The sequence below is a fragment of the Vicugna pacos genome, chromosome 6, assembly GCF_048564905.1.
Source record: "Vicugna pacos chromosome 6, VicPac4, whole genome shotgun sequence".
In the NCBI taxonomy this organism is placed as follows: domain Eukaryota; kingdom Metazoa; phylum Chordata; class Mammalia; order Artiodactyla; family Camelidae; genus Vicugna; species Vicugna pacos.
The window spans coordinates 4,138,466-4,278,798 of NC_132992.1; the positions used below are offsets into that span (position 1 = coordinate 4,138,466).

General features: G+C 50.7%; 3 protein-coding genes and 3 non-coding genes across 10 annotated transcripts; 3 read left to right on the forward strand and 3 right to left on the reverse strand.

The window, feature by feature from the left end:
* The first annotated feature begins 7,851 nt into the window (after window positions 1–7,851).
* IGDCC4 (immunoglobulin superfamily DCC subclass member 4) lies at window positions 7,852–44,157 on the forward strand. 3 transcript variants are annotated; one of them, XM_072962216.1, is made up of 20 exons: window positions 7,852–8,137; window positions 17,101–17,451; window positions 18,155–18,296; window positions 24,528–24,664; window positions 25,939–26,079; window positions 28,858–29,013; window positions 29,780–30,193; window positions 30,705–30,869; window positions 31,420–31,557; window positions 32,425–32,595; window positions 33,591–33,830; window positions 33,989–34,090; window positions 35,675–35,858; window positions 36,556–36,683; window positions 37,608–37,778; window positions 37,993–38,130; window positions 38,908–39,013; window positions 39,499–39,727; window positions 40,511–40,672; window positions 41,195–44,157. In XM_072962216.1, the coding sequence occupies exons 1-20, from the start codon at window positions 8,068–8,070 to the stop codon at window positions 41,612–41,614; spliced, it is 3,765 nt and encodes a 1,254-aa protein (XP_072818317.1). In that variant the 5' UTR covers window positions 7,852–8,067; the 3' UTR covers window positions 41,615–44,157. The 3 variants fall into 3 exon arrangements, with proteins under 3 accessions (XP_072818317.1, XP_072818318.1, XP_072818319.1); XM_072962217.1 differs by having other exon boundaries at window positions 8,009–8,137; window positions 33,609–33,830; window positions 41,195–44,151; XM_072962218.1 differs by lacking the exons at window positions 33,591–33,830; window positions 33,989–34,090 and having other exon boundaries at window positions 8,009–8,137; window positions 41,195–44,151.
* A 3,421-nt stretch (window positions 44,158–47,578) lies between these two features.
* Window positions 47,579–86,170, forward strand: IGDCC3 (immunoglobulin superfamily DCC subclass member 3). The gene is made up of 14 exons (XM_072963913.1): window positions 47,579–47,675; window positions 50,071–50,376; window positions 78,840–78,984; window positions 79,327–79,457; window positions 79,836–79,973; window positions 81,291–81,449; window positions 82,608–82,773; window positions 83,067–83,314; window positions 83,521–83,685; window positions 83,999–84,190; window positions 84,345–84,449; window positions 84,939–85,077; window positions 85,222–85,429; window positions 85,707–86,170. Exons 1-14 carry the CDS (start codon window positions 47,579–47,581, stop codon window positions 85,905–85,907), a joined length of 2,400 nt encoding a protein of 799 aa, XP_072820014.1. The 3' UTR covers window positions 85,908–86,170.
* An 11,991-nt stretch (window positions 86,171–98,161) lies between these two features.
* TRNAG-ACC (transfer RNA glycine (anticodon ACC)) lies at window positions 98,162–98,234 on the reverse strand. The gene has a single exon. It is a non-coding gene; the product is annotated as a tRNA-Gly (tRNA).
* Window positions 98,235–104,095: 5,861 nt separating this feature from the next.
* LOC116281248 (U5 spliceosomal RNA) lies at window positions 104,096–104,211 on the reverse strand. The gene has a single exon (XR_004190669.1). It is a non-coding gene; the product is annotated as a U5 spliceosomal RNA (small nuclear RNA).
* A 5,989-nt stretch (window positions 104,212–110,200) lies between these two features.
* On the reverse strand, window positions 110,201–110,316 carry LOC116281247 (U5 spliceosomal RNA). The gene has a single exon (XR_004190668.1). It is a non-coding gene; the product is annotated as a U5 spliceosomal RNA (small nuclear RNA).
* Window positions 110,317–115,281: 4,965 nt separating this feature from the next.
* PARP16 (poly(ADP-ribose) polymerase family member 16) lies at window positions 115,282–136,045 on the forward strand. 3 transcript variants are annotated; one of them, XM_072962219.1, is made up of 7 exons: window positions 115,282–115,414; window positions 115,639–115,940; window positions 126,491–126,628; window positions 128,494–128,700; window positions 131,435–131,606; window positions 133,094–133,235; window positions 134,564–136,045. In XM_072962219.1, exons 2-7 carry the CDS (start codon window positions 115,767–115,769, stop codon window positions 134,700–134,702), a joined length of 972 nt encoding a protein of 323 aa, XP_072818320.1. In that variant the 5' UTR covers window positions 115,282–115,414; window positions 115,639–115,766; the 3' UTR covers window positions 134,703–136,045. The 3 variants fall into 3 exon arrangements, with proteins under 3 accessions (XP_072818320.1, XP_072818321.1, XP_072818322.1); XM_072962220.1 differs by having other exon boundaries at window positions 134,567–136,045; XM_072962221.1 differs by having other exon boundaries at window positions 126,491–126,571.
* Window positions 136,046–140,333: the final 4,288 nt, after the last annotated feature.

Genomic DNA, 140,333 nt, shown 5'->3' on the forward strand with positions numbered 1-140,333 from the left:
TTCTGCATATTTTGCAAGATTATTATTTCTTGCATTACCAGATGTGTGACTGAGCTCTCCGTAAAAATCATGATGACTAGGTGACCTGAAACAATTGACAAAATATACAGTGCTGTAAGATCAATGATTTTAACTCGAGATGTGGGAAGAAGCAACATGAGGGAACCATTTCCTGGATCGTAACATACTAGTAAGCCTTTTGGCTACTGCTAAGCAGGTCTAGTTTCATAACAGCACATCGAGTGGCCTCACAACAAAATCCTCACCTGACTTGGGAATGAGCATTACTGGCACCTTGGGACAAACTGGTCACGAAATGCCTCCCAAACCTTGGTCAAAATTAAGACCAAAAGGGAGGGGATTGTAACATAAAGATTGTTGCCCACCATCCAGTTCTATAAGAGTCAAATCATTCCTTCAGACTATATTACAAAGCTACAGTAATCTAAACAGCATGACACTGGCACAAAAACAAACATATAGATCAATGGAACAGGATAGGAAGTCCAGAAATAAACCCACACACTTAAGGTCAATTAATCTACGACAAAGGAGGCAAGAATATACAACAGAGAAAGGACAGTCTCTTCAATAAGTGGTGTTGGGAAAATTAGACAACTACATGTAAAAGAATGAAATTAGAACATTCTCTAATACCATACACAAAAATAAACTCAAAATGGATTAAAGATCTAAATGTAAGTCTGGATATTATAAAACTAGAGGAAAATATAGGCAGAACACTCTTTGACATAAATCGCAGCAATATTTTTTTGGATCCATCTTCGAAGGTAATGGAAGTGAAAACAAAAATAAACAAATTGACCTAATCAAACTCAAAAGCTTTTGCACAGCAAAGGAGACCACAAACAAAACGAAAAGATAACCTACAAAATGGGAGAAATTCTGTGTAAACAATGGGACCAACAGGGGATTAATTTCCAAAATACACAAGCAGCTCACAGAACTCAATATCAAAACAAACAAACAAACAAACAAACAACCCAATCAAACAATGGGCAGAAGCTCTAAATAGACATTTGTCCAAAGAAGACATCCAGATTGCCAACAGGCACATGAAAAGATACTCACCATCACTAGTTATTTGAGAAATGCAAATCAAAACTACAATGAGATATCACCTCACACCAGTCAGAATGACCATCATTTAAAAAGTCTGCAAATGATAAATGCTGGAGAGGGTGTGGAGAAAAGGGAACCCTCCTACACTGTTAGTGAGAATGTAATTTGGTGAAGCCACCATGGAGAACAGTATGGAGTTTCTTTAAAAAACTAAAAATAGAGTTACCATATGATCCAGCAATCCCACTCCTGGGCATATATCTGGAGAAAACTCTAATTTGAAAAGATAAATGCACCCCAATGTTCATAGCTACTATTTACAATAGCCAAGACATGGAAAAAACCTAAATGTCCATCAACAGATGACTGGGTAAAGAAGTTGTGGCGTATTTATATATACAATGGAATATTACTTGGCCATAGAAAAGAATGAAATAATGTCATTTGGAACAACATGGGTAGACCTAGAGATTACCACACTAAGTGAAGTAAGTTAGGCAGAGAAAGACAAATATTATATGATATCCCTTCTCTGTGGAATCTAAAAAATAACACAAATGAACTTATTTATAAAACAGAAACAGAATTACAGACATAGAAAATGAACTTATGGTTACCAAAGGGGAAGAAAAGAGGGATTAGTTAGGCATTTGGGACTAGCAGATACAAACTACTATAGATAAAAAAGACGAACAACAAGGCTGTACTGTATAGCACTGGGAGCAATGTTCAATATCTTATAATAACCTATACTGGAAAAGAATTGAATATATATATATGTATGTATGTATCTCCAAATCACTTTGCTGTGCACCTGAAACTAACATGATACTGTAAATCAACTATACTTCAATTTTTTAAAAAGCATATTTTAAAACATTCTCTTCCATATTTCTCCCAAGTCCATCTTGAAACCTATTAACTGTTTTCATTATTCTTGTGCCAGGAGCTGGGGAGCTGGCCGGAGTGGAGAATCCACAGCGGGCTGGCCCCATCCAGGCTTGGCCTGTGGGTCCCCGTGGAGGGTGGGGGCCTGTCGGCAGACACAACTGAAGCCCCTGTGATGGCAGCAGCCCCATGCCCTCACCATCCATTCATTATGCCCCTGGACACCTAGAGGGAAGGAAATCCTCTCTGGCCTCTTAGGAAACCCTAGGAAGAGACCTAAGGATTGAACAGATTAGGACCAATGGGTGAGAGACAGCATACACAATTATTATACTTTTACTTGCACATGGGGCCTTCACAACAGAACAAAGAATAAGCGAACAGAGCAGAAAGCTTTTATACCTCTCAGACAAAGAAATGATGGATTTGTGTAGAAATGACAAAATGAAGGGGTTTGAGGTAGTAAATTGTGGGCAAGTGACTAGGAGCTACATGGGGGCTACCAGGAGGTCTGACAGGATCCCAAGATTCTGCTGGGAGTCTGGGGGTCTGATTAGGATTCTGGGGGGGGTCTGACGGGATTCTGGGGGCCGAGAAGGGTTCCAGGAATGCCACTCAGCACAGGTGGAGGTAAGGTTTTGCTTCCGAGGAATGACTGAAACGTACTGTGTACCAGGCTCTGGTTATTCTGCTCTGGGACAGAACACTGTAAGGTGTCCATTCTGTCATCCCTCAGCAGGGCTGCCAGCTCCACAGTCAGCTGACCCCTCAGCCTTGGAGAGGCTAGACCCTGAGGAGGAGGCCTGAGCTCACGCTGGCCTGTCCCATAGGGTGGGAGAGGCTGTGACTTTGCATGGGTTCCCACAAAGCTCAGAAAGCTCCCCCTGCCCCCTGCAGCCCAAAGCAGTTTCTAAGTGTTCGCTCTGGAACAGACCGTCCTGTGACTTGACACTTTGCTCACTGCCCAAGTGTTGCTGCCTCCTGGCCTGGAGACTGAACATGTTCGCTGGAGGAAATTCTGTTTGTTGGAGGAAGACCATGCTGTTCCTGGGATGATGGGCAGGTTCGGGGCAGAGCTGAGTGTGGGGAGAGGAAAAGAGATTCCTCTTTCTAATAGTGAACCTAACCCAGTAAAGACACCAGTAGCTGTTCTGGTTGTCTAGCACTAGATTACAAACCACCTCAAACTCAGCGGTGGACAACCACCCCCACCATTTGTTATTATTACGATTTCTCACAGTGCTGGGGGTTAACTGGTCTCGTGGTCTCATTGGTGGTTGTGGTCAGACAGGGGCTGGGGCTGGACATCGGAGGGGCTCCCTCACCCATCTGGCTTCTGGGCTGGAACAGCTGGGGCTCCTCCAGCATCTCTGTCTCCATGTGGTCTCCCCACGTGGTCTCTCCAGCATGGCAGCTTCAAGAGGCCAGATTTCTTTCATGGTGGCTCAGGGCTCCAAAGAGAAAGCCAAGTCTTCTTTTATGACACACTTCAGAAGCCATGCGGTATCACCTCCACCATGTTCTATCTTTTAGAAATTAGTCACTAAGATCAGTCTATATTCAGAGGGGGGGAAGTAGACCCTACCTGAAGGGAGGAGTGTCAAAGACCTTGTACAGCCTACGGATATGTGGCTTCTGCATCTGCATAGTCAACCAACCACGGATGAAAATTTCAAAATAAAAAATTCCAGAGAGTTCGAAAAGGCAAAACTTGAATTTGCACCTACTGACAACTGTTTACATAGCATTTACATTGCATTAGGTATTCTACGTAATCTAGAAATGATTTAAAGTATATGGCAGGTTGTATGTAGGTTATACGCAAATACAACGCCACTTTATATTAGAGATTTGAACATCTGGGGACTTTGGTATCCATGAAGGGTCCTGGAACCAATCCCCCATAGATACCAAGGGATAACGGGCAACTGTATTTTAAAATCATTGCAGTGGGGGATTTTGCTATCCTAGAATGGTGTGCACACCACAGACCCCCACTGCTGGTCCTACAGAGCAAGTGGTCATCAATTCTTGATTTAGTGTCAGCGGGCCTAAGGAGACATAGGGATTCCTCAGGCAAGTGCTTCCCAACACTTGGTGTTGCTCAAACCCCTTTCATAGCAACCTGCTATCTTGAGAACTCCCTTAGTGATTTAAAACTCACTAGTTTTGCATGGTGTATGTTAAAGGAGTAACTTTTAAAAAACATTCATTGGGATCTTATTATATGCTGTGCACTGTGCTAGATACCAGGAAAACAAGAGTGAGCAAGATACACATGGTTCCTGCCACAAGGAGCTTATGACTGGCAGCAGAGCCAGACAATTTGATGAAGTATATTACAATAAAGTGTGTTAGATACTGTGATAGAAGTACCAGCTCACAGAGTAATTCCTCTGGTTCTGATCTCTCTGCCCAGATCAAAACAGCATTTCCAGGGTTTCACTTGGATGCCAGGCCATGCAGGCACCACACATTCAACATGTTAAAAAAGCAAATTTTCTCCCCTCTGTCTGGCTCTTTCCTCTGTTCTCTTTGTTTGATAGCATCCTATCCACCTGGTCAACTAATAGAATCTGTAGTCTTCTAGCCGCTTCCCAGTCTCTAGACCCCTTTGTTGACTTCTCCCCAGTATGTTAGCTCTATCTCAGACTGTCTCTAGGAAGTTACTTAAAGAAAAAAAAATTATAATAGTATATTGTTAATTGAAGACAATTTTAACATTTAATTAAACTGATGATTTAAAAAGCACTCTTCCCTTTTTAAGAAGTGACAGGTGCTGATTTTAAATTGATTGCAAAAAAAAGCATGATTTGTCAACAAATGAGACTATATAGCACATTTGGAGACCAAATGTACATTGAAATTTAACCATGTGTTTAGGATAAAAAATTCCTTTCATTTTATGATTGCCTTTTGTGCTAAAGTGAAAAAAGAAAAACCTAAAAATGTTGAGTTGTATTTCTAAAATATGAAATAAAAAATGTTAGAATCCATTGGGAAGTACATCTCCACAAATAACATACTATAGGCCAAGCTGGTCTGCCTTTCTGGTAAACAAAAAGCCAATTTAGATTGGATTATCATTAGATTTTATTTTTCTTAACATTGGCTTTTGACCTATTAGTCACTGATGACTTTGATTAGAAGACTTTACCATTCTTTTCTGATGATGATCAACTTGAAGCAAATTTGCAAAATTATCATTTTAATCATAACTCAGCATCAGGTTTTTGTAATTCAGCCATCAATGCTCCTCATACTTCCTGTCATATAGGTCATGATCCAATGTGCCTATAAATTAAACAATCTATAAATAAGATTGAAAACAATTTAAGCTGTTCAGTGTTAAAAACCATGACGGTGGCTAACGATGTTCACCTGAGCATGTCCCCCAAGCCGACCATCCATAAACACCTCACACACATCTGGAGACGTCCCATGTTTCCGTTTGAAAGGGGGAGCATAATAGAATACTTTATTGATGGATTTAAAAAGAAAGAAATTAAGACCCGTGCCACATCCACTTTTAATGGTGTGAACTCTTTGGAACTCCTGGTTAGAAATGTGCATTGTACCCCAGCCCTCTTATTTTTCTCATTAATGCGGCTGAGGTTCAGGGAGGGGAAGGAAGCTGCCCAAAGTCACAGAGCAAGCCTGTGCTCCCTACCCAGAGTCTGTGTCCTGAGATATGAATACAGAGGATTTAATTGGATTTTTGTGTGTGGCCCTCCTTAAATTGCCAAAACTCAGGTCAAACATCTACCACAATCAGTAATTCTGTGAAATCTTTTTCCTCAAAACCCTCCACCACAGACAGCCCTTCCTTCTCTTGCTCCCATTGTCCCTGCCATGCCACCTAGGACACAGTTGTCCCTGTAGGCAGTAACTTGTATTTTTTTTTCCTGGCTCCCTGGCAGATACTGGTTTAGGTGCTTAGAATTCAGCAGTGAACCTAGCACACACAAAAAATCCCTGTCCTCAGGAAGCCCACATTCTGGCTGGCAGGACAGACTATAAATAAAATAAGTAAAATGTTGAGTGTGTTAGAAAGATGAGGGATAGGGAGAGTGTGTGCTGGGGGGGGAGTTGTGAGGACATGAAGGGTGGCGGACAGAGTTCTGGAACTGCACTAGGTGGGCAAAGTTCTAGAAGCTGGAGCGAGGGGACTGGCTGTGATCAGGTTACAGCAAGAAGGCTGGTGTGGCTGGAGAAGCAGTGAGCAAAGGGGATGGTGTAGGAGCTGAGGTCAGAGAGGTAAAACAGGCCCCCAGAGCAGACAGGCTTTCTTGTCATAATAAGGACTTTGGCTTTTGCTCTGAGATAGGAGGCACTGGTGAGTTTGGAGCAGAGAAGTGACATAATCTCATTCCCATTTTAAAAGGTTCACTCTTGATGCTACATTGAGAAAAGACTGAAGGGGGTCAAGGACAGAAACAAGTGAGGGGGCTAATGCGACAACCTCAGTGAGAGGTGACGGTGCTTGGATCAAGGCAGTAGCAGGAAAGTGGAGAGCGAAGGATGTGAGAGTGAAGGGTCAAGGATGACACCAGTGTTTGTGACCTGAGCAACAGGAAGGATGGAGCTGCTAGCAACTGAGACGAGAGACTGTGGGAGAAGCAAGTTTAATAGAGAAGATCAAAGCTCGGTATTGGACATGTTAAATTTGAGATGCCTGTTAGCCAATGGAAATGTTGAGCAGGTTGGTGGATACACAAGTCAGGAGTTCAGGAGAGATGTTCCAGGCTGGAGATATAAATTGTGGGCATCTTCAGTATAAAGATATAATTTAAAGCCCCAATGACCAGATGAGATCACTAAGAGAAACGACGAGTGATGGGCTCAAGTCAAATGCTGCTGATGGAACTGGCAAGGAATGAATAAATCCCAGATCCAATTAGACCTGCAGAGTGCATATCATTATTAAGGGTTAGCTAGCAACAGATGGGTAAGGTACTTATTAGGTACAGAGACAAAATAGCTGTAAGTCTTGGGAACACTAGAGACACAGAATGAAGAACCATGGCATCCTGGTCATTCTGTACTCCTCTCCCTACCTTAGCCTGACTATTAGAAAAAGCCTGGCTTTAGAAAAAGAAATGAGTGTGGGATACTGAGACAGTCTGGCTAGGACAGAGAAAACACAGTTGAAAAATGAGTGGGAAATGACCTTCTGGAGTCAGAAAACCAGAGTTCTTCACCTGCTGCTCCGTAGCCTCATGTCCTTAAGCAAGTCACTTCACCGCCTGCAGCCTCAGTTTCCCTGCATGTAAAATTGGAGCAATCAAACCTTCCTTGTCTCTCCCAAGGGTGCAGAGAGGTCTGAGTGTGGCAGTGGTAGAGTACATGCCCTGCCTGGGCTGGTTATCCGAGTGCAAAAAAAGGAGGTCAAGAGAAGCCATCAGCTTGCAGTGGCAATGGAAATGAGGATGAGGAGGGAACTGTCATGCCCTCAGTCTGTCCAGGGTCTGCTGGTGCAGCATGTGGACGAGCTAAGGGATTCAGGCCGGACCTGGTCTGGAATGGACTGGCTCAAATAGCAAGACGAGGTAATCAAGACAGAGACCGAGACTTTGAATCTGCCTCCCAGCAGCCTGGAACCGAGATGGAGGAGACCCTGAGGCAGCAGCACAGAAAAGAAACAGAGACACTGAGGCAGAAAGAGACCCGGAGGCCCAGAGTCAGGCAGACGAACAGACAGACCCAAAAACAAGTTGTCCAAGTGGGGGGCCCAAAGCGACCCGGTGAGAGTGAGGCGCAGAGGCGCAGACCCAGGCAGAGCTGAGCCTCCACGCGCGCAGGTCAGGGGGAGCGGGCCCGGGTCCCCGGCGGGGCCTGACCGGCCGCACTCGCCAGGCGCCCCCGCCCGGGCTGCTCGCCCAAGATGGCGATGGAGGGGCGGGCGAGGCGGCGGCCCCGGCCCCGGCCCCCGCGCCGGCCCCCGCTCGGGCCCGGGCCCCCGAGGCCGCGCCCCCGCCCGCGGCGCCGCGCCTCCCCGGGCCACTGACGCCCGGCGCGCCCTCCCCCGGCGGCGGCGGCGGCGGCGGCGGCCGAGGCGCGGGGAGGCGGCGGCGGCGGCGGCCCGGGCCCGGCCCCATGGCGCTGGGGGACGCTGGCCGCGGCGGCGAGCTCATCGCACTGACCTTCTGCCTGCTGGCCGCGCGCGGTAAGGGCGGGCGCCGCGGCAGCGGCGGGAGCGGCTGCGGGGTGTCAGTGCGTCCGCGCCCCGGGCTGCGCCGGGCTGCGGGGCAGCGCGTCCCGGGTCCCCGAGCAAGTGCCAGGGCCATGGGGCGGGCTGAGCGGTCTAGCGCCTGCGATGCCTACGCTCAGGCGTCTGCGAGACGCGGCCAGGGGGGCGATTGCGGCGCGTACTTGTCCGCAGGGGGTGTGTGTCCTTGGTTTTCGGAGTCTGAAATGAGTGTGTGTGCGCGCGCGTGTTCAGAGGGTGGGGAGGGGTCGTACGTGTCCGCAGTGCGTGCCCGGTCGCGGCGTGGCATCGCGGGCCGTGGCTGCGGTGCTGGTGGCTCGCGCCGGGCGGTCTCTGTCTTGCCCGCGCGTGCCTCCGGGTTAGGAGTGTGTGTGAAAAAGGAGGGGTGGGGGGGTGCGTCTGCACCACCATTTGTGTGTCGGGAGAGTGTGTAATTGTGTCTATAGAGCTGAGCTAATATTTGGCCTTGGCTTTTGGGGGGTGTCCTTGCACATGGTAGGGGTACTGAGCAGATTCCGGATTGACTAGGGGTAGTCGTGATAAAATAGTCAACTTTGTCCGGTGGGTGTGGTCCCTGAGGCTGATTGGGCCCAGGGGTGGGGGCTGGGGGTGGCCAGGGGAGTGTGGCTCCCCCAAACCCGAGGCCTGGAGTGGGCTGGGGGAGGAGGTAGAAAACCAGTTGCTTTCGTGAACGTGTCCAACACTCGCTCTCAGGATGGGACGCGTGTCACTCAGTCCTGCCTCACCCCTACTGGGGCAGATCAGGGAAGTGTTGACCAGGTCTGCAAGGCCTCCTTCAGCCCCCTAACTCTCTGCGGGGTGGAGAGGGGGGTGGGTAAGAGTCAGAGTTGTCCTCGCTGGAGAAAGGGGTGGGGTTGGGGTGACGGCGAACCGAGTGCCTATGCCTAGGGCTCCTTCCACCCCAGCTCTCTCGCTTTCTGTGCTGAGTGCGTTTGGGGGCGGCCCATGGGGAAGGTGGGTGGTATGGCTGGGGAGGGGGATGGGCTGCCCGCTTTGTTCGCCTAGTTCTTGCCTTCCCTGCGGAGGGGGGAGCTGAGGATGTGTCCGGGGCTAGTCGGGGAGGGACTTGGAGGTGGGGGTGGGGAGGGGGATTTCTCTCCAGCTGCTGCGGCTTTCCAGAGAGACTCAGCCAGGCCACGTGGGAGGGAGGCAAGGACGGTGGAGGGGGAAAGGAGCCTCCGCCAGGCCGGCCCCAGGCCCATCACCAGGAAACCCAAGCAGCGGGTGGGAAAGTGTCAGGAAGCACTCGGACCTCTTCCCTCCCTACAAAGACACGCCCCTTTCCAGACCTAACTGCGGACCCGGCTGGAGGCCGCCTGGGGGCAGGGTCCTGGCAGCTCGGCTAGGGGAGTAGGGGGCCTGAGGTCGTCAGGTGGAGGGGGCGGGGAGGTGCCAGAGAGGCGTCTGTCCTCCCGGAGGCCAGGGGATTAAGGAGTAGTTGTGCCCACCCTCCTCTGCTCTTCTAAGAGCTCCGGGATCACGTTCGGGTCACCCAGCAAAGCGGAATCGTGGCTGGGAACTGCACTCGCTGGAGCATTCTGGAATACCGGTGGTGGGGCCTCCTGCGAGGGGCTCCGTTTGCCTCGGTGATCTGGCCTCCTCCTGCTCCCCAGTGTACAAGGCAGGGGCAGGGCTCGAGCTGGGGCTCCCGTGGCAGCAGTGTGCATGGCTGAAGCAAGTATGATGGCCCTCGGCCCCACACCCTTTGAGTGTGCAAAGGTCATCAGTTCTGGGGGAAACTAGAGAGTTTTGACTAAGCCACCCTGATCTGGATGGAGGTCGTTTATTCATTCATTCAACAAATATTTACTGAGTACCCCTTTTGGCTAGCATGTGACTGGTGCCTGGAATACAGTAAACAAGGAGAAGACTGACATGTGGTCCAGAAAGGTCAGGAAAGTGTTCCTCCAGAAAGTGATGAATAACAGAGCTCAATGCAGAGGGTCAGTTAGCCCTGCAGGAGAGTGATGATGGGGAGAGTTTTCTGCAGAGAACAGCATGTGCAGACACTCAGAGGTGACTTAGTTCAGACCACTGAATGAAGCTAACTCTGGCTGGAGTTTAAGGCACGAGGCACATGGGTGGGGCAGGTTGGGGAGGAATGGGACAGGGGCCACGGAATGTCAAGAGAGAAGGCTTCAGATGGGGGCTGGACCCAACTCACGAAGGGCCTTGTAAGCTTCACCAAGACTTCTGGCCTGAGAGCACCCACGAGCCCTTAGAGAATGTTAAGATCAGCTTTGTATCTGCTCACTCCAGCCAGTCTGGAAAATGATCGAGCAGGCTGGAGGCGGAAGCTGCAGCTTCTTGGGAGGCTGTGATAGTAATGAAGAAGAGGGGATGGTGGCACCTGAAGTAGTGGCAGTTGGGATGACCAGAGTAGCTGGATGCTAGAGATATTTAGGAAGTAGAATCAGTAGGACTTGAGAATAGACTGAGTTTATAGGGAGTGAGGGAGAGAGAAGTCAAAACCAATAGGCACTGCAGCAGCCTCAGCATGGCAAAATGAAGGACTGGTGTCAGAGTCAAGACAGTGACTGCCTGTCTCTCCTGAACACTGTTCGTAGATCAGGGCTTGGGAACTGGGGAGATGTTGTATGGAAATGGAGCTCGATCTGGGGTTGTGTGGGATGCCAAGTTCTTTGTTTTTACCACAGGCAAGAAGTGGGGCTCTCCCTTCCACCCAGTCAGAATTTCAGGGGGTGGTGATGCCAGAGGTCAGTAACACAGGGGCTCCAAGAACAGAAGAGCCACTTTCTCCTCACCAGGAAACTCCCCGCCCCCAGCCCGTCAATCAGGATCAGAAGCCAACCTCAGTCAATCGGGGTGTTGGGATGGCCCTCTCTGACCTCATCTTAGAGGTTAGGAACCAGGTCAAACATCTGGATAAGATTTTTCTTAATAGTGAATCTTCTCTGGAAGTTATCTAAACCTTCATTGATCCTGGATGTATTTTCATTGTCCAGTTATATATAGTATGTGTAAATTAGCATTTTCTTTCTTTTTTGCTAAAGATATATTGTTTCCAGTTGAGCAGTCTCACAATTAGCTTCACTGAATGTCAGCACTGAAGGGAACTTAGAAATAATTTAATGCACCCATTTTACAGATGAGAAAACCGAGAGACTTCCCAAAGTTACATGGATGGGGACTCAACTGGGGCTGGAACCAGTCTCCTGGCTCTTGGAGCAGCCACACTTTCCCAGGATTTGGTGCACATAAGCCCAAGCGCAGCCTCTGCACCCGTCCCCCTCACATGAGAAATTATCAGCAACTCTGGGCTTGGCCCCCCTCAGTTGGTGTGTCTGGGCCTGGGCTCTGGAATCCACTCTCCTCCACCCATCCCCACCCGCTGCCTCCTGTTCTGCCTCCACTGTTTCTGAGGTGCAGCAACCAGACTTGACACAGAATTCCAGATGCAGAACAGATGTCATTGCCAAGCAGGCCTGGGGGCTCCTAGCTCTGTGGGTTGGTGGAAAGGAGGAGGAGGAATGGCTCTGATGGGGGAGGACCCCAGTCCCACTGGTCGGGGTGGGAGGTGGCGGTGATGACAGTTGGAGGGAGAGAAGAAAACCAGAGAGAGAATGTTCTGGGCCTGACATGCAGAGAAGTGGAATCCTTGTCCCTGGGGCTGGCTGGCTGCCACCAACTACTGCCTCACCGCTGAGGCCGAGGCATCCTCTGGATTTGAGGGGATGTGGGGTTGCTGGGGTCCGGGAAGCAGAGGCTCAGTAAGCCCTCTCTCAAGTGCAGGCCTGAGCACACAAGCTGGTGCAGAGCCAAGACTTCCAGATGGTTCCATAAGGGGCTCAATTACCTTGTCACATAGTTTGGAGGACGGAACTCTGGCAAGTGAGTGGAGCATAAAGGAGAAAAAGGTGGTCACAGGAGGAAGGTATTTTTAATCATACTACCCACGCGGCAGGAGAAGAGGTGATGTAGAGTGCTCCCCAGTCCCGGCAATGTTTTAGTACAGAATTTCTTTCATTGTGAGTTTGCTGTTCTGTCTCGATGCTTTTTAAGGATTTTGTTAGGTATCTAATAGGTGCCACATCGTATGCTAGGTTTCCATGTGTATTATTCATGTCATACCTAGCCCTGAAGGGAGTCCTATAATTTTTACGGATAAGGAAATTGACGCTCGGAAAAGCATAAGGAGCTATGTGTCTTCTCTTTTTGAGTGCGTCTTCACATGTCCACTCATCTGTTCAAGGAATGCTTATTGAGCACCTGCTATGTACCAGGCACTGTTTTAGGTAATGCTGACTAGAACAATAACCTCCAGCTTGTTGCCCCATGGGGAGAAAGGCAAACCAAAAATCTAGCGCGCTAACTGCAGTGACCCAGGTGCCTGGGTCCCATGGGGCAGAAAAAGGGGAGGCATCTTAATCAGACCCCGGGATGGCAGAGCCATTGAGGGGCGAGAGGGCAGCATGAGCAAGGCGCATGGAACAACAGTGTGCTTTCAGAGAACGGGAAGTGGTGTGGCCCGGTGGGGACACAGGGTCACGGAGAACAGGAGGGAGGCAGGCTGAGTGTGGCTTTCCTGTCAAGTCCGCTGAGGCTGAGCCTGTCTCCTCAGGATCACAGATGAAGGCAATGCTGCCTTCCCTGTGTCCCAGGCAACCGTCCCAAGCTCTCCTTCCAGCTGTTATGGGCGGGGCTTAGTGTGTGGTAAGGGAGGTGGCCAAGGTCGGGGGCAGGGAGGGAGGTTTCTGGAAGAAACTTGTGTCTCCTGGGAGAAGAGAGAGGTGATGGTGTCATGGAGGATTTGCCCTTGCTGACCGAAGACAAGTTATAAATCTGTTGGGCCCTGAAATTCAAAAGTGACAAGGCACTGATGTTTGCAGCAAGTTCTCGGCTTAATGAAGGAGGCCTCTTTGCTTCGTCCCCCACCCCTACCCCCAGCCTCTTTCCAGAGAGTTCATTGAAGAATGGAATCCTGGCTAATGCCAGGCTCCCACTAATCCGAAGAAGCAGCATTGAGCTGGCCCCAGGGCTCAGCAGTGAATCTCCTTTCTGTCTGGGTTCCAGTTGGCCTCGTAAAATCTAATTTATCCTGTAATTGGGTAAAATAATCTGTCAGAGAAAGCAGATTGAGAGATGGCTGTGGGGCTCCCAAGCAGAGAAGCTCTGTGTCTCTGGCAGAGTCCCACCGAGGAGACTGAGGAGAAGGGGTTGTGGGAGAGGGAGGGCCCCTCAAGGCCGAAAGCTGGCCAGCAGCAGGTGTGCGGTGTGTCCGCCCCAGTCCGGACAGGGAGAACTGAGAGGTACTCATGGGGGTGCTTGGGGGCAGAGAGCTGGGGGTGGCAGGAGAGGGGTGGCCACGAAACCATGGGGCAAGCATGGCCCACTCCCCAGAGCATCACCTTTACGAGAAGATTTGGCGGTGAAGGGACCACATTTAGATGAAAACAAACGTGGGTGTGTAACGGAGCAGAACGCAAAATGTGCCAAAGGTTTAAAAAATAAGTACATTTCAGGCAGTCAGCAAGCCTCCTGAGCATGCTCTCCTCTGCTGCTGGGAGAATTTTGGTTAAAAGGAGAAATGTGGCAACTCTTCATTTTAAGGCTGGGGAAACCGAGGCTGAAAGGAGGAAGTCGGACCCAAGGTCGTACAACACGTGATGCGCCCAGGACTCTGACTCCAGGCCAGGGCTTGTCTGTCCCACCCCATCCCGCTGTCTGTGTAGGCGAAAGGAAGGATGGCTCCATGATGTGAGACTCAGGGAGAAACTTCCCCCCAGGGGAGGTGGGGGCAGCTTCATGGAAGGACGCGGCACCTGAGCGAAGCCCCTGGAAATGCACGTCCCGGGCACAGAAGGTGCATTGGGCACTGAGGCAGAGAGAACCCTCTTACTGGGGAGCAACTGTCTCCTCAATGCTGGGTTCATCCCCAGGATGTCAAAGAAAGACAGTTTCCCGAGACTGTCTCGCAGAGAGTTGAGGACCCCCCCCCCCGGCCACCGCCCCTTTCTGGGCCTCTGTGTCCCCATCTATAAAATGAGGAATCTTAGGCTCCGTGTCCATTTCCGTCGACGTGGGCGGCTTGTACTCTCGGCACAGCCTTGTACTCTCGGGGGGACCCCGGTTTCTCCCCACTTCTCCATCCCTGTTGGTTTCCCATCCCTCCTTGCCTTGTTGGGTGCTGAGCTCCTCCGAGGTGGGGCAGCCAGACATCTGCTGATCTATGAATATTCAGGAAGGGAATCGGAGCCTCCTCTGGGCTCCCCAGCCAGCCGCGGCCCCTCTGGCCGCCGTCCTGCCCGCGCCCGAGCCCAGGCTGCTGACAGACCCGGCAGCTGCTCGGGCCCCAACTGTTCACATTGTTTGTTCTGCACGGCGGGGGATTTTCCAAGCCCCGGACGTGCTTTGGGGGGCAGGGAGGCTGCTGGAGGGCTCAGGGATTCGTGTCATGTGGGGCTTTTCTCCCCCTGAAACTCAAACCGACTGCTCACTGGCTGGAACAGGGCAATTGGAAGCCTCTGGGCTGAGAGCCCGGGCTGGCCTTCCCCCTACCGTGTTTGCATCAGAATCGAGGGCCTCAAAGATAGAAGGAACTGGATGTTAAGAATAATGATTAGCATTTATGCATCCCCTTCCAGTTTATGAAGTGCCTTTAAAGCATGAGCTCCCATCTCTTGACTGATGCCCGTTAGGCTCTGGGCTGGAGTCCTAGCATACATCATCTTGTTTAATCCTCACGGGCTCCATACTATCACCTCTACTTTACAGATGCGGAAACTGAGGCCCAGAGAGGTTGAGTGGCTTGTCACATAGCTGGCAGGTGGAGCAGCAAGACTGGAACCTAGATCTTCTGCCCCAAGGTCAAATGCTCTCTCCACCGCAGCAAGTGGCCCTCAGTGATGCAAGTGCCGGTTTGGTTTCCCAAATTAGAATGGAAACCGGGTGAGGGAAGGGCTGCCTTCTCCTCACTGCACCCATCAGTGAGGCTGAGCCCAGTTGTGTAGTTGGAGGTGTGAGCAGAGCCTTTCTGACATATTAAGAAAGGCAGTGGGGGAGGGTAGAGCTCAGTGATAGAGCGCGTGCTCAGCATACCCGAGGTCCTGGGTTCAATCCCCAGTACCGCCATTTGAATAAATAAACAAACAATCCAAACTACCAACCTCCCCCAAAAAGAAAGAGAGACAGAGGCCTGTTCAGGCCCCTTCTGTCTGTCTGTCCTTCACACTGCAGTGTCAGAGCCCAGCCTCCTTATCTTATCCAGTCAGGATTTCTCTTTGCTTCTCCGTCTTGTACCCCTTTAGGGGTGGTGGGAAGAGGGCCTGGGGACAGACACAGGTTCTAAGTGTTGCCATATATGTTGTGTCCAGGTGTTGACGAGTGTGGCAGAGATTGGGGTGCACATGTTCAGGTGTGGAAAGTTGTCTGTAGTTTTGTGTCTGGATGATCTGTATTTGTTCAGGAATGAGTGTGTCCGGTTCACGGAATAACCCTAACATCATAGACTCTCAGACCTCACCTGCTACGTTTGAATAAACTAGAGCCCGGATGGGGAAGTGACTGGCCCAAGGCCACACAGCTAGACTGTGACAGTCAGGTCTAGACCTGAGGGTCGCCAGATTCCCTAACCCTTGGGGAGCTCTGTCACTCATGCCTGCCTAAAAATGAGTGTGGGCCATTGTCTTTACCTCTATCCCTGGCTCACTCTCAGACACACAATTGCCTTTAAGCATGGTGTCAGGTCAAAGGATTAGAGGAGACCTTGGGCCACTGAGCTTTGGTGGGACAGGGAGGCAGCAGGTCAGCCTTCTGGGAGATACAACTTGGGGAACCAACCATTTCTCTCTGAATAGCGGTCACCGGGCCTTGCTGAAATGTTGGTTAAAATAATAAACATTGATATCTGTGTGTTTTTGCCTTGACGCCGGGATGGCGTTCCCTTCCTCTGTTGTTCCCCTGCTCTTCCCTTTGGGGCCAGGGCAGTGTTGGAGCTGCAGGCTCTTCTGGGGCATCTGGAGAGGGTCAGGGGACTGGGTTCTGGCACTGGCTTGCTGCGTGGCTCTGGGGGAATCAGCTGCGGAAAGGAGTGCTTACCTCCTCCAGTCCCTGGGGCAGAAGTGGGCGGGGTAATAGCGGTCGGTCGAGAGAGATCTGTAAGATTCCAGGAGAGGGGGTGACATTACCGAGCCCCGGCCACCCCTCTGTTGCACTCCTTTCCCGCACAGCAGCTCATTTAATGCTCACCCTGATGAAGGAACGACTGTGTCTTTTTAAACTGAGATACAATTCACATACTGCAAAAGTCACCATTTAAAGTGTACAAATCAGTGGTTTTCAGTACATTCACAAGGTTGTGCAACCATCCCCACTCTCTAATTCTAGAATATTTCATCACCCAAAAAAGAAACCTCAGATCCCTTAGCCATCATCGCTCCTCATTCTTCCCTCTCCCCTGTTCCTGGCAACCATTAATCTACTTTCTGTCTCTATGGATTTGCCTATTCTGGACATTTCACAGAAATGAGATCATGCAATATGTGGCATTTCGTAACTGGCTTCTTTCATTTTGCATTAAAGTTTCAAGGTCTTTCCACATTATAGCAAGTATCAGTACTTCATTTCTTTTGATGGCAGAGTAATATATTTACCCATTCTTCAGGTAACTGGGCATTTGGGTTGTGTCTACTTTTTGCTAAGAACTGTGATATTTTGTGGATGAGGAAGTTGAGCAGTGGGGGAGGATGGGCGCGCAGTGCAGCCATTGGCCCGAGATCAATTTGTAAGGGGTAGAGCCAGGATCCTGACACAGGTCTTTCCATGAGACATCTTTCTCTACAGTTTGTCCCAACTCCCTGGGGTGGGTGACTCGGGAGCTGGAGGCTGTGGGAGGTGGGAGGACACACACTGATGGCCCTGGTGCCCCCTCCTCTACACAGGGGAGCAGCCGTTGCCCCGGGAGACGGTCGTGTTGCTGAGCTGTGGAGCAGGGCCGCTGCAAGTGATCCTGGGCCCAGAGCAAGCTGCGGTGCTGGAGTGCAGTCTGGGGGTGGCTGCAGCCGGACCCCCCACCAGCGTCACGTGGAGCAAGGATGGGGGCGCCCTGCCTGAGCACGACCACCTCCGCCTGCTACCCAGTGGCTCCCTGTGGTTGTCCCAGCTGCCAGCCCCCGAAGGTAGTGACGAGCCAGCCCCTGGAGCCCCAGAGGTCATTGAGGGCAGCTATTCCTGCCTGGCCCGAGGGCCCCTAGGAGTGGTGGCCAGCCAGGCGGCGGTCGTCAAGCTTGCCAGTAAGTGCCGTATCTGGGATGAGCTGAGACCCACGAGATCTGGGGTGTGGGAGGTGGGGTCCGCTGCTAGTTACTTGCACAGAGGCTTGTCTCTGAGCCACTCCCCCTTTCCCTGCCTCCCAGCCTGCTCAGTGGGTCCCTTCCTGGTATGGTCTGCCTCACTGTTCAGTAGTCCCAATTCTTCCCTGCTCCCCTCTTCCTCCTCCTTTTCTCTCCCTGTGAGTTCGAGAGTCCAGACTTGTGCTCTCCTCCAGGAAGCCTGCCAGAGAGGCTGGTAAGAGTGTCAGGGGCACAAAGGTTCTCCCCACTCCCATAGCAGGTGGAGCATGTGGAGCCGAGCTGCCTTGTCCAGCCCACCCCTTGAGGGGCTCTGGGAAGGCACAGATCACCATGAAATAATTTGGGGGCCGGAAGAAATGTGTACCTTACTGGAGTCTGACCATATGGTGGTGTAAGGCAGGGGGACTTTGAAATTCATTCTGCCCGCAGCACCTGACCAGTCATCACCACTTTTCCTCCGACCGCCTCTTTCCAACTGTGTCTCTGTCGATCTGAATTTGCTCTGCTTGTGTTTCTGTTACCCTGTGTTTCTCTGTCTGTGTGTCCGTGTTTGGGTGCGTGCTTCACCGTCTATGCTCACTGTGGCCTCCCTTTCTCGTGTTCTTCTCCTGTCCCCACCCTTTCTCACTGTCCCCATCCCCAGCACTCGCGGGCTTCTCTCTGCACCCGGAGTCTCAGACGGTGGAGGAGAACGGGACCGCTCGGTTTCAGTGCCACATTGAAGGGCTGCCAGCACCCGTCATTACTTGGGAGAAGGACCAGGTGACAGTGCCTGAGGAGCCTCGGTGAGTGTCCTGCTGGGGAGTGGGGTATAGGTCCCAGGGTGCAGGCAGAGAGGGCTGGGGTTCTTAGAGTCAGGGTGGCTCTATTTGCTCCATTGCCTTTTTTGTTTTTTAATTCCTGCAAAGACTTTATTAGAATCACATGGAGGGCTGCTGCTCAAAAGCTCTTTGCCTTTTAAGACCACCTGACTTAGGAGCCAACCACCCACTGACGCTCAGCTCATTTCTGGTCCCAAAGAGAAGTTAGACAAGAAGTTTTTGCTCCCTGGGAGGAATGCCACCCACCAAGCTACAGGGCTTGGGTAGAGAGTAGTGATTGAATCCTTCAGCACCTGACCATTGTAGTCCAACCACCTCTTTATTGAGAAAGAGACCGAAGGCCAGAGAGGGGCTGTGCTTTATCCAAGGCCACGTGGTGAGCAATTGGCAGAATATTCGTTGTTCGTTCAGGTCCCCAGAGGCTGCTGGGAGCGTTTCTCTTTGCAGGTTTCTCTGGAGTTTCTACCCTAAGTGGATAACTTCTCTTCCTTTCTCGGTTCTATCCAATAAAGTGCAGCATCTGATAAATGGGTTGTGGAGGTCCTTCCTGTTTCACGCTCCCCTCTCCCCAGAAAGGCAATGGGGCCATCCCTGAGAAGCACTTCTAGGGCTAAAGAGAAGCAGAGGCTAGACCCAGGACCTGATCCCTAGTGCCGCCCCCTGGGCAGGCCCAGATGTACATGCAGCATGTCCAGAAAGCATAAGGCTCCTTTGCATCTGTGCTCTCAGAATTGGTCTCATGACTCGGTTGCCACCCCAGGAATTCATACATCTTTGGAAATGTGGCTCCAAAGGCCTCTCCCAGCCACCCTGCAGTCAGTCGTCCCCCTGCATCTCTCCAGCTGTATTACCAGCTCGCTCTCTCCTTTCCTGGTGGAGGTGGGTTTCCTTAGGCTCAGAAACGCTGGTTTCCAGATCTCCCTGCCCTGGAACTGACCTGTCTTCAGCATACTGAGTGTCCCAGCTTCTCTGACTTTTGCCCATGTCTGGGTAGGGGTGAAAGTGTAAGAGAAACTTGTAGATAGAAAAGCCCCAGGACATAGCTCTGCCACAGTTTTGAAGGAGGAAGAAGTAAGAGGTCAGGACATTTAACCCTGTTGACTTTGGTGATCAGGCAGCCCCACTGGCCCTCTGCAAGTCACTGCTTACTCAGCTTCATTCTCCCCATCTAGAAAATTAAAGGGGGAAAAAAAATTAAAGGGTTGGACTAGATCATGGTTTCCAAAGTGTGTTCTTTGTAGAACGTTCATCCCAAAAGGTAACTCTTGAAAAAAAAGTATTCCATGGTCAAATAAGATCAGGAAACTGCCTATAAATCCCCCCACCCTTTTTTTAAATTGAAGTATAATCAGTTACAATGTGTCAATTTCTGGTATACTATACAGCTGCCCTTTGGAATTAACAAGGCCCTGAGAAGCCCTGTACTGAACAAAAACCTGTTTAACTTGTTTAACCAAGCACTTCCTAGATTCCTTTGCCCAGAGCCCCTCTTCCAGGAACCCTGTTAACATCCCAGGAATGAGCATTCTAGGCAGGGGACCGTGGGAATGCTAACCCAGCCTTCCTAATGCTGACATTTTAAGCTCTGTGCTTTCCAAACGTGCGGCCTCTCAGCACTGTTCTGTGGGTGCTTTCTGGCGGTTGCCGGGTGACACCTACTCCGCAGCCCCCTGAGAGGGTGGGAGAGAGCAGGAAACTCTCCCTGTGTTAAAAGCCACAAGAGGCTCCACTTAATGAGAGCAGTGTTTTCTCACTTAATCCTTCCCATCATCCTTCAAGATAAGCATTCCTCATTTTCCATATTTTCTCTAATTGCTTTTAGTTTATATTCCTAGTAGAAGCAGTTTTCAAATTCATATAAACACACACAAAAAAGAAACAAAAATGCCTCGTCGTCCTATCACCCATAGAAAGCCTCTGTTAGTTCTGATGTCTGTCCCTTGGACTTTTCCCCTGTGTGTTTATAAATATTCTCTTTAAAAATCGGGATTATATTGTAAATACTGGGGTTTTTTTTTCAATCACTTTTTTAAAAAAGACAGAAATGGAGTTACGTTGCAGCTTTTACTTCTTTTTCACTTCACACATAAGGAACATCCTTCCAGGTCTCTACTTATGACTGTGGTGATCTGGATTGTTAATGAGGAAATTGAGGATCAGAGACAGAAGTCACTTGCCCCAGGTCACACAGCTAGTGCGAGAGTGTCGGACACCGGAGCCCCGGTGTGGATGACACAGGAGCCTCGTGATTTGGTTGGGGTGGGGGAGCTGCAGGGTCTGAAGAAGTTCCTGCTGCAGGTGGGCTTAGAGATCAGGTGGTCCAGCCATGGCTCAGAGCAGAGAACTTCCCCAGAGCTTCTCAGCAAACAGCAGAGTTCCTTCACCTCCCAACATCTAATTCAGGCATCATCCCAAGACTCCACAGGCCTCTCCCAGGAGGCTGGAGCTGCCAGTTCCTGGGCTCTGGGAGTGTTTGCCCCCAAGTCCTCTGAAAAGTGATCCTCAACTATAAATAAGCTGGGCTCACATGTCCCGGCACATTGTGTGGGGGAAATAAAGAAATATCTAAAACAGCAGCTTGATTATGCCCAAGGTATGTATTTTTACACATGCCCAGATATAGTTCGCGTACAAATATGCTATTCATAAACTCAGCCCAGTGGTTTGAAGGAGACCATTTGCCTCGGTGGAGGCCGTGCACATGTGCAGTTAATAAACACACTCTGTCAGGGTCTAGGGGCATATTTTGAGAATTTATGGTAAAGGCTAGACCCTGAGGCAATTGCCTGATACTTGTACTAATTTCTAATGATAGGGGATAATTTTTCTTCCACAGGAACCGGTAATCAGTGAGGGCAGTGTTTCCCAAATCCCAGGCATTCACAAACCCCCTTCGTAATTTTGGCCACCCCTGAGCCATTTATACCATCACTTACTTAATACATTTCTTTAAATCAGCTCTCTCTTTTGGAACTTTAACACATACTGAAAAGGAATATTATCTCACTGCAATAAAATGGAAAACCAGCAACACTGACCATAAATAGAAGCTCGCCATAACAAAGAAATGTATAGCTGCAGGAATAAAAATGTGTGTCTGGATTCACTTGAAATCATTTTATTGTCACCATTCACTCACGCTTTAAAACCACAGCACTAATGGATTTAATTACTCCAGGCTCCCTAGTCCAGTGTTCTGTCCTACTCATCTCCCAGGGCCCATCGTGTCTGTCAACCTCATGTGACCCTCAGCTAGTGTCGCTTTTTCCCCTGGGTGGATCTCCGAACAGCTTAGGGTGGAGGCTCCTTGGGCCTCCAGAAATTCAGGGCAGCTGTCATTTCTTCTGTGTTCTTGAATCCCTGGGTCCAAGTGGCCATTTGAGGGGTAGGGGCAGCAGACTTAAGCTCAGGCTTAGAAAGAGAATGATCCCTTCCTTTTAGACAAAGGTTGCTTTTCATTCTCTAAGGAGCTATTTTGTTTTATGTGAAATTCGAATTCGTTTTTAAATGATAAAATATACCAGTTTAAAGCAGGGAAAAGTCACCTACCGGCTGAACACGATTATCTAATGTGAGTTCATACCACATTAACAGGATTGGGGGTGTGAAGTAGGCAGGACAGGAATAATGAAACCCATTTTGCAGATGAGAAACCTGAGGCCCAGACACGTGATGTCATCTGCTAAAATCACATATGTTGGAACCAGTTCTCTTCACAGTGCCACAGCCGCTTCTCTATTCAAGCCAGGAGTTACAAAACAAATGTACAAGCGCACATGCTTTTTTTCCATTTAAATTTTTTTTAAGTTTTATATTTCCACACTGATAAATATTCACTATAACAAAACATTTTTAAAACACAACAGACAGGAGTCCACAGTAATCCTGCCCCCAGAGAAAACCTCCATGAATGACGTGAGCTTTGCCATCCTTGACTTTTCCTGCACACATCCTAGCGTATCATTTATCTATTTTCCAAAAATAGAATTGCTTCATAAACATTGTTTTGTGATTCCTCCCCCCCCCCACCCCCACTAACCAATATATCTTGGCCATCCTTCCAAGGGCAGAGCTTTTAAAAACACATTTTAACAGAATAGAAAAGTTTTTTTTTTTTTAGAAAAGATTTTAGATAAATATTGAAAGAGGTTCCGTCTCACTTCTGTTGGCTGTAGCAACTGCACCACTCCTGAGAAAAGGTACCCACTCCTTCATTCATTCATTCCTTTGTTCCTTCAACATACATAATTAAGGCAGTGTTACTTGTCAAGGGAAATATTAGCTCATGGGTACAATTTCCCTGAAAAGACTGGGAAAATTTAGGATTAGGGAGTGTGGGCAGCTCCTGGTGGGAACCCTGCCGGCACACTCAGCTAGCTTGACTGAGGCAGGAGGAAGGGTCTAAGAGGCAGAGAATATTAGATGGGGGAGACCTGGCTGGGGATGGGGGCCTGGTTTCCCAGATGGGTCCTGCTGTCCTTTTCCATTGAGTTTTCCATGGCAGCAGGCTGGGTCCTGGCCCAGGATTTTCCCTCCAGCCACCCTGTGCCTCCTTGTCCCCTCTCCCCGGCTGGCCCCCGCAGCTCTTGGAGCTGAGGGTAAGATGCTGGGGCAGAGGTGAATGTGCCTGTGGGGTGAAGGAAGGAGTGATGCAGGTTCACGTTTTTTGTCTAAGTCTTTGGGCCACAGCAGATTTCCAGGCCTATGGCCAGAACTCTCTCCCCACACCCTCGAGCTAGCTCTCCTCTCCTGTGTTTAGATTTTCTCATAGCCCGCTTTCCCCACGAGCCAAGGGATCTTCACCAAGTGCACAGCTGCCCCATTCCCTCCCTGACCTCGGCCCAGCCTATTATCCAGGGACCAGCACCATTTGTTCTGGTGAGAAACTGAACTCTCACCCTCGAGCTGACCCTGCAGGGGTCCCAGCTAGAGGATTCGGGAGGACCCACTCCCCACCCTGCTTGGGCCAGAGCCCATTCTGCTCCCCACCACCCCGGCTTCCCTGGACACTGCCCTACCTTGGATTGCATTGTGTCTCAAGCAGTGTCTCTGGGCCCTTCTAGCCCAAACCACTTTCCAGCTATCTAACCAAAAGGGCAGAGAGCACCACCCTCATCCGTCCTGCCCCTCCGCAGTCACGTACGTGTTGACAGGGGCTTGCTGAGGACCACGTCCCTTCCATTGGCACTCTCGGCCATCTAATGGCTGCTGAGACAGGCAGGCGGAAGGAACATGGGATTTGGCACCGGAAGACCTGGGTTCCAGTTTTAATTCTGCCCCAGCTGTGAGACCCTGGGAAAATACCCTACTCCCTCCAAGACTTAAGACCTCCAAGTTTTGTCACCAATAAAATGAAGTCTGTGATCCTCTCTATCTCTTGGGCTTGTTTTGGGGGTCAGATGAGATAGGAGGGATTTTATCAGGGGAGGAGGGAGGTAATATAGGCAGGGGTAAACAAATTCAAACTATAAAGAAGTTTATATAATAAAACGTCTCCTACTGACAGCTCCCAGGCTCCCAGGCTCCCAGGCTCCCAGGTCCCCTCCCTAGAGACAACTACGATGACCAAGGACATTCAGTGCAAACATATAAGTGAACGCATCCCCTATACACGGTCCTGTACGGTACACATTTTGGAGATGGTCCTATATCAGCCCACATGGAGCTGCCTCCTTTTAACAGCTGCCTAGCATTCCATTGTATGAATGTATCCAAACAGATTTAGCTAATTCCCACCCTACAGATGGACTCTTGGATTGTTTCCAGTCTTTTGCTATTATAGACCGTGCTGGAGTGAGTATCATTTTCGTGCGTTTTTGTGTATGTGTATGAGAATATCCATGGCATGAAGTCCTCGAAGTGATGTTGCTGGGTCAAAAGGCACATGCAGCTTTGATTTTAAGATATCACCAGCTTGCCCCTGGAAGAGGGTGTATCAGTTGGTATGGCCACCAACAAGGCAGGACTGCCTTCCCCCAATCCCTCATCCATGAAGGGTGTTTTGAAACCTTTTGACCTTTGTTAATCTGATAGATGAAAATGGTATATTGTAGTTTCAATTTGCATTTCTTTTATTAGGAAGGAAGCTTGAAAGTGAGCTGCTAGAGGGGAGGTGGGCCCAGGACAGTTTGGGCACAGCCACCCTCCCTGCAGAGCTCCTGCCCACCTCACAGGTGCCCTCTGCCCCTTCCCAAGGCTCATCACGCTTCCCAACGGGGTCCTCCAGATCCTGGATGTTCAGGAGAGTGATGCCGGCTCCTACCGCTGCGTGGCCACCAACTCGGCCCACCAGAGCATCAGCCAGGAGGCCCTACTCCACGTGGCCCGCAGAGGTAAGGGGGCTGGATGGGCAGGGAAACCTGGGGGTTTCTGGAGTCTTGCCTTCATTTAGGTGACAGGGAGGTGATGAAGCCCAGAGAAGGCAGTGCCACCCAGCGAGTCAGAGATAAAACTGGGGCAGGAACCCAAGACTCCTGGTCCAGGGCTCCCTTCCTACAGAGGCTCTGTGTGTTCCCTTTGGGTTGGATGACACTTGCAGGGCTTAAGAGGTGAGGCGTCTGAGGATGGGTGTGGTGCCCTGAAGCCCTAGTCCTCGCCCACCTGTGTGCCCCGAATGCTGTGGGCACTGGGGGATTCACTTGCTGGGCACTGGCTCCCTGTGGTCTGGGGCTCCTGTTTTCTGCATTTCTCTGAAAAGCTCTTGTCCCAGTGTGATGCAGTAGGAAGGGCGCAGGCTTTGGGGTCAGAATGACCTGGCTTGAATCCTGGCTTCTCTACTCTCCATCTGCGTGACCCTGGGCTCCTTATCAAATGTCCAGCTCAGGGAGGTGGTGAGGATAGCTGAGATAGGGTTGGGAAGTGCCTGGTGCCTAGTGGGTACTCGCTGGATCTCACTTCAGGCCTCCCCCAAGGGCCCCTCACTTGCCATGGCATCTCCCTCCACCTCCCACCCCTCCACACATCTCTTCCCATCCTGGCCTCCTCCCCTCCCACCCTGCTTCCCTGGCTTAGCTGGTGAGCTGCTCTCTCTCAGTCTGATTTGCTGTCTCTCCAGCTCCCGGGGTCTCTGCCTCCACCTACTGGACAAGTCGGGTATTCAGCATATAAACCCAGGGACCCAGGGTCACGCTGAGAACTTGGCAGGGAATTAGTGTTGGGGGGCTGCCAACCTGGCAGAAACTCGAGCCCAACCTCTGCCTTTCCCAGATGGGAACCGAAGCCCTCTGGAGAAGGGACTTGCCCAAAGTCACACAGCGCACTGATGGCAGCACTGGAACTAGAAACTATGACTGTTGACTGCAAGTCCGGACTCCAAGTCTACTCATGGCCCTGCCAGTCCTCTGCCCGGAGGGTGGGTTTGATCTGACAGGAAGAATGGGGTGATGTGTCGGAGGCCGGGTTATTCCTTTCCTGGCTCCAAGAGCAAGAGCTCTGAGCTCCTGTCCCAGCTCTGCTGAGCTACGCAGCTGCTTTCTCCATCTGTCAGATGCAACCCTGACTGCTCCCTGCCCCACCTGCCTCACCAGGTGACTGTGAGCATCAGGTGAGGTACTGCATGTGAAGATGCCTGATGGTAAGGCTGCCTGCTGACCTGCCCTCTCTCCAGGGTCCCTGGCATCCACCGCAGGGCAGGACGTGGTCATTGTGGCAGCCCCGGAGAACACCACCGTGGTGTCTGGCCAGAGTGTGGTGATGGAGTGTGTGGCCTCGGCTGACCCCACCCCTTTCGTGTCCTGGGTCCGACAGGGTAAGTGGAGGGAGGGGACCTGAGGTCACGGGAGAGGGAGGGTGTGGCATCTCACGCATCCCCAAGTCAAAGAGCTGTAAGGGTGACTCTGCCACAGTCACCGACCTTTGATGTGGCAGGAACTCCTCTCCCAGGGCTGAGTGTGGGTGGGGGAACCTGGGCAAATTTAATCATCAATCCGTGTAGCAGGTTTCCTTTATGAATGAAGCGCGCTAAGCCTGGCACTCACAAAATCATGCTTGAGACCTTACTGAAGATGGGCAGTGGGCTCGGTTCTCCACCTTACATGTTTCCAGTCCTCACAATAGTGTGTGAGAGCAGCAGAAAGGTGCCAGCGAGTCGGGTGGAACTAGGACCCACTGCTGATCTGTTTAACTGCACAGCACCTCCTGGTCCACCCAGTGTGCTGCCACCTTTGTGTGCCAGGCTTCATGCTGGCACAGTGAATAAAATACCTGGATGAGAGTCGGCGGGATGCGGTGCCACGCTCTGAACTCACAGTCTGTGTGAGCAAGATAAACACACACCCATGAAGAGAGGCTTGACAGCATCAGGCAGCAAGTGATGAGTGCCAAGTGGGACTGTATTACAGGAGATGCTATCAGGGTAACGAGAGTGCTGGGCCAAACGTCGCCTTGCATGCAACTCACTCTCCTGCCGGAGCCTCCCAGAGCTCCTGGGAGGAGGGCAGGCGCCAGGGCTATTATTCCCAGGGGGCAGGCGAGGAAACTGAGGCTCAGAGAGGCAGGTGGAAAGCTAAAACCCAAACTTTAGAGCCTGCTCACTTTCCGGGACACTACTCCTGCAGCCCTGCAGGGAGGAAAAGCTAGGATTATTTTTGTTTCCATTTGTCCATAAGACGTGACTTGTCCCGAGTTGACGGCAGAAGTAAGTCTTAAGCTCAACTCTCTTTACCCTTCTTCCCTGGCTCAGTCTGTTACCCTACACTGCCTCCTTTTTGTAATTTTGTGTCTCACATTCAAGTATATATAATGATGAATACAGAGAGTTTAAAGGAAAATAATAAACCAGCTATGTACCCCCACCGAGGTGATGAGAAAGAACAGCGCTGGTGTCTGCGCCTCTGTGACCTGCCCAGCCTCATTGGACCTGTGACACTTGCCTAGTTAAGGGGATCCTGGGGCCAGCAGGACCCTCGTACTATTACTGGGGTTGCCTGGAAGTTCTGTTATCAATGTTTCTCAAATCCTGACCAGGCATCAGGGTGACCTAGGGAGCATCTTGAAACCGCAGACTCCCTCCCTTCACGCCTCAAGAGTTATGACCCAGGATTCTTAATGCTTAACAAATGCCCTAGGTCCTTGCTACCAAAAGTTTGGTCTTTGGGCCTACCTCCTAGGCATAGTTAGAAGTGTAGTATCTGAGGTGCCATAGGCTTCTGCATCTTATTAACAAGGTCTCCTGTGATTCTGTGATTTGTGTGCATGGTAAGGATATATGCTATCCCAAGAGGGTCCTGACACCTCTGGCTCAGGGATCTCACTTAGAAAAACTCTGCTAATAGCATCCCTGGACAGAGACTGGGAAGAGAGAGGCTGGAAAAGGACTTCATTCCTGACCCTGGGCACTATACCTTTCCTAGGAATTTACCCTACTAAGTCAGGGGAGGGGGCATGACTTTTTTGTTTTGTTTTGATTTGGTTTCTTCTGATGGCAAAAGTTGTACGTATTCATTGTAGAAAACTAGGGAAAAGCAGAAACAGAAAACATCCCACCACTCAGAGATTAAAATTGTTAACATATGAGTGTATTTCTTCCAGACTTCTTTCCTATGCATATGTACATTTTTGCCTCAAATTGAAAGCAGGCTGTATTTACAGTTCCAAGTCCTGTTTTCATTCAATAGTGTATCATAAGCATCTCCCCATCTTTGAAACTTTTTCAAAAAATAATTCTAATAACTGTGATATTCCATCATTCGGATTTAGCCATAATTTAATTAGCTATTTCCTACTATTGACTTTTTCAGTCCTTCCCAGTTGTCCACTACTACGGTTAAGACTGCAGGGATCTGCCCTATTCACAGCTCCCCAGCATGGGTGCCCACACTGGAATCCCTGGCTTCAAGGTCAAGGTGGAGCCCCTGTCTAGCCCTGTCAGCATTTACTCTTTCTTCAGTGTTGCAGCATACTGGTTTTAAAAACTTTCCCGAGTTGATAGGTGAAAATGAACATCTGTGTTTTGATGTGCGTTTCTTTGATCATGTGAAGTTGCAGACTTTTTTGTTTCTTGCCCATTTGCATTTCTTCTCTGGATTTTCTGTTTATGTCCATAAGGCAAGGGGTTTTTAAATGGTTTTCATTTCACATCAAGATAAAAGTCTGTGTGTATTCAAATGTTTGGCTCTGGTCAGACCTTTCCAGCCATATCTTATCATAGCACTGGCCTAAGCCCATATGGAGGAGTGTGTCCTTCTTAAGAGAAAGGGATTTAATAATGATGGTAGTAGTAACAACTGATGAGTGTACCGAGCACCTATTATGTGCCTACATGGTGCTTGGCAAACTCACAGACCTTATTCATTCCACCCTCAAAACAGCCAGCCCTTCCAGCTACAGACTATCTCCCCATTTTACAGACAGAGACACTAGGGCTCGGAGAATGCCATCGGAAAGTAGAGGAAATGAGATCCCAACCAGAGGCCGTTGCGTTCTCTTAACTTGGGCGTAGAGGACCGCCGCCCTTCCACGAGGTCCGGAGAGTGGATGGAGAGGCAGCCCTTAGCTCCCCCCTCTAGCGCTCTCCCTCCTCCCGCAGATGGGAAGCCCATCTCCACGGATGTCATCGTTCTGGGCCGCACCAACCTACTAATCACCAGCGCGCAGCCCCGGCACTCTGGCGTCTACGTCTGCCGAGCGAACAAGCCCCGCACGCGCTACTTTGCCACCGCCGCTGCCGAGCTCCGCGTGCTGGGTGAGGGGGGGTGGGGGGGGCGGAGAGCAGATGTGGGGGAGATCGGATTGGGGAGGGTGAGCTGGGGCCGAGGGAGGGAGGACTGGGGAGGGGGGAAATGGGCAGCTGGGTGTGTTAGAGGGACTTAAGGGCGATACTGGAGGATGAAAAGGGGTAGGGTTACGGGGGTCGAGCTCATGAGGAGGAGTACTTCGTGGTGCGGGAAAGGCTAGGTAATTAGAGGAGAGGAAGTGGTGGGAAGAGATCGGAGGATGATGGAGTGAGGGGAGTTAAATGGGGAGAGGAGAGGAGTGATTAGGAAACGGCTTGGGTGATTGAGGGGGTGTGGAGGGGTGTTCTGGGTGGGGTAATGGGGAGGGGTGGGACTGAGGTTTTGGGGGGAGATGGAGTAGTCTTGGTGGAGAAAACTGGGGGACAGGGTCGCTCAGGGCTGGCAGAGGGATAAATCTGATAGGTGTAGGATACAGGGAGGTAAGGGAGAAGGAAGTGTAAGTGCGGGAATGCGATGAGATCCTGGAAGAGCCAGGGTATTTTGGGGAGGCTGAGGAGGCCTGGGGAACAATTCGGGGAGAATAGAATGGTCATTGTGGGGCAGGGGCAGGAAGAGAGCTATGGCTGCGCTGCTTAGAGTGTTTTGGCGGGGACGGGTGAATCAGGGAGAGGTTAGAGTGAGTGGAGGGGATGTGGGAGTCGTCAGGTGTTTGGGGGCGGGGGCAGGGCCCCTGGTGGCCGAGCGCGCAGTTAGCGTCCCCCTCCCCGCCCGCAGCCGCCCCTGCCATCTCGCAGGCGCCCGAGGCGCTGTCACGGACGCGGGCGAGCACCGCGCGCTTCGTGTGCCGCGCGTCCGGGGAGCCGAGGCCCGCGCTGCGCTGGCTGCACAACGGGGCGCCGCTGCGGCCCAACGGGCGCGTCAAGGTGCAGGGCGGCGGCGGCAGCCTGGTCATCACACAGATCGGCCTGCAGGACGCCGGCTACTACCAATGCGTGGCCGAGAACAGCGCGGGCACCGCGTGCGCCACCGCGCCACTGGCAGTCGTGGTGCGAGAGGGGCTGCCCAGCGCCCCCACGCGGGTCACCGCCACGCCGCTGAGCAGCTCCTCCGTGCTGGTGGCCTGGGAGCGGCCCGAGCTGCACAGCGAGCAGATCATTGGCTTCTCCCTCCACTACCAGAAGGCACGAGGTACGTCTTCCGGGGGACCAAGACGCCCCAGCAAAGGCCTACGCAGGGGCGCGTGATGAGGGAGGCGCGGGAAGCACAGACTGGATGACTGAGGGGCTGCCTGGTGGGTATCTTTGGGGATTGGATGGGGTGGGGTGGGAACCCACAGGAGAGATCTGTGCAGATATGGGTCAGTGCATTTACCCCTTGGCCACAGTCTGTTATGCGAGAGGAGAGAGGGAATGCTTCTCCTCCCAGGGAAGGTGCCTTCGCATTCCTGGAACCATTTCATTAACCGCAGGAAAAGTCACTTCAGTTAGAAGCCAGAAAGAACCAGTGGAGGAGTTAATACACCGAGACTAGAAGTCAGGAGAGTATATACTCCGCAACTCAGATTATCTGGGATGACTTAGCTATAAGTAAGGCTATTTCGGAGACTGGGACAATATGAAGGATCCTTCGACAGCCTCCAGCTGACAGGTCCCTGGGGTGGCCCAGTGACAGTCCCTTTGTCCCTTATGTCCCCACTCAGGTATGGACAACGTGGAGTATCAGTTTGCAGTGAACAATGACACCACTGAGCTGCAGGTTCGGGACCTGGAACCCAACACAGACTACGAGTTCTACGTAGTGGCCTACTCGCAGCTGGGGGCCAGCCGCACCTCCACCCCAGCGCTGGTCCACACGCTGGATGATGGTAGGGCCTCTGCACCTGCAGTGGGCACCTTGGGGCCCAGTGAATTCCCTGGGGGTGGTAGCTCAGCTTCTCTTTACTAGTGTACACCAAGGCACTTTTACATGCTTGGTGTCATCTTTTGTGCCCTGTAAGGGGGTAGGCAAGGGTTCTTCTCCCTGATTTACAATCGGGGAAACTGAGGCCCAGAAAATGAGTGACTTGCCCAAGGTCAGTAGTACAGCTGGGACTTGAACCCAGGTCTCATGATTACCTAAATCACATGGCCCTTCTTCCCTATACCCACGTACCGTCATCCAGTCAGGCAGGAGCCAGTGACAACCCAGTGGATGCAGAAGCTTGTGCCCGCAACCCTTTTCTGGCTTTGGGGTGGGAAGGATGTCCCCTCAACTCCAGCTTGGGGCTCCCCTGAGAGGCTCCCTTTCCTCCCTCAGATCCTGGTCCTGAGCCTCCTTCTGACTTGCTGTGTGACCTGGGCAAGTCTCTGACCGCTCCTGGGCCTCACCTTCCACGTCGGTGGAGCAGAGCTCATGCTGATGTTCTTCTGTCTCAGTCCCCAGTGCAGCGCCCCAGCTCTCCCTGTCCAGCCCCAACCCCTCGGACATCAGGGTGGCGTGGCTGCCCCTGCCTCCCAGCCTGAGCAATGGGCAGGTGGTGAAGTACAAGATAGAGTACGGTTTGGGAAAGGAAGGTGAGTGGGGGCGAGGTGTGGGCTCCACCTGGCTGGGAATCACTGATACGAAGGGTTGGTCAGAGCAGCTGGGCACCTGAGCAGAGCAGTGGGAAGTCCAAGGAAAGTAGGGAGAGCAGAAAGAGGGCAAGGTGAACCTGGAAAAGGGGAGTGTGGCCGAGGGGGAGGGAGGGCAGGAGTGAAAGAGAAGGCTAAGAGGGCGAGCTCAAGACAGGAGGAGGCCTGGGGTCTAGCCCCACCTCCTCTACAGCTGCAGTGGATAATCCTGTCAGTCCCTGCCTCAGTTTCCTTATCTGTGAAGTCAGGCAGGTAACCCAGGTAATCTCTGGGGTCCCTTCCAGCTGAAAAAGCAGATGAGCGATAGGGAGGTGGAGGGTGTGCTTGTGGGACTGGGGGAAATGAGGCATTGGTTGGGGGGGTGTTAGGGCAGGTGTCGGGAGTCTAGGGGTGGGGGTGTGAAAGGCATAAAGAATCAGAAGGCAAGAGGCTGGGGGCCAGGGGGAGGGTGGGGAAGGGGGGAAGGGTGAGACAGCATCCTTGGGTGGTCTTCAGGGCTCTGGAAGGTGGGCGGTGCTTGATGGTCTTCACAGCCAACCCCTTGTGCCTGCACCCTGGTGTGTGTGTGTGTGGGGGGGGTCATTGACAGCTCCTGGGGACGTGGGGAGTGCCTGCTGTGATTCTCCCCACCTGAGCCAGCCCTGGAGCCGGGGAGTCCATCCTGGCACTGAGGGGTCAGCGCTGAGAAAACCTCGGATTCCGATGGGCCCTGAGGACTCAGGATCCGAGGTGGAAGGGTCGGTGGAGAGGAGTTTAGGACTCGTGGTCCTTAGGTGGCCACCCAGCAGCCAGTCTTTTCTGTCCTGGCAGATCAGATGTTCTCCACCGAGGTTCCGGGGAACGAGACACACTTTACACTGAACTCACTTCAGCCCAACAAGGTGTATCAAGTGCGGATTTCGGCTGGCACGGGGGCCGGCTATGGGGCCCCCTCCCAGTGGATGCAGCACAGGACGCCCAGTATGCATAACCAGAGCCACGGTACGGGATCAGAGGGGACGGGGGCGGGGGGGGCGATGTGCGTGACTGTACGGGTGTCAGTGTGCGCTTGGCACCCAAACCCAATCGCTCCCTCCATCAGAGACCTTCCCTGGCTCCCCCTGCTTGATGGGCAGGGGAGGATGGGGGTAAAGTGGCAAAGAGCTGGCCTTTGCAGACACCCCTGGGCTCATGTGTCCCTTCCGTCTGCTGTGAGACCTTGGACAAACCATTCACAACTCTAAGTCTTCATTTACTGTCAGGCGTGGCGTGAGGATTAATGAATGTATTGTAGACAGAGTGTTTAGTACAGTCAGAACTTGCTAAATAGTAACTGCTTCCAAGATTGTGATTGTTGTGGGTTGGGTTGAGAGGGATTAAATGCAGCCAGACCCATAGCATATACTATCTGTGTGACCTTGAACAAGTTACTTAACTTCTCTGAGCCTCAGTTTTCTTAAATAGGGGTAATAGTATTTCATTCTTTTATAGGGCTGTGAGAGTCAAGTTACAATACATGGTACAAAGTGCTTAGAATAGCATCTGAGCTGTAGTAAGCCACCCCTCTCTTAGGCTCCAAGTTGGGCTCCCCACTTCAATGGCTCCATCCCTCCTTCCCAGCTTCAGCAAACCCTATGATCCCCTTCCAAACCAATATCTATGCAGTCGTTCCTTCAGAAGAATTCTAGAGCCCTGCTCTGTGTCAGCCCTGCCCCAGAGGTGCTCCTTGCTAACCTCCTTGCAAATGCCCTGGAGACACTCCTGCTTTCCCAGCACTCTGGGCTGGCGGAATAGTGAGTTCTCCTCCAGACTGAACCCGGCGCTTAGGCTGCTGGCTGAGTGGTGATGCTTTGGAAGAAGGCTGACAAGGCTCTCACTCAATGCTGTCTTCCTGCTTTTTTGCTTCCACCTGCCCCTTCCCCCTCTCCCATCCCTGGCCTCTCCTCCTCTCTCCCCATTCTCATACCCCTCCTCCCCTCCTGCTCCTCTGCCTCCAGTCCCTTTTGCCCCTGCAGAGCTGAAGGTACGGGCAAGGATGGAGTCCCTGGTCGTGTCGTGGCAGCCGCCCCCTCACCCCGCCCAGATCTCTGGCTACAAGCTATACTGGCGGGAGGTGGGGACAGAGGAGGAGGAGGCCAATGGTGAGAGCCCTCCAGGGGGCCGTGGAGACCAGGCTTGGGATGTGGGGCCTGTCCGGCTCAAGAAGAAAGTGAAACAGTATGAGCTGACCCAGCTAGGTGAGGAGGGCCGGGGGGTAGGGAATGAGATGGACATAGCTTTAGTCGGGGACTGGACAAGCTGGGCTGGTGGTTGGAGATGGACTCTCTCTGGGGATGAGAGAATGACCTCAGAGGCTCCTCTAGCCAGTGAGTGACACCCTCATAACCTTCTCCAGTCCCTGGCCGGCTGTACGAGGTGAAGCTGGTGGCATTCAACAAACATGAGGACGGCTATGCGGCAGTGTGGAAGGGCAAGACAGAGAAGGCTCCCACGCCAGGTGAGGGGGCTGGGGAAGCGGGGAGGAGGGCTCTGCCGAGGGGTCTGTGCATGGCTGCCTTCCCCTTTCCTCTGGGCCAGCCCTGGTGGGCAGGCCATCTGGAAGCTTCAGCCTCTGGCTACAAACTGTACTCACCAGGCAACCCCCCACCTCCCTCTCCCTCCTCCCTGCCCCAAGCCACTCTGCTAGGCTCTTCCAGGTCCAGACAGCCTCTGTCGCAGAAAAGCTCCAGTTTGTGCCTCTTTTAGGTCTGCTAGAGAGTTTTCATTATCCATGAGCTGGGCTACTTTGGAAAGTTTGAACAGAGAGAAACCCCATGGTTCATCAGTGACTTCTGAACCCAAGTTTGATCTTTAAACAGTGCATCCACCCACATCACACTGTCCATCAGATTATCCCTCTGCTCTAGGCAGGGAGGGGAATGTGGCCCACCAGGAAACTGAGGCTCAGGGTCTAGGTTTGGGCTGCTCTGACAAAACACCACAGATGGGGTGACTTAAACAACCAGCATTTATTTCTCACAGTTCTGGAGGCTGAGAAGTCCGGGATCAAGGCGCTGGCAGAGTCAGTGTCTGGTGAGGACCAGCTTCCTGGTTCATGGGCCATAGGCCGTCTTCTCACTGGGTCCTCACATGGCCGAGAGGGCTGGAGAGTTCTCAGCAGTCTCCTTTCATAAGGGGCACTGTTATGGGCTGCAAATCTGTGTCCCCCCAGAATTCATGTGTTGAAACCCTACCTGCCAATGTGATATATTAAGAGATAATCAGGATTAGATGATGTCATGAGGGTGGAGCCCTCATGAATGGGATTAGCTCCCTGGTAAGAGTCACAAGAGAGCTTGCTTCACCTTTCTGCTCTGAAGATGCAATGAGAAGTTGGCAGTCTGTAACCCAGAAGAGGGCCTTCACCAGCACTTGACCATGCTGGCACCTTGATCTCAGAGTCCGGCCTCCAGAACCGTGAGAAATAAATTGCTGTTCTTTCTAAGCCATCCAATCTATGGGTCTTTGTTGTAGTAGCTGGAACAGGCTAAGACAGGCACTGATCTGATGCATGAAGGCTCCACCATATGTTCAGATTTCCGATATATGAGCTCTGGGGGACACAAACGTTTAGGCCATAACACTTTTCTACACACTTCACAAATATTTACTAACTTAATCCTCATAACAACCGTTATGAGGTATAGGCACTATTATCAGCCCCGCTGACAGAATAGGGAATGGAGGCACAGAAAGTTTAATTAACTTCTCCATGGTCACACAGTAAGTGGGAGAGTTGGAATTTGAACCCAGGGCAGCTTGGCTCCCAAATCCATGCTCATAATTACCATGGTTTGCTGTCTCACTCTGTTACAGTCTTACAGACTAGTGTTCCACAGTCTGCTGTCTGTATGACCTTGGCAAAAATCACTTAAATTCTCAGGGCCCTCAGTTTCCTCATCTGTGAAATGGGAATGATGCCACCCAATTCACAGGATCAAAAGAGAAAGGGTAAAAGAAACTTGGGAACCGCAAACCACTGTACCTGCTTAGGGATGAGCATCCTCCCTCCCTTCCCCACGCTCTAATATTCACCCTCCAGACCTGCCCATCCAGAGGGGGCCACCCTTGCCTCCGGCCCACGTCCATGCGGAATCAAACAGCTCCACGTCCATTTGGCTTCGGTGGAAAAAGCCAGACTTCACCACGGTCAAGATTGTCAACTACACTGTGCGCTTCAGCCCCTGGGGGCTCAGGAATGCCTCCCTGGTCACCTATTACACCAGGTGGGAGGAGGGACTAATGCTGTGAAGAGGGAGGAATAGCAGGCGATGGGGAAGAAGGTCCTGGGGGTTTAGGGACATTTCATGACTCACGTGTTCAACTAGAGGCACGTTGAGGGTCTGATGACCTGATGGTGACAGGTGGAAAGGGGGAGTCTGTCCAATCCTATCCCCTCACAGGAGAGCCTTGTACTCGACCCTAGGAAATGTGAGGCAGCACAGACCTATTTCCTCAACCTCAGAAGACAGAGAAAAGCTGTCCAGCTGCTGTCCTGAGAGGCCCCCAGTTGGATGGGGAGACGAAGACCCTGACCTGGGGAGCTGTTAGGTTGGCAGAGGAAACAGCATAAAAAAGCAATGGATATATACAGTTGCAGCTAAAGTAAAATTAAGTCAAGGAAAAGATGTATCAGAGGTAGTTCCCTGGGTGGGAAATGACATGGATTAATCCAGGAATGTTTCTCTGAAGAGCAGGCCTGGCTTGGGGCTTGGACATGGCGCCTGATATCCTGAGAACAGCGTACATCCAGGCCTCTCTGCAGGTTCTCTGGATGCTGTTAGTGGCCCCCATGCCAGGGAGCAGATTTCCTGTCCAGCGTAGGGGCTGGGGTGGGTCTGGGGTAGGAGAGTAGATTTGGAGGGACCTGCCTTGCTAGAAGGGTGTCCCTGAGAGTACTTGTCGTGTTTCTCGCCTCGGCAGTTCTGGAGAAGACATTCTCATCGGCGGGCTGAAGCCATTCACCAAATACGAGTTTGCAGTTCAGTCCCACGGCGTGGACATGGATGGGCCTTTTGGCTCTGTGGTGGAGCGCTCCACCCTGCCTGACCGTAAGTGGCCCTCAGCCCTCTGGCCACCAGTCCATCTTTCACCAAACTCCTACTTGCCCCAGCAGTCCTCTTCTGAAACGCCCCCAAGAACCCCATAAGTGTCTGTCATTTGATTTGCATTTATGTAGGCCAGTCCTATGCTGGTCCTAACCATTTGCTCCTAGACCTAATAACTTAAGATCTAAAGGAGGGTTCTGGCAGCCCATGATGCTGTGGCTCTGAGATGCCTCAGAGCCCTGGGTCCCCATCCCGCCCTTGGTTGGCCTCAAAAACCTGAACCCCCAAATCTCTGTCCCTTCCCAACTCCCCAGTCACCTTATGTCCCTGCTTCTCATCCTTCCTCATTCACCCCTGCCCCGTGAGGATCAACTTCTCTAAAAACAAAACACAAAGTCTTCCAAGGTGGTACTTCTCACATTGGGGTTCCCAGGTCCATAGAGGACCTGTGCCAGGGGCAGGCATAGACAGAGGCTACACAGGGCATCAACCAACTTTACTTGAAGATTTGGGGTGGCAAGGGGAGTCAGGAACCTTAAATGACAAATAATTTCAAATACTTTTTATATTAAACTTCACCATCGAATAGATGGCAAACTTAGTGTGAGAGTTCAAACTAAAATGTAAGCTTTCCAAAAACTTTTGAGCTCTACCCCCAGGGCCTTTAGAGTATCAGACAGTGTCTTCAATCCTTGGAGGTATTTGGGTATGGAAGTTGGCGGAGCTCTGCTTCTGAGAGGATAGAAGGGTGGTGAACTGTTTTCCAGGAATTCCCCAATGAGAGGCCAGACCTCACTTTGCTTTGTGGCTTGTTCCAGTACAGGAGGAAGGAGGGAGGCCATGCCCTCATGCCCTGGCTCCCAGCTGCCCCCCCGAGCTGGGCTCTCAGTGACCCTGCCTCTCCCCATCTCCTTCCCTGTACCCCAGGGCCCTCGACGCCCCCATCTGACCTGCGCCTGAGCCCCCTGACACCGTCCACCGTTCGGCTGCACTGGTGCCCCCCCACGGAGCCCAACGGCGAGATCGTGGAGTATCTGATTCTCTACAGCAGCAACCACACCCAGCCCGAGCACCAGTGGACCCTGCTCACCACAGAGGGTGACGGCTCCCACCCCAGGGCATCTGAGCAAGAGCTTCCCCACCCTCTCCCCACTTACCAGCCTCCCCAGTGGCTGCGTTTGTTCGGAGCAGGCAGAAGCCACTGCCTGAGTGGGAGAAGCAGATCTTTTCAGTGCTGCTTCCCAGCGCATCCCTGCCTCGCACCCCGACCCAGTTCACCAACTCTGCTCTCCCTGCCTCCCTCTGCCCCCAGGGAACATCTTCAGTGCTGAGGTACACGGCCTCGAGAGCGACACTAGGTACTTCTTCAAGATGGGGGCGCGCACAGAGGTGGGGCCCGGGCCCTTCTCTGGCCTGCAGGATGTGATCACTCTCCAGGAAAAGCTCTCAGGTAAGAGACAGGAAGGGAGGAAGGAGGAGGGTCCATCCTGGGGCAGCTCAAGGTCTCCAGAGGCTTCTGGAGTTGACTTCTAACCCTAAAGTCATCTCTTCCAAAGCCCTGCCTCAGGGCATGACTACACTTTCACTGTTTTGGACAGCTGCCCTCCTACTTAGGTGTGGAAAGGACACACGTGAAGAGGCCATGAGTGTGGCCCGGCAATGGTTCAGTAGAGAGGTCAGATTTGTGGGAGACTGGCTTGGTTTCTTTGGGAGATCGCTTTGATTGGAAGACTGGCTTGGACAGGTGGTGAGCTTTATGTGGTGGAGGTGTTGGGCAGCGGGACTGGCTTTGTAATTTGCAGGACCCGGTGTGAAATGAAAATGTAGCATCTCCTTATTTAATGAGGAAGAATTTCAAGATAGTGACGGCAGAGCATAAACCCAAGCTCAGAGCCCTTCTAAGCGTGGGCCCTGGGTTACTGGACATGTTGCACACCTGTGAAACCAGCCCTGCTGGGCAAGCAGGAGGTGTGTTTCCCTGAAAGGCCAGGTTGCTGGGGAGGAGCCACAAATTCTGGATGTCCATGGCAGGGACAGTTGGAGAGAGAGGTTGTGGTGGTCCCTCTGAGCCTGTGGGGCCCTCCTGTCCTTGCATCAGATTTCATGTGTCCAGAGGGTGAGACTCAGGCTAGTGGTCTCCGGAGAAAGCCTCGGGAAGTCCTGATCTATGAACCTTGGGTCTTCTCCTGTCCCTGATCTGTTCTGCTCCCTCCCTCTCTCCCACCAGACTCTCTGGACGTGCACTCGGTCACGGGCATCATCGTGGGCGTCTGCCTGGGCCTCCTCTGCCTCCTGGCCTGCATGTGTGCTGGCCTGCGCCGCAGCCCCCACAGGTGGGTGACGGAACCAGTCTGACTGCAGAGAGGAGCGATTTCCAGAAGGGCTGCAGAGATGAGAGAGCAGGAAAGTGGCCATGACTTGTGCTAGGCATTAAATTTGACTATGGGATGAAGGGGATTGAGGGATTGAAGGTGATGTCCTCATGAGAGTGAGGGGTGGGTTTAGGGAAGCCCCCGGCCTATCCCCTCAGCAAGGGCAGACACAGAGCTGCTTTTCTCCTGCTTCCTTGGTAGCTGCCAGCGTCTTGGAAAGAGGGACCGCAAATCTCCAGATGCCTGGAGCCAAGGGAGGAAGGATCCCATCTGCAGTGTCCCAGATGTTTTGAACAATCAGAGTTTCTTATTCATTGTACAGACTAGGAAACCAAGTCCCAGAGACGGGCAGGAACTTGCCCAGGGACATAAGCTGGACTAGATCCCAGTCCCCCCCCCGACCCCACTCTTTGACCACTGTGCCTGTTCCCCATCTTCCCTTCTAGGGAAGCCCTCCCGGGCCTGTCCTCCACGGCCACTTCTGGGAACCCGGCGCTGTACTCCCGAGCCCGCCTCGGCCCCCCCAGCCCCCCGGCTGCCCATGAACTGGAGTCCCTTGTGCACCCCCGTCCCCAGGACTGGTCCCCACCGCCGTCAGATATCGAGGACAGGGCTGAAGTGCACAGCCTTATGGGCGGCGGTGGTCCCGACTGCCGGGGTCACTCCAAGAGAAAGGTGAGCCTGGAGCCTGGGTAGGTCCGAGCCCCACGCCGCTCATTCCCGAATGGGACACCAGGGGGCGCAAGAGCACAATGTGTGACCCTGTGAGAGACACCCCCCCCACCCCGCCTGGTCGTGTCCCCCCACCCCGCCCCCTGCCTTCCTGGGCCAGCTGCAGAAGAAAAGACACTCACTCCCTCCTCCTTGAAAGGGTTGGCAGGGCAGGGGAGCAGATGGGCCTCCATGGCTGGCAGAATAGGTCAGCCTGGCTCTCAGGAGGAGGGGAGGGCCCCCCACGGGCTGTTTGCGGGTGACTGAGGGTGGCCAGAACACCCAGCTCCCTCCTTATCCCGGGAGCTGGGGAGACCCCTAAGACCCAGCTCTCCCCAGTATGGGGAAACGAAGCTGGTCAGTTTGGCTTTGGCCACGTGGGCCCACGAGCCAGATAAAGTGGGCCCACACAAGGCAATTCCCCCCGCCCCCCCGCTGCTGGCCGTGGTGGCTCATTCCAAGCTCTCTGACCAGCCAGCTCGAACCCCTGAGTCCTTCCTCCCCATTTCCCTGCCTCTGTGCTGACGGAGACCCTGCCTGCCTCAGGAGCCTCTGGGCTTTTCTGCAGGAGGACTTCTCCATCCTCAAACTCACCCGCAAGCTCTCAGCCCACTCTGTGCTCGTCCCTGCAGCCTTGGGGAGGGAGGTGGTAAGCGGCGGCAAGAGTCTGTGGAGGGGGGTCCATCCACTTCCCCGTCTTAAACTTCCCAGCCCGCCCTCAGTGCTCCCGCTTCTTTCCCTGTGCAGATCTCCTGGGCTCAGCCAGGTGGGCCGAGCTGGGCAGGTTCCTGGGCAGGCTGTGAGCTCCCCCAGGCAGGCGCCATGCCGGCTCTGACCCGGGCCCTGCTGCCCCCTGCTGGAACCGGGCAGACGCTGTTGCTGCAGGCTCTGGTGTACGATGCCATAAAGGTCAGTGTCCTGGGAGGAGGGGGGAGGAAAGAAGAGAAGGGTCCCCGTGTTTATGAAGAGCCAGTAGCGAATCCTCTGGAGACCGTGGTGGTAGCCTCCCTGGGGATAGAAGTCTAGCCTAGAGAACCCTGGAACTTCGGAAGGTGAGGGGGTGGAGGGCAGGCCAGGTTGTGAGAATCTGTGTTTCTCTGGGTTAGGGACAGTCCCTCCCCTGCCTAGTGGGCTGCAGCAGAATTACCATGGGTCTGACGGTGGGCCTGGCCTGAGTGCATTCAGCCCTTCCTGCTGGTCACTGAGGCCCTGGCTGTGTCTGGTGCTTCTGGAACTCCTGGGCAAGGGCCAATGTGTCGCATTTCCCTGCCTCCCCATGGACCTGATCATCATCTCTGTGGGACCTTCACCTTTACCAACTTCCATGTTACATACAATGGACTCTGAACATACTTCTCCTCACCAAGTATGATGGTCATTCTTCTGATGGTCACTCTCAGCGATGGTCTTTGTGTTCTCTGCTCTGACCAGGGCAACGGGAGGAAGAAGCCACCCCCAGCCTGTAGGAACCAGGTGGAGGCTGAAGTCATTGTCCACTCTGACTTTAGTGCATCCAGAGGGAACCCTGACCTCCACCTCCAAGACCTGGACCCTGAGGATGCCCTGCCTTCAGAGGCTCCTGACCTCACTTCGGATGTTGTGGATCTAGAGCAAGGGGCAGACTGGCCAGACAGGGAGCTGGGAGGGTGTGAACAGGTGACCCCTGGGCCAGACAGACTTACCTGCCTGCCAGAGGCGGCCAGTTCTTCTTGCCCCTACCCGGGCCTCCCGCCCAGTGAGGCTCTGGAGGAGGCCCCTGGGAACAGCTGCCAGCCAAAGTCTCCCTGCCCTCCAGGAGACAGCCCAGGCCTGCCCAGAGCCCCAGTCTCCTCCTCTGCTGAGCTCCCCTAGAGGGCATAGTTTGGGACAGGCTCGTGTAGATCATGGGACATGACATGTGTGGCCACGCACGTACACATGTGCACCTTCAGGTACTGAACATCATCAAGCCATTGGGAGCCCCCTAGGGTGCTTCGGCTCAGGGGAGAGGAAGAAATGGGTTATTGACTCCCCCTACATGCTGTGACACGTGATATGTGAGACACATGTGAAGCACGGCTATACGTGATGTACACGTGTGTGAAACATGTGTGTGCTGGTTGATGAGTTGGGAAACCCTGGCCCAGGCAGTGGTCACTACAGCCTGACTGATCTTCCAGGTCAGGACGGTGCCCCAGCGTGGTCCATCCCCAGCCCTGTGGGCTCCCACCTCCGTCACCCAGCCTTTTTATTACACACTCTGAGAGTGTCTCCAGTGCCCTGTCTGACAGAGACAGCCCCGGCCCACTTCCCTGTCTCGCGGGGCTGAGTGCAAGTAGGCTCTGAATGCCTCACATCTTAATTGCATCACCCCCCCATCTCCCATGTCCCCACTGCCGGAATTGAGAGGGTGACGCTGGCCCCCCCTCAGAGCGACTCTGCATCTAATTTTGTAATTGGGGAAGTGCCTGGTTTGGAAAATCTGCTTTCTCTTGCTCTCCCCTCCTTCCCCCCTCCCCATGCCCTCCTCTAGTGTCCATCTCCCAGTCCACCTGCCCTCCCCGTCTTCCCGCCCATCTCTTCCTAATTCTCTCGCCTTTCCTCTCTGTGGTTTCCCTGTCTGTCTGTCACACCTCTCTCAGACCGTGTCATGTGGTTCTCCTGCCTGGGGTTCAATCTCTGCATCCTTCCCTAACAACATGACTACCTCATGTCTGCTTCGAGGCCATAGTGCAACTCTTGTGTCCACCATCCACTTCAGCCATCATCCTCCTGCCCCTTCCTCTCTGTACCTCCAAAGGCCCCCTCCCCAGGCAGACTGCACCTCCCCCCAGCCCAGTGCAGGCTTGGAGAAGACCTTCCAGCTTCCCTTGCATCTTTCTCCCTGGGACTGAGACAGGTGGGTTCTTCTTGGAGGGGATGAATGTAAGTCACACAAGGACATACCTTAGACCAGGAAAGGGGAACGTGACCCAGAGGCTCAGGATAAAATTACTCCGTCCCTTCTAGGCAGGAAGGCAAGTTTGCTGGATGGAGGCAGTTTGGGGCCTTCCTTCCCAGCTAAAGCTAGAAGGGTGGTAGGGGAGAGGAAATCAGGAGCTCTGAAACCCCGCCGCTTCCCACTCTGTGCATCTTGAACATGAGCTGATCGGGTTGGGGTGAGAGCGTCCTCTCCTCCTCTGGGGTGCTGGAAGAGAGGTCTTTGCCCAGGACAAGGGTGAGGGGCTCATTTCATTTCGTTTTGTCTTTAAATGCAATTCTGAAGTCATTATCTTTTGGCCTGCCACACAGGGACAAGCTTGACTTCTCTTTCCTGTGGAGAGGAAACAGTGTCATTTATTTGATTTTGCGCCTCAGCCTCTCATAGGAGCATAGAGTACGCGGTTGTGGTCTTTTCTCCTTGAATGCATCCTTTTTCTTACTGATCAGCACATCAAGGGTTAACTCTGGCTTCTGGGCCAAATTAGAAATAACCAGTCTATCTTTCCCTTTTTTTTTTTTTTTAATGGTGAAATGTCTCTCAGCGGAGTTGCAGCTTCCTCAGACCCTTTCAGCATCTGTGTTTATTACACTCGGGTGTCACTCACGTTTGACATCCGCACCTACGGTTCCTCCCCCTCCCCCTCCTTCAGCCAGCCTCTGATAACACTAAAGATTATTAATGTTGGTTTTGTATCTCGTTAAGGACAAAATTGTCACTTGTACTATTTCTGTAGCATTCAGCGTTGCTGTGGCTAACATCACTGTGTATGTTTCATCATTGCTCTGAAGGTCAAAAGCCTCATTTTATTTTGCTGGTTTATTTTCCTTTAGGAAAAAAAAAAAAACTGCCCTGAATTAAATGGCTGTTTTAACAGTAGGCTCTTAGCATTACACCACATAGTCATTTTTCATGTTCTTGTTTAACAGGCACTGAGGTTCTGGTTTAAATTAAATAGCTGCAAATGAGACAATTTATAACCCATTAGGTTGGGTGGAAAATTGTTTCTCAAAAGCAAATAAGTAATAAATCTGGTATCTGCCTATAACTCACAGTTGATAAGAAAGTGGCCATTACTCATTAGCATTATATATGATTTGGGCTCTGGGTAATTTGGAAGTGTTAGGTTTGTGTCTTTATAGCAGTATTTTTATTAGAAAAGAGTCTATTGGCCTTTTACAGGGTATTAATCCCTTTGTCACCTACCATTGATGCCTTACGGTTTTTGAGTCTCATTTAAAAAGCTTTTTCTTGATGCATGACAAGTGTAATCGGTACCTGCTCATTTATTTGTCTGTATTTAGTTTTGCTGTATTATTTAATTATTTTCCCAGCATTTTTTTTCTTCTTACAAGTATGATATTCTTTAGTGTTAAGCCAAGGCGTTGATCATGTATCTGTCCTGATAATGAATTAATAAACTATTTTCCAAAAATGTTCTCTTTTGGAACCAAATGACTAGAATCTCCTCAGCCTTTCTACCCTAGAAAATGTATTTCCTACCAGGGTGGGAAATGTTGGTTTTAGAGGGAAAGAGCAGGTGGTTATAAGAAAGAACTGAACCAGATCTGGAGAAAAGGGAAACTTTATACACTGTTGATGGGAATGTCAATTGGTGCAGCCACTGTGGAAAACGATATAGAACTTTCTCAAAAAACTGAAAATAGAACTACCGTATGACTCAGCAATTCCACTCCTGGGTATAGATCCAGAAAAACCAAAAATACTAATTTGAAAAGATACATGCAACCCAATGTTCATAGCAGCAATATTTACAATATTTAAGATATAGAAGCAACATAAGTGTCCATCAACAGATGAATGGATGAAGAAGATGTGGTATGTACACAGACACACACACGCACACACACACACACACACACACACACACACACACACACACACACACACACACACACAGTGGAATAGTACTCAGCCATAAACAAGAATGAAATCTTGCCATTTGCAACAACAGAGATGGACTCGGGAGAGTGTTATTCTAAGTGAAATAAGTCAGACAAAGACAAATACTATATGGTACCACTTATATGTGGAATCTAAAAAATACGACAAACTAGTTAATATAACAAAAAAGAAACAGACTCACAGATAGGACAAATTAGTGGTTACCAGCGGGGAGAGGGGTTGGAGGGCAGTATAGAGGAAGAGGATTAAGAGGTACAAACTATTATGTATAAAAAAAGCTATAAGGATATATTGTACAGCACAGGGAAGATAGCCAATATTTTATAATAACTATAAATGGAGTATAACCTTTAAAAATTATGGCTCACTGTATTGTACACCTTAACTTATATACCTTTGTACATCAACTATACTTCAATAAAACTAAAAAAAAAGAAAATAGGTTACTCAGAATCCTAGAATAGGAAACACCCCCCCAGCGCCCCCCCCCAAATAACTGAATAATCTCCCTCCCACAACAAGCACTTAGGAAAAAGACTTGAACTTGGGAAAGATGTGTTCTTTGATAGCACTCTTTTAGGCTCTTTGGAGATCTTTTTCCATCCGGCCACACATCTTTTAAGTTTCTTGGGTGCAAGGGATGAGTGAACCACCAACTCCACAGATCTGGGCTCAACAACTCTTCTTTGTTTAACTCTGGTCTTCAGAATTGCCCATGGCTGCATGTTCACACATATGGGCGTGGTACTTACAAGCTCAGAAACCCACACATGGGCACTCACCTTCACAAACACCCCCAGTCCATTAACTCAAACCTGAGCACAACAGTCACACACAAAACACACTTACACCCCACACAGATCTCAGGATCACTGTGGGCAGCTGCTCTGCTAAGATCTTTACAGTGCCTGGACCCGGCATGGTTTTCTGCAGCAGGGAACCAAGAGCCAGAGGCTGCCCTGCCCAGGACCACCCCCAAAATAGCTGGTGAGCCAGTCCCGAGTTAATTGACAGATCATAGGGAGAGATACTGCACACTTTGCATGCAGCAGAATAGCCATTATTTGCATATCACTCTCAGACCAAGGGTTGTGATAAAGAAGAATTAAACACTTGTCAAATGAATTTAAAATGACAGCAACTCAGGACACCAATTTGACCTCTCCTGAGTCTAGGACAAGCCAAGAAGTGGTTATGGAGAATTCAAGCCCTGCGGGAGGGAGTTCCAAGACTTTGGGCCCAGAGAGGGGCCCCCTCCCCTCCCTTTCCGACGGCCATAGAGGCCCATCATTCCCTCCTCATAATGAAATTGGTCTGGGGCTTGGAGTGCCCCCTAACCCTGATTTCTCCATTGCTTCCCACTGCTTGCTTGTACGTCCCAAGTCCTGACTCTCAGGCTCATCTTCCAATTGCTACTAAGAGTAAGGAGTTCTTGGGCTGTACAAACTCCATCATTAGTAAATTTACCTGATTTCTGGAGGCCTTTTCTTTACTCATCTGCACCAAAGTTAGTCTTATATATAGTTGACGCTCCTGGCCCAAGATTCCAGAGTTGGCACCAAAAGAGAGGTGTAATTACACCTCTGCCATGCCAGTCCAGCGCCAGAGGAGCACATAGCTGAGTGAGGCAGAGACTACCCTCTTTAAAGCTCCTGCTCCTAGAATTTAGCAGATGCTCAGCAATTTTGATGGACTAGCACATCATGCTGGACTCAAGAGAAGACCATTTGATCATGAATGGCCAAGACTGAAGACCCCTGAGGGCCAGCATGGGTGTGTGTCTCCTAAGAGGCATGCCTACTTCTACAATTCTTCTGTGAGTCTGATGTTGGCTCCGTGTGTGCTCTCTGACATGAAACACTGAGTCTTCTTTGTGGCATAGAAATGCTACTGGGAGTTTTAACTTTAAATGCGTTTTTCCTTTTACCAGGCTATTTATCACGACCTGTGTCCTTTAAATGTTCCTATGAGTGAGTAGGAGAGATATGATTATCTTTATTTTTCAGATGAGCTAGAGGATGACTGCCGGGGTTTGCTGAGCTAAACAGTGGGCAGAACCGGGGTCGGAACCCGGGTTACTTCAGCATTCTCATTGTCCCATTGGGTCTGCTCTCCCAGGGCTCCGGAGGAAGCTGCCTTCCCACCCCTCCTGCCTCCTGTCCACCCAAGCGCCAGAACTCTTCAGTCTAGAGAGGCTAGTCTTGCAACTAAACGTCCTAGCCTTTGGGTGGAAGGACCAGAAACCCACGGGAAACGGAATCTTTGACAACTTTGTGCAGCTTTTAGAGAATTATCTCGACAACATTGACTTGGACACGGTGGAGGAGGGCGCGGCAGAAAGTGGGTCAGAGCGAATCCCGCAGCTTTGCGTGTTTCTCCGCAGCCCGGACCTACTCCGCAGTCCGCTGGGTTTCCACTGCCCCAGCCCCCCAAGTCCGGGGCTGGCCCGCGGGGAGGAGACACGGGGCTGTAGCTCGGGACGGCGCTGGCCGCTGCTGCCTCAGTTCAAAGCGCAGGGGGCGCGTCCGCCGCGCAGCCGGGAATGTCCGGCCGCTTAAAGCGCTCGCCGGCTCTTTTGTTCCCCAGACCGGGCCTCTGGGGAGAGGGGGCTGGGGGAGGGGACCGGGAGGGGAGGGAAGGGGGGCGGCGGGCGGCAAGAGGAGGGCGGGGCGGGTGCGGGCGGTGCGATTGCGGAGCGCGCACCCCGGGCTCCGCTGACAGATCGCCGGGGTGGGTGCAAGATGGCGCAAGCGGCGCTCCCCCTGCGCCCCCGGCGCTCCTAGGCAGGCATGTGGCCCCAGCCTCCCGCCGCCCGGGCTCGGCCCCGGCCGGAGCCCCGGCCCCGGCCCCGGCGCCGGCCCCGCGGGACGCTGTGAGCCTCGAGAGGCCCCGGAGCCGCGCGTCGCCGAGCCCAGCGGACAGCGAGCCCCATGGCTGCTCCGCGCGCCGCGCCCCCGCGCCGCCGGCCCCGGCTCCTGCCGCCGCTGCTGCTGCCGCTGCTGCTGCTGCTGCCCCCGCCGAGCGACGGTGAGCCACGGACCGCGCCCCGGGCAGGGCGAGAAGGGAGTACGCGGGCGCGAGGGCGGACCCGGGGAGAGCGGCGCGGACCTGCGGGCGGACCCCTGGCCAGGGGGACTTGCCCGAGAAGGGGAGCCGAGCGGGACGGGGCGGAGCCCGCGGAGAGGGCACCGAGGCCAAGCTGCCGGGGGCGGCAGGGGGATGCTGAGGACAGAGCTCCTCCAGGAGAGACTGGCACTCAGTCTGCTGCGGCTCCAGGACTCAGGGGAGGACCCAAGCCCCGACCGAGGGGCAAGGCGCGCGGCAAACAGGAGCTCGGCGGGCGGGCTGGAGTTGGGGAGAGGGGGAACGAGCCAGAAGAGACCGCAGGGCTGAGTCCCCGTCCGAGGGGGCGAGCTGGGGTGCGCGGAGCCCGGCGATGGGCACAGAATGACCGGACGTGGCCCAGGCAGGAGAACGCAGACCCCGGGGGCGGAGGCCGGGACGGAGCGGGCTGCGCTGGCCGGAGAGGGCATATCCGGGATTTGGAGCCGGGGCTGGGACGGGGAGTGCGAGGGAGAGACCGAGGAATAAGAAGGGAGAAGATTCCCGGTGGGCGGCGCATGAAGAGGGGGAGACCCGAGAGACACCCCACGAGCTGAGGAAAGGGAAGAGAAGCTGACCAAGGGCGAACCAGCGGTGGGGATGCCCACGTGCCCGCCCTGCCGGGGAGGATGCACATGCGGAGCTCAGGGTCTGCCTGCTTTGCTGCCCAGAGCTCCGTCACCACCACCCTGTTCCCTCAGCTGCTGTAACGGTCCCATCTCACAGAAGAGGGGTGCAACCCTAGTCCCTTCCCCCTCCCACCCCAAGTTCTCAGCGAACACTCCTCTGGGCATTATTCTCTCCCCTCTTAGCTCCGGAGAAGCAGAATATCGCGGCCACATCTAGGAGAAACTTTATCCCCTGGTTGCTATACCGGGGTTGGCAGCTGAAATCCAGCTCTTGAGGAGGATGGGTAGGGATTTGAAGAGGCGTGACCGGCAAATGGCTTAAAATACGAATTACACATCCCGGAGGGTAGGGGAAACGCCCCTAACCCCCAGCCCTCCTCCTCCTTTCTCCCCACCCACTGGTCGGTTTCCCCACAGCCAGGGAGGGAGCTGGTCTGTTGCGGAGGGGCCAGCTCCTGGATCGCTAGTTCCCTGGAAATGTGAGGAGAGGTCTGAGGCTGCCTTTTCAGCCCAGGTGGGTTCGTTCCTCCTGGAGTGAACTTGTAACTGGTCTGGTAAGTTCTTCGTTGCAGAAGTTGGGCACTTGGCATCATGCCTGGGGTTGGAGCGCTCGTCCTTCCTCTCTGGCTTCTCCTGATTCCCAGATCACCCTTTTCTTTCTCTTCTTCCCCTCCCCTTCCAGTTCTTTTTTTTTTTTCCCCCTGCAGGAGTGAAGAGGTTGCTGAGAGTAAAGGTTCTAGAAACCTCCCTCCTTCTGAATTTTGGGAAATCTGAGTTGATGTTTGGTATCCCTCACCCACCTTATAACAAAGGCAAAACTAGCAAAACAACCAGACCCAGAGCATCTCAGGGGTGGGGCAATGCAGCTGGACCACAGCCTCGCCTGTGCCTGGTACTGGGCCCACACACCCTGCTCCCTGCCAGGCATCAGACCAGACCTCAGGTGGTTTTGCCAGAATAAAAGAAGTAATGATTTATTACTATCTCACTTTATATTTGTTTAGAACTTCTAACTTTTCATAGTTCCTTTGAGCCTGTTAGTCATATTTAACAACCTTACAACACAAGCTATATTGTTATTCCTGATTTAAGCAGACGAGGAACGGGAAGCCAGGACAGGATGAACACTTTACCTGAGGTCAGTGTGAGGTCACTTTACTTCAGGTCACTTTACCTGAAAGTGTGAGGCTTCAGGGATTAACCAGGATGACCACTGAAGTGGCAGCAGCTATATTGCAATCAGTCTTGCTTTTGGATCCCAGGTTTGCAACTATTAACTGTGAGGCCTGGGACAGGTTGCTTAACATCTCTGGGCTTCAGTTCCCGTTCCTGTAAAAGACTCAAAGTTTTAAAAAATAATATCCATCTCTCTGAGATGGTCTGCTGATTAAGTAAGTATACTGCATAAGATGACACTTCATAATGCACAAAGTTCTCTATAGTAATAGAGATTCCAATTAACATCACAGAATGGGGTGGGGGTATAGCTCAGTGGCAGAGTGCATGCTCAGCATGCACAAGGTCCTGGGTTCTATCCCCAGTACCTCCATTAAAAATAAAATAAGTAAATAAACCTAATTACTACCCCCCAAAATCCCAGAGTGATGGAGATGGGATACACATATCCAGAGAACTTGGAACCCCTGTGTCTGCTCATTCCACATTAACCTCTCCTTTTCCTCTCGATGCAGGTCTTGGCCACTCCACTGAACTGGCATTTGCTGTGGAGCCAAGTGATGATGTTGCAGTCCCTGGGCAGCCTGTCGTGCTAGGCTGCGAGGTGGAGGGGACCCCTCCAGTGCGAATCACCTGGAGGAAGAATGGGGTGGAGCTGCCAGAGAGTACCCACTCCACTGTACTGGCCAACGGGTCCTTGATGATCCACCACTTCCTGCTGGATCGAGGAGGCAGCCCTTCGGATGAGGGTGACTATGAGTGTGTGGCTCAGAATCGCTTTGGGCTGGTGGTCAGCCGGAAGGCTCGAATCCAGGCTGCAAGTAAGTGGGTGCCCTTACTTTTTTTTTTTTCCCCAGGCCATGAGAGATAGAGGGAGCCATTCCATCTTATGTAGCTTCTGGAGCATGGGTCATTTGAGAGGGGCATAGCAGTAATTTGTGGTGGAATTATAACATATACCCATTTAACTGATTGGAATGCAATCTGACAAGAATGTAGCCAAACACTGTTGTGGGGAGCAGGAGCCAGAGAGAGACAGCAAGTTCTATCCAGCTCTTAGGTCAGTGTGTCTTAGTTTCCATATGCCTGTATATTGTGAGCATCACAGTCTATTGAGAATGATTCTTGAATTTAAAGATAAATGACTGTCATACTTTGGGGGTGATATAAGAGAATTTCAAACAGTAATTTTGGCTCCACACAATGTTTAATTACGTACTGACTTTCAAAACTTTTGGGTAGAACAAAACCTCACTGTGCAAGTGATGACATTCTGAAGCTTGTCAACAGTTTGCTTTACGAAAAATATGATAGAATAATTTCAGGGTTAACACGATGAAGACATTACTCCCACTCACCTTCATGCTGGTGTACTTTTTAATTTCAGCTTCACTGAGGTATAATTGACAATAAAATTGCAAGATATTTAAAGTATACATTGTGGTGACTTGATACCTGGTGTGCTTTTTTGAATGAGAGACGAGAGGTGTTTCAGCTTTAGAATTTTGCTTTGCTTGTACTGCTGGACCACCAGTTACTATGGTGATGAAATGATGGCTGTGCTTTGCTGCCCTGTCCTGCAAAAAGTATGTTGTTGTTGCTTAATTTGTGCACACTCGTGGGAATTGTTACATAAACCAAAATTCTGTATGTATCTTGGGGAGGTGGCAGGCTGTAAGGGAGGGAGGTCATGGTTGAGAACCACTGCTCCTGAGAAAAGATCAAAGTTTTGGCAAGTGGACAGTATTTCTCCATCTAATATCTCTGTACTTCTCTGTGTGTGGAGGGATGTCCCTTTAAAAAAAGCTGCTTTAACTTTGGTTGGTAATGATTCTAGCTAATATTTATTAAGCACTTACTGCATACTGGGCACCCTGCCGAAGTGCTTTACGTGAATTATCTGATTCAGTCATCATGATACCACTGGGACATGGGCAGTTATCAACCCCCTTTTACAGATAAGAAAACTGAGACTAAGGGGGATTCATGACATTCTGGGGAGCAGAGGAGCCAGGACAGCAGTCTGAGTATCCTGACCCTGCACCTTCATGCCTAACTCCTATGACACGCTGCCTCCTCCCCGTCTGATCGCTGACAAGTTTCTTCCTGGCTCTGAGGGCATTTGCACAGTTGCTCTGAACGGCTGGTGAGTGATGAATCGTTCTGAGGCAGGAGCGCTCTCGTTGAGTTTAAGATGCTCCTTTGTTCTAAGGAAGGCTGATCCGGGCCCCCATATGGAGCTCTCCGGGTGGCAGCCCTGGACCTTGAGACCGAATCACTTCTGGCTCAGCAACCCCTCATCCCCCGGCCCTCCCGGCAGCGTAGGGAAGGCTGGTGCAGCCTCTGAGCAGATGGCTGGATGTGAGAAAGAGAAGCATGGACGGAGGGTAGGGACCCGAGGAAGATTTTCGGAAGGGAGAAATGAGACTTCTCAGGGAGCCTCCAAACCCTCCCTGGCCTGTGTCAGCACCGAGGGATAGATGCTCCCCCCACATCACCAGCCTGGGATTCTGGGAGATAAATCCCCAGGTGTTTATATATAGCTAATTGTAAATGTGCTTTTCTATAAATGGTAATACCTTCAAGATGTTTGGTTTCCTTAAACTCCTCACAGTATAAGAAATTGAGCTGTGGGCTCTGGCTGGGGGAAGGGCCAGAGGGTGAGGTCAGCTTGGTTAATCCTTTGGGGTCCTGGGGAAAACTGGGGGAGTTGCCTGCAAACACTGGCAGTCTGATACAGCCTCTCTCCCCTACAAGGCTTGGGGCCCCGTGGGGGAACGCTTGGATACCAAGCAAGCGGGTAGCTGGATCCCCTTTTCTCACTTCACAGGCTGATGTCCCTAGAAACCTCCAAAGCTGATTAGCGGCCTGGGTTTTCTCCTTTAGTAATAAGTCCCTGCCCGTGTGCCCGCAGTCAGGGCAGATGTTGTGTGACACGGGAGGGCGCCTTGTGAAAAGGTGTGGGGAGACCTCCAGAGCCCCTGCTCCTCCTGCCTGCTCCCACGCCCCTGGGCATCGGCTGAGGGCGGGGGCATGCTAAGCGCCCCTCACAGACACACAGTCCACCCAGTGGACTAACCCAGTGAGGCAGATAGGGGTCTAGGTGTGTGTGGGCAGGTCTGCTGGGGCCTCTGAGCTCCGGGCCAGAGGCCGATGGCTGGGAATGCCCCCTCTTCCGTCCCAGGTGGGCTTGGGTGCCGTCACTGAAAGATGACCTGACCAGAATGGGCTAAACTCCAGGCTGATTCCTTGGGGGCTTCAGCTCTATGTACCTCCCTTTTAGGATGGAGTGGCTCAGGGTCCTAACGGCACTCATGCTTCCAGCACATCTGGTTCCTCTGCCTGGCTGTTCCATGTGTTTATAGTTTGGGGGCTGGAAATTCAGATGCTTGTTAAGGATGAGATCCTGGACAAGTTAACTTGTCCGTGGCCCAGTTTCCTCACCTGTGAAATGTGCACAGAATCCTACTTTGTGGAACGGTTGTAAGGACTGTCAGAGCCCGTGCTTTGCCTGGACATAGGAGGTGCTCAGTAGTGTAGCCAAGGCTTTTTTCTTCCTTTAAAGGTGAGTCCACTGACAAGCAGACTGCCTGAAAGCACTCCCAGCCCCCAGCTCTCGCCTCACTGGGATTCAGTTAGGATGTACCCCAGGGAAATCTCTCGGGGAGTAGGATTATTGGAGCCAGTGTGTGACTTGTTCTGTTTTAACCCCTTCCTGGGAGGGCCTGGGGATTCTCCCCAGCCTCTGGGCATCGGCTGAAGCTCGGCTGGCCTGTTGAGACCCCCTGCTGTCCCTCCTGAGGGGCTCCAGGAAGGGCATGTGGGATCCAGTGGGAACATACGTTGACTCACACGTGTTGAGCTCTGTGTGCCTGGATGACTCCAAAGAGGGCGGATAACTAAGGGGGGAGCCACCCCAGATCCCAGCAGGCAGGTGCCCTCAGTTCCTGCCCCTCCCTTCCTGGCCTAGTTCTTGGTCTCAGGCCCCTTGGGAAACTGGAGTACAGAGCAAGAGGGTCTAGAGCAGGACTTCTCAAACTTCCCTGTGGCCGTGAATTCCCTGGGGACCTTGATAACAATCAGATTTTGAATCAGTAGGTCTAGGCCAAGTCCTGGGGTCCTGCAGGTCTAACAGGATCCCAGGTGATGCCCGTGGCACTGGTGCGCAGGTGCGAGAGGAGAGCCCCTCCCGTGTCATAATTCCTGGTGTAGGGGTCTGGGGGCAGCATTGTGAAGGCCGTGGAGGGGACCTAAGGGAGCTTGAACCCCAGCTCTGCCACTCACGAGGCACTTTGAACTCTCTTGAGCCTTTGTGCTCTCATCTGAAAAAAACCATGAGCATAATCCCACCAGCCTGTTGGGGTTGTTGGAGGATTAAATGTTGGACATAAAGCATCTGACACAGGACTTGGCATCTAGGAAATGCTCGTTTATATATTACTGTTAGTGCTAGGTGTTGACCGCTAATTTAGGACGAGGTCCAGCCTGTCCCAATGCTGGCTGGGTTCTCAAAGAACCAGGATTGCCTCCCTCCCAGCCTGGGGCCATCCTGACTAGGCTGGCCCAATGATGGTCATGAAGGTGGGCTGTGGAGGCAAAACAACCTCCAGCTGGATGGACTTGAGCCTCTCTGAGTCTCTGTTTCCTCGTCTTTAAATTGGGGGAAATAATACTTCTCAAGGAGGAATGCTGTGAGGATTACCAACGATAACATGGGGGAAGAATTTAGCACAGTGCAGCGCACGTAGAAAGTGTTCCTTAAATACTATTACTGTTCTGAGGAGGGGAGGTGATGGAGGTAAGAAATGGGAAGTTCTCATCTCCTTTAGATACAATAGTTCCAGGAAGGCTCCTGGAAAGAGAAAGCCCAGTTCTGGTCCCCAGCTGTCTCCCCTCACTAAGTCACCTACTTCTCAGGCCCTCAGTCACCCACTCCTAAAGTCGGAATCACTCTCAACCTGCCTGAGGGAGGGCAGTTTAACCCGCTACGCTGGAATCTCTTTCAGCAGTGAGATCCATGCTTGTGTGGGTCTGGGGGCAGGTCTGTGGAACCAGGTCTGGGTGGGGGTTTGCGTGAACTGTGGACTGGAGCTGCTGGGGGGCACAGCTTGTGTGGGGGGCTCAGTATATCCAGGGGACCCCGGAGGGCCTCAGCGTAGAGCAGTAGCTTGTGCAGTGGCTGGTACTCCTGGAGGCCTTTGTCACCTGGTGGCCTGATGGGTGGAATCCAAGCTCTTCTATTCTCCCTGATGTCACCCTGAGGAGGTCTCCCCTCTGCCCCTCACACACGTCTGCCTACCGGTCAGGGCAGGAAGCAGGCACTGCCGCTGAGGTATCACTGGTGTGGTGGGTGAACGGCCGGGCCTGCCCTCCTGCCAGGCAGCTTACCAGTGAGTATGCCATGGCACGGAGGTAGGTGCAAACCCATGAGGGTCAAGGCCTTCTACCTGCCAGTCAGTACTCCACAGACCAGCCCCTTCTGACGCTCCTGAGAAGTTGTGAGGTTATGATGGAAAGGCTCTTGTCTGGATGCCAAGAGTCCTGTGTGGCTCTGGGCAAGTCACTCACCCTCTCTGGGCTTTGCTTTTCTCATTGTAATACTGGAGCGAGATTCACCTCTGCTCTGCGGTCTTAAGGCTTCCTTGCCATCCAGTCAGTCCTTGGGACACGCCTGCCTTCGTTGGGCCTTTCCCCAGTCTATTCCTGCCCCTGCTCATCCCTTACCCGATCCCTCCCCAAAGACCACTTAGTTTACAGTAATTCCTTCTTCCCCCTGCTAAGGTGGGGAGGACTTGTGGTCTGTGGCATTCAGGCTCAACCTTCTCAGTGACGGCTGCTTGCCTTGTTAAGTAGCTGTTTTGTGGCTGGATATTCCATCTGTCTCCTCAACTAGACTTTAAGCTCCTAAAGGGCTTTCCTTTCTTTTGGATTTCTCACATCCCCTGCCCTTGGAGCTTGGTAAAAAACTGAATGAAACTGAATGAGCATGTGGCCTTCGCATTGCAAGGCTCTGTCTCTCCCTTCTCTCTCTGCATCTCTTTTGCTTTCTCTCTCTCTCCCTCCCTCCCTGCCTCATAATTGACAGCATAGCGCAAAGGGACAGAAGCTTGTGAACGGGGAGGAGCGGCAGGGGAATATAACACACACAGGCAGGACCACGGGGTGGCTGCTGCGTGTTTATCTCTGGAGGAGCTGAGACTCTCTCTTCCTCGCCAGATGGGGTGTGAATCAGAGACCAAATTGCTTGGTAGTCCGCATGCCTGGCTTGGGGTCTCTTGCCTTGGGCTTTATTCCCTGATTGGATGAAGCCCATGTCCCAGCCTGGGGGGGTGGGGGTGGGGAGGACTGCCCCTCACCCCAGCAGCAGGACTTGAGTGTGGAAGCCGAATGCTTCTGGTTCCCACACCTTGGCTCCACTGTCGCAGGCAGCCAGCTGGCCCCTTGAACACAATGTGCAAATCTTCTCTGTTCCTGTTCCCGGGCATTGTCCGTGGCCGGGCGCCTTGGCTGGGAATGTGGGCCGGTGAATAGGAGAGGCATTTGCAGCCTGCAAATGAAACAGGCCCCCGGCCCCCCTCAGCCCCCTAGTCCCTCCCCACCCCCAGGGAGAAAGGACTTTTTCACTTCTGGCCTTCTGTACTGCCTTTCCCTCTCCTCTCCAGAGTCCCTGCAGGCGTGTGTGTGTGTGTGTGTGTGTGTGTGTGTGTGTGTCAGAAAGACTTTTCACAGCAGCTTGAAGGCTCTTCTACACAGCCTTCAATAAACGTAGAATGGAACAGAAAGGCACCCCGGATGGGAAACCAAACAGCTCACCACTGTCTTTGTTTAAGCTGGACCGAGTGATTCCAAAAATGTCTGCCTGTGTAACTAACCGATGGCTCCCTAAAATTCTCCGGCCGTGGCCATGTTGCAACAAGGAACGTGGAGATCAGTAGTGCGTGTGGATGTTGCCACGTGGGCCTCTTCTGCGGGCACCTGAGCATACAGGTGTGTGCTGAAGGATGTGCTCAGGGCTCAGGATTGGGGGCCAGCTCCCTCCACATGACTTCCCCGTGGGGAATCCCTCTTCCCTTGAGCAGTGTGGCCAGGCTAGGGATCTAGAGTGGACAGAACTGGTGCAGGGCAAGAGCGGGTGGGAGATAATTTCATTAGGTCCTGCAAGGGACTATTACTCAGCCAGCTGAAGTGAGGGAGGAGGCAAGCGAGCGAGGTCACTGGTAGAGGGTGGGACTTACATGATGGGCATGTGGGTCTGGCCTTAGTACCTCTGAGGGTCTAGGCCATAGTTTTCTTATTCACTAGGCGGGTGCCAGCAATCTGGCTGCAATCTGAGACTGCTGGCAGGGCTGCTCCATCCTTCCTCCACAGCTCCCCCACCCCCCTGCCCCTAGCCCCACCAAAGGACCACTCTTTGATTTCTGAGCTCGCCTCTCTAGCCCCCAACTTTGTTCACCCTGTTCCAAGAAATGCTGACACTTTATAACTGCCCTCAGATGCAAGGGAGGGGCAGAAGAGAGAGTGACCTCTGTGGATGGAGCAGTCTCAGGGGCTTCCTAAAGAGGGGTGCCTGGGCAGGTGCTGTTGTGACCCAGGGAAGGTGGAAAGGCAGGGGCCCAGCAAGGAGGCCCAGCAAGGGACGAGCAGGAGGAGCTCCAGGCCAGACCCCAGGCCACAGGGAGATGGAGGAGGTGGGGAGTGTGGGCTTAATCCAGGCCAGCCGGCCACCTGATTGAGGCAGAGGGAAGTAGAGTTGATGCTGAGGGCTCACGTCCCAGCTTCTCCCACCCAGCCTCTCTATCTTTTCTCAGGATCTTAGTCTGGAGGCTCATCACTCTTTGACACCCCCACATATGCTCTGCCCCTCCCTGCTTTCCTGTGAGGCCCTCAGCTCTCGTTTCCCCTGCCCTGCTGTCTTCCTTTCTCCAGCACTCTTCGCTGTTCTGTCCTTCCTCCCGCTTCTTTCTCCAGGTGTAGCGAGTCCTGTGTCCACCATCCTCTGCTGTGCTTGGAGGGTGGTGTCTCTGTTTCAGGAGCAGAAGGAGGTGAGCTCAGGCCTCTGCACAGAACAAAGAGATAGGAAGAGGAGAATCTGAGAGGACGAGGTTCAGAGACCCCAAAGGAAGGGGGCTGTGGCCTCCCCAGCAAGTTGGAGCCTCCCTGGGGGCACACCTTCCCTGAGAGGAATCTGAGAACACTGGCCCCTGCTCGGGGCCTGTCTCCGAGCCGGACACTGACCACGGTGGGTGGTGGGGGCAGCCCCGGGCTGCTCTCTGGAATGCCGGTGTTGGGTTGCAGTGCAGATGCGAACGGTGATAATGGGCAGGAACTGGACTTTCTGGTCTGGCTGCTGCCCCCAAGGCCATTGGAATGTGAGGGGGGGACTAGCAAGAGGCCCCAGGGGCTTGGGTGGGCAGATGGTGACCAGACCACCTAAATGGAGAGGGAAATGGAGGAGGGGGGCAGACCACCGAGCGAGAGAGAGAGAGAGAGAGAGAGAGAGAGAGAGAGGACGAACCCAGGCCTGCCGGCCCTTTCACTGAGTGGCCAGCTACTGCAAAAGAATCCTGAAATTCCCAGTCCACCTAGGACCTTGGAGGTCTTCCCAGCCTCTAAGTAGGATCACAGGCATCCAGACTATGGGGGAAACTTTGGAACTCAGCTGGTTCCACCTTCTCATTTTATAGACTTGAAAACTGAGGCCCCAAGGGGGTCACCTGCCCAGGGATGTATTTGGTCCTCCAGCCTGGGCAGGTAAGAGAGCCTCCGGAGTTCCTCGTGCCTCTTGCCTTCCCCAGGGCATCACTGCTCTCTGGCTGGAGAAGTGGGAGATCTTCTTATACCCACCCCAACCCTCCCCCCCACCCCCACTCCGACCCCGACCCCGCCCCGGGCAGACTAGCACATTTATTTCCATTCTTCTTGTATCCTGCCCTGCCCCAGGCTTTGTCTGTGGTTGTAGTTCTGGTTGTGTTAACCAGCAAATCTTGGATGTGGGCGCCAAGATCCATGGCACATTTCCAAGGGCCTCTGAGTTTGCAAATCACACCGGGTGCTGAGCTGAGTGGTTTGAGGGCTACCTAAGTGCTGGCACTGGTGCTGAACTAACTAGTAACAGTGGAAGTAGTCCTGGTAAGCCCTGTATCTGCTAACTTACTTAATTCCCACATTTCCGTTACTAGGTATTACTAGTCCTGTTTTACAGACGAGTAAACAGAAGGCCAGAATGGTTAATTCACCTGCCCAAGGGTACACAGTGCGTAGAGAAGCGGGGCTTTAAACCCGGTCTGCCCCACCCCACATTCAATGGCTTGAGTGTCCTTAGAAGGGGCTAGAGTCCCTTGAGAACATAATCAGTATTTCTGCCTCAGAAATAGAGCCTGGTACCTGGGCACAGGCAGGGTGGGTGTAGGGGAGTGTTGGGGAGCAGAGAACAGCTTAGAACTCTGGCCACAGTGGGAGCCACTCCCGATGTGCGGGGCAGGGCTCCACGCTCCCCACCCCCAGCTGCTGCTGGAGGCCCCGGAAGAATCCGGAGGGCCAGTTAGGCTGGGATGCTCTGCTGGGACGCTCTGCAGAGAGAAGTCCTACCTGTGAGGCTGGGCAGAGCGGCTGGGTACAGGAGAGAAAGCTGGGAGGGTACTGGGGCTGCTGGAGGTAGAGGGGGCGTGGCTTCTTCTGAGGAGGAAAGACAAGCTCCCCTCCCCCCTGGGGCCCCTCAGCTCCCTTTCCCTTTCTTGTTTCCAGCATAATGACGCTGATTGCTCCACATCTGTCATAATTACTCTTTGTTTGAAAATTCAGAACAAATCACAGGAGAGGAACTGGTGTGACTGAGAAGGATCCTTCTCCCCAGGGGTTCAGGGGGCGGGGGGGGAGGGGTAGTAGGGAAGAGCCATAATCAGCCCAGAGGATGGAGGAGCCAGGCTGCTGATTGTCCTTGTGCTGTCCCCTTGCCTGGGCAAGGTGGCCTAAGGCCTCATAGAGTTACCTGCACCCCCCCCCCGCCCCAGACCACAGTCCCTGCCTGCTGTGGTGGCCGGGAGACTCTGCCACCCCAAGCTGGGTAAGGGGTCTGCCTTCTTGGCCCCCACTGAGCAACGTGTTGGATGGCAGGCTTCCTGATAAACCCAGCAGCACTGCGGAGGGGGGGCGGTGGCAGGCTGTGCCTGCTGGAAGGGCACAGCACGGGGACCTTACTGGCAAGGGGAGTGGGGCACTTAGTGCTAGAGTCCCTAGAACAGGGCAGACTTTGGGTCTCTGGGTGAGAACCAGGAATGGTGGGACATGGGGTGGGAAAGCATCAGCCCAGGCCCCCTTGGGATCCAGCAGCAGCCCTGGGTGCTCAGTGTCTCTTCATCCTCTCAGCAACCTGACTTCTGGGGAAGGTCCTGGTTCGTGCCCCCATCCCTACCTGAAGGCGTGGTTCAGGGGGCTCTTTCCTGTGGCATATGCCCTGGTCTGTGGCCCTGCCTGCCACAGACATGCCTCCACGTCCTCCTCCCAATCTGGCCCCTTCCCACCTGGGATTGTGTCTGCAAAGAGCCCGCACTTTGCCGGGGAGAAATCAGGGACAACCTAGACCTCATCCCCAAACCCTATCAGTAGTAGAACCCCACTCACTGCTGCTGTGGGACTGGTGGTGGGACTATAGACACCCTGAGGCAGCCCGAGGCAATGACAGACACAGATAGACTTGCACTGAGGGCTGGATCTGGGTTCAGGCTTCCTCCTTCCCGTCAAGCTGCCGGCCCTCAGTTTGTCTTTGTGGGAAATGGGAGTGAATGCTGCCCTGCCTGTCTTTGGAAGGGGAAATGATGAGTAGGGTCCAGGCATCTGGAGAGTATAGGGTTCTGCCCCCGGACCCCCATCCACCAGTGGAGGCACCCTTTATTCAGGTTTCAGAGGGCGTTGGTGTCCCCAGGGCATAGAAGCTGGGGGTGGGGGTTGGTTGTGCTCAGTCCTGGAGACAGGGCTCCAGGGAAGATACCTGGCTTGGACTGGCTTGGAAGGAACATCTCCTCTGGCCCCATCATTATTTGAGGGTCATGGGAGGAGCTTGGACTCGACACCATGACTTCTGTGCCCTCCCCAGCTCCCACTTCAGCAAGAAGCTGCTTTTACTATGTAAATATTCAGCTCATCTCTGTTTGACTTTGGACCCACAAAGTCACTTCCTGGACCTGTTTCCTCATAGGTGGAAGGTAGCATGGAGAGGACCAGATTACGAGACTCCTGAAGTCCCCTAAAATTCTGAGACACTGACTTGTTTTGGCTTGAACACGGTTCCCTCCTCCCCAACTCTCCCGTCTACCCCTAAGGCTCGCTCTAGCGCTCTCCTGCATCCCCCTCGCCCAGTCCTCACTCCTGGAGCGCTGGGCGTGGCCTCCTCCTTTTTCAACTGTCAGGATCAAAGTTCTGCCGCAAAGTTCTCTTGTCATCCTCATCCTCTGACGTTCCCCTCGGGCCTGGTGGCCTCCCGCCTGCCTCCCGGCAGCGGCGGCGCACGTGTCGGAAGCAGCCGGCCGGGTCCCTGGGGCTCAGGGGCGCGGCCCCGGGGGGTGTGGCAGCCAGGCGCTCGCCAGTCCCCGCGCGCTCCGGGAGCCGTGTCGCCTGCCACGCCGTCCCCGCGCAGGGACTTGCTCTCCCCCCCGGGGCGGCCGATCGCGGTGGGATGAGAATAGACCTGGGGCAGCCGGGCTCCGCAAAGGATCTGCCTCCCTTGGGGAAAACGGACGTCCCCCTCCTCCACCTCCAGCACAAAGCGCGGCCGCTTCTCGCGGGAGGCGCGGCCGGCCTGGGCCAGTCTGGCTGATGCGCAGCAGAATCGATGTGCGTTCAATTAACCCCGCGCCGCGCGGGCGCGAGGCTGTCAAGTCACCGCACCCAGGTTTGTCTGTGTAGGGGTGAGAACGTGTGTGCGTGTGCAAGTGTTTGAGTGTATCTGTTGTCTGCGAACGCACGTGTGTCCTCACGGGGGCTCCTGCATGGTGCCTCGGGGTCACTGCTTCCCTGGCCTTCACTTGGTAAGTCGGGAACTCGCCGCCACCAACCGGGAGCCTCGAACTGGCCTTGGGGAGCAAAATGGAACAGGATAGTGGAGGTCTTGGGTTCCCAGTCCCTTTCCCCCCAGTAGGCTTGGGGCATAGAATTTCTGACAAGAAGATGGAGCTAAACAAAAGTTTGTGGGCAAACTTTTGAATAGGCCAGCTCTACTAGGGAAAGGAAGCAGAGAGGGTCCCAGAGGCATCATAGAATGACAGATGGAACACAGAGATGGGTGCTGGTTGCTCTGACAGTGCTTGGGAGTGCGCTCACCCCAGGGGCAGGCAGGAATGGGGAGAGGGGAGCTTTTTAGGTTTTGGGGATTGACTCTGACCCTCCCCTCCCCTCTCCCCCACCTTCTTACCCCTAAGTTTCTCACATCACTGCTGTGGAAGCTGAGATCCAGAGAAAGGGCCTTACCCCAAGTCTTGGGTGTACAGAACTGGAACAGAAGGTGATCAGATGCTCCCTCCAATGTGCTGTTTGGCCAAATGGAATTTGGGCTCTGACTTCAGAGCCAGGATGGTAGAAAGCTGAAACCCAGTATTTGGCTTGTAATAAACAATGCTTGGATCTTTTTCTGCCATCTTCACATCTGGCTTGTTTTTTTCCTAACCCCCACCCTTGTAGGTTATTTCTGTTTTGTCTCTTACATTCCGGATTATATGGAATGTCACCCTCTTTCTGCAATAATTCCCTTCACCCTAATTTTTTGAGGTCTCTTAAAATTGTATGCCAGACCTCAAGTACCTCAGAGAAACCCTGTGGAAATTAGTCCCACTTGAAGACTGGATTAGAATATTCTTGATTTCAGAAGACCAATTATGATATCACATCGAATGAGCCTCAGGATTGAGCCTGTTTGATATTCCTGCTCTCCTGTGTTTCTGATTTTGCTTCTCAAATCAGTCATTTTCCCATCGAACTGTGACAAAATCAAGATCATTACAAGCAAGCTGTTAAGTGTAAGGTTGATGGGATCAAGGCTTTTCTGAAATAAAGCTATCTAGCTTTTATTACATCAATTCGAGAAGGATTCATCGGGCTGTATGCCCAGCTTTGCTTTTTGGGGGCTGGGGTGGGGAGAATCAAAAGACACAGTCTGTTCGGGACAGTGAGTATAAGCTTGTCCTTACCGCTGGTCTGCAGTCTCCTTGAGGGGAGGGGCTTGCTCCTCTGTGCATCCTCAGTGCTGAACCCAGCGCTTGCCTGGGGAGGTGTGAGAACGGGGTGTATGAAAGGAGGGGTAGGAACACAGCACTTATGTCCTACCTGCTGTGGTAGGCACACTCACCCTCTGGAGCTCAACAGCCTGGGGCTGGGGGAGGGCAGATAAAGCTGAGTCAGATATTACCTGCCAAGGGCCTACAGGGGAGTTTTACCTAAGCCATTCTCTGCAGGCTTCTGAGCCCCTCCTGTCAGAAGCTGAGAGTGGCCATGTCTGCGTCTAACTGCATCCTGACTCTCCTAATCTACCTTCTTCTGGTCTTACAGGGCACCCCTATCTCCCTGTTCTGTTCCCTTCCTTGGAACACCCTTTTTCCAAGGTTCCTCTGCTGCTGGCCAGCTCGGGGGACGATCAGGATGGGACTGAGCGGCAGGTGCCATGACTGAGTGCTGAGTAGGAAGCACTTGGCCTGGGGAGTTTAGACCCCAGTCTGCCATCCCAGGGAAGGTACTTAGTCACCTCAGGGTGGGACACCCTTCCAGGCAAGCTAGAGAGAGACCCAGGATGCCAGACCGTTGGTCTCACCTCAAGAAGAGCTAAAAGGCCAGTTCCATGCTAGGAAGCACCCCTCTTTGGAAAGACTATCCCTGAATGTGCATGCCTACCTTCCTATTATCTTGAAAAGTTATAACCATGATAACAAAGCATCTTGTGAATGCATGATGCTGTGGAAATGCATAAGGGGAGAAAAAGAAAAAACACTCATTATTAGACTCATTATCTTCTTCTCAAAATATTCACCCATGGAGCATTAGTTTTAGTTATTTATGGGGAAAGAGTTTGGGGAAAGAAGAGATATGAGGAGAAATAAGCTTCCTTTAAGAAGCACTTTTTCAGTTAAAAGCATTGAATCTCTAATTTGGGCCTGGAGGCACCTCATGTTGTTGAGTAGTGGATCAGTTCCCAAGTATAATATTCTGGGGATTCGGCATTCAGGCACTCTTGCTGAAATCTGGACAAACCATAAAGGCACACATACAGTAATACATAGTAACAATTATTTTTGTAGTTTCTGTTGAATGGTCCTTTTAGTCTTGTAAAATGAAACTAGTGGCCTGTACAGCATTGGAATGATCTTTGATCTACTACGAACTAGCTGTTGTTTGCTTGGATAATTCCCTTTTTCCTCTAGATCAGGGGACTTTAAGCATCATTCCTTAGAGTCCTTGGTTCTGTAGAGGGGGCTGAGGGGCTGGAGGTGGAGGAAAGAGGGAAGCCAGACGGTGGGGCTCCAGGCGTCCTACATCTATCCCCTCCGCAGCTCTAGCTTTTTGTTTTGTTTTGAAGTTCTCTAAACCAACTAACTGAGCAGATCAACTAACCAAGTAGAATGCGGGGGAGTCGCTCTGCAGCAGCAGGTGCTGTGATGCCAAGGGGGCTTAAGGTTCTAAAGCGTTAGGCAGAAGAAATATGACTCTAAGACGAAGATTTAGGAGAATTATAAAGAAAAACATTATGATCATATTGGAGGTTATGACTGGGGTTAGATTAAACCTTGACTCAGGATCGGCTCAGACAAACAATGAGCTATACTTAGATTTTTCTCTCCTTTAAAAAGCACGCTTTTCCTGTATCACTGTTACAGTTAGTGCTTGGTAACGTCAAATGTGGTTGGTCAGTCAAAACAAGGAACAATTTTGGCTGCCGTTCATTGTCTCTCAACAAGTGTTGTCCATTCTTTAATTTTATTCTCAGATAAACAGATGGATGGGTGGTTAAGATGGATGATCCTGTTTAAGAGTTTGGTTATGGGCTGCCCACAAAAGGCTTATTGTCTAGTTGTGGTGACATGGACATTAGAAAAGATGGATGCCTCAGAAAAAGCTTTGTAATATGCATCATATGCTCAGGGATCCTGGGTCAGCCCGACAGCCTACTGTTGATCTGAGACCTTTTTATCACTTGATAAGCCTGATAGGACATTGGATCTTCTGTACAACAATCTTCCTCTAGGCAGAAATAATCTAAGAACCCATCAGAAAGGATTAGGAAGTCTGTACTTCCAGGAAAAGGATACATGGAACCGAAGGATATAAAAGCAGGTCAGTTCTCAAGTCAACAAATTTCAAAGAGCATCTGCCCTGATACTTGCCTCTGAGTTGTGTACTCTGAGGGATAGAAAGATAAAATACCTCCTGATCTTGAAGGACATAATCTCTTCTTCCCACCCGGCCAAAAAGCAAACTTACTGGGTGGTGGCGGTGAAGAGACTGCAGCCAGATAAAGCACAGAATCTGGGAATCTGTTGAATGCATAGTGATCATCAACTTGTCCATCTGCACTGTGATGCTTGAGTGCTGATTTCTAAGTTGAGTTCTATTACATCCTCATACAAGAAAAAAGGGAAATGCCCCAGGCTAGTCTGGTTTCTGATAATGAGTCAGTTTCTACCTGCACAAAGTTGGAACTCCAATCTTTCCTATCCATCCACCACTCTCCTCGGGATCTTTCTTGCCTCAGAACAGTGGCCTCTGTGCTTCTGCCATTACATCTGAATGCTGACACCTGGCTCTGCAGACTTTAGATAATTTGGACGTCCCCTTTCCAACCATTTCCCTCTTCCTCCCTGAACATGCCAGTCCCTTCTTCAGTCCAGGCTCCCCCCAGCTCCCCATTTCCCGTCCCCTTCTTTTCAGGGCCCTGCTCCTCTCCTCACATCTCTCCGGGCCATACCCTGACCTTCTCCAGCCCTTTCAGCTGGTGGCACACAGTTGGGCACTGAGGGAAATAAATTCCCGACTCCTCCCATTGTTTCCTGTGTTCCCAACGAAATCTCATTAGGCCGTTGAAAGCCAGGCCGCGCCTGTTTTTTTCTGAGTCAGGGATCGAACCGGGCGACCACAATAGGTGCCCCTAAGAATCTGCTGGTGGTGACTATGAAAACGAATATATGTATGTATATGTATGACCGAAACATTTTGCTCTACACCAGGAACTGACACAACATTGTAAGCTGACTGTATTTCAACAGAAATTAAAAAGGGAAAAAAATGAGCCTGCTTGTGGAGAGGGGAGCCCCGGGGCAGTCCACCCCCCGGGGAGACGGGAACTCCTGCCTCAGTTTCCCCGGCCCAGCTGGGGAATCTGCCCCGCCGGGGGGAGGGGGTGGCGGGAAATGGTGCCTCGCTCGCCCCAGCGACATCAAACCCTCGTTTGGCGCGCGAGGACAATGGCTGTCTTATTTTCTCCGTTCGCCGCGCACAATGCCGGATTCTCTCTTTCACCCGCGGCGGTGCGAGCGAGGTAATTAGCCAGCGCCATTCAGCGCGGACACTATTGCTATGCGGGGGGGCGAGGACGCCCGCGTCGGCGGGGATTAGCCGCGGGTCGGGGTGTGCAGCTGCGGCCACTTCAAAGGGGCCCGGCGGCCCGGCCGGCTGTGGGAACCGGCGCCGCCTGCCCCGGGAGCCGCCCCGCCGGCTCGGCCCGGGCCCTGCGGACGGGGCGCCGGGACGCAGCCGGTCCTCCCGCGGCCGGCAGCCGCCCCGCCGCGCCCTCGGCCGGGGCCCGGGCCCGAGCTCCGGCCGGCGGCCGTTGTCGCCCCCGTCACACTCGCACTTTCGTCAGGGTCTCAAGCGCTTTTTTCTTTCGAGTCCCGGGAGTCAAAGGGCGGAGAGGGGCAGGCTGGGGGAGGAGCGAGGGGGGTGGGAGCTTGACACAAAGCGCTGACCTCGGCGGAGTGGAGCAGATGGTCCCACTTACTCCTGCCGCCGAGCGAGCGGCTCTCAGGGCCCCAGGCTCGGGGCCCTGACCCCGCCCGGCAGCCGAATGCCTGAACTGGGGCCCCGCGGGGGCCGCGCTCGCACATGCGCCTCCACCCGCCCCGCTGCGCGCTCCGCGCCTCGGGCACTGGAGTCAGACTGCCCGGACCAGCCGGCCTCGTTGCTCCGGGGCTGGGCTGAGAACCTGCCCCTGTCGGACGCTGGGCCTGAGAGAAGATTAGGATTCTCGAGAACTTGGCAGCCCAGGGGTTCCCAGTTCTGGCTCTGCGTATGAGGCAGCCTCGTGCGCTTTCACATAAATGCAGATTCCTAAGCACCACGCCGGGCCAAGGGACCTGAACTCTGGCAAGTGCAGTGAGGAAATCTGTATTGCTGCCCAGCATCCTAGATTATTCTGACGCAGAGCCAAGTTTGAGAAGCGCGGAAGGGGTGCTTAGTCCAAGTCCTTCATTTCATTGAAGAAGTTGAGACTCAAGTAGAGGAAGTAACTTGCCCAAGAATAGACAGTGAATTGTGGCCCAGTGGGGACTTGGGTGGAAGAGAACGAAAGAAACTCATAGGCTAGTAGGTGAGTGAAGTGTGAGCAGCTGACTCCCAGACAGTCTGACAAGGGCTAGGAGAGAGGCACATTAAAGGCAGGAATTAATTCTGCCTCCTTTGTGGGATGTGGAAGATAGGATGCTAGTAGAAAAGGGACAGCAGAAGTAAAGAAATACAAGCGTGAACATCCCTGATGGGAAGGCAAAGTTGTCTCACATGGTCAGAGTACAAATCACATGAAGAGAGAATTAGCTGCATTTGAAGCTGGAAAGATGAAATAGGACCTAATAATGGAGACCTTAAATGCCATCCCAAGGAGAGTAGCTTGATTCAAGGCAGTGGAGAAGCACCAAAGGGGTCTGATGATCACATTGGATATTCAGGAGGATAATTATGGCTTCAGGATGGGGGAAGAAGGGGAGGGAGAGAAGACTGGAAGTGGGAAGGCTAGAGGGGGGAAAGCTATTGCAGAAACAGCTAAGAGTGGTTAAGAGCCTAAACCAAGGCAATGGGATGGAAAAGGAAGGGTAGACCAGGATTTGGTGACCAGCTAGCTGCGGTGGGGAGAGGGAGAAGGCTGGGAAAGAGAGCCCTTGGTTTGTTTCAGCTTTCACAGTTAGTATATGATGAGGCTGTTGATAAGAGTCACAGGAAAAGGAAGCGGTTATGCATGAGTGTGGTGATTCCACTGAATTTAATAGAAAGCCTTTGAAACGCTCTACAGATGATTCCTAGGGCTTTAGGAGACCTCCGACCACTAGACGGCAGCAGTGAGGTTCCCCAAATCAGTCTACTTCCAAGAGTTGTAAGCCCTATCCAACCAAGAAACTCCATGACCCTCCCATGGAATGTAGGCCTCCCTCTTCCACCCCACCCCACCCCCAAACAGCTAAGGCTTCTTCTGGAAGGGTTGGAAGGCCTGCAGGCCCCTTAAACTGTTGTGGTTCAGTGTTGAGCTGCTAGAGATTCTGCAGAGCCATGAGAGGTTAAGTGCAGCATCAGATCAAGTTTAGCTATAGGACAGGGTCCTTTCATGGATAGAGAGAGACCCAGTTTACCCAGTGTTATCCTAGAATCTTAATGGTATGGACCTTAGGGATTGCCTTGTCTGTCCTCCTCTACTCCCATTTTACAGATGAGAAAACCAGGGTTGGAATTGAAAGATCACATAGGGAGTCTTTGACAGAGCCAGGCATGATCCCAGATTAGCTCTCCGTTACCTAACCCCTACTATATTAGTCCCTGCAAATCCTAGTATATGGTTCTGGAAATTTGGGGGAAGTATCTGTTTTTGTTGAGTTGTCCTCATGGTCATGTGAAAGCAATTTACTTAATAGCTCCAGCCTGGGCCCCCCTAACCAGACGCCCTTCCGGGAGGTGAGGGAGATCCGGTATCCTGACCAGAATGACGGAAGTTAAGGATGTTGTGGGCCCAGGCAGGTTTACATAAGGAAGATTGGTGACCCTGACACGGGCGGAGACGTGCAGTCTGTGCAGAGGGGCTCTGCTGGGCCTGGACATTTTCAAGTCTAAGGCAGAGAGAGCGTCCCAAGGCACCTCCCAGCCCCTGACCCTGCACCCTGGGCTGGTGCTTGGAAGCAGATGTGCCTCAAAGGCTACAGCCGGATGAGGCTTTATAACTTGTCCAACTCAACTCCCCCATTTTACAGAGGAGGAAACAGAGGCCCAGAGAGGGGCTTTGGCTTTAAAATCCGGATCATACATCCAGTTATGAAAAGGACTTAGTCATTCACTGCTACCTTTTCCTTTAGTGCGTCCACCTCCCCTCCACACCCCCACTCACCCCATGGAAGCCACTAGCATCTCACAATGCTTTGTCCTCCCCCTGCGAGAGCAGGAAAATAAATCGCTTCTCTATTTTATAAGGCCCTACAGGTGACAGTGTAACCCTCCAGGCCTCATCCTGGCAGCTTGGTCTCCTGGCTTGCCAATTTGGAAATGCTCACCTGGGGACTAGCGTCTGGGTTGTTTATTCATCTGTGTTAACAGAATTTAGGAAATGTGTGGGCTCAGTGACCATTAGTGGGGTAATAACACCACCTTATCACAGTGCTTATCTCCATCAGTTACACTCTATGAAACCTACCTCAAACCCTGGGGGAATTCAGTTGAAGTGAAGCCCGCTGTGTCCTGGGTGTCTCTGAATATGAGGCAGCATGGTGCTCTTAAGGGTCTAGGATGTTGTGTGCCTCTGTGATTTTTCTGTGCCAGTGTCTGCAGGTACGATCTGTCATGTTTGAGCAGCATTCGAATGTGTGTGTGTGTCTCACAGCTGTGATGCAGGAAGAGTACTGGATTTGGAGTTAGACCACTCTAAGTTCAAGTGCTGGCTTCAGCATCATTAAATGTTAATGTGTGATCATCCTGAAATGGCTGTGTGACCTTAAGCAAGTTACTTAACCTCTCTGAGCCTCAGAAGGCTCCTTTCTTTCCCTTCCTTTCAGGGTTATACTGATATAATATGTTACCTTTGACCATCAGTGGCTTCTGCAGGTGTCTGTTGTTCAGGGATGTTATTACTATGCTAGTACCTAAGGTCTTGGCCCTCATACTTTCATCCTTCTGATATTTCTTAGGAGCTTGGGTGAAAAATCTAAGGACAGGGCCTGTGGGGTGGAGGGCCTTTGCTCCTGGGATGCCAGAACATCCTCTGGGACACATTAGCAGTCAGTCAGTATCTGTTGAAAGAATGCTTAGAGTTGATACAGTGGGGGGGTGTGTGTAAATAAGACAGATGACTTTCTCAAACCCCAGACCAGGGCACATCCTCTGACTTAGCCTGATATGTGGGATGAGAATAAGGCAAAATATTTGAAATTGGGACTGCTTTTGAAAACCTAGCAGTGGGGTAGGTAGGGTGTTCACATGGAGTAGGTGATAGTTTTTCCCCCTTTCCCCTCCCCTGATTGTGCAGGGGCCACACGGAAAGCCATGGGGCACACCCACCTGGTGGCACATCCAGTGTGCCACAGCAGGCAGGCTCATCACCTGTGTCCCTCAGCACATCCTCCCGCAGGCACACTTCACACCCTCCACGGCAGGCTGGAGGCAGGGGAGGGAAGGGGCACTCATGGCTTGATCTAGAGGAAGAAGTGGAGCCTCCGAATTGTGGGCTGAATAATTAAAAATAGGGCTTTGAGAGGTTTTATTCTCCTTAGGTTGTAAAAGCCCAGCGTGGTGACCTCCAGGTTGCCTCCCCTGCAGCTGTGCCTCCAGGGGGCCTTACCTTCCATTGGAATAAAAGATTAAGCCGTAAAGGTTCGATGCTGGCCAGCCTACAGTGGGCCAACAGCTGGATGCAGGGACTTTCCCAAGCTGAGTTTGGCTCCCCACTGTCCCCCACCTCCCCCCCAACCCCATTTGTCAGAGGTGGCTGCCAGGAGGGAGGGGAGAGACATGGATTTATGGCTGCTGACTTGAAAGACAAAGTTGCCTTTTGTGTTAGAATTGGGGCCGGGGGAGTGGTGAGCTGGTGGTGGTGTGGGAGGGTGGGAGGGAGGGGCTGGGGTTTGGGGGCCCAAGGCAAGGGGTAAGGGGCTTGTAAGAGGCAGACAAAAGGGTCCAGAGGCTTCTCAGAGCAGGGTCACCAGGCAAATGCTCAGATGAATCAATCACCCCCAAGTGAAGCTAAGCAGGGCCTCTGAGCCATCGCAGTCCCCATCCACCCACACCCATCCAACACCCAAACCCCACACATTGCTTTCCCCCTGCCCCACCAAAAAAAACCCATACTCTTTGGATTCAGAACCTTAATTCGGCTTTCAGACTTCCCGTTGGAGGCCCAGAGAAGTGAATACAGGTCTTCTGAGTTTATACTTTCTCCTACCCCAAATGTCAACAGCCAATCAGTATGGGGGTTCTTCCCTAACAGAGCCAAAGTCAAGGGCAAGGTGGGGACCCAGATATTGGGGAGACTTGGACAGAGTGTTGGGGAGGCTGAGCCTGGGCCAGAAAACCCTGATGACAAGACCATCATCGCCATCGTCGCCAGCCTCCCAGGACTCGATCCTCTGCCATCATCTCCCTCCTTCCCATGCACGTTTAGAGATAGGACATTTGTAAGTGCTTTGCAGAGTTTAAAGAGCATACGGGGTGGGACTTGGCTGGCCTTCTTGCCCCCCAGGGGTCACTCTGCCTGGTGGGTCTGGGTGGAGGCCAGAGTAGCCATCGGGTGTCTGAGTTCAGCAGGTGCTTTAACTACACCTTGGAGAGCCACATCCATCCCCTGGAATGAGCCTGGCCAATAAAGGCATGAGTTTATGGGCTTCATAAACATTTTACTAGAGAAATCAAGGCCTCAATTACCCAATGGCTTCTTCCAACTGACAGCTCGCCTGTTGGGGACCCCGTGAAGCCCCCAGGCAGAAGTTAAATAGAAGCAAACTCTGGTTTATACCCGGCTACCCACTTCCCCCTGCACTGACCCTCTCTCCATTCAGCCCTTGCAAATTGTGTCTTTATCCACTTCTCCAGAAGGCTCTACCACTCATTCTTAGAGCCTTTGCCTCTCCGTGGGACGATGGCTACCCTCTTGGAGGAGACAGCCCCTGCCCCCACCTCCCCATCCCACCATGCTCTTCCATAAACTCTCAGCACTTTTAACTCAAGATTTTACTACTTTTCCTCAACAATAACTAGCAAGTATTTGCTATTTTCCAAGAACTGTGCTAAGCACTTTGCAAATAGATCTCCTTGAGTATCCCTAGGGCAGCAGTTGTGGTGAAACGAGCCATTATCATCCCTATTTTATCAGTGAGAAAATAAAGGTTCCGAGAGACTTAGTAACTTGCTCAAGGTCACAGGGCTAAGAGTGGTGGTGTTGAGTTTTGAACCCAGTTCTGTATGATTCCAGAGCTGGTATTATTAACATCTTCACTCTACCGACTCCCTCAAAGTGCTCTTAGCAAGTATTTCCCCACTAGGAGTAGAAATCTTGTTGTATGAGGCCTTCTCTGCCTTAGGATGTGATCAGATGTGTGGGTCTTGACAGCAGTTTCTGCGTCCATGTGGCCAATAGGGGAGGGAATCTGGCGGGGGCAAGGCTAGGCTAGTGATGAAGATGGGGAAGAAAGAGGGGCTCTCTGGTGGGGCAGCAAGAGAGAGGGAGCAAGACCAAGGCAGCTGTGGGTCTGAGGTCTTGCTGTGGGTCTGGACCAGTGCTGTCCAATGGGATGCTGGAAATATTCTATTGGTGCCGTCCCTTAAGGTAGCCCATAGCCACTTGTGGCTGTCGAGCACTTGAAAGCTAGCTAGCTAGCCAGAGGAACTCAATTTTTAATTTTATTTCATTTTGATTTAAATGGCCACAGATGGCTTGTGGCTACCATATTGGACAGCACAGGGCTACTCAGTACAGATGACGGCTGAAATCTGCTCAGAGTCCTGTAGGGGTGTGAGCTCTGTGGGCTCAGACCGTCCCCAAGGGTCTTCAGGCTCAAGGCAGCTGGACATCATTTCACATCACTAGTGACTGAAGGTGATATGGGTGCTTTCCTTCAGATGTTTCTCAGGGAACAACCCACACTTTAAGTATTTGAAGGTCTGTTGTGTGAGGAACAAAATTGTGTTTTCTCGAGCAGCACTGTCCAGTGGAAGCATAACACGAGCCACACAGGTGATTTTTAATTTTCTAGTAGTCACATTTACAAAAAGAAACTGGCAAAGTTAATTTCAGTCACAAACCTCAAGAGAGAAGGTAGAGCTCAGTGGCAGAGTGCACGCCTGGCATGCTCAATGTCCTGGATTCAACCCCTAGTACCTCCATTAAAAAAATAAACAAATTTTTTAAAGAGTCTAATTACCCTGTAACCAAAAAAAAAATCTTATCAATAACAAACTTTATTTTACTTACTGTATCCAAAATACTATTATTCTAACATATAATCATTATTTTAAAATTATTAATTTTTTTATTTTTTTAGTACTAAGTCTTTAAAATCCACAATATTATCATTTCAACTTGTAATCAATATTTTAATAACTACTGTTATCAATTAAAATGATTAATTTTTCCAACTTTTAAATTGTGGTAAAATATACATAACATAAAATTTACTGTCTTCACCACTTTTAAGTGTGCAGTTCAGTGGCGTTAAGTACCTTCACATTGTTGTGCAAGCCACCAACACCATCCATCTCCAAAATTTCATCCTTCAGAACTTTCATCTCCCAAAAGTGAAACTCTGTTCTCGTTAAACAGTGACTCCCAATCCCGCTTTCCCCCCTGCCCCTGGCAACCACCATTCTACTCTCTGCCTCTGTGAATCTGGCTACTCTTGGTACCTCCTGTAGGTGGAATCATACAGTATTTGTCCCTTTGTGATTGGTTTACTTCACTTAGCATGATGTCCTCAAAGTTCATCCATGTTGTAGCGTGTGTCAGAATTTCCTTCCTTTTTAAGGCTGAACAACACTCCACTGTGTGCATAAACTTGTGTTTTATATCCATTCATCCCTTGATGGACACTTGGGCTGCCTTCACGTTTTAGCTATGCTAAATCATGCTGCTATGAAGGTGGATGTACAAATATCTCTTCGAGACCCTGCCTTTAATTCTTTTGGGTGTATACCCAGAAGTGAAATGGCTGGATCACATGGTAGTCCCATTTTTAAGTTTCTGAGGAATCCCCGTAACTGTTTTCCTTAGCGGCCACACCAATTTACATCCCCACCAACAGTGCACAAGATTTCTAGTTTCTCCGCATGCTTGCCAACACTTGCTATTTTCTGTTTTTCTGTTCTTGCTTTGATAGTAGCCTTCCCCATGGGTGTGAGGTAGCATCTCATTATGGTTTTGATTTGCTTGGTGTCTTTTCGTTTTACACTGAATCTTTGAAATCCAGTATTTATTTTGCATTTACAGCCCGTCTCAGTTTGAACTGGTCACATTTCAAGTGCTTAATAGCTGGCTACAATATTAGACAATGAGATTCTCAAGGGGGAAGCTGGAGACAGTGGGTGGAAGCACATGGGATTCAGGCATGTCTCTAGTACAAGGGAAAATGTTGCAATCATCTGAGCAGCTCAAGGAAGAGCAAGCATTCGGGGTGTCCCTGGTTCTTGGCAGGGACGGATACAAGGAGGGGGACAGGACTTGGCCGCCTTTGGAAGAGTAGATTGTGGTTGTTCCTCTTGAATGGCTGTATGAGTGGGGGCAGTCAGTGTCTCAGACCCCCGGTGCCACCGGTTTCTGCAAAGGCTTTGTTCTGACTCTCCATCCCAACATGCCCACTCACCTTTTTGTCATCACACACCAGAGAGGGGTCTGGCCATAACCAAAGGGTTGGAGGCTGGGCTTGGGGGATGCTGCCGGCTTCCTTCCCAGCACTCTGCCTTGACCCTTCCTGCCCTCAGCGTCCCCCTGGAGCCTGCCTAATCAGATCCAGGCCTGACCTCGCCAGAGGTCCTGGACCAGGAGGAAAGTCCCCCTCCCCTCCCTGAGCTGCTGTGGATCTGGCTCTCAGGAGACCCCCTCCCCTCGGGTGATTTATAGGAGTGTCCAGGAGCCATTTCCTGCCTGGTTCTGCTCCCTTGCAGCCCAGCGGGTTGCCGGGATCTTGCTCTGACCCTCCCTCCTCATGGCCTGGCTGTACCCGTGGCGGGGACAAAGAGTGGCAGGGAGATTCCTTCTCAGATTATTTAGGGACAAAGGTGATTTCTTCTTCCTTTCTCCACAATGGCCCCCAAGCAGGTCTTTGTCCTTCCTGTCACTTTCTCTGCTCCTTATACTGGAAGGGGCTCCCAACACTACCCACTCCCATATCCCAGTTTAAAGTGAGGAGCCCCAAAATGGCCCCTACGTGACCAACAGGTGTCAGTGGGAGAAAAAAGCATTAGCAGCCATGCACCATAGCACCCCCTTCGTGTTCACCAGCCATGAGCCACGCTGCCACCCACACCAGCCACAGACAGTGTCTCCAGCACAATAGTAACCTGGGTCCCACCACACAGTGGCCTCCAGGATGACTTGTTCAGGGGTCAGGGTTTTCAGAGATCGAGCCCTTGGCCCCACATGGCCATGGTTGCCCAAGGACCCCCACCCCCACCCCAGAATGACACAATGAGGGAGAGTTCCTCAGCTCTGTGGCCTGCTAGTACAAGCCAAACCTGTCCCATGCTGAGAGATCAGAGATCTAAGTGGTCCCGAGAAACTTTCTCCCCGACTTCCTAAAGACAAAATGCTGTTGCCTGTGAACTCGGAGTGAATGCGAGACTCCAAGAGACCCCAGCTAAGCTGAGTGTGGGCACAGGCCTGTTTATGAAGGCAGCAGGAGTCAAAGCTGCAGGCCCTGAGGAGTACCTGCTCACCCCTTCATTTGTGAATGAAAGGACTGGCAGTCTTGTTACAGAGTCCAAGCTCATACTGCTCACCACACAACAGGCCAATAAACTGAGAGACAAGTTGTTGGGGCAAGGAATAGTGACTTTATTCGGAAGACCAAGAAGATGATGGACTAGAGTCCCAAAGAACCGTCTTACCCTAGTTGGGATGGTAGTTTCTCTTATAGAACAAAGAGGGAGAAGTATGGAGGTAGAGTTAAAAAAGTGATGAGTTGTTGCAAATATTTCCTGGGTCTGGCCAGACTCCGGAGGGGATGTGTTAATTCCTTCCTGCAGTCATTTACAGGTGAGCCTGGTCAGAATGTTTCCTGTGAGCTAAACAAAGATGTTTTAGCTTAAAGCTCAGGCCTGGGAGACTGGGTTCCCGGAGATGGGCCATTATGTGTACTTTAAGCTATAGGCAACATCACTTTGTCGATTAACTTGTAGCAAAAGCAATAGAGCACAAAGCTTAAAGGAAAAGCAACAGATCCAGTATGGTGTCAGATTTGCTTTTCCCTATTACACTCTGACACTGCCTGCTCAGGGTCTCGCGGCAATCTCTTAGGACACCTAAGGGATATTCAGAGCCGACTGAAGGGCTGGGTAGGGGCAGGATGAAGGGGAGGGAAGAAGGAGCCTCAGATAAAGGACCACACCCTCCTCCTGCACCTCCTCCCCTGGACCACACCTGTACCCTCAGCTGGGCTCCAAGGGGATGGGACTGAGGAAGTGCCTCTGGAGCTCATTATCCTCCCAGCCACTTGCAACACAGCAGAGGGCTTGGGGTGTGAACTTTCAGATTTGGGGCTGGGAGAACCACCAACCGGGCCTGGGCCTCGGTTTCCCTTTCATAGAATGAATGTATGGGCTTTGGAATGAGTGGTTTTCAAGCCCATTTAAAAGCAAAGCTACCCTTCAAATGAAATGTTTGGCAGAACTGCGGTTAAGTAAAGCAGATAGAGAAGTTCGGCGAGGTGCTGCTCTGATGGAAGGGAGATGTGGCGCCGTGGGCAGGGAGGGTCCCCAGCTGCATCCCAGGGGCCCCAGGGGATGCTTTAGACTCTGTCGTACACAATGTGAGATGTTCAGACTGTCTCCTTACCTACCAGCCCTTCCTCTCCAGCATCACATTCAACCCATGCTTTGTCATTGTGCAGTTTTGGGGGGGAGAAGGAAGGTAGAGGCAGACTTTCTCCATCCTCTGTGCCCTGATGAGAAGCAGCTCTATCCCCCTGTATCTTCTCAGGCCAGCTCCTAGCTCTAGGCACCTCCAGGGAGCCCAGGAAGGGGGTTGGAAACACAAAGGATTCGGTTCCTTAATGAGGAGGCGTCTGTAGTCAGCAGAGCCATTAGTCCCCGCCCCGGGTCCCTGGGGGGCTGCAGGCCCCTCTCCAGCTGGAGTGAGGAGGGGGCAGGCAGCTCCCTAGCTCCAGAATGGAGCCAACTGGGGTTGAGGGGGGTGCGGCGCACAGACAGCTGACCCAGGGACCTGGGTGCCCTCTCCACTCCCTAGGCCTGCCTCCAGCCCTGCCTCCTGGAGACTGAGGCCTGGAAGCAGTAGAGGGGCCCCAGCAGCCATCAGCCCCCTCCTCCAAACCCCAGGGCTGACCTGCAGGCCCTTGGCCCAACACAGCCTTCGGCCTGAGACAGGGCAGGCTGACCTCACATTGCTCCCTGGGGATTGTCCCACCCAGCCTGATGGGGACACCAGCTGGGGCACTTGCCCCTGCCTCCCGCCCCTAGGGCCCCAAGGTACCCTTTGTAAGGGCTATACCTACATGGGGACATGTGTGATTGATTATCTACACAGGACCAGAATCACACACCAGCCACAGGAGCTGAGGGATACAAACCCCCATTCACCCAGCCTTGGACACTCACACCACATACACAGAGAGAGCTTCCTGGCAAGCACAGCCCTGCACACACGCGAGGAGGAGCTCACACCCATCCGCGCACTCCCAGGAGGCCCCGAGAGAGGAGGAGGCAGGGCTGGGGATTTTTATGCATGTTTATATTTAATGAACCACATGCAAATGAGATGGAGAACGTGCCATAAAAGAGTCGGCCCCCAGAGACTCCGGGAAGGAGGGCACAAAGGCTTGGCCTTCCTGAGCTGCCCTGGAGTCCTGAACAGGCCGGGAATTGAGGAGGACTGAGACAGGGTGTGCCCACCCACACCAGGGAGCCAGGAGCAGGAGCCAGGACCAGCTCCAGTGTCCCTGCTGCTGTGGGGGGAGGGCTCCTTCTGGGAGGGGACAACTGTCCCAGTTGATGGAGTGTTGGAGGGGAGGGGCTGCCTGCCTGGACAGATGGTGAGCCGCCTTCCCGCACTTGAAGCAAAGTGGATTTTAATGAAATCACAGCCCTGGTGCTGAAGCTGGGAGCCCGCATGGGAGGGGCCCCTTCCCTAAGCTTTACAAGATGGGGGGTGGGGTGGGTGGGAACGAGGATGGGCAGGAACACTTAACCAGCCTAAAATGGGGTGGGGGGAGCACCACAGCCCCTCCTATGGTCAGAGTTCAAGCAGTTAGTTTCAGATTCCCAGAAGGTGGGAGGGGGCGGGCCTGAATATTTATGACACATTGAAATGTAGATTGGTAGGTCTGACCGTCTTCTGAGAGGCTTGTCACCTTGGATGGATACACCACCCTCTTGGGGTGAATTGAGAAACTGTGGGAGAAATGGGGGCTAGGGGTGATGATGAAGCGCCAGAAAAGCTCCTGGGAGCTGGTAACTAGGGCCAAACAACCAGTGTCCTTGCTGGGTGACACTGGGCTAATCTCTTCCCCTCTCTGGGCCTGTTTCTTATTCTGTAAAATGTGCAGCACAATACTTAGCACTTTCCTACCTTAGGGGGAGTTTATACAAATAAATCTGAAAGCAGCTGAAATAGTGGGGAGCAGGCTTTGGGGGCAAGGCCTTTGTGGGTCAGCGGCCCAAGATTTCCCTGTTAGAGGCTTTTCATCAGAGAATTCGTCCAGACCTTTCTGAGGTGTCCCTGCCCAGCCTATACCATCCCTCCAGGGGAGAGGGTTCCCACAGGTAGGACAGGGTAAGAGCTGATGTGTCCCTGCCAAGTGGCTGCCCTGCCTCTGCCCCTGCAGGTAAGTTCCAGGACTCTGGTACACGGGCCTGGGGATCCCCATGCCCTCTCCCGTCTCACGCCCTCTCCCGTCCCCTCTGCACCTCAGCAGTGGGCCTTTCCCAGCACATTTCTCTTTCTTTCTTTTTTTTAAAAATAAACATTTATTTATTTATCTGCTTGGAGCGCGGGGGGGGGGTGTCATTAGGTTTATTTATTTTTAGAGGAGGTGCTGGGGATTGAACCTGGGACCTCATGCATGCTAAAGCATGCGTTCTACCACTTGAGCTACACCTTCCCCAACATTTCCCTTTCTTTCTCCAGCCATGTCCGACTTCCACGTGCATCCCCAGGCCACTGTGGGTGAAGAGGGCGGAGTGGCCCGCTTCCAGTGCCAAATCCACGGGCTTCCCAAACCCCTGATCACCTGGGAGAAGAACAGAGTCCCCATCAACACGGACAATGAGAGGTGAGCCTCAGGCGGGAAGATGGAGGGAAGACCAAGAGGCAGGCCCAGGGTCCCGGCCTTGAAGGAGGCCTGCCTGCAGCCTCCAGGCTGGTGCTTCTGCAATTTTGTTGAGTCTGAGTAATCTCTGTGGCTTTGGGCCCAGATTCAATACTCAAATCCATGCGAAGACGTGTGTCTGACTGTTGTCAAGGCTGGAATTGCAGGTACACCCACCTGCGGGAGTCCCCGAGTATGTCTGTGATGATGAAAGTGACACTGGGACCGTGCCGGGGTCCTGGGCTGTGTCCGCGATGCTGAGTGTCCCTGTGGCCGTGGTTGACCATGCCCCGCCACCCCGCACAGGTACACACTGCTGCCCAAGGGAGTCCTGCAGATCACAGGACTTCGAGCTGAGGACAGCGGCGTCTTCCACTGTGTGGCCTCAAACATCGCCAGCGTCCGGGTCAGCCACGGGGCCAGGCTCACTGTGTCGGGTGAGGGTCCTTGCCCCTCCCTCGTTCTTCCCCCAGCCAGCCTCCTGATGTCTCCCCACCCTCAAATAGATCCCCCTTCAACTGAGTCCTGGAGCCTGGTCAGTCAGACGTGTACAAAGTGCCTTCTAAACGCAAAGCTCCGTGCTCCTTGGGGTGAGGGTTCAGAAGGCATCCGAGGCCCCTCCCTGGCTCAGCTCTGCCCGAGGAGGAAGCCCATCGTCTGCTTCTGGGTGCTGGCATCTCCTCTCGGCCCACAGTACTGGGTTCCTGGGCTGCAGCTCATCTCCCACCTGCTGTGTCCTGGGCTGTGTGTTGGGGGAGGGAGGCGGTGAGGAAGGGTCCCAGCTAAAGTGAAGAAATGTGGCACCCCACTCCCAGGCTCGGGCTCCGGGGCCTACAAGGAGCCTACGATCCTCGTGGGGCCTGAGAACCTCACCCTGACCGTGCACCAGACCGCTGTGCTCGAGTGTGTCGCCACGGGCAACCCGCGCCCCATTGTGTCCTGGAGCCGCCTGGGTGAGCCTCATCCTGCAGCCCCAGCCTCTCCTGCTCCCTGGGAGGGCCAGTCTCTTCGCCCAGCTCTGGGGGGAGCTTGGAATCCTGTTTGTTCTCCGTGGGGGTCCATGCTCTCCAAGGCCTGGGGAGGTGGGGGTGTTTCCCTCTCCTTGGCAGGACCAGGGAGGTCCGCCTGCCCACTGCATTCTCCCTCCCCCTGTGCAGATGGCTTAGCTCCCCGGGTTACCAAGAGCAGCCCTAGCAATCCTGCGCCCCGCTCCCCTTCTCCGTGCTCCCCTCACCCTCAGCATCACCAGAACCCCTCTGCAGCTCTCAGCACCCGAAGTCGCTTTCCTGTCCTGCTCATCTCTGCCCTCCACCCCCTGATCAGGATTCCCCACCCTGCAATCCCAAACCCCTCAAAATCTCAGGCAGTTGTCACACCCTCTCTCTGGGCGCCCCCAGTCTTGAGCCCGGCCCCCTAAATCCCCAGCCTAAATCCCTAGGCAGCTGAAGGAGAGAAATGAAAGGGTGCAGATGGGCCCACATTGTCTGAGTGGAAAGGTCACTGGGGGAAGGAAAGTCTGGAGGGGATGGGGTGGGGTCGCATTCACAAGGAAACTGCGCCACATTGTAGCAGCGGAGTGATCAGGAAGGAGCAGGCAGCAGGCAGGATAATGGAGTAGATTTCACCACTTCAGGGGCTGAATGGGGAGCTGTCTCCTCGCATTCTGACTGTGCTAATCTGATCCTGGATGGGGGAGGAGGGCCCGGGGCCTGGGAGAGGCTGGAAAAAGTGGCCTCACCGATAGGAGGAGCCCATAAGCCCTGCAAGGACCATCTGGTGCGACATTTCCCAAAGCGTGATCTGCAGGGGGAAAGAATGGCTTTGGTGGTGTAACAAGTTTGGGAAACAGAGTTAACCAGGTCCCTTTGCTGCAAGGCTCCTCAGAGCCTTTGTATTCATGGGCATTTATTGTGACAGTCCAGGAGGGGAATGGGTATATTTCATGGAACTTTTTTCAAGAGAGACAAACCAGGCTGAGAAATGTCCATGGAATCCAGACCCCTTACTTTCCTGAGTGAGAAGCTGAGGGGAAGGGATTTGAAGGTCACCAGCGAGGGAGTGACGATGCTAGGATTAGGACCCAGGTCTCTGCTTCTGGGTGAGTTTTCCACGCTGCACCTCCCACCCCTACAAGGCCGTGATGCTCAGAAGTCAGAGTCAAAGCCTGGGGCTCCCTGGAAGACGGGTGGAATGGCCGATTCCCAGTCTGGACGTTCCTGCCCTGCCCCCTCTTCCACACCCCACTCCCTGACCCTCCCCTTCCTCTTCAGATGGCCGTCCCATCGGGGTGGAGGGCATCCAGGTGCTCGGCACAGGGAACCTCATTATCTCAGACGTGACTGTCCAGCACTCAGGCGTCTACGTCTGTGCGGCCAACAGGCCCGGCACCCGGGTGAGGAGAACAGCACAGGGCCGGCTGGTGGTGCAAGGTATGGACGCCCCGTCCCCACGCTGCCCCTCCACCTGCCCCGTTCCTTGCCTCCTGGACATCCCTGGCCCAAGCCCAGTGCCTTACACTCACTCCCTCCCTTTCCTGGGCAGCAGCTCCCCCACTTCCCCAAGAATGTGTGTGTTGGGAAGGGAAGACATTCTTAGTCATCAGGCCCCTCCAGGTGCCATCACTACCCCCAACCCTGTCATTTCTACTTTATAAAATCTCAGCTGGTCTCCCCGACCTGTGTCACTCACATGTGTCCCTCCCCCACGTGCTGTTCTCATTCACACATGTAGCCCTTCCAAGCTCACACCTGCCTGCATGCTCTCAGTGTATTTGTCATTTTCACACTCTCACACCCCAGCTCCTGCGTCTCTCTCTCTCTCACACACACACACACACACACACAGACACACACACACACACAGCTGACCTCCACTCCCGTGGGGTGTGAGAGTGGCCTCTGCAGCTGACTGGGTCATCCTGTCCATCCTCCTGCCCTGGAGCTCAACTGTCCCCATGAACTGAGCTTGGATTCCCACTCTCAGGGGTTTCCTGTGGTTGGTCCCTCCCAGAGCCGGGGAAGAGGTGGGAGAGAGGGGAAAGAGGAACTTAAATGCCTGTTTGTTTAGCATTCCATGTGCCATTAATCTGTCCAAATGAAAGTGATGGAGCATTTCATTTCTCGGGTGTTAATGGAAGCTCGCAGCTTGGGATTGGAGGAGAGTGGAATTGAATGTCAGGGTGAGGGGGGCCGCTACTGAGGGCTCACGCATCTCCCCGTCATTCCCGCCTTCGAGGTGCAGCCAAACCTATTAGCACATTTATTTATTTAACAATTTCCTGAACAGGGAGCTCAGCCTGATTGCTTTCCAATACAAATGTCAGTCTTCTAAAGAGTCATTAAAATGGAGTCCTCTCTTGGGCCTGCCACCATCTCCTGGAGGCTGGGCCACCGTGGAGGGTGGGCCCTACCTGGAGGATTCTCCAAGGGGTGGTTGTGTGTGTCCCTAGCCCACCCTGTCCCCCCCCCCCCCCCGCAGACCTCGGGCCCCACCCTTTTCCCTTTCCTCCTTCCTTCACTCACCGCTGCCCCTCCCTCTCCACCTGACTCCTCGTGACCCTCATGCTTCTCTGTGCCCCCCGCCCCCAGCCCCAGCAGAGTTTGTCCAGCACCCCCAGTCCATCTCCAGGCCAGCTGGGACCACAGCCATGTTCACCTGCCAAGCCCAGGGTGAGCCGCCCCCTCACGTCACGTGGCTGAAGAATGGGCAGGTGCTGGGGCCCGGAGGTCACGTCAGGCTCAAAAATAACAACAGGCATGTGTGTGTGGCGTGTGCGGGGGCGAGGCCTGGGGAGGGGGCGGCGGGTGCCGGCATGAGTGGCCTGGGCAGGCTGTGGGCCTCCTGCCAGCGAAGAGCGCTAAACTGGGGATCTGCGGACTTGGGTCTGAGTGAGTGCCAGGTCTGCCCCTGACTTGCTGAGACACCTGGACGAATCGGTTGTCTTCTGGAAGGACTCAGTTTCTCCATCTCTCAAGTGGGGAGATTAAGCCACCCTCCAAGGCTACTCAGGAAGGAGGAGGGGATCTGAGGCTCTCCCTCCCCTGCAGCACCCTGACCATCTCAGGAATCGGCCCTGAAGATGAGGCCATCTACCAGTGCGTGGCCGAGAACAGCGCCGGCTCCTCTCAGGCCAGTGCCAGGCTGACAGTGCTGTGGGCTGAGGGGCTGCCCGGGCCCCCCCTCAACGTGCGGGCCGTCTCTGTGTCGTCCACGGAGGTCCGCGTGTCCTGGAACGAGCCCCTGGTCAATACCAAGGAGATCATCGGCTATGTCCTGCACATCAGGAAGGCTGCCGGTGGGTGGGGGGCCGGGAGGGCCAGGCTGCCCCTGCAACCCCTTCATCTTACTCGCTGTTTCCCACCCCCCTCAATCCTGCATGTCCTGACACATGACACCTTCCCTTCTTTCTTCCGGCTGCACCCTGGCTGCCCTCATCTCACCGACACGGGTCGGATTCCCGCATGCCCCTTCACTCCTCTGCCCTACCCTTGGCCTCCTCAGATCCCCCAGAGCTGGAGTACCAGGAAGCAGTCAGCAAGAGCACCTTTCAGCACCTGGTGAGCGACCTGGAGCCCTCCACTGCCTACAGCTTCTACATCAAGGCCTACACGCCCCGGGGTGCCAGCTCCGCCTCTGTCTCAACGCTGGCGAGCACTCTAGGCGAAGGTGAGGTCTGGGCACAGAGCACAAAACCACAGATGCTCAGGACATTAGGGCAGAACTGCTGTGCACGGTTGCTCAGGTTGTGCACTGCACAGGGTGCCTTGACTGAGGCTGAGCCGGGGCTGGGTCTACTTGGAGGAAGGGGTGTCCTTTTCTAATTCACGTAAAGGTGCTATTTGAGTAAGTGGAGGCCCGAGGTCAGAGGCCAGAAAGTGGTCAGGTCCTGGCAGGGTCTGGGTCATGGGTGGCAGGTGGAAGGGTAGAGCTTTGACCACCAAGTCCTCATGTCTCAACTTTCCTCTCGGCCCGCCCGCAGCCCCTGCCCCACCCCCGCTGTCAGTGCGGGTTGTGGGCAGCTCCACCCTGCAGCTGCTGTGGGAGCCCTGGCCCCGGCTAGCCCAGCACGAGGGTGGCTTCAAGCTGTTTTACCGCCCAGCAAGCAAAGCCTCCTTCAATGGCCCCATCCTGCTGCCTGGAACTGTCTCCTCCTACAACCTCAGCCAGCTCGGTGAGGCGGATGCGGCTGGGGCCTGGGGAGTGGGCAGGGGTGAGGTGCCTGGTGCCAGGAGGTGGTGCGCGGAGGTCCCCTCCAGTTCCCGCCTGGAGCACAGCTGCTGGGTGGGGGCTGGAGTGGTCCGTCAGCAGCCTGGCCTTCCCCCCAGACCCCACTGCAGTGTACGAGGTGAAGCTGCTCGCCTACAACCAGCACGGGGATGGCAATGCCACAGTCCGCTTCGTGTCTTTGAGAGGAGCATCTGAGAGGACAGGTGAGGGTTGAGGATGGGGTGTGGCCAAAGACTGGCACTCTGGAAGGGAGGCCAGGAGCTCAGAGAGGAGGGGAGCAGGCACCCAGGGAAGGTAGGAGGTGTAGGACAGTACATGCAGCCCTGGGTAACATAGGCTTAGACCTGAATTTGCTGTTTGGCTGTGTGACCTTGGGCAAGTTACTTAACCCCTCTGAGCCCCGGTTTTCTCCTTTATAAAATAGAGATCGTAATATCTGCTTTATAGAACGGTGTGGAAGACGAAAGGGTCCATGTAAAGTGTTATTCCCAGTATCTGGCACAAAGTTAGTGCTTAATAACTGGTAAAAAGAAGAGAAAAGGTTGGGCTGGGGTCCCATGGACAAGGGCAGTTGGTATGCAGACTTGGGAGTGGGAGCAGCTGAGGGAGAAGGAACCTGCAAGAGCTGGGTGCCTGGGGGTGCCTCGGGCCGGGAAAGCCACAGCCCCTGCCCCGCCCCGCCCCTCCCCCAGCCCTGAGCCCACCCTGTGACTGCCGGAAGGAGGAGGCCACCAACCAGACGTCCACCACAGGCATCGTCATCGGCATCCACATCGGGGTCACCTGCATCATCTTCTGTGTCCTCTTCCTCCTGTTTGGCCAAAGGGGCAGGTGGGTCCTGGGCCGGGGAGAGGGGGCTAGGCCGGCATGGGGTGGGCAGGCCTGGAGCAGAAAAGTCCCAGGGGAAGGAGAGTTTGGGGTGCATTGTCTCCATCCACCCACATCCCTCCCCCTAACTCTCGGCTCACCCCCCAGGGTCCTCTTGTGTAAAGATGTAGAAAACCAGCTGTCCCCTCCTCAGGGCCCCCGGAGCCAGAGGGACCCTGGCATCCTGGCACTGAATGGGGCGGGACGGGGAGAGTGGGGCCAGATGGGCCGAGATGAGAAACGTGTGGACATGAAGGAACTGGAGCAGCTGTTCCCCCGAGCTGGGGCCGTGGGGCCGCCAGACCCCAGACCCATGGTGAGTGCCCCCTCCTTCTTCAGCTCTGACCACCTCCTGATCCTGCACCGTGGTCATAGGCCGTGGTCACAGGCCGTGGTCACTGGCCTTCGCCAAGCTGCAGATCTTCTTCAGGCACAAAGCTAGTGGCCAGTGCCTCTTCTTTGTGTCCTGAGTCAGGCAGGGAAGCCAGGAGACAGCCCCTGAGTGGGACTGGGTCCAAGGCCTGACCCTCTGACTTGGGGCTCACAGGCCCCTGGCTTCATACTGATGCCCGTGTGACTGGCCGTTTCCCCAGCAGGATCCCGAGGCCCCTGCCCCGTGTGAGGAGACCCAGCTCTCCGTGCTGCCACTTCAGGGGTTCACCCTCCTGGAGGACATGACATCGGAGGCCAAGGCCCCCGGTGTAGGCCCCCCAGCTGCCCTGCCATCCCAGGACATCAGCCCTGGCCTCCTGAGTGAAGGACCAGCCGCCCAGCCAGCCCACTCGGGACAGTAGCCAGTGTCCAGCAGGCTCTGGAGGGAGCAAACCCCGTTCTCAGGTCAAAGGCAAGATTTCTCCCGTCATGTGGGCTTCAGATGGGGGCTTCCCAGCATTTCTGTCCTGACTGCTCCTCAGATGCTCAGGACCTACAGTAGCACCGTGGCAGGGAACCCCCCACCCCGCCAAGGACCCGGAGGGAATCCTGCAGAAGCCCCTCCCTTGGGCCAGGGGCACCCCCCAACCTCTGCCTGGTACCCATGTGACTTGGAACTGAACTAATGGTTTTCTTTTAAAAAAAATAACAAACTTGAAATCCAAAAAAAAAAAAAAAAAAAAGAGAGAGAGAGAGAAGAGAGAAGGTGAATTAGACTCCAAAAACGCCCCTGCTGTGGCTGGGCCCCGACACGGTCAACCCTCCACGACCTTGTTTTCTCAGGATGGATTTTTGCTGTTTTGGCGCTCAGCACCTACCTCAGCCGGAATGAATGTCCTCGGGGGAGTGGGGTCGTGGCCTCAGCCCCCTGCCCCACAGAGCCCCGAATGCACTCCTACCTCAAGCCCCTTTAGGGGCACGCCCTCTCCCTCCCTACATTGTTGTCCAGAGTTTAAAAAAAAAAAAAAAGAAAAAAAAAGCACTTCCCTATTTCCAGGTGTGAAAGAAAATGTCTACCTCGAGGCTCGCTGGCTCTCGGGCCTGTGTTGTATCACTGGACCCTCCCTCCCGGCTCCTCACCAAGGGTGGGCCTCTTGGGGCCTGCAGAAATAAAGATGGAATTGGTCAAAGAAAATGTGAAAAAAAAAAAGCCAAACATAAGAGGAAAATTGGTTCCTGGGAGTATCAATTGTTGCTCCAGACTAGCCACCTCCCCGCACGCTGTTGGTGCTCCCGTCCCGTCTGCGTGTCCACTTCTGTGTTGACCCTCTCGGCCGACTCCTCCTTGACTGGCTGGGACCCCCAGACCCTCTCTGCGCCTGGACCTCGGAGGGTGGGACGTCACCCCGCAGCCTGCCTCCTGTCCCGCCCGGACACAGAGCCGGCTCCTAGGGTGCACTGTGTGTGCGGGGGGCTGTGTGTGTGCCGGGGGGTCCCCAGCCCTCTGTCCCATGGGACACCGCCAGCCTGACCCACCTCCCCCAAGGCAGTGGAGCCACCACGGTCAGCAGATGTGGCCGGAAGCTATTTTTCTACAAGTTGTGTCTAAGGATTTATGTTCTTGTGACTTTTTGTTTCTCTTTTCTGTTGTGGTGTTCTTTGAAAGACTTAGTTAAAGAGAAAGGACAAAAAAAAAAACAAGGAAACAAAATCCTATTTTTGGTTACACTCAGAAACATTTTTTTAAATAGCAGAAAGGAAACTTTTTTTTAAAGGAGAAAAAGATGTGTATTCCTTAAATATGCGATTAGACCATAAAGTCCCTGACCCCCAACCCCTCTAGGGACCCCCCAACCCCAGACTTTAGTTAATTAGCTGAGGAAGGTAGATTTGGTGGTGTTTTTCTAGAAGACGGGAGTCTTGTCCAGGTGGACTTGGGGAAGGGCGGTGGTCCCTTCTCCCAAATGCAGGGCCTGAGCTGAGGGCACCTCAGACCTCCCAGGCAGTGCCCCTCGGTTCCCAGTCCTCGGTCCTTGCAGCGACTTCTCTGCATCCCCTTTCATCCTGGAACCCCCCTCTCCCATGGGAAGGGTGGGTCTGGGAGAGGAGGGACGAGGGCCACCTGCCCTGTCTTGGGTTTTGTCACACTCATTTTTAACTGAATAAAAGTCCTGTTGCCAAAGTGAATCTCGGGTGTTTTGGTGGCTGTGTCAGGTCCTGGAAAAGGGGTGGGAGTGCTGGGATCAGGGTAGTGAGCCAGGCAGACCCTCACAGGGCCCGAGGCCAGGGTGATGACAGCAGACCCATGTGCGCCACTGACAGGCACCGTGCGTGCTGGGTCTTCTCCGTGGGCGGGGAGGCTCCCTAGGGCCTCCATTCCTCCCTGTCCTCTCTTCAGTCCAAGCTCCCGAAGCCAGGTATCTGGGGCTGCCAAGGCTGAGGATAGGCCGAGAGAGATTTGGCTTAAGGGTGTTGTGCTGACAAAGATCCGGAGGTCTCAGTGGGCCTCAAGCTTAGTAAGAGGCAATGGTGTAATGCAACTGCTTAGAATGTCAGTGTCTCCTCCACTGCTGAAATGAAAAGGCGGGGCTCACCCCTGGGAGACTGCAAGTCTGGACAGCCGTGTTCTATACTGAGGCATCTTCTGAGAGGAACAAACCAGGATGGCGGCTTGCAAACTGGGTTCTCCAGCTGTGGCTAGGGCCCTGGTTCTCCAGCTGTGCGCACTCTCACCCAGAGCAGCTCTACTCTGTCTTATATGTTGGACTCTTCATGAGATTTCATTTGGAAACCAGCTGCAGCTCAGAAACGGTGATGATGCTGTGGACGCTGAGCTGAGAAAGGAAGCCTGAGTCTGCAGTGGTAGCTGTCCTGAGTCCTGGAGGGAACTGGTTGACTTGTCCTGATTCCCCCTCCCCCAGAGGAAAGAACTAAGCCCACATATAGATTTAATGCCTCACCTCTCTTTACACAGAACTTCAAAAACACAGAAATTCTTCATCCACATGGTGGGGTGATGGGTTTGTCATCTGTTGGAGCAGACAGTGGTGGGGTGGGAGAGCGGGCCAGCTAACCCCCAGTGCCCCTGTCCCCTCCAAGAGTCCAAGATGGTAGTACCTCCCCTAGGGAGGGGCCCAGAAACATTTAAGACCCACCTAACATGACCCATGTAGATACATGGAAATTGCCCACGAATCACATGCAAATATAGGCAGGGCCTGTTCTAGCAAGGCCATGAGCTGGGCTAAGGTACCAGGAGAAGTGGGGTTCCAGTTAGGAAGTTTAGCAGAAATTGGTATCAAAGCTGAGTGGCCCGGCTGGAATCTGGGCCCTGAGATCTCAAATCACCCAGTGGCCGCTGCAGGCTGAAGACACCCCCCACCTCACCCCACCCCTACACACACACTGTCTTTGGGCAGAACCCAGCAGCAGCCTGCTCCAATTATCTGATGCTCGGTAACAAACCACCCCACAACATAGTGGTTTAACCTGACATTTCTTTTGCTCACAAATCTGTGGTTGGGGCAGGCAGGGCTCGGCGGGGACAGCTGTCTCTGCTCCACTGGGCATCAGCTGAGGCGGTGTGAAGCCTGGGGGCTGGAATCATCTGAAGGCTCACTGGTCTCCTGTCTGGTGGCCGATGCTGGCTGTCGGCCGATGCATGTGGCCTCTCCACGTGCCTGGGCTTCCCCGCAGCCTGGTGGCTGGGACCCAGGGACCAGCATCCTGAGAAAGAGAGCCAGGCAGAAACTGCGTCATCATTTAGAACCTGGCCCTGGACGTCCCACAGTGTCACTGCCACTGCCACATTCTACTCATGAGAAGCAAATCGCTAAGGCCGGCATATTCCAGGGAGATGAATTAGATTCCACTTTTTGATGGGAGTAGAGGCAAAAAATTTGTGGACATGTTCGACCACAGGACCACTCTGGGGGGATGCCGGGCATGGAACCACCGTCAGCTGGGTGGCTGGGGTGTGAGGCCCTGGGGTGTGATGGGAGGGGCAGCAGGAAGACAGGGAGTGCTCCCAACTCCTACTCCAAGCCCTGTTCGTGGGTCCTATCCCTGTGATTAGTGAAGATTGGTCGGGATGGGGGCAATCCTGAGGTCACAGGGAGGGGGGACCAGGCCCCTGGGAACACCTGGCAAGAGGCTCTCTGCTGCCTGCTCCCTCTGCTGGGGCTGTGACGGGTGAAGGGCCAAGGGGAGCCAGCCTGAGAGCCCCATCTGCCCGGGGTGGTAGAGCCCAGAATGACAAGAGCTGGAAGGGACCACTGACCCCCTCATAGGAGACACGGCAACCAAGAGCCACGAGGTGAAGGATTCACCCAAGTTCACAGGGAAGTTAGAGGCACAGTCAGGGCTGGAACCCACAACAGCCACACCCCACCTGGAACCCTGTCCCCTCAACCCAGCCAGGCCACAGGCAGACTCTGCACTGGACTGAGCTCCAGAGCCCAGAGGGAACAGGAGGGAGAAGAATGAAGGGTGGCGTGTGTGCATGCGAAGGCAGGACCTGGAGACCCGGTGGGGCAGTGAGGAGGTTAGTCACCCTGCCCAGGACTGGGTGGGAGTCTGGGCACACCAAGGATGGGGTTGCTGTCTCGAACTCTTAGCTCAGGCCAGAGTCAGGGAGTGGGCCATCTAGACCCTGCCTCTCCCACAGAGAGTTACTACAGGACTGATGCGGAGCCATTTGGGGCAGGGAGGTGGGGGAGGAGAGGCTGAGAGGAGGGCCCAGGGAGGAGCCAGGATGACCAGGAAGAGTAGGGCCTTGCTCCTTGAGCTCAAGAGGGATGTAGCTGGACTTGGTGTTCCCAAGGACACGACTGCCTGTTGGTCACCCTGTTCCATGTACCCAACTGTCATGATGCAGGTCTCACCCTGCCATCGCTCCAAAATGCCCACGGCCCGGCCTGACTCTGGATTAGGCAACAGGTTCTTTGATACGATGCCAAACGAACAAGCAACTAAAGAAAAAATAGATATTGAACACCATCAAAATTAAAAACTTGTGTGCAAAGTTGGCACAAAATGACACCATGAAGAACATGCCAAGACAACCACAGAATGGGAGACAATATTTGCAAATCCTATCTCTGATAAGGGACTTGTACCTAGAATGTTTAAAGAAATCTTATAACTCAGTAATAAGGACAACTCAATAATAAAAAGATAATATCCCAATATAAAAATGGGCAAAGGATCTGAACTGACATTTCTCCAGAGAAGAGACACCAATGGCCAATAAGCACATAAAAGAAAAAGAAAAGGAAAACCACAATGAGACACCATTTCACTCCCACGAGGATGGCTGGAATCAGAAAGTCAGATAATATCAAGTGTTGTGGAGGATGTGGAGAAACTGAAACCCTTACATGCTGCTGGTCGGAATGAAGATCAGTGCAACTGCTGTGGAAAACAACCCGTCAGCTTCTCAAAAGGCTGAACAGACAGTTACTACGTGACCCAGAAGCTCCATTTCTAGGTGTATACTCAAGAAAAATGAAAACATGTGTTTTTACAAAAACTTGTACACACACCACTGTTCATAGCTGCGTTTTACCCGTCGGAGATAAAGTGTGGAAACAACCTGAATGCTGATGAATGAGGAAACATGGTGTATAACCATACAACAGTTTTACTTAGCGGTAAAACGGATAAACTTCAAAAACATTATGCTAAGTGAAAGAAGTCAGTTACAAAAGACCATATATTCTATGATTCTATTTATATGGAATGTCCAGAATAAGCAAATCTATAGAGACAGAAAGTACATTAGTAGTTGGGGACAGGGGTGGAGGGGTGGAGGAGGGCTGGGAGCTGGGACGGGGGAGGGTGGGGAGTAACTGCTAATGGGTACAGAGTTTCTCTTGGAGGTGTTATCAAATTGATTGTGGTGATGGTTGCACAACTCTGATTATATCAAGAACAATTGAATTGCACACTGTAATGGGTGCATTGTGTGGTATGTGAATTACGGCTTGAAAAAGCTGTCATAAGAAAAAAGTTCCCGGTGAGGGGTGGGGACAGTGTAGCTCAGTGGTTGACCCGTATGCTTAACATGCGCGAGCTCCTGGGTTCAATTCCCAGCACCTCCTAAAAATAATGATTTTTTAAAAAGTTCCTGAGGACTCGGTGCTTTCATATAAGTGAAGAGTGCAGTTTAAATGTTCAAATGATACCATTGTTACAGGTAGAGGGCCTGGGGTGGGCAGAGCAAAGCGACCCACAACGGAGGAGGGGGTGAGCGGGATAAAGAAGAAAGAGAGCTTGACGGGACCTCTGCACGCGGCCAGGCCTCCCTGGAGCGGAGGGAGCCTCTGGACCCAGGAGCCAAGCCTGCAGTCTCCTTGCTCCCGGGAGAAGGGCTGTGGCTGGAGGGTTTTTCTGCCACCCTGTGGAGTTGGCGAGGATTACAGCTCCAGGGATTTAAAGCCTGATCTCTACCCAAGTCTGATTGAAGTTAGCAGTTAAGATGAGCTGCCGCCCCATGTAGGAAATACAGACCCAGCCCTCAGTGAGCCGACAGTATAGGCTTGAATTAAAATAACTGCAGTTTATCCAATACCGGCAAGCTGAGGAAGCAGAAGAAAACACTGAAGGCCAGGATTAAGGAAGTTGTTGAGGGAGATGGTATAGCTCAAGTGGTAGAGCACATGCTTAGCATGCACTAGACCCTCGGTTCAATCCCCGGTATCGCCACTAAGTAAATAAACCTAATTATCTCCCTCCCCTCCCCAAATAACAATAAAATTAAGTTAAAAAAAGAAAAGGAAGACTTCGAAGAGAAAGAGTGGTCTAAATTGGTTGAAATGGACATTTCCTTTTTGAATATTGAGGAGTGACCCAGGAATGTCAGACCCTGGAAAAGAGGATTAAGGAGTTCGGGCATGTCCCAAAATGCAGGTTGGGTCAGGAACCTGCCATAGCTCCCACTGCCCCCAGAGCAGTCCAATGCCTTTAGCTTGGCATGCAAAGCCCCCTCACAAGAGACTGTTCACCCAGTGGTTAAGAGCATGGGCTCAGGTTCGTAGTTCCTGCTCAGCCGCTGTCTGGCTGTGTGAACCAGTGGACGTCCCCATCCTCTGGTGCTATCATCTCCTCCTCCATAAACTATGAACAAGCATAGCACGCACTTCATAGGTTGTCGTGAGCAGCAAGGAAGTCAGTTATGTAAAGCACTGGACCGTGCTTGCTATCATTATGATTAATCGGAGCACAGCCTCATTTTCTGCCCCTGTCATCCATGCCAGTCCTCCAAGCCGGGCTCATGGCTTCTCTGAAACACACCAACCAGGCAGGGGTGTCTCCAGGCCTTACTGCAAGTGGTTCCTTCAGCCTGGAATGATACTGTATGACCATTCCTTCTTTCCAGATCCTTCCAAACATCACCTCCTCCAGATCCTCCCTGATCCTCTCCGACCAGAACCACCTCTCCAGCCCTTGCCCTTCCTTTGCGTCCTCTCATACAGAGCGATTTCCTTCTGTAGCACAAAACACACATGATGTGTGTGGGTCATGCCTGCTCAGGGAACTTAGGATGTGACCTTGCTACGGACGGACACGGTGGCTTGTATCCTTTAATGACCCACCAGTGCTGGCGTGGAGCAGCACTAAGTATTCAGTAAACGCTGGTGGAAAGAAAGCAGGAAAGCAAAGAGGGAGGAGGAAGAAAGAGAAAGAAGGATCGAGAGATGAAAGGTGAACTAGAGATGAAGCTGGGAGAGACTTAAAGAGAAACCAGCTCCATTCACCTTCCAACAGCTTCAGGGAAACGTAGGTGGAGACTGGAGAATGCGTAATTTGCATTCTTCCTTCCATCTTTTCATTCCTTGAGCCCTGGTGTGGAAACAGACTTTGAAAACCTCTGGACTTGCTCTTTAGCTCCTCTGAAGCTCAATTTCCTCATCTGTAATCGAGATAATAATGGTCCTTATCTAATTGGGTTGTTATGAGGATCAAATGAGAAAATAACTGGTAAGTTCCTGGCACGTGGTCCACAGCAAGCACTCAGTAAATGCTGTGCATCATGATGGTGATGGTTGGGTGAGTTTAAGAACTCCAGACATGTCGGAATAAAGCTGTGCCCTGCTGGGGGGGAGGTGCTTCCTAAGCTTGGGGAGATGTCTATTGTCCTCAAGCCAGGCCCAGTGGCCACATAGAGGTCACACAGTGTTTTCTTTCAGACCTACCCATCAGCTCCCCACCCCAGCGAGACACACAATAAAGACTCATGATTGCTTGATTAAAGGAAGTGGATACACAATTCATTTCAATTTTAGACCTAACCACCCCTCTCCCCACCTTTCAAAAAGAATTGCACACCCTACTCCAATTTACACACTGAACCAACGTGGAATTTTCCAGCGGGTTCTGAAACCTTTGAAGTGACCAGACCAGACTATTGATTTATTTCCACCTAACCTCTCTCTTTGAACCCAGAAGGGTCAAGGTTAATTATATAATAAAACACACTGTGCCCAGCTGCCCCCTCTGGGGGCGCAGGGAGCCCCCAGACCTTTCCGAGCCGGCGAGTGGTGGATCGTATTTCTGATCCCTTCCCCGCATTCATTTCTTTCATCAGGGCCCATTAAGAGGAAGGAAAAAAAAAAAAAAAAACCCAACCCCCTCATTTCCTCCCTGAAAGATAAATTTTAATTTGCTGGAAACCAACAAAGGAGATCTAAGCTACATTTCCAGGCAGCACCCTGCGGTGGATAAATCTTGCTGCACCTATTCTGGGGCTGGGGCTGGTGGGGAGAAGGGTGAGGTGGGGTGGGGGAAGGAAGCAAAGGGGTGCAGACCCCCCCCCCAGCCTGCCTCTCCCACACAGGGGGAAGGAGCCCCAGGGGGCCTGACTCAGCGGATGCTTCCAGCGTGGCTGGGTCTCCAGTAAGCCCTCCTGGGTGGCTGAAGTGAATTAACCCACCAGCCACAGCTTCTGTGTGCCCTCAAGAGCCACACCACGTCCACACTACCGTAGCCCATTTCCCGGGTGGTGAACCAGTATCCAAGTGGTTGCAAAAACTGGTTCCACTTATATCCCAGGTAGGAAGTGACAGGGCCAGGACTGGAACCCAGGCATTTGTTTTCCTTGTAAAATAATAGATTCTTCCCACCCACCCCTGTCCTCCCACCCCCAGGGAAATACTGCAAATGTTCTTTTCATTTCCATCATTTAAAAAAAAAAAGATCCAAAACTGTTACCTAATATATAGCCCATTATCAGATGTCCCCAGTTGTGCCAACAGTGTCTGCCTCGTCCGTGTTTCCTCCATCCAAAATCCAGCCAAGACTCACCCACTCCCTTGGTCATCATGTCTCTCTGCTCTCCACTCTCCCAGAACAGCCCCAGCCTTTCCTGTTTTCCCTGACGCGGACATTTCTGAAGGGACAAGGTCAGTTGTCTTCCAGAGTGACCCCCAGTGTGGATTTGTCTTATGTTTCCTGCTGACCATTTAGAGTGTCCTTTGTACGGCGTCACGTCTGGAGGCCTATGATGCCAGCTGTTTTGGGCAAGGGACCCAGGATTTCCAGCTCCAAGGACAATGCTGGTTGTCAGCCCGGCTTGGAGGGAAGGAGTGTGAAAGGTTCTGCGTGGGGGCGCTGTCCGCACGGAGATGCTCGCTCTCTGGGACTCATCCACCCCCACAGGTTGCAACCTTGAACCTTGGGAAGAAGCCCACGCATCACGGCCTGAGAGGCATTCCCCCAGTTCTTCGTGTCTGGAACGTTCCTACGTTTGCATCAAGGCCCACCACCCAGGTCTCTGCCTCCATGAGGCCAGCATGACTCTGGCACAGAACCAAGGCTCCCCCCTCTTTCTGCTTTCACAGCCTGTGTTTCTGCTTCGTTGCATGACGTGTCTCAGTGTAGCCGCCACGGTGGAACAATTCCCATCCCCCGTACATCCCGAGCCAGCCCAGTGCCCACAGTAGGTGCTCCATAAATGTCTGCCAAGTGAGGTGTAACCCAAATAAAACCAGTCCACCTTGTGGTCAAGCTCAGCTTTACATTTGAAAGAAAAGTCCAATATTGAAAAGCAAGTTGGAGGGGGAGGTATAGCTCAGTGGTAGAGACTGTGCCTGGCATGCAAGAGGTCCTGGGTTCAATCCCCAGTACTCCATGTAAATAAGTAAATAAACCTCCCCCCAAAACAAATTCAAAAGCTGTTCAAGTCTTCACTGAACAGTCTGGGAGGCATCAGAGACTCAGTTATATCACACCTCATATAAAGAGACTAAAATGTTCTCTTTGCCCATCTCCGGGCTCCACCTTCCAAACCCCTCTTCTTTCTCTCCCCAACTCCAATCTCTGCTGGACTTTCTCTTATTCTTGCCCAAATCCCTTCTCCCTCTAGATCAATTTGGTTCTTCTTCAACCAGCATCATGCCTTTAATTTTTAAATATTAATTTAACTCAAAGCAACACACAAAAACATCCTCCTTGTTAAAAAATAAAATACTACGGTGGTCCTCTCTCCATCGCCCCAAGCCCGGGCCCCCTCCTGGGGCAATCGTTGTCAGCTTGGCGTGATATCTTCCTAGATTTTTTTTCAGGTAACTGTAGACTTTCATATGCAGCGGAGACAAATACATGGTGTACTGAATAATGCCATTTATATTTTCTGTTTCCAGTTTTTGATGCTGCAGTGGACACCCTTGCGCCGCCTGCCCATATTCATCAGTGTGTTCTCTAGAGTAGGACCGAGAGGACTTGCTGGGGCCTGGGGCCCTGGGGCCTCTGGGCCTGAGCGACTGTGCATCCTTACTCCCCGCCGTCAGACCGTGAGAGGACCGGGGCTGTTTCTGTCTTGCACGGGCTCCTTCCTTCTCTCCCAAGGCTGCTCTGAGGATCAGACAGAGGATCCTGGGAATTTTGCCCGTGAGTAAACGCCTAATTCAATCCCAGCAAGCCCCATCTTGAGCTTAGCTGATTTTAAAAGGATTTACTCTTTAGATACTGTGCTTTCAGGTTGGAACGATCTGTTTTCTGACCTAGCTTCCTTCTCCACTTTCTCCATGTCCTATCTTCTCCCTGTCCCCTGGTCCCTGTCCATCTTCCTAACCCCTCTTTCCCACACACTTGCCCTTCTGACCTTTTAGTCCTCCTCACCCAGGCTGGACAGTGGCCTGGGAGCCAGTGCTGGGAGTGAACCTGCAGCCCCCGGGCCAAATCCCCCCTCAAGTCCCCACCCTTTGCTCCCGCCCAAAGTGGGCACACGACGCAGGCAGGGTGGGGAGCGTTGCAAATATTGTGGCCAGTGCATGTGTGATTTATTCAAGAACATTAAATGTTTAGAAAGTCTAAATCACAAAGCAATAAGTAACCACACAATAATGAAATGGTCGGGTAATAAAAATAAAACATATGCATAAAAATACTTAGCATGGAAAAAATTTTAATTAAAGATGAAACATTACCTCTTTTCATATTCCTCCTGCTCTCTGAACTGAGATGAGATTCTCTTTTTTTTTTTCCCCTTTTGTTTTGATTTCGATCAATGGAGTGGGCCAGTTCCTGATTTTTTTCCCCCCCAAAACCAGTGCCTGATTTTAGCAATGGGTGATAGCCTCCTCACAGAGCACAGACTAGAGGCCAAGCACCCATGTTGACACATGTAAAACTAAACTTAATGAGGTGGATATTACTGTCATCATGCCTGCTCATGGATGAAGTATCTGAAGCACAGAGAAGTTAAGTGACTTGCTTGAGGTCACACAGCTAAGAAGTAGAAGAGCTAGGCTCAGACCCCAGGCGGTGTGGCTCCCGTGCCTGGGTGATGACCGCTGTACCACACTGTCTTTCAGCTTTAATGTGGGTGAACCCCAACACCACTCCCCATCATGAGGCACATATGTTTGTTTTCCAAAGCACTATTCTTGTTCTGGTATTTCACTTGAATCTCTCAATGACTCTGCGAGGGAAAGGAAGCTTAGGGGCCAGCATGATGCCCCAGGCTCACAGACAGACCCCAAGAAATGGTAGTTGGTGACTAAAGGCAGAGAAGTGGGTAGGTCCCCAGACTCAGCAGTGCTGTGCAGCACGCAGCACTTGGGATGAGCGTGGTGTGTTCATGCCGGTGTGGAGGTGTGAGTATGTGGATCGGCATATTTGGGCATGTGTGTGTTTGCACGCGCACGTGTGTGTGTGGGCGTACACCGGCGTGTCCAGCCTGGCCATTTCGGCGTAACCATGAAGTCCCCCTCCCCCGCATCTTTCATCCCCACAGGGCGGGGCGCCTCAGTTGGGCTGGGCGTAATGGATCAGCTGTGTCACTGAAGGCAGGGGCTGTTCTGATCTGTGCTGTTTGTTTCTGTCACACTGTTATCTCCACTCCCCTGAGCCTGGAGCTTAGCATCATAAAATGTCAGAGCCTGGACGAAAATGTAGAGATTATCAAACTCAGGCCCTCCCCTGACAAATGGGGGGCCCAAGCCCCACAGAGGATACTATTAAAATTAAATACAAGATGGAAACCAGACTTGAGAATTCCCAGAGCTGATAAAAACGTATAAACCCTGTAAGCAAAACTAAATTCAGTTTATTTCATGAAGGTAAGTGAAACTTAACTTAGGTTCTTTCTCTTTTTTTTTTAAGTGTTTTTTTTTCATTTAAAAATTTTTTTTTATTTTGAGGGGTGATTAGGTTTATTTATTTATCTTTTTTTTAATGGAGGTTCTGGGGATTGAACCCAGGACCTTGTGCGTGGTAAGCACGCACTCTACCACTGAGCTATACCCTCCCTTCTTTTATTTTTAAATTTTTTACTTTCATTTTGTTGCTTATTTCTTGTTAATGCCTCTGACAATCATAAAAGACACTTTAGTCATCTTCTTAAAAATGGTTTGAGATAATCCCTCGAAGCCAATCCCCTGCCATCTGGAAACCCCATTGTAATAACCAGCGACTGTAAAGGTTAATAACTTTCTCATTTTCACTTTATAAGCCGTCCTGTAACTTCACGCTACTGAGCTTCACATCAGTCTTTGAATTCAGAAGCTCCCCATTCGTGAACTGTTTTTATATGCACAATAAACTCTTACTAAATACTATTTATTGGTTTGGTGGTTTTACTTTTGCTATTTCTGGACTTTTGACAGTTCTCACAACTGACCTCCTCCAGTTAGCGGCAGAGTGGGGACCAGAACCCACATCTCCCCGCCCAGTTTCATGCTCTTATCACAACGCTGCTGCCCCGACTGTTGTCTGCCCTGCAGTCAGCAATTACTGACCCAAGGTTCCCAGGCTGGTGCTGAGGCCACCTGACAGCTGGAGAAGGTGGTCGGGAGTCCGGAGCTGCTCTGATATGTTCCTGGCTGTGCCTTCTCCACCACCCCCTCCTCCCCGGGCTCTGGGAGGGGACTCTGGTCTCCTCAAGCTGATCACAACTCTAGTGGGTGGGTCAATATGCTTTCAATTAATTACAAATAAAGAAATGACTAAATTCTTGATAAATGCAGTAGACAAAACTTTTTTGATATGTGGGGTTCGTGAGAAGAGCTAGTACTTTGGGTCTTTTGATGCAAGTCTCAGGAATTTTCATGGGATGAATGAATGGAGGCTGACAGGAGCCCTGTGAGAGACCCAGCTTGAGAGGGTTTTGGTCTCTTCATCAAAAGAAAGGGTCAGAAAATCCCCTGTGTCACTTCAGGAGGTGAATTACCTTTGAGGAGATGGAGAGGCTTCTTCATGGTGGGGAAGGGGCTCCCCTAGACAACAATTCAATTGTTCTGGAAAAGGGGTGTAACTGGAATCCCTGTGTGTTCTGGAGACCATTCCGGGGCTGTGCGTAGAAAGGCGGGATGGGGAAGGGGTTTTGAGGGTGGGCTCTGAAAGGAGAGGTAGCTGGCACTTGCAGGTGTGAGAACCTAGGGGGTTCTGGGCTCTGAGGGGTCCCCACCTCAAATGGTGCAGATTTGGGCCCTGAGGAAGCAGAGAGAGGAGCGGGGCTGCCCTCTCAGTTATGCGGCAGGCTGAGGCCAGAGGAGGGATCCCTTCACCCCCTGAAGACACCCAAAGCAAGGCCCCATCACTGAGCGGAGGTCCCCGTCTGTAGGACCAGGCCACCCAATATGGGTGCCCTCTTACTCTCGGCACATCCCCTGCTCGCCAGTCCGTGCTTCACCTACACCCTACTCACCTGACTGACCTTAACCATAGAGCCTAATCAGTAAATGCCTGCAGACTTGCCCCCAGCCCCAGCCAGTGACTGTTCTAATCTTCAGATCAGGACATCTCCACCACGATAGCTTATCAAAGAGGCAGTGAGGGGCATGTTCCTCTGCAGGTTTCCCTGGTAACCGATGAGCCAACCTGATGTCAGTTCCCTCTATAACTGGTAACCTCCTTCTCCCCCGGGGAGCGAAGACTGCGGCCACATCCTGCCTGCCGTCTGCCGCACACCATGGGGTGTTGCTCCAGGACCTAGCTTCCCACATGTAAGCTCCCCCATCCATTAAACCACTGATGTCTCTGTTGCTGACTCTGGGCACCTTCTTTGGCCTTGAGGCTGGGCAAGCACAGGGCTGGCAGGCCTGAGGGGTGCAGCCCAACTTCATCCTTAGCATCCTTGGGGTGCTGTTTGCCTGGTGACATGGTGCGGCCAGAGCAGCACCCACAGTTCTGGCTGCTCAGCGATGCTTCAGTGTGGAAGCCACCATTGGCTCTTAAGCCTCCAGAGTTTGGAGCAAATGTGGGGCTGGGGCAGGGTGAGGGTAGGTGTGACCTTGAGTTTGTCTCTGTGTGTTTCTGACCTGGGTTCTGGTTTTATTTGCCTCTCTTTCTCGAGCAGGTCACGTCTGTTACTGAAGACACAGGGAGGGTTGCCACAGGAAGCCCCTGAGCTACTGGTTAGTTTTGGAAGATTAGAACAATGTTTTATTTTGCATAGCACTTTAAACATCTCCTTTTTGCATCCATCCTCTCATCTGCTTCCCACCACACCTTGTGAAGGCAGGCAGACAGATATTTACCTCCATTTTCTCACAGAGAAGATTGCCATGGGAGACTGTCTTCCCCCTCACCCCCCCCCCCCGCCCATTTCCTGGGACCTACTGTTTTCTCAGTCCCGGCCAGGGGCTATAGGACGATAAGACAAAGGCTTTGGTTGGGGAGGGAAGCTTCTAGTCTGAGAGGAAAGCCAAGCCACAGGGATAAGGGTAACAGCTAGCAGACCATTTGAAACCAGGTGTGGTGACTTAAAATCACCACAGTAAGAGACTGGAAAGGGAGAGTCTGCATCTTTTCCTTTTCCAAAATAGTATTAAAATCAGCTTGTTGAGTGCCACGAAAATTCCTCTTGAAGCAATAGAAAAACTGGAGAGAAAGTAAACAGAAAAGTAGATTGGAGATAGAAGCAGAAATTAGTGAGGAAGGAAAAGATACGCTGGAGTGGAAGATAAAACTCCAAAGGTAGTTCTCTGAAAAAGAAAAATAATAAAATGGAGCACAAGATTTATAAGATCAGAAAAATAGAAGGGATAAATAATGCTGGGAATGAAAAAAGGGACATAGCAGGAGAGATACCAGAGACTTAAATAACAGACTATGATGCCCAACTGTGTGCCAATAAATTTTAAAACTGCAGAAAATATATTATCTATGTACCTGTATTTCTCTTAGAAAGACTGAGAGCGGGGTAGAGGGTGGGAGGGGATAGACTGGGATTTCAAAATTGTAGAACAGATAAACAAGATTACACTGTATAGCACAGGGAAATATACACAAAATGTTATGATAAATCACAGAGAAAAAAATGTGACAATGAGTGTGTATATGTCCATGTATGACTGAAAAATTGTACTGAACACTGGAATTTGACACAACACTGTAAAATGATTATGAATCAATAAAAATGTAAAAAAAAAAAAAATAGAAAACCTGAATGTCTATAACTAATAAAGACATAAATCCCTAGCAAAGGGTCAGGCAGGCCTAGAGTGAAATTTTACCATTTGCAACAGCATGGATAGACTTGGAGGGGGTTATGCTTAGTGAAATAAGTCAGTCAGAGAGAGACAAATACTGTGTGTTATCACTTATATGTGGAATCTAAAAAATAAAGCAAACAATTAATATAACAAAACAGAAACAGACTCACATACAAACTGGTGGTTACCAGTGGGGCGAGGGAAGCGGGGAGGGGCGATGTAGGGGCAGGGAATTAAGAGGTACAAGCTAGTATGTATAGAATAAATAAGCAACAAGGATACACTGGACAGCATGGGGAATATAGCCAACGTTTTATTAATAACTTTAAATGCAGTATAATCTACAAAAATGTTGACTCACTAAGTACACCTGAAACAAATATAATATTGTAAATCAACTATCTTAATTAAAGAAAATGATATGACCAAGTTGGGCTTTGCAGTGGACTGAATGTTTGTGTCCCCTCCCACCAGTTTCCTTATATTGAAACCGTCATCCCCATGTGATGGTTTAAGAGATGGGAGTAATTCAGATTAGTGCCCTTGCGAGAGGAAGTCACAGCGCTGAAAGGACACAAGTCAGCTAGCTCTTTGAAACCTGGGAGGGAGGGCCCTTACCAGAACCAGAATCACGTTGGCACCTGGATCTCAGACTTAGAGCCTCCAGCACTGTGAGAAATAAATTTCTGTTGTTTTAAGTCACCCTGCTTATGGTATCTTGTCACAGCAGCCTGAGCTTATCCTAGGAAAGCAAGATTGGCTTAACATTTGTAAATCAGTCAATGCCATTCACCACATTAACTATTTAAAAGAGAAAAGTTATATATAATCATCCTAATAGATGCAGTAAAAACTTAGTAAACTGAGAGTATAAGCAAACATCTGATAAAAAAAAACACCACAAGAAAAATACTCAATGGAGGAGCATTTAAAAGCAGTCTCTTTAGCGGGGGAGGGTATAGCTCAGTGGTAGAGCATGTGCTCAAGTGCGCATGAGGTCCTGGGTTCAATCCCCAGTACCTCCATTAAAAAAAATTAATGAATAACACTAACTAGCTCCCCCAACAAGAAGCAGTCTAAAGTCAGGCATAAGATAAAGAGGTTCTACTTCGCATTATATATAATACCAACACTGTATTTGTATAAATGTCAGAAATGTAGAGGTGAAAAAATTGTGTAGACAGAAATTTCAAAATAACCTACATACAAATTATTAGTTAATGAGAGAGTCAAGTAAGGTTGCCAGATATGAGATCCTATACAAGAGTCAACTGCATTTCTATGTAACAGGAGTGCACAGTTAGGAAATGAAATTTTAAAAATTAGCAAAAGGTTCAAGATCTTTAGTAAAATATTTTAACACATTATTGAATGATAATAAAGAAGACCTAAACATATGGAGAGACAAATCATGTCCATGAGTAAGATGAAATTCAATTCTAATTACATACAGATTAAATTCAGATCCAATAGGGATTTTCATGGATATCAACAAGGCAAGTCTAAACATTTTCGGAAGAACAAAGGATACCACTTACTCCTGAAAAGAAAACCAATGAGAGGGACTAATCCTACCAGATTTCAAGTCTTATTACAAACCCAAAGTTATTAGAATGTGTGATATTAGGTCAGGGATAGATAAATTAGAGCCATGGAACAGAATAGAGAGCACAGAATGTTTATGGCATTGATTGTGATGGTTTCACGAGTCTGTACTTAACTCCAAACTCATCAAGCTGCACTCATTAAATACCAGTCAATAAATAGCGCTGGATGATTGTCAATCATTGGGGAGGGGGCGGCGGTTACATAATGATCCACACTTCACCCTGTTTACAAAAATTCAGTTCCGGATGAATCAAGGATTTAAATATGAAAGGCGTAACTTTAAAAAATAAAGAATTCCTTTAATAATGTGAGATAGTGAATTTATTAAATAAAACACAAAAAGTACAAATCAGAATAGAGATCAATCTGACAACCTTGGAAGTAAGACCAGTTCACCAGGAGACACTATAAGAATGGACAGGGAAGCCATAATCTGGGAGGTGAGTGCAACCATATAACTAACAGAATTACTAAAGTCTTCAGAGTCTGGCATGTGTAAAAAAGTCATAATTACTTAGAAAATGGCAATGGGGCAAAATACAAGTACAGGCATTTCATAGAAGAGAAACCATGAATGATAAAAAAAAAACTCAAAAAAAATGTTCAACCTCATTAGCAATCAAGAATATACAATAAAACTACTGTAAAATATCATTTTATGATTACCAGATGGGTGAAAATTAAAGTCTGAGCATACCAAGGGCCAATAAGGACGAGAAGCAATGGGAATATGCACATGCCATTGGTGGAAATGTAAGTGGATATAGCCTTTTTAGGGAAAATTACGCCCGGCTACCCTAGGTACCTGCGATTTTATTCCACACTTGTCTTACACAAGCTCAGGAAAAAAAAAAAAATTCTACAGTCGTGAAGGATCAAGATTCATAATAAACGCTGTCCCATATAGATGCACTAACAACACTAAAATAACTGGTTAGGTTTAACATTAACAGGTTTAAGCAAAAGTGCTCCAAATCCCCTTTTATGAAAGGCTTAAAAGCTTTAAATTATGAAGGCTGTACTATAGGAGAATGAAGTATTCATCTTACTTTTGGACACTCTTAAGTAGCCTTACCGAAGCAAGGCCTCAAAAAATTGGTTTAAGACTCAGAGTTGTTCCTCTCCACGGAAATCTTTAGTAAAAGGCGAAAGATTTATACGATCTGAAGAGAAACCAGAGTATACCAGAAGTCTTTGTAACACAAGCCTCGGGTAACAGAAACTCCTAGAACACTGATAGTGGCTAGTTAACACCAACATCCAGTGCCTGAACAAAAATTTCTTAATTACTCTGTAAATAAAGGATCTAACTTGAGAAAACTTTAGTTGGAAGAAAAATTTTAATTTTGCCATTTTAAACTTGTACTGTGTGCAGTGCACTGTGGGTATGCAAATACAGAGAGTACGCGTCCTCAAGTAAACAACCTGATATTCGTGCAGTGCCTCTGCGTCACCATTAAGGGGCGAAGCGGAGGGTTGGCTGCCTGGGATCTAAACGCCGGACTGAGCAGCGACTAAGGTTTTTTTGTTTTGTGCATTTGTACGTCTGAGTTTGATTTCTGTTAAAGACTGTGTTATTAAATTGAAAAAAAAAACAAGCAAGTAAGTGATTGACACAAAATTGAAGACGTTGGTTCCTCTCTTCGGTGGAGTGAGGGCGTTCAGGGGGTATTAAAAGTTTGACAATTTCCTTTTTCTTAAGCTGCGTGGTGGGCGCGCGGCTGTTCTGTCTGTTTTGTACGGTGCACGGCCAGAATGTACACTCTAGGATATTCTGCCGTTGGAGAAAATTTTGTAGCAGTGTCCTGTTTAAAATTGGAGCTTGCGCGCTCGGTCTCAGGTTTCCTGCTTCACCTGATGCTACTTTTGGCGATGAAATCCTGTATTCCAGTTTCAGACTTCGGGTCTCATCCTATGTTTTTAAAATGAGCTGTGTAGTCTCTGAGACGCTCAGATACCGGCTCTGACCAGCCTACGCAGCCTCCTCCTTAACGATTGTGGGAACAGAACCAGGAAAGGAAACTGCGGCTTTTTTTTTTTTTTTTCTGGCGGCTTGTGTAAATATTCCTTTTCCAACCTTGACACCGTCTCTGAACTGACACGTTTGTTTTTCATTTTGCTCGTTCTTTTGCGAACAAGTCGATCAGGTTTGACATATACTTGAGTTAAACTTGCCTAATGTATATTTAAAACAGCTTTTGGGGATATAATCCACTTACCATACAGCTCACCCATTTAAAGTGTACAATTCAATCGTTTTTAGCGTAGTAACAGTTTTAGCAGTCATCACCACCACAGTCTAATTTTAGAACATTTTCATCACCCCTAGAGTAATCTCTGTACCCGATAGCATTTCCTCCCCATCCCCCCATCCCCCAGCCTCTGCCAAACTCTAACCTACTTTCTGTCTCTAAAGCGCCTATTCTGGACATTTCATATAAATGGAAGCAAACAACCTGTGGGTTTTTGTGTCCGGCTTCCTTCACTGAGCATAATGGTTGCAGGATTCATTCACACATACATTTGTTTTAATACTATTGCATTCTTGCTGTATTTCACCATGTAATCGGCAGTTAAGAGACCCACGGAGATGTGGCGTTCCCGCCCTATGATGATAGCTTGACCTCACAGGGCTTGGCCAGAGGCTAAGGCACTGAGGGGACGTGAAAGGAGCAACTCTCTGAACACCTTGAGTGTTTCCGTGCTCCTAGGGTAGGGGACCTTTGGTCAGCCTCATTCTGGAAGGGTCCTGGGCAGCTTTCACTGATTGGAGAACCACAAGGAAGGTTAACTTTGGCTTTTAGCCATTCCAGACTCCATAGAACATCATGGAGTTTCCAGGTCTTCTCAATCCAAAGCCTGGACCCACTTCTGATTGTAAATATGGGGTTTGAGGGGCCGGTATAATTTCATTGTTTACTGTGTCTGCTACTTCCACTTCTGGCAATAATTCATACTATTATGTGATACAAGACATACCTAAAAAATATAAAACATAAAAACCTTTATTGGAATTTTTTGATTGAAATTGTGATTTATTCTTGTCTTCTTCCTGACTCTAAAGGGAAAGTTTACTACACTTCTGTTGCACGTGGTGCTTGTTCCAGGGTTTTGGTTGGTATTTTTCATTGTTAGGCAGATGTTAAAGTTTATATATATCTATGTATCTATATCTATATCTAATGAATGGATATTTGAGCTTATTAAATTTTTTCTGTATTCATGGGAGTATTATCGAATGGGTTTTTTTGTTTTTGTTTTTCTTCTTCTTCTTCTTCTTCTTTTTTTTTTTTTTGCTCTAGTCTCTTCCAGTGGAGGTCTACGTTAAGAGAGTAATGTTAAATCAGTCTTACCCGTTCTTATGGATTGCTCTCTGGTTCCTATTTGTTGTGTGGCCGGATCCCAGAAGCCACAGCTACAAGTGGCAGGTCTGAGCATACGAACAACACCTGACCCTTCCATATTCCGCAGTGGAGGGAGCTGCTCGAGGCTCTTGTTTCTTGCTCGTTTTTTCCTGCAGCCTCTATGTTGGCCACAAGGGGGGCACTGCTTCCCTTTAGTGCTCAACTCCTGCTACAAGGCTCACCTCTTTTAAGGTCAGGGATTCTAACGTCTTGCTCTCAGACCTCAGCGAAAGAATTTTGAAAATCTATTCCTTTTGCACATTTTAAAGATCATTACAGCTTTCATAAGATAACTAGCGATACGATACGTTTAAATAGATGTAAAGGATGACTATTGTGCATTGTAAATATTGATAGTCTAAATTGTTACATCACTTTAAATTGTAATAGTGGAAGATAAATACCCAAGAAATTTGATACCAACCAACATAATTTTTAAAAAGTTTTTACATAATTCCTTTTGCTTCTTGACCTTGTTTTTCCACTTCCATTTCCCCAAGAATTTAATACAATTGTATTTTTATACCTGAAAGTATTTTACTGATCATCCAATCGTATTTTTCTATGACAAAATAAGTACATCATTTTAAAACTTTTTTCACATCTTTTGAACTTAAATTTTATGCACTAATGTTTTTCTTGTGGATTGACATTACAATTATTAGCACATGCTTGGTCAATACAACATAAATATATTGCAAATATTGATAATTATTAAACCTATAAGTGTCATTTTACTGGAACTGCATCTCCTGATTAGATGGATGCATATTACTTATTGCTAGAGAAGACAAGGTTTAGTTTCAGTGCTTTTTATTCCCATTTTTATAGCTGTGACCTAAGAAACATTTTCCCATAAATCAATAGATGGAAAGGGTTTCAACAGTGTCACTCACTACTGCACTACTGTTACCAAAATGAACTTGGGTCCACTCATCCATGCGTAGTAAAGCCAGTCCACTGACGCGTGGTTGTGGTGAAGAAAGAGTGCAGCGTTTATTGCAGGGCGCCAAACAAGGAGTCCAGGAGGCTAAGGCTCAAAAGACCTGAACTCCCCAAGGCTTTCAGGGAAAGGTTTTAAAAGACAGGGTGAGGGAGAGGGTTGCCGAGTATGTGATCAGCTCATGGACATTCTTCTGACTGGCTGGTGGTGAGGTATTGGGAGTCAACATCATGAACCTGGTTCCAACTTTCCTACTTGCTTGTGGGCAGCATACAGTTAACTTCTTCCACGTGCTGGGGCTGTCAGTATCTGCAAAAGAGCTCAAAGACTATGGCTCAGAATATTATTTGCAGCACTTGGGGAGGAACTAAAGGTCCTTGACTTTATTTAATGGCTAAACTATTCTTTTGTTTTGCTTGACTGTTTTCCTTTGTTTCTGCATTCTCTCACTTCTCTGATTAAGTTTATTCTTTGGAACTCAGGGAAGGCCTAGAAGGCTAAAGTTTTTCTACAAACAAGAGGCAGGCAGTGGACATGAGGGTGTCTGTCCTGGGAAGGCCCCGCAGGGTCCTACTGGGTTATACAACCATATAATGAACTATTAGATGTTACTGGTCTAAGTCCTCTTTAAATTCTGTTGAAAGAACAGATTTGGAATTCTTTAAATTTACAAAGGAATTTGTTGTCCAGACTCATCCTCTTCTTCACAATAGATGCAAATATTTAAAACTGACATTTTTGGGGAGCCCAGAAAGTTTTTGTATCCTCCATTCTGGATTTCTTTAGGGTGCACCTGGGTAAGCTTTAAGATGGATGACAGGAAAAACCTTTGTTTTGCAAAGTAGAAAGACAGTCAGCTAAAGGGAGGCAGGAAAGGAGTCCTCTGTAGCTCTCCCGAAATCAAACATTCACCCTGGCCACTGCTCCTTATGCCCCGGGCTCAGCCCAGCCTCCCTGTTGGAAGTGAGGTGGTTCGGTGATTCCTGCCTTGGGGTGTGGCTTCTTGCCTAGGGGAGCAGTGATGGGAATGACTGTGTTCTGTGCTGTCCAAAATGGCAGCCACGACTCACATGTGACTGTTGAGCACTTGAAATGTGGCTAGTGCCTCTGAGGAACTGAATGTTTTATATTATTTAGTTTTAATTTATTAAATGTAAATAGCCAACAAGGCTAGAGACTACCGTATATTGGACAGTGCAGAGCTAGGGATGCAGCAGTGTCCTGGGCTTGGTTTTTCACTTGACCAAGGGACTGGATTGTTGGGTTTTTCTCTCACAGGGAAGAGGAGACAGGAATCAAGGAATCTGCAGTTAGGTCAAAGCATCCCTAATCTCTAGCCCCCGCCCGCATGACCTCCCCCTGCTCCATACTCCAGTATGGAGGACCCCAAAGGCAAATCTTGAGACATTTGAAAGCAAAATCTTAAAGCAATGTGAAGAATTCTTGGGGCTGAACGGCAACATGGATGGTGATCCCAGATCCACTCCTCTGACCTTGTGCCCTGCACCACCCTGAGCATACATTTCTTCTGGGGTTATATGAATCGTTTTGTCCTGGCTGTCAGCCTTGGAGAGAAACAACCCAAGAAGGCGACAGTGGGCAGGAGTTATCATCCAAGGAGAGACAAGGAAGCTGCAGGTCAGGACAAAAGCAGTCCAAGGTGCTCTGGGTCTGTAAATGGTCAGGAGAGCACATTTTGTGGCTTCCTACATGGAGTGATTATGAGGGTGAAACTCAGTGGTGAAGGTGAATGTAATGGTTAATTTTATGTATCAACTTGACCAGCTAAAGGATACCCAGATAGCTGGTAAAACATTATTTCTGGGTGTGTCTGTCAGGGTGTTTCTGGACGAGATTAGCACTGAATGATTAGAGTGAGCAAAGATCACCCTTGCCAATGCCGTGGGCATCATACAATCCATGGAGGGCCCAAACAGAACAAAAATGGTGCTGGAAGGCAAATTAACTCACTCCTCTGGAGCTGGGACATCCATCTTCTCCTGTCCTTGGACTGTGGCACTCCTGGTTGTGAGCCTTGGGCCTTGGACCCAGACTGACTTATACCACTGGCTCCCCAGGTTCTCAGGTTTTAATGTTTGAATTGGACCCCACCGGTTTCTGGGCCTCTAATTTGAGGACAGCAGATCATGGGACCTCTTAAGCCTCCATAACTGCAGGAGCCAATCCCTTACAGTAAATCTCTCTCTATATAGCCCATTGGTTCTGTTTCTCTGGAGAGCCCTAAGACAGTGGCCCTCATGTTAAATTCTCTGAGGGAGCGAAGGAGTAGCCTTTACGTGCAGAAAAGTTACAAACTTCTTACAAACTCTTCCCAAAATAAATAGGATCAAGTGCTAAACAATCAGCAACTCCAACAAATTAGTGGCTCAAAAAAAGGGAAGAACTGAGTGCATAAAATCCTCAATTTTAAGTATGATTACTTTCCCTGAAGCAAAGCCTAAAATAAAGTATATGGGGAAAATAATGTAAAACATCTCAATAATTACACTTTCACCTCTAGGAATCCTAACATTCTGGAAAAACCTGTTTAGACCATAGCATTAAAATCAAAGTCAGCTGTTGTTACTTAATGGAGTTTCTAAAACAGAAATTTTGTGCTGTATATTGCAATACTTATTTCTCAAGCTCAGAATCAGAAAAAGAACAAACCACTTTAAAAGCACGTAAAATCTCAACAGTTTTACAAATTGGATAAAATACACTAACAAAGCTTAGAAGTTAAGAAAACCAAACTGCCAGTTCTACTACTAAAAGCTAAGGAGAACCTTCATTAAAATTTGACCTTTTGTTAGTACAACATATATAGCCTTGCTGAAACAAGGCCTCAAAAAATTGGTTTAAGACTCAGAGTTGTTCCTCTCCACGGAAATCTTTAGTAAAAGGCGAAAGATTTATGCGATCTGAAGAGAAACCAGAGTATACTCTGCTAGTTCCTTAGCTCCTTATTCTAGTAACTACAACTCCTACTGCACTGATGGTGGCTATTTAGTCCAAGAGTTACTGCCTGAAGAAATTTATTCAAGGAATTCTGAAAATAATATTGTCATTCTTACAAAAGTCAAATAAGAAAGAGATTTTTTTTTAAAAACTGGAAAACAATTATGCTACTTGCAGTGTATTGTGGGTATGCAAATGAGACCTGAATAATCGGCCTTTAGACTCCGGAAATACCTTGGTTAGTATTCTAACAGTGCCCTGGGGCCACCTTTCAGTGGCTAAGGAGCAGCTTGGCTGCCAGGGATCTAAACTCTGTTCTGGTCAACTACAGACATTCTGATTTTACCTATTCGTATATTGGGACTTTGACTATGATTTCTTTTAAATAAAGGAATTTCTCTGATAGTTGGGGCTAGGGGCGGGCCATGAGGATACCAAAGTAATTGTTAATATAAAATCCAGGATATCTCTTAAATATTCTGTACTTTTTGTGGCTCCTGTAGATTTTTTAAATTACAATTTATAATTGCTTATTGCTGATATTTAGTGATGGAGTTGAGTTTTATTGCTCTTGGATTCAGCAGTCTTAAACTCCAGTTCTAACAGTTTATAGATTCTACTGGATGTTGTAAGTACACAAGCATATTACCTGAAAATTACAACTTTGTTTTTTTCCTAATACGTCTTGTACTTTTCACTATTTCTTTCTCTTGTTTTACTTATTTGGCTGGGAACTCCGATAGAGACATTGAACTTGAGACCATAGTGGCTATCTTTTTCTTGTTCTGGCCATTGCTTTCTCTGGACCACTGGTAAGTGCAGTTTATTCTAGATGGGCAGGGCTTCGTGGTCAGGCATCTGTGCAGCTACATTGGGCCCTGTGCCCTTAAGGCCCTGGCTCTGCTGTTGTCTTCATGAAGTTCTTAATTTTTGAACAAAGATCCTGCGTGTTCATTTTGTACTGGGCTTCAAAAATTATCTCTTAGGTAACTGTTTTGATTAAGCCAGTTGCATTCTATTCCTAGTCTATTCCTAGTATACTGCATTTTTTTTCTTGCAGTATAGGTGGACATTGAGATAATCATGTTTTCCCTTTTAATATGTTAATGTGGAAAATTACACTCAACGATTCTCTTTCATAAATTATCTCTGCATTTATATCCTAAACTCAATTTAGCAATAATGTATTTTTAAAATTTTATTTTTAATTTTTTTGTAGGGGACAGGTAATTAGATTTATTTACTTATTTTTTAATGGGGGTTCTGGGGATTGAATCCAGGACCTCATGCATGCTAAGCATGCCCTCTACCACTGAGCTATACCTTATCCCCCCCATTATGTATTTTTAAATAGACTTTCTTTTTTTAGAAAAGTTTTAAACATACAGAAGAATTGTGAAGATAATGCAGAGAGTTCGTGTATACCCCACACCCAGTTACCCCAGTCATTAGCGTGGTATTATTAATATGGTATATTTGTTATAGTTAATGAATCAATAGTTCATTGCTTATTCAGATTTCCTTAGTTTTTATCTACTGTCCTTTTTTCTGTTCAAGGATCCTACCCACGATAGTACACTATATTTAGTTATCCTGTCTCCTTAGGTTCCTCTGCTCTCTAAGTTTCTTAGAGTTTCCTGGTCTTGATAATTCTGACAGTTTTGAGGCATACTGATATTTTATAGAATTTCTCTCTATTGTGATTTGTGTGATGTTTTTCTCATGATCAGACCGGGGTAGTGTGTTTTTCCGAGGAAGGCTATTTTCATCATCTCATTTCAAAGGTACATACAATCAACATGATTTATCATTGTTGAAATGATGACATTAATCACCTCCAGAGAAGGCAGATAGGACAGAGTTTGAACCAATCACCAATGACCAATGATTTGATCAACCATACCTAAGTAATGAAGCCTCCATAAAAAAAAAAACCCAAAAGGATGGGGTTCAGAGAGCTTTGAGGTTGGTGAACACATGGGGATGGAGGGAGAATGGTATGTCCAGAAAGAGCATGGAAGCTCTGTGCCTTTTCCCACATACTTTCTCTAATCATCTCTTTCATCTGGCCGTTCCTGAGTTATGTCCTTTTATACTCTAGTAAGTAAAGTTTTTCTGAATTCTGTGAGCCATTCTAGCAAATTAATCAAATCCAAGGTGGGGGACATGGGAACCTCCATTTTATAACCAGTTGGTCAGAAGCATGCATGACAACTGGACTTGTGATTGCAACAAAAAATTATGAGACATGCAAAGAATCAGGAAAGTATTACCCATACACTGGGAAAAAAGCAGTCAATAAAAAATTTCCTGTGAAAGCAACCAGATGTTAGTTTTAATAGGCAAAGCCTTCAAAGTAGCCACTATAAGTATGTTCAAGGAACTAAAGGAACCCATGATTAAAGAAGTAAAGGAAGGAATGAAGACAATGTCACATCACATTGAGAATATTTTATTGATAGAAATGAGATAGAAATTATTAAAAAAAGAAAAATCAAAATGCTGGAGTTAAAAAGTACAATAATTGAAGTGAAAAATTCACTAGAGGGCTCAGCAGTAAATGTAAATTGACAGAAGAGAGAGCCAGCAAACTTGAAGATAGCTTGATAGAGATTATGTGATCCAATGAACAAAGAGGAAAACAATGAGGAATTAACGGAGCGTCAGAGAAATATGGGACACCATTAAACACATCAACATATGTGTAACGAGAGTACCAGAAGGAGAGAAGAGAAAAAGTAACAGAAAAAATATTTGAAGAAATAACATGGGAAAACCTCCCAAATTATAGAAAAACAATCATTTACACATACAGGAAGTCCAATGAACTCCAAACAGAATACATTCAAGGAGCGCCACAAACACATCATCCTTAAAATTACAAAAGACAAAGACAAAGAGGGAATCTTGGAAGCAGCAAGAGTATAACAACTCATCACTTACTCATAATAGCCCAAATGACCATTCACTGATGAATGAGGTGGCATACCCGTGGCATACTATTCAGCCATAAAAAAGAATAAAGTGCTGATACGTGCTGCAACATAGATGAACCTTGAAAACATTATACTAAGTGAAAGAACAAGTCACAAATTACCATATATTGTATGATTGCATTTGTATGAAATGTCCAGAATAGGCAAACCTAAAGACCGAAAGCAGTTTATTTTATTTTATTTTATTTTATTTATTTATTTATTTATTTATTTATTTATTTATTTATTTTTTTTTTTTTTATTTTTGAAAGCAGTTTAATGGTTATTTAGGGCTAGGGTAGATGAGAGTATAGGGTGGTGATAGCCTAAGTATATAGGGTTTCTATTTGATATGATGAAAATGTTTGAAGTTGACTGCAGTGATGGTTGCATGTATCTGTGAATATACTTAAAATTATTAAGTTTTACACTTCAAATGTGAATCGTATGGGCTGTGGATTATATCTCAATAAAGTTGCTTAAAAAAACACACACAGTGACAAGATTCTAGATAACCCAGTTTGCTTTCAAGTGTTCTCAGACTCTGAGAGTCATGCCCCTGGAACATGGGTTTTATCACTACGATTCTCATTTCATGTGTAGAAAACGTACTAAGTGAAGCAAATTTCGAGGCCAAGGAGCTGGCCTGATCCAAGGGCCCACAGTGAAGAAGAGGTGGAATGAGGGATGGTTCCCAGGTCATTTGCACCTGCTGCTGTGAGCTCTGCCTTTCTGGGCCTGAGCTTCGCAGCTGTGTTAGGCTTCCTGGGTCCCATGAGGCCCCCAGGACTTTGAGGGCATTAGGGGCCTTGTCTGAGGCCAAAAGGCTCTCAGACACTCTTTGATGCTTCTGGACCAGTCCAGGACTCATAGCAATGAGGGGATGATGGGGACTCCCGGAAGCAGCCAGCCCTCATTGTCTGGCCTGGGAACCTCTGTGGGGGCTGGGCTTCTTCCAAAAATCATACGTACAATCCAACAGCAGGGACCACTTCTCCTGTGAAGCTAGGGTCCTGCTCAGCTTGGATGCAGACGGTAGGGAAGTTCCACTCCGAGGATGCTGGGGTGTGGAGGTGTGGGCAGGGTACTGAGTGGCTTCTTGGTGTGGGAATTAGCAATGGCCTATGCTTAGGTTTCTATGTGACCATGAGGCCAAAATGTGGGGTTTTCTTTAATGAGGTTGTGAGTTGGAAGAGGGGATGGGATTCTAGTCCCTTCCCTCCAGCATAGTTAGGTCAGTCTCCCCTCTGCCCTCCTCCATTACTTGTATCTCCAGCCTCTCTTTCAGGGAGGGTCCCAAAGGAGGATCTTGGCACGTATTATCTGAGACGCCAGAGACTTAAGCAATGCAGAGAATGCTGAGGCTGAACGGCTGAGGAAAGGTCTTTTGGTTTTCAAAATCTCAGATTCACACCATCGGGCCGTGGGACTTTGGGCAATCATGGCAGCTCTGAGAGACTCAGTTTCCTTGTGTGTTAAATAGCTCCTTCCGCACAGCCTGTTTTGGAGGGAAGCGAGTGAAGAGGGAGGCAGTTAGGTAGGAGCAATTCCCCAGGAGAGCCAAGTAGGCTCAGCCCGCAGAGCTGCGACAAAGGCAAGTCCAAGAGCGGGTCGAAAGGGCGCCTGGGTCAGCGTCTACTCGCCGCTTCCGTGAGGACGGTCCGCCGCGGCGTGGCTGATTCCGCGGGGGCCGCACACCTTGCAGCGGGGGACCACTCGGGTGGGGACGGGCGGACACACCCTGCGCCCGGGACGGGGCGGGGGCGGAGACGGGCGCGGGAAGGGGAGGGCCCTCGCCGCGCTGGGCGGGGCGCGAGGCCGCGCCGGGCGCGCGGCTGCGGGGAGGGCAGGTAGGCCCCGGCGCGCGGCGGGGCGCGGGAGTCCCTCCGGCGGGGAGCGCACGCCCAGCGGACGCGCACGGCTGGCAGGACGCAGGCAGCGCCGAGGGCAGCCGCGCGAGCGCCGGGGCTTCGGCGGCGCAGGCCGGAGGTGGGGCAGGAAGGCCGGCGCCGCGCCGCAGCCTCGCCCGGCGCGGGGAGGGAGCTTGGCCCGCCGTCCTCGCTGGAGGGGTGCCCCCACCCAGGCACCTACGGAGGACACGTGTCAGTACGTTGTCGTCTCATCCCGTGTCACAGCCCCTCCCCCAGGCCTGGGATTCCCCGGTCCGCCCGGCCCTATTATCCCCAGTCCCAACCCCCCGCGCTGACCCGGGATCCGGGCCGGGTCCCTCTCCCCAACCGGCGCGTCTCCCTGGGCAGGGAGCGGCTCGGCGCCCGCCGAAGACATCCCCCAGCACGTTCTCACCCCTGTCATCTCGTCCCTCTGCCTAGCCCGCCCCACGCCTGGGAACCCCGGCCCCCTCTGGCCCATTGTCCCCGGGCCCAGCCCCGCGTTGACCGCAGGCTCGGCCCCAGCCCCTGTCCGACGCGTCTCCCGCGGCAACGCGCCGCGACCCGGGATGCAGCCCGCGAGCTGGGCGGCGGTCAGGGAGGCGGCAGGCCGCGACGTGCTGGCCGCCGACCTCCGCTGCAGCTTCTTCGCCTCGGCCCTGCAGAGCTACAAGCGCGACTCCGTGCTGCGGCCCTTCCCCGCGTCCTATGCCCGCCACGACTGCAAGGACTTCGAGGCCCTGGTGAGTGTGCTGTCCCCCGGCGCTGTCCACGGCCACGTTGCCTGTGGAATTCGCGTTAGTGAACGTGCCAGCCCCTAGACTTGACATTCCCAGCCTGGCCTTGGGGAAGGTTTCCAGGAGCTAAGAACACTCCCGGCACCCTAATGTTGACCCTCCCAAGGCACTTGATGGCTGCCTCTTGTTAATACAAGTGACTCCCAGGGGTGAAGTGAGGAATTCAACAGTTGCACAGGCCTCCACAACGTTTTCTAGTGTGGCCAACAAGAGGATGTTGGTAAGAATCAACTTATTCTGCTAAATAGGAAGTTATCTATCCCTTTGCAAATAATTCGACACAAAAAATCCCCAAAGCCAGCTGGACCTCTATCTTCAGATGAGGTAACATGTGGGCAGTACTGCTATAAATTATAACATATGGACAGTACATAAGTGGGCTGTTATTCCTCTGATGATTCAGGACGCACTTAATTTCTTGCAGAGTTCACCTCAGGGTCAACATTCCAGATATCAGTTATCTTTGTAATCTAAATGGAATTACCTAGAAAAATGTAACTTAAAAGTTGATTCTGTAAGAAATACAAAATTGGAAGCCTGTAATCATTATAGTCATTAAAGTCAGAATTAGTACTCAATGACTTTCAGAGAAAACTCCAGGCCTACTTGGTTTCATTGGTGAGTTCTACCGATCACTGAGGGAATAAGTAATTTCAGTTTTATACAAATTCTTCCAGTGTTGAAAAATAGGTTAGTGTAATCTGATACTAAATCTCATAAGGATGATAGAAGAAAAGAAAATTATAGGCCAGTGTCACTCGAGTATGAATATGGAAATTCTCCATAAAAAATTAGGATCCTGACTCTAGCAGTATATGAAAAGAATACTTCTTATTAATAGGTTGGGTTTATCCCAGGAATGCAAAATTAGTTCAACATTAGAAAATCTCTTAATGTTATGAACCACACTAACAGAATGTTAATCATGTTTAGAATTAACATGTTTAGAATTAACATGTTTAGAATTATCTCTGATGAGGTGGGCAGTGTTGCGTTCCCTCTTTGCTATCACTCAGAAGGTCAAGGGACAATGGCCCAGCCTCCTGGCCCCTACCTGGTCCATTGCAGCTTAAGCAAGGGATGTGTCGAGAGCATCTGAGGCCTTGACCACAGTGCGCAGGGGTTTTAGGGACCGGGAGTAGGAGGTCGGAGAAAGAGGGAAACAGACTGACTTCCCCTGTGGTTTGTTCTGCAGGTTTAGATACTCAATTTTGTGAGTTTGTGGTATCAGAGCATTGGGGATGTAACTTTCTCCAGTTTTGTCAATGGATATTTATGGAGCGCCTGCTCTGGACCAGGTGCTAAGGATACAGAATGAAAGACTCAAGGGGAGGTTAACAGTCTGCTCAGCTATAATAGGGACTAAGCCCTTTATTACAACATGGAAGCCCAGAGCAGGGACCCCAGCCCTTGGCGGTGGGCTGGAATCGGGGAGCACTGACCAGGGGTAGTTATGAAGCCATGCTGAGTCCCTAGGAACATGGAGGATTTCAAGGAGCAGAGAATAGGAAAGGGGTATTTCAGGAGGATGGCAGGATAGTCAGAAAACCAGGAGCTCACTGAGAAGGACAAGTCTATACTTTAGGATGGCTTTCGTGGGGAACAGGAAAAGTTGAGGACAGCCAGAGCAAGCAGGGCTGGGCATGTCCTGCTAAGATGTGTGGATTTTATCTTTGGGTTAGGGAGGGCTTTGGTGATGTCCAGGGTACATTTCTGAAAGGCCCCTGTGGTGGCAAGGGTATAGAGAGGCAGTAGACAGAGGAAGAGAGATTGGGGTCATAGGGACCAAACTCACTAGAGATGATGCCCCACCATGTGCTTTATTAATTTTTGCCAAGAAACATCCAAATGGACTAGAATGCTCAGTGCATTCTCTTTCTGCTGGAAGGTCATCTTGGGAAACAGAAATCAGGTTTCTTTGATGAATATGGGATAAATGCAAAAGGAGCTTTGGAATTGATTTTTTTCATGCTTTTGAAAAATTTTGTTTTAATTACACAAGTAATGTTTAAGTATATTCTTGTTACAAAAAATCCAAGTGATACGAATAAGTACCAGCGCCCCTGATAGAGCTCACCCCATCCCATATCCCTCCCCGTAGGTATCAGTGCCCTCAGTTTGGGGCATACCCTTCCTCCCATACCTGTACTCCCTAAGGAGAGTGTCAGCAATCCGGGTGGCCCCAAATAGCCACCTGCTCTGTACGGACAGGCTGTCCCGTGCACAGGGCTCATGGTGCCAGTTTTAGACGGTGCACCCTTTCTCTCGGGGGCCACTGGAGAAACACGGACAGATTCTTACCACCCCATCCTGTTGCCATATTCCTTACTGGACACCGTTGTTAGGGAAGCTAGCGCAGGCCGCACAGATTCTTGGCTGTCTGTAGCCATGGCTTTCAGGGGCACTTTCTGAGAAGGCGGCTCACCGGGCAGGGCCTGGCACGGCCTCTGGGGGCATGCGCACGTTCTTAGGTAAACACGCTTCAGGTTTCATTTTACCACATGTTACATGAGTTACAGAAAAGCTGCAGAGATCTTGGCATCTGAAACTGTCTCTCTGACTCAAAGGTTAACTTTTAAAAGGGAATCATATCTGGACTCAGCCTTCGGGATCATTTTGTGGTTCCCTGAAGGAGGAAGGTACGGAGCTGTTTAAAATGTCTCTCATTTTCATTTGTTGAGCTAAAAGCACTTGGAAGTAATGTAAAACAGTGTATCGTTCTCAGCCATTTAAAATTAATTTTCTCCACACTATGAGGTGTCACAACACACCTGTAGCACATGTGTTGCAGTTTCCAAAAATCAGAGCTCTGGCTTGAATTACTTTCCGGACTGTTGCTTTCCTGAGACTGCCCACCGCTGAACCATGCTCTGGGCTGTTGCTTGACTCTGGCTTTATTCTGTCCCAGCCCCCAAAGTCCCAGATCATCTCTCAGGTGCCATGTTTTGAGAACATTTCTATTCTGAGTCAGCACTTCGATTTCACTGTAGGAGTTCTTTGTATTCGCAGTGTCTGGCCTGGGACCAGGTACTTTTTAGATGTTTGAGGAATCAAATTGGGTATGTGCTGATTGGCCAGGCTGAGCATTTCTGACCTTGTTCCTTGGGACAAGGGTTGGCTAAGCTCTTATCAGGTCAGGGAATCTGTAGCATTCTGGGAATGTCCTATAGCCCTCATCTTCGCCCCTCAAGCTTTAGGTTGAGCTATCCCAGTTCACATTCCTGAGTCACAACACAGAATCTTGTCACTGGTGTCACAGCTGTAAGGATTTTTTGTTTTGTTTTTCCCCTAGGAAGCACCATGCCCTGGTTCTCCATTAGCTTGCAGCCCCTATCTGGGGATGGGAGGTGGGGTAGGAATGGCTCCTTTGTATTAATTCCTGCCCATGGCCACCCAGAGCATGGTTGAGGACCAGCAGCATCAGCATCACCTGGGCACTGACCTGCCAATCAAGATCTGCACGTTAACGAGGTCCCTGGGTGCTGGTGTGCAGAGTGAAACCTGAGAAGCACTGCATCTGGCCTGTCCTATTCCCACCTACTATTTTGGGGCCGAACTGCTCTAGTTGACTTTTCCTGGTTCTGGTCTCTGGGTTGCACTGCGTAGACGAGCTGACTCCTCAGTGTCTGGGTTAAAATGTGAATAAGCTGCTTTCCTGACCCCAGGGCATGCCTGCCCTCTCCAAGCCATCCCCTTCTTTGTGCAGGCAGACTCTCCTTCCCCCTTCAAGATGTAGCTGGAACCTCATCTTATTCTGTGCCTCCACTTCCTTCCTCTGGGTTCCTACACAGTTTTAACAAATTTACTCTTATAAATAATGCTCTGGTAAACATCCTTCTACCTTAATCATTGTTTACATTGCTAGTTATTTTCTTGAAATAAATTCCAAAAGGTGAAATTGCTGGCTCAAAGGCTAGTGAGCCTTTCTAAGGAAGACTTTAATGCTTATTTCCAGACTGGAAATGGAATGTTAACATTTGCTGGGGAGATCATTCTTTATAAGGGTCTCAACCTCGGCTTGCATAGAGCTTTCCTTGGGAAGCTTTAGAAGATACTGATGTCTGGGCTCCACCCCGAGAGATTCTGGTTTAATTGGTCTGAGGTGGAGCCTGGGCATTGGGGGTTTTTTGTTTATTTGCAGAGCATACGTAGTTTAAAATTTTTCCTATTGATTGATTTGATCATTTTCATGGGTGCTTGGTACCCACCTGCTGGTTAGTGAGGAAATGGTAACAATCAGATTCAGTCTAGTCTATTAAGGGACCTTTAGGGACATTCTTGTATCTCAGTGTACAGTTCTCAGTCTCTCGGATTACCTTTGTATTCTCAAAGATGGCATTTGAGGAGTGGGAGCGAAAAAGTATACAGACATAGGTATGTGATGTGACCGTCGTTGGGTATGTGACTAGAAAGATGTCTCAGCCTAAGGGAGGGTGATGTGGAGCCCAGGGTGGGTCAACCTTCCAGTAAAAGCCATTTCCTCCCTTCCCAGCTGTCCCAGGAATGCCGGCCTTTCCTCAGCAGGTTGGGTCACAGTAGAGAGGGAGATCCGAATCACAGTAATAGTAATACAGTGCCTTACACTTGCACAATAGCAGTGGTACTTAGTACTTGCCTATTCTGAGCTTTTTTTTTTCACATGTAACTCAGTTAATCTCCCTAACAACTCAGCAGTTACCATCTCCATCACCATCAGCCAATCAGTATATGTGCTGGTGGTAGACCGACCACCCTCCAGCTCCCAGGTGATGCTGGTGTGTAGTCAGGGTGGAGAACCACCCCTTTAGAGGGTCCCCATGGTGACTCTTTTTATGTAGAGGACTCTTATAAGGTAGACTCTCACTCCCATTCTATTTTAGTAAATCTGGATTTTCATACCTTAGGTTTGTGCAAAGCAAGGTAGGTGTACCTGGATGTAGCGGTGTAACTGTGCCATCCATCTTTCCCACCATCGTCTCAGCAGCCCACCCCACTGTTCCAGGTGTCACTCTATCAGGTCCCAGAGGTTGGAGACCCTGGCTGTGCCTTTGGATCACTTCCTTCTAGCACCTCCACCCACGGCTAGTAATTATAACCTCTGGCATCTTCCTAGGCAGGAATTTTTTTCGGATGTTCTTTCCTGCTGCCAGCCCTTCTAGGACAACATTGCTTAACATCTAAACCTGAGTATCCCCACCTTTTCGTGGTGATAAGAATCACCTGTGTCAAGTTCCCTAACCAGAGATTCTTGGGCTGCTGCCCCAGGAGATTGTGATCTGGATGGTTGCAAAGTCTCCACTGGGCTGATTCGAAGCAGGGAAATTGAATTGTCTCCTTCTGAGGTCATTGGCCCTCTCTCTCCTCTGCTTGCCCCCTGCTGGTTCCCTGGCCTTGGCTTCTCAGTCACCCTAACCACCTCTTTCCTGAGACTTCCTTTCTCGAACCCCTGTGACTGCCTGGCACTGCCCACCACTCAGAACTTGCCCAGGCTCCACGGCCACTTCTGCAACTGAATGCTTCCTTACTGCTCAGAGCAGGGGCTATGAAGTGTGGCCTGTGGGATGACTGGTTTTGTTTGCCTTCTTATCTTTTAGAAATTGGGAAATTTTTTTAAAAAAATGCAGCTTGCTGATTTCTTTTAAAAACAAAGGCTCCCCAGCCTGGGTGGAGGTTGCCCTTGGGCAGAAAGCAGCTGGAGCTAGGGGTTGGTGGCTGAGCCCTTTGCTAGGCCAGGGGTCTCCAGTTCAGCAGAGTCTTCACCACTCTTTCCTAGACAACCTCTTACTCATTTGCATCACCTCTCTGGCCTTGGGAGCATTTGACCCCGGATGACCCTTTGGGACTGTTCACTGCGTCTTTGCGCACTCCTTCCCACTGGGAATGCTCTCTCTCTCTGCTTCTTAAACTCCCCCCGTCACTTCAGGGCCCACTCCCATCCTTGCTTCCGTAAACCCTTCCCTCTGCCTTCCCCCGAGCCCCCAGAAATGCCTGCCTTCTTCCTAAACACTTTCTCCTCAATCTGTTGATAAATGCGCTCTACTATCATGAACTGTGCCTCGTAAGTCTTGTCTAGATGGAGAGCTTTCTGTCTCCTGACCCTGCTCCGTACTGCGCATGGCATCCATCTTTCTCCCTGCCTTTGACAGGGCTTGGGCACAGCCAGTAGCTGCCCTGCTTGCGTAATTCAGGAAACATGCCCGAAGCTTCCCAAGCAGCCTCTTAAAGTTCACCTGGAATTGCTCTTTTGGGTTAAAATACACAGTCCACTACTAAATTTCTCCACTGATTTGGTAGGAGAGCATCACAGAGAATGGACTCTGGAGCACAGGGGAGGAGAGACCACCTGGCTTCATGTCCCTGCCCTGCCACTGAATAGCTGTGTGTCCCTAGGCAAGGTACTTAACTCGCCAAGCCTCAGTGTCTCCATCTTTATTTTTATTTGGAAATTAAAAAAATTTATTGAGGTATAACTGATTTACAATATTATATACATTTCAGGTGATTAATTGATAACATACAGTATTTGTCTTTCTCTGTCTGACTTATTTCATCCTCCAAGTACATCCATGTTGTTTCAAATGGCTACATTTCATTCTTTTTTATGACTGAGTAGTATTCCACAGCACGTGTGTGTGTGTGTACACACCCATCTTTATCCATTCATCTGTTGATGGGACCTAGGTTGCTTCCATATCTTGGCTATTGTAAACAATGCTGCTATGAATATTGGGGTGCACGTATCCTTTCGAGTTAGTGTTTTTGTTTTCTTCAGATACATACCCAGGAGTGGTAGCTAGCTAGGTAGATGCTAGCCATTCTGACAGCTGTGAGGCGATATCTCATTGTAGTTTTGATTTGCATTTCTCTGACGATCACCTTTAAAACAGGGTGTTGTGAGGATAAGATGAGACGCTGCTTGTGCAGCATTTAGCCCAGTGCCTGGCACATAAGGCCTCAGCAAATAGTGGCTGTTACTATCTCATTCCGAACTTCATACCAGACTCCAGGCTGGCCTCCGGGGCTCTGGGATAAGTAAGATGTGGTTGGCCCTCAGGGAGTGTTTGTCCCAAGCAGATGTGAGATGGCTCCAGAGAGTCAAGTAGCAGTGTAGGATTCTGCACTGAGCACCAGGGGAGCACAGAGGTCGTGTGTGGTCAGGGAGAGGGGAGATGGCCTTGCAGACTGAATGTTATGCTGGGCAGCTGCAGAAACACAGTGGAGGAGAGACGTAGTGCAGCGGGGAGCAACGTGGTGGAGCAGGTGGGAAGTTGTAGCCAGAGGTGCTGTTAGGCCGACGCTAGACAAGATTCTGAAGGGCCTTGTTAAGGGGAGGGTTGCTAGATAAGCAGATAAAAAATATAGGCCACCTACTTAAAATTTCAGTTTCAGAGAAGCAACAGATAATTGCTTTAGTACAAGTATGCCCTAAATATTGCATGGGTTATATTTATCTTAAAAAAATTGTTGTTTATCTGAAATTCAAAAATTTTTTTTGAAACTCCAATATAACTGAGCAGACTGTATTTTATCTGGCAACCCTGCTTGGGTGCCTGGACCTCAAAAACCCCTGCTCAAATGCAGAAAGGTTTTGGTCATAAGAGGAAGAATCCTGTCAACTTTTTGTAGCAGATTAATTTTTTCAGAGTAGCTTGAAAAGTGAAATGGGACACGGGGGAGGTCAGTGGAGGGGTTAAAAGTGAGGACAAAGAGGGCAGCCCAGCAGGACACACTGGGGGCCCTGGAAGAGGCCTGGCCCCAGGGGAGCTCAGGTGAGGATTGGGCCCAGCTCAGTGTAGGGAGGGCTCTCTCCCACTTTCACAGACGGAAGCCCTGAGAGGGGCCTGGCTTAGCTGGCGGTCCCTTTGTGGGGCTCCCTGTGCCTCTGTCTGGGCTGTTGACAAAGGCTGTGGCTCACAGGTGGGATTGGAAAGCGGTGATGGAAACAGTGGTCATGGGAGAGAGAACTCTGCTCTGGCCCTGGCATCACACGTGTGGACCAGGAGTAGAAAAGAGGGTCAGGGGAGGCCGAGGGGTACCTGAGGGGACACCATTTGGAATGCAACTCCAGGTACCGTTAGCAGCTCCGTGATTCCTATAGAACAGAGGCCAGAGTCCCCGAGAGGGTACAAGGCCCTTCACAGGCTGATCCCAAATCACCCTCTTGCTCCTGCTCCTCCTGGCAACCCCTCCCCCAGACTCTAGGCTCCAGCCACACCCAACTGTCTGCAGTTAATGACGACAACCATCATGGCAGTCCCACTAACTTAACACCTTCCTGTGCTCTAAGCTCTGGACTACTTTGTTTATTCTTTCATTTTTGGAGGGGGGGAGAGGAGGTAATTACATTTATTAATTTTTAGAGGAAGTACTGGGGATTGAACCCAGGACCTTGTGCATGCTAAGCATGCGCTCTACTGCTTGAGCTATACCCTCCCCCCTGTACTGCTTTAGTTTGATTAATCTTCACAGAGAGCCCATGAAGTGGCTACTGATACTATCTCAATTATGTGTTTGAGGAAACTGAGACACAAGAGGTCAACTCAGCCAGGTCACACAGCTAGTAAGGGGTGGACCTGGGCCCCCTGGAAGGAGAGCCCACACAGTTAACCACCTCGCCATCCATCCACGTCCCTGTCTACATGCTGCACTTCTGTGCCCTTGCACGTCAAGCCTGGTCACAGGCACCTCCCCTGCAAAGCCTGTCCCGACCACCCCCTTTTCTCCCAGCCCCTACGCAACAGGTGTCCCGCCTGGTCCCCTTAGTAGTTTGTATCCATCATTGTTACAACAACGAGTAGTTTTAAGTCATAATTATTTACCTTTCTGCCTCCCCACTGTGTAGCACCAACACACGTGGAGCATCTACACACCCCTGTTTTTTAATGGGATCCTCCCTGATGGCCCACAAGGCATATAGAGATAGTATTATCAGAAGTCTGAGGCTATTGGCTGAGTCTTGGAAAATACAGACAGGAATAAAGCAGCCCTGAGATATTTCTGACTTTCAGTTACAGGGTTAAGAAATAAAGCCCCTTTCCATCCCCACGGTTGGCAACAGTGAAATTTCTAGCAACGTGGAAAAGAACCACTGGTATTCATGAGGTACCAACTACATCCCTAGCAAAGGTGTGTCTTGGCCAGGGAGAAATACAAGTAAGAAGAAAAGAAATAGACATGCAGTGTATAGACCAGGCCCTGTGATTCTGTTACCTTCTCTAATCTTCCCGACAGCCTGCATGGAGATAGTAGGGTTCCCGTGTTAGGAGATCGAGGCTCAGCCAGGTCTAGTGCTTTGCCTAAGGAGCAGGGATTTAGACCAAGATCTGTCCGCTCTTTCCTCTACATCCAGGAAACAGGAGAGTTTGTAAAACGCAAGACAGTCCTTGGTCTCCAGGAGTCCTGTCCACTCGGGGGAGAGGGTACTGGGGCTGAGTGCTTTAGGGGTTTGGAGGACAGGGGTTGCCTGGCTTGGTAGAGGTGGGGGAAGGAGCATGCCAGGGGCCAGAGTGAGCCAAGTTTGGAGGAGGTATGTTCACAGATGGCACCAGTCTGCAGTGGCGTTTTAAATGCCATGCTGCAGAGATTTAATTTCTAGCCACTTTTAATTTCTGAGCAGAAGCTACAAATACCTTGTAAGCTATCTGTTAGTCCAGGTACCCAGTCCCTTATCAGAAGTCTCGGCACCAAATGTGTTTCAAAATTCAGACTCTGAAATCAGGAAGCTCTGGGACGATCACAGCTCACAGCTCACAGCAGGGTGTGTTGTTTCTGCCGAAGTCCTTGCTGTGGTCCACGAAGAGGTCCAGGAGCTCGTCTTTGCCCCTAATAGTGACAGCTCAGGTGTAAGAAGATGAGATTCACATGGGATGGAGCAGGAACTGCTCTGGTCTAATGAAGCCCCACATTCCAGGGACAGAGGCAGGTCCCTCTAGTAAGAACACCACAGATCTAGCTGCCAGGGTCCTTACAAAAAGTCACTCGGAAGCCCCAAACCTTGGATCCCCCACTAACGGTTTCTTCCAGTCCAGATGTAGTTTACCATTCTGGGTCATCTTTACCATAAGCAATGTTGCCTGGTTATGTAGGTAGTTGCTTTATTATCTTTGTCTGGTCTCAAGGGAACAGGCTAACAAGAAGTTAATTAACTCATGCTGAAGGAAAAAGGCTTTGGTAGCCCTTTGCTCACACGTGTATATACCAGGTATGTGGTAACATCTGCTCCATTCCTGCAGCAAAATGTATCAGTAGTAACGCAAAGTGGGATAAATAGATTCAACGAACCTCACATCGGTTCAGGTCAGGTTTTGTACCGATTCAGTTACAGAACAGCCTTTCAGTGTTCAGAGCGTTTGGAGCTGGGCATTATTGGAAAAGGATCCTAAACCTGTGAATTTCCCTCCTAAGAAATCCCCTGAAACATGAAAGAAGTGCAAGTCGCCTGCCTCACCACTAGAGGGCACCTGGTTATTATCATTTTGTCCAGGATCCTTGCTAATGGAGGTTTTTCCTCACTCCAGCTTGCAGATGCTAGCAAGTTACCCAACCTGAACGAACTTCTTCAGTCCTCCGGAGACAAGGACAAATGGGCCTGGGACCTGGTGAGCTGGATTTTATCCTCAAAGGTCCTGACAATTCACAGTGCAGGGAAGTCAAAGGTGAGACTTTTTGGTCTTTAGGATCACAGAGTCTGAGCACTGAAGGGATCTGGAATATCTTTATGCAGTGGAATGATCTGGGCAGCTTGTTGGAAATGCGGATTCCTGGACCTCATCCCCAGAGATTCTGATTCTCTGTCTAGAGTGGGGTCCAGGAACTTGCACACTCGTGATGCAAAGCCGTGTTCTCCCTCGTACTAGCTGTGCAACCTTGAGCAGGTTACTGGGTGCATATCATTACCTCAGTCTCCTCATCTGTAAAATGGGGATAATAATAGAGCATTAAATAGATTTTCTTACTTAGAACAATGACTAAGGGCTCAGTGAATGTTGGGTATCACAGGCACCCCAGGTAATTCTGGTAAGGGTGGACCCTCGACCACAGCTTAAGAAACACTGACCTCGTCAAGCGGTCAGGAAACAGAGAGGCAGAACCCGAAGGGGTGGAAATCCTCAGACTCTGGGTTCAAATCCCAATCCTATCTGTTGTTATTGAGTCTTCTTTTCCCCACTTGTAAGTTGAGAACATTGACAGTTACCTCAGAAGGGAGCTGTAACAGAATATGTGTCATCCCCCCAGTACAGTTTCTGGCACAGGCCAGACATTCCATGATTTGGTTTCCCTTGCCTGGCTGGGGTCTCCCAGGCACAGGCTGGGCTGACAAGGGTCAGACTGTAGGACCGGCAGATCCCTAATCTGGTGTTCTTTCCTCTAAGCAGCAGCAGGGGGTTTGGCTCTACTGAACTTCACTTAATTAATCAATTTTAATCTAAGAGCATTTGATGTTATAAGTTCCTGCTAAAGACAAAAATCCTCCCTATGTTTTAATACAAAAAAAGGAGGATGGTCCTGACCTCCGACTAAAGGACAGTTCTTTCAAAGAAGGGCTCATGGCATCCTTACATCCATATAAAAGTATTTGTTAAAATTGCCCTTATTTTTGTCATTTAATCACAACCCAGAGAAAACTTTACCACAGACTGGCTTTGGTCTGTGATTTACTGTTTGGAAGTCTTGGAGATGGTGTGCTCTCTACCCTGAAGAGGATTATTACCTTTTAGGAAGGAGCTTACCCTTCTGTATCAGTTAGCTTTTGCTCCATAACAAACCATCCCCCAAATCTACTGGCTTAAAACAATATTGATCGCTTCTCATGATTCTGTAGGTTGGGTGGGTGGTTCCTCTGGGGGGGGCTGGCTCACCTGGGGCTGATCCAGGGTAGCCTCCCTTACATATCTGGGATGGCTGCTGTGGTTGGGGCCTTCCCCTGTGAGGCTGTCATCCTGTAGAAGGCTAGCAGGGCTTGTGAAGGGCTCCCAGCAGCTGACGAGGAAGGCCAAGCCCTTTTCAAGTCTCTGCCGTGTTTACCAAGGTCCCATTAGCCAAAGGAAGTCACATGGCCAAGCCCGGATTTAAGGGGTAGAGAAATAGATTCCATCTCTTGATAGAATCTTGGTGGAATTCCACTTGCAAATTCACATTGCAGAGGGGTGCGTGGACAGGAATGGGAGGAAAAAGTTTTGGCCATTTTTGTAATTTATCATACCTTTCTACCTCTCAAAATTTTTGTCAAGATGGAATGCAGGAAATAGATGTGAAAGTGTTAGGAAAATTAGAAGTGATCTTTAGTTAGAAGGAGCAATTCACGCTTCTCAGTTAGCCTACTGGAGGGAAAAATATTAGGGAAAAGCAGTGTTGAGTTATAAGCTCTGAGCTTGTTTATAAGTTGTTTTTATTCCCAGGAAACCGTTTGTCCTCATGAGCAGGACCCACAGGAGTTAAGCCCAGGGCTTTAGGAGGCCATTTTGGCAGCACATTTTACCAGCTTCTCAAATAAAATTGTGACTTCCTGCATGTTCTCAAGTTTGAGAAGATCCAGAAGCTGACTGGTGCCCCTCACACGCCTGTCCCCATACCGGACTTCCTGTTTGAAATCGAGTACTCTGACCCAGCCAACGCCAAATTTTATGAGACCAAAGGAGAACGAGATCTAATCTACGCCTTCCACGGGAGCCGCCTAGAAAACTTCCATTCCATCATCCACAATGGCCTGCACTGCCACCTGAACAAGGTGGGGCCCAAGTCTGCCGACCTGGGGCACAGAGCTGGTGGGGTGGGGGTGGGTGGGTTGGCCAAGGCCTCACCGCTCAAAGTGTGGTCTGCAGACCAGCAGCAGCAGCATTGCCTGAGAGCCTGTAAAAATGCAGAATCCTGGGCCCACCTGGACCTTCTGAATCAGAACCTGCAGTTTAACAAGATCTCCAGGTGATTCCTATACTGATTACCGTTTGGGAAGCATCAGTTTAAAGATGGTTCCCAGCCTTGGCCACACGTTTAGAGTCACTTGGGGAGCTATTAAAAATCCCAATGCCTGGCTGCGTCCCTGACTGATTACATCAGAATCTCTGCGAATGGGGCCCAGGCATCAGTATGCTGTCAGAGGTCACCAGGTGATCCTAATGAGTGGCCAGCCCGTGCTCCTCAGCATGGTCCCTGGACCAGTGGCATCTGCATCCCTGGGAGCTTGTTGGACCTGTGGCATCTCAGGCCCACGCCAGACCACTGGATCAGAAATCACACTTTAACAAGCTCCCGGGTGATTTATGTGCATGTTGAAGTTTGAGAAGCACTTGCCTAGGGGGCAGTCCAACAGAGTCGGCCCCTGGAGAAATTGAGGGATGTGCCAAGGAGAGGTCCTTTTCCTCCCTCCTTGAGCTCCTTTCCTCCCTTTTTTAGGAGCCAAAACAGTGTCAACCACCCATCCTTTGCAGGCATTTATTTTGCCCCTCAGTGAAGCGTAGGTAGAGGAGTACAGATGAGCCAAAAAGACTACCTTTGCAGCTCTGCCATCCTTGGCAAATTTACTTAATCTCCCAGAGCCAGTGTCCTCATCTGTAAAACGGGACACTGTTTCCCACCTTCTGGTGTCCTGAGAGGACTGAAACCATTCATGTATGCAGAAGGCTCTTCCTGTACTTAAGTACCGAGGAAGCAGTGGCTGCTTTTAGAGGATGGAGAGGGAACCAGCGGTGCCAGCCTCTGCCTCGTCTGTGGGGCTGGCTCCACCAACCGTGGACCCAGTGTGGCTGATGTAGCCCGAGGCCAGAGAGACTTTTCCGACACGACTACAGCTAATTAGCACAGTTGGGTTTTGCTGAGGATGACGGGCTTGTTTACACTGGCTCTCAGCTTTTTATTACGGCCAGGCTACTGGAATCCAGGGGGCCTCTGCTTTACCCCAGAGCCGGCCTGGAGAAGTTGCCTGCGGATGACAGCCTTGTCACCAGACCTTCACTTCAGTGCCCGAGGGAGTTTGCTGCTTAGAAGCATCTCACCCGAGTCCTTTGGAGACGTGGATGCTCTTCTGGCCTCTGACTGGGTTTTCAGTGAGGGGCTTTACTTGAGGGAGCCTCCCTGCCTCAGTTGAAGCTATGAGATTGTGTTCGTTTAGAGATAACGCCAAGTTTCTTGCTGTGGTCCTCCACTGCTTAAGGCTCTTGAGTCTAGGGAACGGTGTATACATGGCAGGCATCAGCAGAGAATGGACGTGGGGTCAGATGAGAGGACATCCAGTGTGCTTGGAAAAGACCTGTGTCAGTTTTTGAGACATGGGGACACTGTGTAAAAAGGCCAAGCCAAAGCTTATCTCATTTCCCCTAAGCTTCACTGACCCAGCTTAGAATTGGGGAAGCCTGGTGCCACTGATTAGGACATTTCTCAGTTCCCAAGTGGAGAATGTTCAGTGAGCTTTTTGAGTCCATTCATCGTCTTAAGATACTGACACTGTGGCCCAAGGATAACAATTGAATTTCAACTCGTGTCAAATTCCACCCACTGGTAGTAGCTACCTAGTGTGTCGTGTTGAGGATTCTGAGTCAGTATGAGTAAGTGCCACGATTGACATTTTTATGTCGGCATCACAGTTGACTGTTGATGTCTGCCATGGGCAAAGCGTGTGTTTACTGTGCCCACTGTAGCCTCAGTGTGCAGCTATTTTACCTGAGATTCTCTCGCCTGGCATGCTTCCTTGTGGAGGACACCAAGTTAGCGCCTACCACCAGGGACCTGCCTCCTAGAATTTTGGACATTTGCTTGGTCAACACCAACACAAAGAGTGCAACTTACCCTGCCCCTCATGTAGACCTGCCTTATTTGGTTCCAGTTTCTGTCTGAGAGCTTTGTTTCTTTTCCAAGTAGTGACTCAGATGACTTTCCCCACTCAGATGTGACCCCTCCCTGTACATAAGGGCATAACTTTGCTTCTGCAAGCCCGTCTGTGTCACCATGCTTAACACATTCATGCAGCAGGAATTACTGCCGGGCTGTGACATGAGAGCCGGTAATGGAGTGCCCGCTGTGTCACGTGCCAGGCGTTCTGCATAGTGCTTTGTGTGCGTCACCTCACCGGACCCTCACCCACGACCTTGTTATCACCACTTGTAGATACAGAAACCGAGACCCCAAGAGTTTATACAGCTGGCTAGCTTGTCAGAGGCATAGGCACGATTCAAACTTGGACTCATACCTATGTTTTCCTTTCTCAGCCTTGACCGCTGGAACTACTAGTTTGCCAGGTTAGTCAGCCACATCCCTATCAGTTAACTGCTGTCAGCTTGGAATGTGTTCTGTAATAACCCTGTGATGATGTCATGTCATTATTTGACGTTATGCCTTTTGCTGGGGAAAAAAGGGGCTTGACGATTTTATGTTAACAACTCTGTTGAAGAAAGACCTGTGTTGTCTTGCTGCTCCAGCTCCGCGATCACCCAGCCCTTTTTCTCTTCTGTTGACCTCTGCCGTTCCAGACATCCTTGTTTGGGGAAGGGACCTACCTCACCAGTGACTTGAGCCTGGCCCTCATTTATAGCCCCCATGGCCACGGGTGGCAGCGCAGCCTCCTCGGCCCCATCCTTAGCTGCGTGGCCGTGTGCGAGGTCATTGACCATCCAGACGTCAAGTGCCAAACGAAGAAGAAGGGTGAGTGAGCATTTGGCCCAGACCCGGGCTGCCGGCCTCTGGGTATCAGGCTCTTGCCTTTGGCCCAGCTGTTGGGTGGAGCGTGCGTTGCACACCAATGGGTGGGCTGCGTCCAAAGCAACATAGAACAAGGCATAAGTTACTCAAGGAGTAAGTCGTCTCCTTAGGGCCTGAACACACAATGGAAAGGGCATCCCTTACTACAAGGTAGTAGGGAGGGCTGGGTGAGGGTGCTGATGAGGTCCTCGGGGGCAGCTCAGAGGAAGGAGCAATCCCGGTGGGTCCAAGCGCTCTGACAAAGCATTGGGCTGGAGGAGATGAAAACGAGTATGTGAGGCCAGAGCACAAGTTCCTCGAAGACAGAAACTGGGTCTCATTCATTCTTGGGCACCTGGTATCAGCACAGAGACATTCAACAAACATTTGCTAAACTGAAGGTAAAGATGTGGGTCCACACCCCGTCCCTCCAGGCTGTCTGCCGTGTGCTGGAGCCCCTGGAGGATGTGAGGGGCATCTGAGGCCATGGGAGTAAATCCCGGGCTCTCCAGGGAGCGGATGACGAGTGGGCCGCCTCAGTCCACTCCCTGGATACGTCCCTTACGTCTTCGCCCTGTGTGCCCCCCTCTTCAGCCCTCAGAGGCAGAAGAGTCACAGAACTGTGGTTCTAGTCCCCAGAGCTGGCCTGTGGGTTGCACTGAGAAAAGGAGAATTGAGAAAACCGTCTGTTCCTGGCGCTAATGTAAAACAACTGGAATCCCGAGGATCGGGCCCAGGTCTGACGCCACTCTCCCAAACCAGAGCGCGTGAACGTTCACATTTATAATTCCTGGGAAGTCTGCTTCCAGGGTGACATTAAACATCGGGACAAAACCTCCCAGCGTCTGCTGTCATGCAGCTTTGGCCTCTTGTGGTTTTTTGTTGTTGTTTTTTGGTTCTTTTCGGTAAAGCTCATGTTATTAAAAGAAAAGGTTTTGTTTTTTTAAACAAGTCTTGGTACAAAGAGTGAGAGATAAGTGTTCTAAGAAGCTCAAATCCAGGATGGTTAATTTAAAATGCCTGCTAAAAGGCTCGTTTCAGACCAAGTCCTGTTTCCAGTCTCATGTTATTTTTTTGTCATGGCCTCTGCTTTCCCCACTCAGTTTTGTTTTGTGTTTTCTCTTGTATCCCTTATATTTTCCTGTTCCTTTTTCCCTCTTTCTGTTTTTTCTTTTTTTTTTTTAGGGGGAGGTATTAGGCTTATTTTTTATTTATATTTGGAGGAGGTACTGGAGATGGAACCCAGGACCTCGTGCATGCTAAGCATGTGCTCTACCACTAAGCTATACCCTTCCCCCTTTCTGTCCTATTTTTCAGTCCTGCTTCAAGTACACACACATGGGGCTTCTCCACCCTCAGGACCAGGAGGCTTGACCTGTTCCTGTTCATATTTTGCTGCTTTTATTATTGAGTGTTTCCCCTGTAAAGTTGTGCTTTCTCTCCTTTTTCAGATTCCAAGGAGATAGACCGCAGGAGAGCGAGAATCAAGCACAGCGAAGGGGGCGACATCCCTCCCAAGTACTTTGTGGTCACCAACAACCAGCTCCTGCGAGTCAAGTACCTGCTGGTGTACGCACAGAAGCAGCCCAAGAGGTGAGAGGGACGGTCCCCACGTGGGTCCAAGAGGACGGCTGAAGGCTGGGCTCTTAGTTACCAGCACCCCGTCTCCCCCAGCCGTAGACGTCAGCATGTACAAAGTGTATAAAGCTCTCTGCTCTATGTGAGGGGTATGAGGTGATGAATACAGGTCGAATGAAGTGTGGTCCTGGCCCGAAGACTGTATATTCTAATGAAGAAGAGCTTTGTTAACACAAATAACTTGAGGGACTGAATGAGGCCAAACTGGTTGCCACAAACTGTGAAGCCCCTCAGTTGCCCAGGTTTCTGAAACCCACTGACTTGGGGCAGGGCAGTGTCTGGGTCTGACTGGGATTATGTGCTGCCCAGCTCAGTCACTTCCCACAGTGGCTGTCAGACCTCCCCCTGCTCCTCTCTGGCCCTGAGATGCCTCACTGTTATCCCTAAAATGAGTGTGTTGAGCCCAACAGCAGACGAGGCCCCTCAGCTCCTAAGGACCGTGGCGGATTTGCCACCCCGTCTCAGCAGTGTGGTGCTGGAGGCTGTAGCAGGGCTCTCCAGGTTTGGGGGTCACTTTGGGATCTTGCTGCGTTGTTGAGGTCGATGGTAGAGTTCCTCGTGGGGCTGAGCAGCAGGTGAGCAGGTAAGACAGGAGTGGGTTATTTTTAATTCTCTTGACTCCTCCTCATACACACCAGTGGTTTCCATGCTCCAGGATTTAATAAACCAGTAAAATCCTCCCTCTCTTAAATCTGGGAAATCTGTACAGGGTTCCTGAGTTTGGGGGACATTATCCTTTGGTCTGAAATCATCTGGCTTTTTCTACTTGAAAATTCCATTCCTTTCCCACTCCTTCCTGGAGTGTCTCTTCAGTGCACACTTGGATAGCTTAGATCATCTCCCAGCGGGCCGGAGAGGATTTCCCTCGCGCAGAACAGTATCTGTACATGTCTGAAAGTGAAAAGCCTTCTGCTAAATACCCTGCCATCTGCTGCCATCTGGTCAGACACCCTTAACGAGGTCATTCTTCTGGATACCAAAGCCTCGCTTAAGAAAAGATGGGTTATAAAAGGTACAAGAGGGGCTATAAAAGAAAAGATCAGGATGAGCTCATTGCATAGCTGTCTTTGTACATTTAAAAAATGTTCTGGTGAAAGGCGTGTCAGCACCAGGGCAAATAGCCCCAGACTTTTTGAGCAAAGGAGCACGCATGAAGCTTCATTTCATGGCTCACCCAGAGGATGAAATTCATCATTTCATCTCCTCTGAGCCAGGAGTTGTTGCATACACTTAAAAAAATGTTTTTCTCTCTGTACCAACATCATTCTTTCTTCCTCCTGAAGCAGGGCTTCAAGCCAGCTCTCCTGGGTTTCCAGCCATTGGTTTACGGTCATGATATCCCTGTATCTGCTGCTGCTGCTCATAGTGAGTGTCATCAACTCCTCAGCTTTCCAGCACTTTTGGAATCGTGCAAAGCGATAATCTTTCTGGGCCTGGTGTAGGGGCCACCTCAACCACGTGCCTTAGGACAGCTCGTCCCGTACCTCCCGTGCCCCACATCCAGCCAGGCTGAGCCTGGGGGCCGGTTGGGGACCACAGGACAACGTTCACATGCCATAAATGTATCAATTGCCTTTGATGATGCTCTCAGCCACACTCTGGTCAACAGGGGCTGCTGGCCCCTCACTCTTAGGTTTTGGGGGAGATATCCTGTCTGCTCCTTCCTAAACAAGTCTTAGGGAGGTGGCTTTTTTTTTTTTTTTTTTTTTTTTTTTTTTTTTTTTTTTGCCAGGGCCAAAGGAGAAGGTCCTGCTGCATTTAAAAACAAAGTGTCCAAGCTGTCAGTGGGATGTTTACAATCGCTTCTGGCGGACATTGGCCCTTTCTCTAATGCCTTCTGGAAGGCGGAAAATGTGTAGTGGGGACTATAAATCACTAGGCGGTTGCCTTGTTTTGACTTGAGACACCCAAGAGGAACAGTCATGTTTCTCATAAAAATCGGTGGGATCGTTTTGAATTCCTTCAGGCTTTGTATGTGAGTGCAAAACACTTCTCACAGTTTTCTCAAATCAACAAACAGCGTTCTGCTGCAGCTGTAACCCCTCCACCCCAATCACGGATGAGAAAGGAAGGAGTCAGAGACCTGAAGAAAAAATACGAACTTAACAATGAGCAACTCAAGTCGTCTTTTTCTAAAAATTACCAACTGCTGATGACAGCTGAAATGGAACCAAATGTTTGTTTTCTGATTTTTTTATATATATATAGCTATTTGACAAATTCGTCTTTGCGAGCTGAGTAAAAGGGGAAATTTCTAAACCTAGAGCACCATTTGGCCAATGTCCATGGCCTCTTTCCTAGCCGTATTTTAGAGAAAAGGACTTGAGCTGCAGGCCTGCCTCCTGCTCTCGTTCTCACGAAGCTGCCTTGATCGCGGCCTGTCGGCCACAGTGCCGCACTGCAGGCCTTCTCCTCTGGGCGGCCGGCCTTTGAGATAGAGGCCTCCCTTAGTGTGCCACAGATGTGTGTGGCCTGAGCCTCCCTCACAGGGGTCACAGGGCTCTGGGACTCAGCCTGGGCTTTAAATGTGCAGAAAAAGCCTCTGACTGCCCAGAGAGGGCGGTTCCACCTGCTGTATCCTCTGCCCCTCCTTCCTGCCCCGTGTCAGCCCTCACGGAGCCCTGTCTGATTTAGGGGGGAGATTTCTGTAGAGAAGGTGGAAAGTCATATTTCTATAATTTGTAAAGTTGCGAAAAAGCCACTATCGTGGTTTTTACATTGAATATTGGAACATTTCAAAAATAATAAAGGTATTTTCCTAATTTCCAAGTTGCCTTTGTGACTGCTTTCAGCCTCAGCATGAGACCGCCGTGTATTCATTGCTGTGAGAACTCATCCTCTCTTCCTACCTTGTTTGAGGTGGCTGTTTGCTGGACAGTGTTTATCTCCAGGATATCTGTAGGCATTGGATTTCTAGTCACTGATTTACCAAATATGAGCACCTACAGTGTGCCAGGCACTAGAAATAGGAGCAGGCTCAGGTCAAAATGCCCCTGCCCTCACGGAGCTGACAGTCTAGCCAGGTGGGCAGGTGGACAGACATGCTCCAGGAGTGAGGCGGCATTATGTGGTATTATAATGGAATTTGGGGAAATACTTGGCAAGGAATCTTAACATGGCCTGGGGTCAGGAAATGTGGAGGCAAACCATGTAGCACTGCAAGGCACCTTCCATGTACTGATTTCTTTAATCCTTACAACAGATAAGAAAGGCAAGTCCCAGAGAATAGCTTGCCCAAGGTTACAAGGCTAGAAGTGGCAGAGCTGGGAGGTGACCCTGGCAGACTGGTTTCAGGGTCATTTTCATAACTACCATGCTGTCCAGCCCCTTGGGGGGTCCCAGGAAAGGTGATGTTGAACTGAAACCTGAAAGAGCAGTCGGTGTGAGGCTAAGAGGTGCAGGGGAGTTTCAGGCAGTGAAAACGGCACACGCAAAGACCTAGAGTTCCTGCTGGAGAAGCTAAAAGTAGGATGGTCATGAAGGAAGAGGCTGTGGTGAGAAATGGGGCTGGAGAGGTGGGCGGGGGCCAGATCATAAAAGACCTTAAAAGCTGTGGGCTGGGGAAAGCCCTTAGGTTTCAAGCAAGGAAGTGATGTGATCAGATTTGGTTCACAGAAAAATCGTTCTGGCTGGTGGTTGGAGAATGGATTTAGGGTTATTTTGAGGATTAAGAGAACTGAAAGTTAAAACAGCCCAGCACAGAGCAAGTAGCTGATATGTTTCAGCTGCTATTATTATTCTCATTATTACTTACTTTTAATGGCCCAGCAGAGGAGAATAGCATGCAGAGAGCGAGCAGCAACTTCCAGGGACAGCCGAACAGTGAGGTGTCACAGAAGCGAAAAAGGACGTGGAAAGGCTTGATGAGCAATGTCAAACACTGCCAAGCAATCAGGATTGTTCCTGAGAAGAGTCTATTGGGTTTACTGAGTTGGAGATCATTGGTGAACTTGGCCAGAGCAGTTTCAGCAGAGTTCAGTGGAGGGGATGCAGGCAGAGTCCACCTGCACAGGCGTGAAATATTGTCTGCAGTTTCCAGGGGTTCTCATGCAATATTTATTTAAAACCCAATGCCCTTTTTCTGAGGTTACACACACACACACACACACAAAGAAAAGAGGCAATGCAATACCTGATATGACTGTGGGGCAGGTGCGGGGCTTATGGGGGGGACTTGAGGACGGATGAAGAACGGTCCTGTCTTCCAGGAGCTGCCTGGCCAGTGGGGGCCATCGGACAGGTACATTTTGATATGGGGGGAGGAAATCTCTGGAGCCTAGAGGGTTGGCATGGACAGGAGGGAAGACTAGGACAGGGCCATATTATGACTTCCACAAGCCCTGGGCACTTTATCTTTTATACTTTATGACTGTGTTGGTATAAATATGAATGCATTACTATTATGTACCAAAATGTTTTCTTCCACTTAAAAGCTCATTTTTCCCCCTTCTAATCTTAAATGGAAGAAAAAGATTTTTGTAATGAAGACTTCAGGCCCTGTGCCTACTCTGCCGAGTGGATGAGACAGCCCTGGACTGGGGTTATAGGAGATAGTGTGAGATCCCTGGGTACCTGGGGATGGAGAGACAGGAAGGAGACAAACCCTGAAGACTTAGTTCTATTTTGCACCAATCCCACATCTAAGGCAGACCCCATAGGCCAACCAGCTCAGGAAAGGGCAAAATTGGGTTCTGGGGGTTGAGAGCTCAGTGGTTCATGCTGCAGACACTTTCACGGAGGAGGAAGCATTAGTCTCCTTGCTGACAAACTCCCTGTGGACCAAGAGCTTACCAGGCAGCTGATGGCAGAGGAGACCAGATGGTGGTTCAGGTGGAGCCACCTCACATTGGAGCCCCAGCTGCCTTGGTCTTGTCAAAGCAACCCCATCAGCCTTCTGTCACTAGTGTCACTGTCAGGGGCACAGTTTTGGGAGGTGGCAAGTGGACAGGCTAGGCTGGGAAGTGCCAAGAATCTCATGAGCTGTCAGCTTCCACCGCAAAAGGAAGGATTTTACCCTGTGGGCTTTTGGATAAGTGTGCATGTGTGTGTGAGAGATGTGGTTCACTATTGTTTCTGATTAATTCATTTTATTATACACTGATTGCCTGCAAAACCAGGGGTGGGTGGGGAGGTTGTGGTTTTAAAAGCCCAATTCAGATCTTTCTCTTTAGAACATGGCCCATGCATCTGAGCCCATTCCTGCCCAGGAGGTTTGTGTTGGCTTGGAATCAGCCATACTCACCCTCCCCATTGCCATGGTGATTCTTGGTAGGGGATGGGGTGGGGGCTGGATTCAGCTCCCCATAAAAAACCCAGGACTAGGTCCCTTCCACAGCCCCCAGCAGTCTTTCCCTCCACTCCCCTCCTCTCCACCCTGCCCCACCTCGTGAGTTTTCCATCTCTTGGCCTTTGTTTGTTTTTACTTTTGTCAGTCTCTCTCCCCTGGATGAGATGGGTTTCTGTTTGTTTCCAAACTGTCTGGGGCTATGCACCATGGAGACAGTGTCCTGGCCTGCCTCTAGCCCTGATCTGGTTAGAATAAGCCCCTCTCCTGTGCATGAATCTCCAACCCGACATTTGGAACATCCAAAACAAATCATGACATTCTGAAATAAGATAGAAACTACCATCTCCACCCACTCCTGCTGGCACTCTTATCCACTGGAAAGGATTTTGAGAAAATTTCCAGTGTTCTACTGCAGTGCCCACATAGTACAGCCCTGAGAAGGGGAAGCAGCATTAACTGAATTCCACTGGGCCAGACTTTGCTTGTATTAAAAATCTGATGGTGAAGGTGACATTTCCTGCACTAAAACTCAACTGCAATGCTTAAGGGCAGGGCCCAGATCATGTTAGTAACTAAGTAAACCTGAGCATCTAAGATACGGCAGATACTCAGGAAAAGTTTGTCGAGTGAATAAATGAAAGTATGCAAGAAACTTCCTTGCCATAGTAGAGAGAAATGGCTAAATGTCGGCAAAGGTGACTGAAGTCAGACTTCAGAAAAAATTCACTGGCAAGCCAGTGTGGATGGGTGGGGGTTTCAGAGAAGGTGTGGACATCTGTTGCTTGATTTTAGGAAGTCTCTTTTGCTCTCTGTCACCAAAAATACGTTTTGGGAGTCAAGTCCGGTGGACAGGACAGAGTCTTTTAAAAGTTTTATTGAAAAGGCTCAGACTTAAAATACAAATGGTTCTGAGAGAGATGAAACTATTGATTTGATGTTTATTCATACACACGTGTAAATGACTGATGATGAAGCCTTTCCTAAGAACAGGTATTGGTAGGAGTTTTGAAGGTGGTGATGGTGTAGGGGAGGTAGTGGTGAGAGAGAATCATTGGAGATTCAAAGGTAGGTGGAGCTTTGACCATGTGACAGCAGATGGGGAGAGGGCTGAGGCCACTAGAGTCAGTCTCCCTGCCCCAGTGAAAACAGCCATGTAGTGCTGACAGGCCTTTCCAGCCCTGGCAACATTGTTCATTTCAGTCAAACTGCCCGCTAGCGGGCAGGAAGGAGGCCAAGTCAGTCTGAATTCCTGGGAAGTATGGTTTGCAGACCGGTTTAAAGATGTAGTTTTACCATTCTTAAGGTAAGTCCAGGCTGTCCCAAATGGGCCCATAACACATGGCCTATCAGAGGTTTGGACCCACTGATTTCCTGTGTTTGACATCTGTTGTTCTTGTCGCCCCCAGTCCATTCTCTATCCTGGTACCTACCCCTGCTCCTCTGTGGGGAACCAGCCTCTCTTCGCTGTCGCTGGATCTCGCTAAAGCCGACCGCCCCTCCCCCCCCACACTCTAGGCGGTAAAGCAGTGGCTCAGGCCGGAGCCAATCAGTGAGTCACATCCTCCCCTCTGCCTCAGTGATTGGTTCCGGCATGAGCATGTGACCAATCAGACTCGACAAGGAGACTTTTCGCTGGGGCTGCTGAGAAAGAGAGTGGCTTTCCTCTTGCTGCCATCTTTGCTGCCGCGTGAAGCCGCAGACTGACGCCAGCACGGTGGAAAGCAGAGCCAAGAGAGGAAGAGAAACAGCCCTGGTGGTGGTGGTGT

Bases quoted from the DNA above. Each gene is read 5' to 3' on its own strand.
- IGDCC3 (XM_072963913.1), top strand. From the start codon at position 47,579: ATGGCTGCTCCGCGCGCCGCGCCCCCGCGCCGCCGGCCCCGGCTCCTG. The intron at 47,676-50,070 runs GTGAGCCACGGA...CTCTCGATGCAG, and splicing joins GCTGCCCCCGCCGAGCGACG to GTCTTGGCCACTCCACTGAA. The intron at 84,450-84,938 runs GTGAGGGTTGAG...CCCCTCCCCCAG, and splicing joins AGGAGCATCTGAGAGGACAG to CCCTGAGCCCACCCTGTGAC.
- IGDCC4 (XM_072962216.1), top strand. From the start codon at position 8,068: ATGGCGCTGGGGGACGCTGGCCGCGGCGGCGAGCTCATCGCACTGACC. The intron at 24,665-25,938 runs GTAAGGGGGCTG...CCCTCTCTCCAG, and splicing joins ACTCCACGTGGCCCGCAGAG to GGTCCCTGGCATCCACCGCA. The intron at 35,859-36,555 runs GTGGGAGGAGGG...TCGCCTCGGCAG, and splicing joins CTGGTCACCTATTACACCAG to TTCTGGAGAAGACATTCTCA.
- PARP16 (XM_072962219.1), top strand. From the start codon at position 115,767: ATGCAGCCCGCGAGCTGGGCGGCGGTCAGGGAGGCGGCAGGCCGCGAC. The intron at 115,941-126,490 runs GTGAGTGTGCTG...TCCTCACTCCAG, and splicing joins GCAAGGACTTCGAGGCCCTG to CTTGCAGATGCTAGCAAGTT. The intron at 128,701-131,434 runs GTGGGGCCCAAG...CTGCCGTTCCAG, and splicing joins TGCACTGCCACCTGAACAAG to ACATCCTTGTTTGGGGAAGG.